Source organism: Rhinolophus hipposideros (genome assembly GCF_964194185.1).
Source record: "Rhinolophus hipposideros genome assembly, chromosome: 7".
Classification (NCBI taxonomy): Eukaryota; Metazoa; Chordata; class Mammalia; order Chiroptera; family Rhinolophidae; genus Rhinolophus; species Rhinolophus hipposideros.
The window spans coordinates 100,984,511-101,127,402 of NC_138053.1; the positions used below are offsets into that span (position 1 = coordinate 100,984,511).

General features: G+C 49.6%; 5 protein-coding genes across 7 annotated transcripts in view; 1 reads left to right on the forward strand and 4 right to left on the reverse strand.

Moving 5' to 3' along the window:
• The window catches only part of PDCD6 (programmed cell death 6), a 16,989-nt gene extending 16,665 nt beyond the window's left edge, over positions 1–324 (reverse strand). For 2 of the 3 annotated variants that reach the window (XR_013993681.1, XM_081054226.1), the window contains exon 1: positions 110–314. Coding sequence is in view for 2 of the 3 variants with exons in the window: in XM_081054226.1 (XP_080910352.1) it covers positions 110–210 (101 nt within the window). In the remaining variant the exon portion in view is untranslated. Of the gene's footprint in view, positions 1–109 lie in introns of all 3 variants that reach the window. The other variant, XM_081054227.1, reaches the window with a different exon arrangement.
• A 5,968-nt stretch (positions 325–6,292) lies between these two features.
• On the reverse strand, positions 6,293–30,791 carry SDHA (succinate dehydrogenase complex flavoprotein subunit A). The gene is made up of 15 exons (XM_081054228.1): positions 30,301–30,791; positions 25,375–25,461; positions 24,206–24,367; positions 21,874–22,017; positions 21,442–21,606; positions 20,141–20,289; positions 19,393–19,517; positions 17,657–17,825; positions 16,711–16,906; positions 15,600–15,771; positions 13,220–13,338; positions 8,596–8,707; positions 8,347–8,477; positions 7,796–7,909; positions 6,293–6,625 (listed from the first exon to the last, which is right to left on the reverse strand). The coding sequence occupies exons 1-15, from the start codon at positions 30,709–30,711 to the stop codon at positions 6,539–6,541; spliced, it is 2,343 nt and encodes a 780-aa protein (XP_080910354.1). The 5' UTR covers positions 30,712–30,791; the 3' UTR covers positions 6,293–6,538.
• On the forward strand, positions 30,526–36,130 carry CCDC127 (coiled-coil domain containing 127). Its single transcript, XM_081054229.1, has 3 exons — positions 30,526–30,661; positions 31,778–31,908; positions 33,918–36,130. Exons 2-3 carry the CDS (start codon positions 31,788–31,790, stop codon positions 34,577–34,579), a joined length of 783 nt encoding a protein of 260 aa, XP_080910355.1. The 5' UTR covers positions 30,526–30,661; positions 31,778–31,787; the 3' UTR covers positions 34,580–36,130.
• Positions 36,131–38,916: 2,786 nt separating this feature from the next.
• LRRC14B (leucine rich repeat containing 14B) lies at positions 38,917–43,980 on the reverse strand. The gene is made up of 2 exons (XM_081053557.1): positions 42,609–43,980; positions 38,917–40,376 (listed from the first exon to the last, which is right to left on the reverse strand). The coding sequence occupies exons 1-2, from the start codon at positions 43,496–43,498 to the stop codon at positions 39,731–39,733; spliced, it is 1,536 nt and encodes a 511-aa protein (XP_080909683.1). The 5' UTR covers positions 43,499–43,980; the 3' UTR covers positions 38,917–39,730.
• Positions 43,981–50,084: 6,104 nt separating this feature from the next.
• On the reverse strand, positions 50,085–114,860 carry PLEKHG4B (pleckstrin homology and RhoGEF domain containing G4B). The gene is made up of 20 exons (XM_081053619.1): positions 114,625–114,860; positions 85,835–86,032; positions 77,810–78,917; positions 73,430–73,597; positions 72,754–72,877; positions 69,971–70,064; positions 66,551–66,637; positions 64,614–64,730; positions 64,175–64,273; positions 63,437–63,579; positions 62,868–63,006; positions 59,478–59,588; positions 57,804–58,540; positions 55,306–55,558; positions 54,271–54,357; positions 53,872–54,102; positions 52,870–53,040; positions 51,882–52,217; positions 50,645–50,822; positions 50,085–50,436 (listed from the first exon to the last, which is right to left on the reverse strand). Exons 1-20 carry the CDS (start codon positions 114,679–114,681, stop codon positions 50,183–50,185), a joined length of 4,692 nt encoding a protein of 1,563 aa, XP_080909745.1. The 5' UTR covers positions 114,682–114,860; the 3' UTR covers positions 50,085–50,182.
• Between the last annotated feature and the right edge of the window lie 28,032 nt (positions 114,861–142,892).

Below are 142,892 nucleotides of genomic sequence, written 5' to 3' on the forward strand. Positions count from 1 at the left end.
GCGTGCTCGGCGCCCCGAGACAGAGGGGCCGGGGGACAGGACGGGGCCGGGGGCGCCGGGAAGGAGCGGGGGCCGGGGGCCCGCAGCCGCCCGCACGCGCAGGCCTCACCTCTGGAAGACGTTCCACAGGAAGCTCTGGTCCGGCAGCGCCGCGCCCGCGGCTGGGCCGGGGGCGGCCCCGGGGCCCGGGCGGTAGGGGTAGGCGGCCATGGGCCGAGGCGCGCGGCTAAGCCGAGGAGTCGGCGGCGGGGCGAGCGGGCTCCGGGCGTCTCCACTTCCGCCTCTGCGGGGTCTGGGCCTGGCGCGCACGTCACTTCCGGGGACACAGGAAGTGCGTGGCTCCGAGAGGTCACGGGGCCGGACACAGCCAATCCCCTGGCGGCCGCGTTGCCAGGCGACGCCCGAGTCCCGCCAGCCCCGCGGCGCGTGTGGCCCGCCGAGCGGGTACCTGTGCGAGGCCCCGCCGCCTGCGAGTTCTGGTACCGCGCCCCGCGGAGCGGACGTGGGCGCGGGAGGTATTCCACTCGGGCACGTTTAGCTCCTTCGTGAAAAGAAAGTCGTGGAAGCGAACGTGACCGGGGACGAGCGCGCTGTGACCTTGCGCTTGTCTGCAGTTGCCAGCCGTCGCCCGCCCCCGCTCCCTTTGGTCGGGCGCCCTGGGCCCGCTGCGCGGCCTCACCAGCGGCTCCCCCGCCTGTGGGCCCGGGACCCCTCTGTCGCTCCCGGCAGGCCGGCCCTGCCCCGGGACAGACAGCGCCCTACGTGGACGGCAGCCTGGCCCTCCCGCCCGGCCTCGCGGGCGCTGGGTCTGCTCCGGGGCCGGCCCCTCGGGGGTCCCCTGCTCGGAGCGGGGACGCCTGTCGTGCGGAGAACGAGCCCGCGGCGCACCAGGACGGCGAGGGAAGCGGAGCCACGCGCGGCCTCTCCCGGGAGGCACCCGACACTGCTCCCGGCGGACACTCATCCATTATTCAGCGCCTGGGCCCAGCCGTGCCTCTGACCCGCTGTCACGCTTCCAACGCCATTATCCTCTGTCCCATTTTTCTTCTCTCGCTTAACCACGAGGCCACAAGCTTGAGAGTTCTTTGAAATTCTTCAGATACATTGAGGTCGTCTGTGACTTTGGCATTCACCTGAAGTATTAACCTACAAACCTCTTCAGCAATGTGGATTTTTTTCTCATGACTTTGTGAAGTCAAGTGGTTTCTGGTTTTTCTCCTCAGAAAGTATTCACATCACTTGTTGAACAGTCCTTTCTGGATTTTCCACATCTCTTTGATCTGCAGTTTCTGAAATCCATGTTTCTTCTATCTCCCACCTCTGGCTCCTCTTTCGTTCTCTAGAAGTCTACAAAATTAATAAGTATGATTTTGCAAGTTTTCCGGCACAGCATGTATAGGAAAATGTCAGCAGGAAACACCTCGGCGACTGCAGCAGGCCTCGGCCTGCCTCTCCTGACAGTGTCACCAGCTCCAACACCAGCCGAGTCCCCAGCCTGGACTGGCACAGCCAACGCCCTCTGTGGGGCCCGGAGTGCTCCGTTCCACTTTGTGGTTAGCTCTAGGGGTGGGTGGGTGGGGGTGGGGGCTCGGGAATCACTTCCTGAAGGCTTACAATGAGCTAGCAGCTACTCTAGGGTTGAAATGCTACCTTATGGAAGCCTCATGCTAGTACCTGGTCCACATTTCACTGATGACAAACCATGGCTGGCCTAAAGTCAAGCAGGCAAAGGAAGGAGATTCTGCCTGGGCTTTTCCTGCATTGTCTCAGCTCTGGCAAGACTGACTTTTAAAAGGGAAATTAATCACCAGGAAATAAGGGTCTATAGAAAAAGTCACCTCGCCCCACGTGTGCTCATATAAATGCACAAATGCATCTAGGAGTCATCAGAGACTGGCCTGGTGCGATCAAACTAGGCAGCCTCAGTCCCTCCCTCCACCTCAGCCCTGACCTCTGAAGGGCTAAGTGTGAGCACTACACGTGAGTCACGTCCCTGTGCTGTGCTGCTCAGGCACACCTTCACCCTCGAGTCCTCACCATGGACCACTGCCACTGATGGGAGGCATTGCCTTGAAGTCCTGTCGCTACTTAACAAACATGTACGGCAACCATGGAGAGCACCTCTGCCAATAGAAAGAGGCAGACCATGTCGCCCCCGCTCCTGCTGACTCTTTCATTTAAAGTATTGATGTGCTTGCCACTATCTCCTTGCCTCTGTCGGATCAATTCCCTGCTAACCAGGTGTGTTCTAAGCTTTCCATTTAGACGGTGCTCCTGGAAGGAAGAGGAAAGACAACCCTGCTTTCTTTCCTACCTTAACGTTGTATCACAACTATCTAGTGTCGGGCCACTCTTTCCTTTTGGTCTAATTCTCTGAGCTCATTGGCATATTACGCTCAGAATTTGTCTAAACATTGGATTTCTGGATGCCTGCATTCCTAGCAGTCTCCACAGCCCTCCCTCTTGTTCATGCTGCCTTTGGCATTCCGTAAGCTCTCTATAAATGTTAAACGATGACCAGTTATGCCCCTTCTGTCCCGTGTGAGTGTGCACGTGCACACACACATTTTGTGTCTACCGTCTGAAGGCACTGTGACTCATTACCTATGTCTTGTCAGCTGCACTGGGACATTAGCACAATGGAGAACTTCCCTTTCTCAGTCACTTTCCCTTCTAGAGCCTCTAGTGCAGAATTGTGGAGAACAGAGCCCACCGCACCCAGCCTCCCCGTCCCTTTGCAACACTGGCAGAATTCAGTATGAAAGGATGACTACACTTTGTGTTTATCAGGCTTTTTACTGAGTAGAGGTCAGACACTGTGTTTCCCCGAAACAACAAAGACCTAGCCAGACAATCAGCTCTAATGCGTCTTTTGGAGCAAAAATTAATACAAGACCCGGCCTTATTTTACTATAAGACCAGGTCGTATGTAAGACCCGGTCATGTAAGACCCGGTCTTATGTTAATTTTTGCTCCAAAAGATGCATTAGAACTGATTGTCTGACTAGGTCGTATTTTTGGGGAAACATGGTATGTGGTGTGGAGTATGAGACGATTCTAGCATATGTCTACATAATGCTGGCCACTGAAACTTTCTGCATTGATGGCATTGTTTTGTACTGTTGTCCTGCGTGGCAGCTACTTGCCACATGTAGCTACTGGCACTTGAAATGCATCAAGGAGATGCAGGAATAGGATTTTAAATTTGATGTTAAGTTTAATGAACTTAAATATAAATAGCCTCGTGGCTGGCTGTTGCATGGACAGTGCAAGTCTGAGTATGTTACCATGTTCTCCTTTTTGCTTCTGTTAGTCTGTGTTAGAAATTATCCACATTTTCTCTTTGGGGAGTATTCTATTTTTTTAATCTTGATTCGTATTTGTTTTCTTCTCTGATTTGTCAATTTCCCTAACACGTGGATTCATTTACAACCCGTCATATTTGCAAAACCTTTTCAGTGAAATATTCTGTTCCAAGGCTCATTAACTAGTGGAGTCCCATAGACACATTTCCAAACTACCCACCCGCTGGTGCTTTTGTTGGTCTCAGAATACACATCAACATAGCCTGAAGGTTCAGAAGTAGCAGGACGACAAGGTAACTACTCCCATCAGTTATTTCTTTGAAACCGAATTGGCCTTTCTATTGTCATCTTCTCATGCTTCAGGAGTACCTGTGCTGGCTCTTAATTCACTGTCTTAACACCTGAGTGTTGCAGAAAGCCCATGTGAATGCTTCCACTCAGCTCCCAAAACACTCTGGCGGACTTTCTCATTGCGTGTACTGGCTGGGATGAAGTGGTCTGAAGTCGTCAGTTGTCTTTCCACTTGTTTTCTTCTGAAAATTGTCTCCTTCATGTTTGTTGGGCCACATCATTCCATGCAGGTACCAATTCTCAGGCCGTACCCCAGGGCCTACTGCATCACAAGTTCTGGGGTGGGTGGGGACCCCAACAATCCCACAGAGTAACTGGTGCACATTCAATCCAGACCACTGCCTTAGGGATTGCAAACTGGTGACCTCAAAGCCTATCATTTCTTACTCACATACTTCCGGGAATCCCTCTGTAAAGAATGTTCCCTGATCAACTGGGTTATCATTTAACTATTTTCCTTTAATTGTTCATTTGCAGTGTTAGAAGTTAGTACCCTACTTTCAAGAGTTACCAATTACATGTTTTTGTTTGGTTTTAGCTGTTTGTTTTTTTTTAAAACTATGAGTTTACATTCAGTTTTTAATACGTTCAATCTGATTCAATCTGATGCTGCGATCATTATTGTCTGCTGGCTCCCACACATCGTCTGACATGGTCTCCTGGCAGTCTTTGATGGTCTCTCTGCTTTCCGAATCGGGAAACCATTTTAGGCTCATCTTGCACATTTCCTCCCAACCCAGGAATCAGCAATTTTTCACGGAGCCCTGGTTTATTTCAAGGGGGTACAGTACGCAAGCTGTAGTCCAGGTGCTTGGGGTGTCCACTACTACAGGCAGAGCTAGGAAATGTGTATTTTGTAGAAGAACAAAGAAAATAATGGGTTTACATTTTTATTTCTATTCCAAATTTAGGATTTCAGGGTTTTAATCTCTTTGATTTTGAATCTTTTTCCTTTCTTAGAAAAAAAATTAGTTTTAACATGAATGTAGTCATTATTAGCTTTAACTCACAGTATACAATTTTAAGAACTAAATACTGACACTTCTACCGTGTTTCCCCTAAAATAAGACCTAGCCAGACAATCAGCTCTAATGTGTCTTTTGGAGCAAAAATGAATATAAAACCTTGTCATTGTATTATTATATTTATATATTATATTAGACCTGGGCTTGTATTATAGTAAAATAAGACCGGGTCTTATATTAATATTTGCTCCAAAAGACGCATTAGAGCTGATTGTCCGGTTAGGTCTTATTTAACGGGAAACACGGTAGTAATGAGATTACTGATGGACATTTAGGATTTCTTAGTGACTCTATTTATCATTAGACTATGTGGCTCACTAAGGTTGCAGACTCAATTCCATTTGAAATAACATTCTCCTCTGTGCAGACACTCATCTGTCCCACACTCCCCAGACGTGTGCAGCCCCAGAACCCAGCACTGTGCCTGAACGCCCTCTGGTGGCCGAAGTGTGGCAGGGAGCAGGCTAAGAGTTGTGACCCCTGATGCAGCCTTCAGCCCAGGAAACACAGCAGGCCCCTCGCGCATGACAACAGGACATGCTGCAGGACTTCACTTACATAAAACACACAGAGGACGCAAACTGATCTGTATGGACAGCGAGCAGGTCAGTGGTTCCCTGTGGCCTAGTGAGGGGGGGGGAGGAAACTCGGGGGTGGTAAATGCGTTATCTTCTGCAATTCTACCTTCAAAAAGATGTTAAAATGCTAATTGGAAAAACGCTATACGAAGATAAAATCTGCCATCATGTGAGTGGTAAACAGCCACAGGTTGCCATCATACTTTCTTCTTTGCAACGCTATGGGATGAGGCTACAAGGACTGTGTCACTGAGCCCCTAAAGAAGAGAACTGGGCGACACCTAACTAAAGCATGTGACTCAGCAATCCTGCACCTGGGACGCCACCTTCAAGAAGCAGCAGAGAAAACAACTTCACAACATTACCCACTGTGGCACCTGTAGTACTGGAGACAGCACAGACGTCTGCACTAGGAGAGAAGGTCCACTCAGCAGGGAGCACGGTGGGGTCAGAAGGAAATGCCTGTACTGATGCTGAGGGATGACCCCAGGACATACATTCCGTGTAATATGACTGAATGTCCATCTCCTTTCGTTTTTCTTCAACACTCAGGAGGAAGAGAAAACAATGCTCTGGGCAGAAGGGGGGCAAGGGAGAGGGTCAGGGCAACTAAGGAGGTGAGCTCCGAGATTATGTAAATGTCTGACGTGTTTACAAACGTAAACATTTTAAAGACGATCCCGAAAACTGAAAAACAGAATCTTTAGTAGATGAACCTAACTGCCTTGGACGGGCATCTATAGGTAGAAGCCGACTCTGAGACCAGAACTGGGGTGACCCCAAGCAGCACAGGAAAGGAAGTGGGGAGGGAAGCAACCCACCTATACCCACATCAGTTCCATTTCATATTTGGTTATTTAAATGCTTTATGACACATGTTCACACATGAAACCACTTGTTTACTGAGAACAAGGAAGAAAGTTTTCCTCATTTCCTGTCAAGCACTAAAATTAATTTTTACTTAAATACTGTACAACAAAATGTACCAGAATAAAAGAATCACACTTAATATTTCAGGTCAACAAATACTAAAACAAGTTTGTAATTCATGTTTTATTTAAGGATTGTGTCCAGTTTTATTATTTTATAAGAATGAAGCAGAGGATAAAGGTAAGCTTCACACTTCTGATTACTGGCAAGGTGCTGACCACTGGGCAGACAATCTCTATTCAAATCAATCCTTATTTACTAGAGTACAGGATTCAAGAACAGTTATGCTCCGAACACGTGCGCGAGCTGTAATGTACATAATTACAAGAGCTGGTGGACTCCAGGCCCATCAGTAGGAGCGAATGGCGGGGGGGACAGTGGCGCAGTCAGCCTCATTCAAAGTCTTGTCAATCACGGGTCTGTATTTCAGCGAGACCTTAAAGAGAAGAGTCAGTGGTAAGGTGGGGCACAAAATGTACTAACAGCCTTCTCCTTGTGCTCTTCTGAAAAATTAAGTATACAACTAGATTTGCAGACAAGTATGCAGGAACTTAAAGGTATTCACTGGTGCATTTTTCAACAACAAACTCAAAAGCGATCTAAATTCACAACAGGGCTCGCCATGTCATTATGGTAAATCCACGCAACAGAACCCAGCAATTAAAACAAACTGTACAAAATTCTTGATGCTTTACAAAAATGCTTCAAATGCAGGGAAAACCCGTTATATACTGTCATACTTGAAGTATCTTTATACTCTGTATTTATTTCCAATTTTTTTGTTTCTACTTGTCAGTGAATATTTATACACATACACATAAGCAAAAGAAAGTGTGTACACATATACGAAGCTTGAAATATTTCAAAATGACAGTAAAGCATATTTCTAATTAGTGAGCTTATAAATGTTAATTTTCTTTATTATTTTTGTACTTTCTATAGTTTCTAACATGAGCACGTATTTCTTTTATAATCAGAAAACACCCCAAAGATTATTAACAATTGGCTTGTACCAAGAGGGTAAAGTCTGACTTCTTCCTATATAGTCAGAAAATAGCCTTCCTGAAAAATGATGCCAAGTACTGCCAGTCACAGTAGGCGGCCCTATTTATTGTGAAGTGATGAGCAGTGCACAGTGTCTGCAGACCCAGATAAATGATCAAGACGAACCTTGAAAAATGAAAATGAAAAGCTTAGGGCTAAACGGTGTACCTGAATTGTAATGCCTGGCACCGATGCCCAAGGGTGAATGTGTTTGGTGAAATGAGCCCGGGAACCTCCACTGGCAGTTCCCAAGACCTGCCCAGCACTCCCTGCCTCTGCTCACTCCAGCATTGCCTGGGCTTCCCAGAGGCCACCTCCAGGTGGTCCAGCCCAGGGGAGGGCAGGGCACCCCCACGCCCTGACCCTGCTCTCCCTAGGCTCAGGAATCTCCATGTCCGCCAGCCAAGGCCAGCCCTCTGAGCCACCCACCCTTGCTGGATCCTGCTTCCAAACAGAAGCCTGACTGACAGTGTCCTTTTCAGTGGGGTGTCACATTTGTCAGCAGTTCATCAAATGCAGGGGTGTACTGATGCCCATGAGCAGACCACGCCCCCCCACCTACCTTCCCAGTCCTGAGGTCCACGTAGGAGAGGGTGTGTTTCCTCCAATGCTGCTCAAATGGCTTCTGCTGCTGCCCCTGGACGGGCTTGGAGTAATCATACTCGTCCACCCGATCCTGAGGCCGACAGAGAAGGTGTTTCAGCAAAGACTGTCAGCACTTACATCCCACACGTCTCATTGCTCAAACAGCAACACAACCAGAAAACAGGGCAAATTCACCGCCAGTCTGGTATGAGCCCCAACCCACTTAACAAGGAAGTCCTACTGTCCCCAGCTGGCCTTGTTCAGAGCCAGACTTTCCTTGTCCCTTTTCCAGCCCAGGCCCTGCCCGCTACAATTTCTAACACACCACACGTAATATGGTGCAGCTCAGTACCAGACGCAGGGCGTGCAGAAGCGCCACGTGCCAGGAGTCAGCCTGCATCACAGGCAAGCACCTCTGGACCAGCCCATCCCAGATCCCAGCCTGCACACAGCCCGTGTGCACCACGGCCCGAGTCCCGATGAGGTCAGGGCCGCTGGGGCTAGCTACGAGCGGGTTTGCAGTGGCACCTTGTAGTCTTCCCTGGCGTGAGCCCCACGCGACTCCTTCCGGGCCTCCGCCCCGTAAATGGTCTGAAGTGCACAGAGCATCAGGTTCTGCAGCTCCAGGGTCTCCACCAGGTCAGTGTTCCAGACCATCCCTGGGGACACACAAGGCTCCCGTGAGACAGACGGTCCTGTCAGACAGCCCCCACCCCCATCAGCGCTGATGGGGCACCCAGCACCCAGCATGGGCAGAGAGGCCTGGGAGCTGCTCACCTCTATCAAACGTCTTCAGGTGCTTGAGGTCTCCATACAGATGGCTGATCTTCTCACAGCCTTCCTGCAGCACACTGCCCACCCGGAACACGGCGGCGTGGTTCTGCATGGTCTGCAACACCAAGCCCCACTTCACCTCGATGCACACGAGGCCACCCCAGCCATGGCTAACCCCCTAGATGTTCTTCATAAAGTATTTATGTAAATTACACAGAAAACTAGAAAATGCAGACCGTGTTTGTTACTCTGAATTTTAAAATGTGGTTTTTGTTTGTGAGATACTCTCGTAGCAACTTTCAAATATGCAGTATTTTGTAACTATAGTCACCATGCAGTACGTCCATCGCATCCCCAGGACGTATTTTTAACTCATTTTGCCCACCCTCACTTCTGGCAACCACCAATCTGTCCTCTGTACCTATGAGCTCGGTTTTGTGTGTGTTTTAAGGTTCCAGTGACATCGTGTGGTATTTGTCTTCCTCTGAGCTCCCTCACTCAGCAGTGCCCACCATGCTGTTGCCCACGACAGGATTCCCTTCTTTTTTATGGCTGGATAGCAGTCCACTGCACACATGTGCCACTCTCCATCCATTCATCTGTCCATGTTTCCATGCCTTGGCTACTGTAAGTAATGCTGCAGTGAACATGGAGGAGCATGTATCTTCTCAAGTTAGTGTTTTCTTTTTCTTTGGATAAATACCCACAAGTGGAATTGCTACATTTCACGGCAGTTTTGTTTTCAGTTTTTTGAGGAACGTCCATACTACTTTCCACAGTGGCAGCAACAATTACAATCCCAACAGTGGATGAGCGTTTCCCTTTCTCCACCTCCTCACCAACACTTGTGACTTCTTGTTTTGATGACAGCCATTCTGACAGGTGTGAGGCGGTGTCTCACTGTGGTTTTGATTTACATTTCCCTGATGATCAGTAGCGTTGAGCATCTTTTCATGTACCTATTGGCCATCTGTATGTCCTCACTGGAAAAATGTCTATTCAGATCTTCCATTTTTCAATTGGATTGTTTGATTTTTCGCTCGAGTTGTATGAGTTCTTTATATATTTTGTACATGAGCCCCTTATCAGATAAATGATTTGCAAGTATTTTCTCCCATTCAGTAGGATGACTTTGCATTTTGTAGGTTTCTGTTGCTGAGCAGATGCTTTTTGAGCAGATGCTTTTTGTGGTCCCACTTGTTTACTTTTGCTTTACTTTAGTTGCCTTTGCTTTTGGTGTCAGATCCCAAAAATCATTGCCAAGATTGATGTTAAGGAGTTCACTGCCTCTGTTTTTTCCTAGGAGCTTCATGGTTTCAGGTCTTATGCATTTTGAGGTAATGTTTACGTATGGTGTAAGATAGGGGTCCAGTTTCATTCTCTTGCTTGTGGCTGTCCAGTTCTCTCAAAACCACTGAAGAGAATGTCTGTACATTCATGGCTACTTTATTGTTAAGTGAACGTATGTGCATGGGTTTCTGGTCTCTCTATTCTGTTCCACTGATCTATGTGTCTGCTCTTATGCCAATGCCATTATGCCAATGCCATTTTGATTACGGTAGCCTTGTAATACAGTTTGAAATCAGGGAGCATGATACCTCCAAATTTGTCCTTCCCTCTCAAGACTGCTGTGGCTATTTGGGGCCTTTTGTTTTCACACAAATTTTAGGATTAGCTGTTCTATTAATGTGAAAAATGCCATCAGAATTTTGATAGGGATAACACTAAATTTGCAGATTACTTTGGGTCACGTGGACATTTTAACAACACTGATTCTTCCCATCTACAAACACAGAATGCCTTTCCATTTATATTTGTCCTCTTCAATTTCTTTTTTCTTTCTTTTTTTTTTTAAGGAGCAAGCAGCTCACAGTGGCCCATGTGGGGATCAAACTGGCAACCTTGGTGTTATTAGCACCACGCTCTAACCAACTGAGCTAACCGGCTACCCCTTCAATTTCTTTCAGTGTACAGGTTTTTCACCGGGTTAAATTTATTCCTATGTATTTTACTCTTTTTGATGCAAATGTAAATGGGATTGTTCTCTTAATTTCTCTTTCTGATAACTCTTTATCACTGTATAGAAACGTAACTAATTTTTATATGTTGATTTTGTATCCTGTAACTTTACTGAATTCATTCATCAGTTCTAATAATTTTTTGGTGGCTTCTTTAGGGTTCTCTCTATATTATCATGTTATCTGTGACAATTTTATTTCTCTTCCCATTTGGATGCCTTTCATTGTCTCGCCTGACTGCTATAGCTAGGACTTCCAGTACTATGCGGAATAACAGTGGTGACAGTGGGAATCCTAGTCTTGTTACAGGATCTTAGAAGTTTCCTGTAGATGTATTCACACTCAGTGGGTTTGTCATATATGGCCTCTTATGCTGAGGTGTATTCCTTCTATATGCACTTTGTTGAGAGTTTTTATCATAAGTAGGTGTTAAAATGAAATTTTGATCAAAGCTTTTAATACATGGTGGCAGAAAAGACACGACCACTCCATCCTGGAATTCCCGAGAAGACAGCAGCTGTATGTGGGCTATGGGCTGCCTTCTCGTCCCACTCACAAGTTTGCTGGTAATGTCACAGAAGCCCCCAGATGCCCCCTTGGTGACATAAACCCGGAGGTGCTGAGATGATGAGGCACTGAGTGATGTGGAACGTGTGAGGTAAGAGGCCTGGGAACCCTCACTGCCTGGTCTTCAGGTTACTGTGTAGAAGCTCCTCATATTAAGTACCTTACAGTTTTACTGTTTCTGCTCATAAGAAATGTGATATAAACTTATTTTAGGTATGCTGAGAAGTAGGATCTACCTTTGTTTCCTATCATTTACTGAATGACTTCTCGTCATCATTCCTGAAAAGCCCCTTTATTGTGTGCTAAATCAGTGTACTGAGGCCTGTTTCTAGACTTGATTTTGTTTTACTGACCTAGATGTCTCTTCCTCTGCCAGTATCAGGCTAATGGAGCTATACGAGTTAACTTACTTAGTGGAAGCTCATCGACTTCTTTAAAATGACACATACTGTGAGGTGCTAATGCACAGCTTCTATGTCAAGGTTTGTCAGGAAGAACAAATGGAAAAAGAGGTCTTAGTGTCTAGTAAGTATCACGGAAAACACTCTTCCTGGTCTCCAGTTGTTGTGTTTTGCATACCTTTTCCACAGTCCTGGTTAGGTCTTTCAAGGCATTTTAACCTTTTTGGCTGCAGCTCATAACATCAACTTCTGAATGGATTATTCTAAGAACCTTGGAAAGCTGCTGATTTTTGGATATGAATCTTTTATCTAGACACGCTATTTCATTCTTACATTGTTTTTATTAATTTTTCACTTTATTCTTTTGGAATTTTTAGGTAACCATATCTATAATGAATAATTTTGTCTATTCCTTTTCAATACATACCTCATTTCTTTTTTATTTCTCACTGTGAAAGCTGGAAATAGCAGAAAAGTCACTCCCCCACTCACTCAAACGCAAGCCCCACAAGGGCAGGAAAGTCTGTGTTCTGGTCAGTGCTGACTCTGGCATCGGGAACACTGCCTGGCACATGACAGATACCAGTACCTGCCTCATGTGGTAGGAAAGCCTCCAGTGCTTCCTACCGCAGTCTTGTACCTCCAGCCTGTCTACACCTGTTCCAGCAGTCAGTACCCTACAGAAGTGCCGCAGGGCCTTAAACACACGTGTCCCTAACTCATGCTCTTGTCCTTACCACTTCAGGAAGCCTCCGTGAGGCCCAAGCCCCCCCTGGAGACTGATCCACAGCCCTATGAGAAGGGCTGCACGCAACTTTTTCCTGTTGGTGGGGTCTGTATATATGGGCCACTGGACCCCTTTCACAATGGGACAAAAGCAAGGGGCTTCTTTTCAGGAAACGTCCACACACAAAGTCTTGTAAATAATTTAAAGTGGACAGAGATCTTGTTCATGTGCCAAGAATCCCTTATTAGAAGAATTTGCTTGATTCCTATCTGTTTATTTTTATTAATCTAAGCCTGTGTTAGGCAATGCAGTACCCACTAACCACATATACCTATCTACTTAAAATTGAAATTCAGTTCTTCAGTCAGACTGGCTGTATCTCACGTGCTCTACAGGCACGTGAGTTGAAAGATAACGGAATGTTTCCACCCTCACAGAATGTTCCATCAGATATGCTCTCGAACGTAAATACTGACAAAACCAACGCACAGATTAGTTTCCACCCACTCCTTGATTTTAGAGGCATCAACGGGCCCAGTTTAGAGACTCCAGAGTTACTGGAAGTTTCGTATGCTGATGGGATTAATTTCTTGGCAATGAGATCGCTGGGCTTCTAGGAAGCCTGCTAAAAGGAAGCTTCCAGTGGGAACTGAGCCTCTTGGACCTTCCACTGCCCCTCTCCTTCAGGCTATGCCGTCCACACTACGGCAGAGATGGTGAGGAGGGAAGCCCACACGTGAGCACCGTGGAGAGCATGACAAGGCTGAGTGCCTGGGCAGCTGGCCCAGCATTGTATGTGCAAAGACACACATTTCTGTCTCATCGGGTCTCTTTGCACTCTGACTTGCTACAGCTGGAATTCATCCTTCAGCTTTCATCCCAAAGCCTGTGTAGACTGAGCGCCTGGTTCTTACCTTCTGCATGTTGAGCCGTAGTTCCGATGTTCTTATGCTTCCGTCAGCAAATCTCAATTTGTCAAGGTTCATGACAGATTCTTCCCCAGCATTTGCTTTAATTGGGGCAACTTTATCTCCTAAAAAAGAAAAAAAAAAAAAAGAAAAGGCTAGAATTTAACTTCTGAAAAACACTGAGAAAAACCGGATGGATTACACGTGGCACCAAGTGTGTACTATAACCTTTCAGAGAGTTTGGAAAACGCACCTGAACTCCACCTGGACAACCGTATACCCGAGGAACCATCTGTTAACTTGGGGCAAAAAAGTAAACATCAGGACAAAATTTCTGGCAAAGAGTAGGTGTCCAATAAACAATTTTTGAATGAACAAGAGAAACCATTTCAAGTTTAAAAATTATGCGAACACACTTTGCACTATTCTTCTATTAAGGGAAAAATGGCACCCTTCAGAATAGCGGTTCTTAGCAATTCTGCAGCTCCCCACCCAGGTCTCCTGCCAATCCTGACCCTTGTGTCCTCTTACTTAAACCTCAACGTCTGCTCTCCCACCTTTCTATAAAGATAAATGTTTTGAGAAGTTTTAAGGCTTTTCTGGGATGACATGAAACGTTTTATATCCAGCAGGTGATATATGCAGGAGGTATGCAGTGCAGGAGACAAAGGCCTGCAGAGCTGCTCGCAGCCACTCTCTCCAGGGGACTTGGCACTGGCCTCGCTGCTGCCTGAGCTCTTCTAGGCAGCCGGCTGGTTCGTTTGCTTGTTTTTAATGTTTTAAAAAATGGTCACTCAGTAAAATTGACTCTTCTCTTTAGGTGCATAGTTCTACAAATCTTAACACGCACATAGATTCCTATATCCACCATAGTCAGAATACAGATTGGGATTTCAACATTTCAATGTTTAAAATATTCACATTTTGAGGGGAGTAGTAGTAGAAACATTTTTCTATTCCTCTTTTCACTTTGAAATTAAAAGACAAGTAAAGTCCACCACCATGTTTAGAGATTTGCGACCCTGGACAGAAGTGCGCAGGCCCCACCACAGGCAGGATAGGGTCCCTGACAAATACCCATCCATCTTCCTTCGTCCCTAGTTCTGCCTTTTCCAGAATGTCATCTAAATGGAATTGTACAACTTAGCTTCTGAGTCCGGACCATACAACCTTTCACATCTGAGTCATGTTCACTGCTGCACATGTGGCTAGTTTGTTCCTTTGCATTGCTGACTGTAAAAACATTTTTTATGTGTGTACCGATCCTTCAGATATAGAAGTACAAGGTATTCTTATGAAACTTCCTTATTCTCATTTTCAGAGAAAGGGAACCTCAAGCTTTCCGCTCTGCGCTGACGGACTGGGCACTGGGCTCAGCGCAACAGTGAGGCGAGCAGCAGTCGGGTGCAGACGAGTTGACTGGAGACAAAGCTCCACCCCTGTGTCTTAGCCTGGCGCTGTGATCATTGAGGGACAGAGTGAACATGCTGCCTCCCCCTTACTACACACACCTCGGCAACTGCAGACAGGAAAGGGGGTACAGCACCTCGTTCCACTAAGGACTATGCTTCATTAGTGCTTAGTAAGACTGCCTGTTTCTCCTGCATCACTTTCACCAACTTAAAATCTATGCAAAAAACTTCTGCTCGGTAAAAAAAGTGAACTGAACAGTTAAAAACACCAACGAGTGAAATGTAATGAGAAGACTGGGGGCCCAGCGACCCCACCGTCCTGGCCTGGGGAAGTGTCTCCCACTCACATTACTGCTGTAACAGACGGGGCAAGGTCAGCCACGTGAGGGCCTTTGGTGGGAGGAGCTGCAGTAACTGTCCTGGTCTCAGTGGGACTCACACTTCTAGCATTTGGATTTTCCTCTGCCAATATTTCAGTTACCACCAGAAGAAAAGCACGGCTTCAAATCCATTCTGCCACTAACAGGGGAGTCATGATACCGCCTGTGTTTGTCTGCATCCCGCTATCCCTTTCTCCGTTAGCAGATTACTCACACTTGGCTTTTAGAACGGCCTCAATTACTTTTCTGTAAGTACCAAGAACTTATATATTCATTTATACCTATGGTTTTAAGTATTTCACTGCAAGTAAGTAACTTGTATCAGACAAGTAATATGTGATAAACTTTACCTGAAAAGAACAATCTCCTAATAGTGACTTTTCTAAGTAAAACATAATGACAACAAAGTAAAATTCTGACAAAAAACGTTATCCTGTCAGCTTTTAAGACCTCACTCAGCCTGTGTCATCTCAAGTGTATCAACACGAACCCTCTGAATGTGTTTTGTCACTTCTGGGGAGAAAGCAGACTCCTACTGTGTGGTCACAAGCACTCTGACTCCAGAAGCAACCGGTTACTTGAGGAGAACCGTACCGGGTCTGCAGGACTCTGCGATGCTCAGGGCGCACGCCCGGCCAAAGACGACCAGGTCCAGGAGCGAGTTGGCCCCGAGACGATTGGCACCGTGCACAGAGGCGCAGGCAGCCTCCCCACAGGCGTATAGGCCGGGCACGACTTGGTCCTGGCCATTCACGTGCCTAAGAACCTGTGGGAAAGGAAGGGGGGTAGCAGACGTGAGAGCGCAGCCTGCACAAGAACACTGGATGTGACAGGGACCCTCCGCACGCACTGCCCTGTCACCCTCTGCCCACGACACGACACTACCCATGCTGAGGGGTCAGAGTAGCCCAGATGGCAGCACCTGGGACTTCAGTGCCACGTTTAGTTGTCACCAGGAAGCTCACCCACCACCCTCTCGCTGTGGACTCAAGGAAGAGAGCATGAAGAGAGCATGTAGGGAGCGTGCAGGGAGCACCACAGGGAACACTGCAGGGGGCGTGCAGGAAACACGGAAGGGAGCACGCAGGGAGCACCACAGGGAACACGGAAGGGAGCACGCAGCGAGCACCACAGGGAACACGGAAGGGAGCACGCAGCGAGCACCACAGGGAACACGGAAGGGAGCACGCAGCGAGCACTACAGGAAACACGGAAGGGAGCACGCAGCGAGCATGACAGAGAGCGTGCACTTTGCAGGAGCAGCGAACTGGGAGGCTGAGATTGCAGCTGTACATCAGGCCCTCCCAACTCAGTGCTCACCTATTGTAAGAACACCACCCCACCCACTCCACCTGAGTGAAGAGCTGTGTGAACTGCACACCACCCAGAGATATGAATTATAAAAGACTCAATTTACAAGCTCACTGTGTAGATACAAATAATGCAAATGACACTATGACTATTCACTAAGATGGGATGAGAAATCATTAAGAATCGATCGTTACTAAGGAGTGAAGGCAAACCCTGACACTGGGACCTCCCAGGCCGTCCGTCCTCTGCCGTCCAGTAGCAGCAGTTCAAGTAAGTGCGGCCATTGGATAGCTCGCACTGTCCGATAGTCGTGTCCTCTGCCTCTAACTACCATCCATCTACAGGGGCCACTGCGGGGTGGGCCCACTGTCCCCACCCTTCCCTGTGGAGTCACCTGTCCCTTATAGTTGGTGGGAATGCCACCCATGTTATAGTGCACAGTAGGGAGGACAGGGATTGGCTCCTTGGTGACGTCCACGCCCGCAAAGATCATGGCAGTCTCTGAAATGCCAGGCAGGCGGATGGCCAGCTGCTCCGGGGGCAGGTGGTGCAGCTGCAGGTACACATGGTCCTTCTCAGGACCACAGCCCCTGGTGGAAAGGGACAGCACAGTGTGAGACAAAGAACAGCCCTGACAAGATGGGAGAGTACAGAACCACCGCAGCACGGGACACTCCCCATTTCCTCACACCCGGTAAAAATCCAGCCACCACGTCTTTCCTAAGCACCTGCTATGTACCAGCGTAGACTCCAGAGGCTGGACATAGCCAGCTGTGAGAGAGAGAGACACACACACACACACACACACACACACACACACACACACACCAGCCACACACATCCCATATCCCTGAGCTGTGTGCCATGGTTTCCCGAGCCTTTAGAAAGCCCTTTTATGCCAAATACTCCAAAGAATCATTTGACCTCTCAGTTTAATGTAAAAACGGAAAACCTTCAAGGGCCACACCAGCAGCTATGTGATGTGTCACCAGAGTAAGGAGCAGTGTCACCCCCTGACAAGCCTGAAGCTGCATTGTGGAAGAACAAAGCCTGTGTGTGACACAGCACAATGCCAAGGGCTCATGTGCTGCTGCACTCCTCAACAGTGACTGTGTGTATCACACACTCACTCACAAAGTATGTCCCACAGACTGGAGAGAGTTACACTCAACTAGCTACACTTCTCCAAAGGCAGGGCTCTGGGGAAATGTGAGCTGAGGTGACGGTCGGAGGCAGCAGAGGCGAGCGCGCCGCCTGAGCTCACACTGAGGCCACACCAGCCCATGTGAAGACACGGACATGAACGCTGCCCACCAGACACACGGGACAAGTGCACAGACCTGCCTTCGCGGATCTCCAGAGTCATGGACCGAGACACGACGTCTCGGGAGGCCAGGTCCTTGGCGACAGGGGCGTACCGCTCCATGAAGCGCTCGCCCTGGCTGTTGATGAGAATGCCGCCCTCGCCGCGGCACCCCTCCGTGATGAGACAGCCAGCGCCATAGATGCCTGCAAGACCCAACCAAGTCACACCTGCACTTCCAATACAAGTGTGTTCTCTAGGCCTGGGGAAGAGGAAGCGAGGATGCAAAGGGAATTACACCCAACAGGGTACGACAGGAAACGTTCAGGATTAGTAAACAGGGCATCTGGATGACCACACCGCATGAGGATGGATGGCTGCTGTGGACAGTGACACCGCCACACAAACACTCCCACTTTAACCTTTCAACACAGCTAGGACACGTTTAACAGCTCAGGTCTTGTTTTACTTTTCAAACACCCTTTTATATCCTGAAACTGTAGTGACCAGTTTAGGTAAGAAAAGCCAGCTTGGAAAGTTCTTCTCTGAAGTACCGACATACCAACAAGGGTAATAACTACAGTTAATACTTACACTGTCCTTAGTACAATCCTGGCTTCCTCGATGATACCAGGTGCTCTTCTCCCCACTTTCAGGGACGGGCAATTAAAGCTCAGTAAGCTGCCCAACGGTCCAAAGTCACAGTGGCCACCCACCAGGCCCACACCCTTCACCATGACTGTCCCTCAATCTATGAAAACAGGGAGGCCACGCCTCCCTTGGTTTTTAACAAAGGAGACAAAAACATGACGTAATCCGACAGCTGATAGCTGACTCTCTCAGTCCTACACCAGAGGGGTTCTCTTGTTTTTACAACGAGAATGCAAAATCCTGCATTTCATCTGCTTTTCAGTTTTCCTAGTTTCAATGGCATTTTCCACAGTGGTTTCCTTCTTGGACACTGAAAAGGAAGTGTGACAAATGGAGCTCGAAATATATTACAGAGGCAGTCCACAAGTCTCAGACTTCTCAATTTTACTGGTTATAACCAGCAATTGTAAAAGCACCTGATAACATTTTTTAATTTTTCATAGAACGTACTGCAAGGAAAGAGGAAAAACAGGTCTTTCTCTTAGTGTGGTGGCCACTGCCACACACGGAGGCTCTTCTGTTGACAGGTCAGAAAAGCAACCTAGAAAGAAAGGGCAGCGCGAGATTCGTCTCCCAAGACAGATTCTCAGATACTAGATAACATCCGCAAACTCTCTCAAGCCAGCTCCCCCAGCCTAGAGCCCCCTTCCGAATACCATGCTGTACCCCCAACTGTCTGATGCCCCCAAACGAGCTATGTCCACCACGACTGCACCCTCACTCAACACCTCTCGGAGTGTGTCGTGATGTTCCCGGTCAGTGGTAGCCCGATGTCCACCCCACAAACTGAATCCGCCTGGGCCTCTCTCTGCCTTTCAGGAGACTCACTCAGTAAATACTGACCGAGGGCCTACCAGATGCCTGGCACTGATGCCAAGGGCTCATGTGCTGTCGCACATGTAACCAAGCCGCCCAGAATGGACAGCCCAGTGGGGAGGGACACGGAGCAACCGCTGCTTTGAAAGTGGGATAAGTACACTAGGCCAGGGGCAGTCTTCTGAGGAAATGACGCGTTAGGACCCAAGGGATGAGAAAGGGACCACAGTGAGCGCCCCACACGTACTGATGCTTAATGCTTAAAAGACACGAAGAGCCCGATTCCATGAATACAGCCCATCCTACCTGTGGGGTGGAACTGAACGAACTCCAAGTCCTGGCAGGGAAGGCCTGCCCTGGTAATCATGGCGGTGCCATCACCGGTGCTGGTGTGAGCCGACGTGCAGCTGAAGTAAGTGCGCCCGTAGCCCCTGGAAACAGATGACCAGCAGAGCAATGAGTGCACACAGCACCCGACAGGACCTGCTCTGCACACGATGCCCTCTGCACATGCTCCCTGGGCAACTGGAAGGGCGCCTGGGGACAGGGAACTCTCACTTGTCCTTTAGTACTTCTGTACTGTCCAAGTGACTGCCCTTTGGAGAAGTATTTCTCACTTGTATAACAAAATTTTTAAATGTTTACAGACTCACCTTTTTAAGGGTTAAAATAACAGACTGTCTATATAAAATGGAAATCACTCTTTTACATCACGTGAACAAACAGCACTAATCTACCTCAGAAATCAATAAAAACACAGGGTCAATTAAAGCAAAAGAGATGTTATTCCAGGAAGTGTCACGTGAGTCTCTAGGCCTCAGTTTCCTCCAGGGTCCGCCCCGCTGCAAACTGATGACACTTTCTCGCCCAGGGCAGAGGCAGGTGCTCTCGTTGGGAGAGAACGAACTGAGGCTGGCTCTGGTGACTACCCTCCCAGGTTAGGTCACGTCTGAATCATTATTCCAACTGCTTGCCCTTTATTATAATCAAGAGCCCCTGAAAGTAACGCGAAGCATTACAGAGATGCGAAGCACCATGAAAATTAGATTCCTACCCAGTAGCTACAACAGTATTCTTTGCTCTTATGCGGTGGATGGAACCATCTTCTATGCACAGTGCGATGACACCACGACACTCCCCGTCTTCCATCAGGAGATCCAAAGCAAAGTACTCTACAAAATAGCTGGTATCGTATCGCAGAGACTAAAATAAAGAAGAAAAAAAAAAGGCACATTCCCCACTGCATTTCGGGTGTTAAACAACACTGAAGGTGACGTGTTCATGTGAACAGGTAAAGGCCTTGTCTGGTCGTAACACACGGACCAGGTAAACCCTGGAGAGCACCAGGCTGGAAAGGGGTCACACCACCCACAGCACTAGTGCGACTGTGTAATAACTCGAAAGGGGCTCTGGTCCGAGCTGTGTAAAGGAAACATAAAAAGTATGCATGCACGCTGCTACACACCAGGAGACCAGTGAGGTGCTAACACAGCCCTTATGTCCATACATCTGGGAGGCACTCCAGGCTCTCTGGCGTCACACGCAGCAGGACACTCCCCTCAGAGTTTGACGCCAAAGCTGGGCCCACGGACCACAGAGTCTTGACTTAGACTGGGCTGTTCTATATGGGAGCTCTGGCCACACACAGCCACTTAATCTAAATAAAGCAATACATACAGCCCCTCAGCACATTGGCCACATCTGTGGTCACACGTGGCGGGTAGCTGCTGGACTGATTTCCCTGGTACCAGGTTTGGTACCGGACAAGCCATGGGTCTGACGTCCCCACAGCTAATGGAAAGGTCTCTCACTAAAACTGCCAGCACCCCACGTGACACACAATTCCACGGGATGGGCAGGTCCTGTCACATATTTGTCTGCACACTTGGTCAGAGAAGCCACTCGTGTCCTAACACATGCAAATCAATGACCTGTCCCCACTGGAAAACCAGAGTTCAGAATACAAATTATCTGGCCATGCCGATGCTGGCCTGGATTGGCCTGTGACAACTACGAGTATCTCTCAGGTCTTAGTCCTATTTTAACAGTCAAGTATTAAAACAAATGAGGAACTCAGACATGGTGAAAGAGCCTTAAAATCCCTGCTGTCCTCTTCTACTTTCAGTGCGGCAGGTCAGCAGTTCAAACCTGGTCTGTACTGATTATGAATTTAATTTTCTAAAACAGAAAACTTCAAATGAACAGTTACTGTACAAAGTCTCCCAAGTTATTCCGTTGCTTCTGAAGACACTACTCAGGCCTGCGTGCTGCCACTCGGACCTGCCCCAGGGTCCCAGCGCCCGGCTCAGCAGCACACTGTCTGGCCCACACCGTGCCCCGGGCGGCCTCACTCACCCGTCCATACAGTGTGTGCAACAGCGAGTGGCCAGTGCGGTCGGCCACACAGCAGCAGCGATGGGCCTGCCCGCCTTTTCCAAACTTGAGGCTCTGTCCACCGAAAGCACGCTGGTAGATTTTCCCATCTTCAGTTCTGCTGAAGGGCATGCCGTAATTCTCTAGCTGTGCAACATAAAAACAGCACCTCGTACTCCATAGCGATTGAGAGACTCCTGTACCCTGAACAACTTCAACCTAAACCTGCAGACCCAAACGAGCACATCTTATGGAAACGGCGACCCTTGAGAAAAGAGGAGTATGTCCTGGGAAGTGAATCGAGTGGCTAGTAAGAGGAGAGGCGCCCCCTCCACTACCCATCATTTCGCTCCCATCCCCTCCTCTGACCACATCTGCCTGAACCCTAATGCAAACAGGCTGTGAGGTCGTTACCTCCACCACGGAGGCAGGGGCCTGCTCTGTCATGTAGTGGATGGCGTCCTGGTCCCCCAGCCAGTCGGAGCCCTTCACGGTGTCATAGAAGTGCCACCTCCAGTTGTCTTCCTCCATGTTCCCCAGGGCAGCGTTGATCCCTCCCTGGAACACAAACACAGAGCAACCTCAGCAGCTACAGATGGGAGCCCCCACAGCCCTGCCAGGCGCCGCACTGGGAGGAAGACAGGAATAGGCGAAGACTGGTTCCAGGACCTTCCTTAGCAGGGAGGCAGCACCACACAGCAGACTCTAAAGCACGGCCCTCATCACACATGTGTTCCGCGTCCCTCGACATCAGTCTGCTCATCCGGGAGCGGGACATGAAGCTGAAATCCTTGAAGAGGTGTCTGGGACTAAGTGAGAGGTCACATGTGCAGTGCCTACTACTCATCAAACCTGGCCCGGGAAAGGTGCTGTACAAATCTAGGTAACTTTATGAAAAACGTTCCCAGTGGTATTGATAGGCATGTGTTGAAGATGAGATGTGCTTACTGCCGAATGATCAACTCCAAGCTCAGACTCACCCCCCCAACTTCTGCGGTGCCTGTCCCTCCTCCCCCATCTTATCCCGCTGGCTCCTCCCCTCAGAGGCAGAGAAAACTGACGAGATGCTGGCCCTATCTCGCCCCAACTTCAAACTGGATTCCCTCTCTTTACATCACCTTTTTCACAAGGCACATTTTCTAACTCCCTCCTCTTTTCCAACTGTTAGTCAACGTCAACTTTTAAGTCCAGCAGACCCTGCTGGATCTCTTCCCTGCCTCATGCTGCTGTGCCTCAGTTTCCCCAGTAATGTAAGGAACCGTGTCACTTCCTTTGTCCAGCCCCTCCAACTACAAACCTGAACACAACCTTGACGAAGTATATCGGTACCAGAGTAGGAGCTGCATACTGAAAGCTCGGCCCGGCCGCGCACGACTACTGTCATTTTATTTCCGCTGTTAGTGAGAATCTGGGCCACAGAAGCCTAGCCTGCTGGCGTCCTGAGACTGTCCAGGCCGCCACCTGTCTAACCCTTCCCATTAAGCCTCTCTTCTGAAGCGCCAACAGTCAAGTTAAACCACCCTGTCTCTGTTTCTTTTATTAGTATCACACTACTTTGCACTATTAAAATGGCCTGTATTTTTCCATTTAGACAGAGAAGTCTCCACAGGTGTCCACTATTCATCCGTGAGCTTACAGAGCACAGCCTGAGAACAAAGGACCTAGATAGCTGAGCGCCCGAAGAACGTTGCTGTACACTGAACACAGGCTCTCCCAGATTCGGGCGGCTTTTAGGATTCCTGTCAAGTCACCCCTCACTGTGGTCTCAATGAGGAAATGCGTCCCAAGTACTAGAAAAGCCAATCAGATGTGACTTTCAAATGCCACCTGTGCACAAGCTGGGCCCACCCAGTGTGCCTAGAACGACACTGAGTCATTTCCCACTGTCCTTCTGTCCTCCTCCCTAACTTCGGCCACGGTTTTCTGATCCGCACAGTCACATGTCATCAAAGCTCATTGCCACCACACCCAATGAGACTTATCTGAGGCGGCGGCAGAACCACGAGCTTCCGGGCAGATGGAGAACAAGCCCACAGACGAGTTCATTTCAGACTGGTCAGTGCAGTGAAGGAAATGACACCAGGAAGGGACGGGGTGCTTGGTGGAGTGTAGGGTTCCAGGTGGGAATTCCTGCCCGTTCTCAGGATTTTTTTTTGTTTTCCCATTTCCAAATCCCGAGAAAAGTTGGCCGGGAAATCGGGAAAATTGGCTCCTTGAACCCAGTAATACCCACAATGGGAAATAAAAGTACTACTCACAATGTATCTCTTAGACATTTTTCTTATTCATCAGTAGGGTTTCCGGACGGGAATTCCTGTCAGTTCTCAGGATTTTTTATTTTTTATATTTTTTTGCTTTCCCGTTCCCGAATACTGAGAAAAGTTTGTCGGGAATTCGGCTCCTGAAGCCAGGTGGTTGGTAGTATCGGCCGTCACTTTGTGGAAATGATTCATCATGGAGAACAGAAAACAGTTTATATCTCAGGATTTGGGAACAGGAAAGTGAAAAAAATTCCTGCGAATGGGTGGGAATTCCCACCTGGAAACCCAGTGGTCAGAGTGATCAGAGAAGCGTGAGTGTGATCGGAGTGGAGTAAGAGTGACGGCCAGGCTTCTGGCGGAGGCAGTAGGGCTGCGTGAGCGGTGGGAAAGCATGGGGCAGGCATCCTTGGCGGGAGGGTGCGTTGGAAGCTGGACGGCAAGACGCCCTGTAGGCGCCAAGAGCACTGACAGCACCCGTCTCTTACCTGGGCTGCCACAGTGTGGGACCTGGTGGGAAAGAGCTTGGTCACGCAGGCTGTGTTAAAGCCTGCCTCAGAGAGGCCGAACGCAGCTCGCAAGCCTGCCCCTCCGGCGCCCACCACCACAGCATCAAACTCATGGTCCACTACTGGGTACTGCGTGGAAATCTGGAAAAGAAAAATTCACTCGTCAGTCACGTCCACTACACCAGACGCGAGGCTGTGTTGACAGTGCAAGAAACGGAAAGACAAAGGTAAAGCACCACTGCGGTGCCCAGACGGCCTGCACCCTGGGTGGGACCAACAGCTCCAACTCAGCAGTGCTGACGGCGTGCTGGGCACCACCCCACACTGAGCGGCCACCGACAGGCCTGCTGGCGGGTGGAGCCACTGAGCCTGAGGAGCGAGGCGACCCACCAGCAGGGGAAACGCCGGAAACTTAAATCTACATCTGAAAGCAGGAAACTAACTGTAGATGTACGGGAAAGCAACCACAAATCAAAACAGTTAGTTCTGAAGATGGTTTTTCCTTTCCATTATCATTTGATTTCTCCTCTCTGTCTGCACCCATATGCACAGGCTGATACGACTGTCCCCTATGATGTGTGGGCTTCCCACGAAAATGTTCAAATGCTGTTTTCGGTAAGATAAGCACATTCTGGTTCATCAGGGTGACCACCTGAGAACCAAGGAGCATGAACCACGCTGTTTCAGGGTGATGCTTGTGTTTTCATTCGACTGAGAAGGTACCAGGCAGTATTCATTAACTTCTGTGAGGTTATGAGAAGAGGACTTCTAAGCAAATTTTAGGTTCTTCAACAGAGAGCAGAATGAACTCACTTAACACAAAGAGCCTCTGTGGTCCTATGTGGGTGGAGCAGGGATGTCCTCATCCATCACAGTAAATACTGTTCATGTGGCACTTGTGTTATTTAGTTGCTTTGACTTAAACTTTAATCTGGTTTAAAGACACACAAGAGCTACAAGCAAAAAATGTTAATATCTAGGTTTCTGTTTGTATTACGAACAAGTCCTACTACACTAAGACATAATCTGAGCATGCGCTGGAATGACAATTTTTCCTTTAAATGAGATCTGTGCATTACTCAAACATATTAAAACCCCCTCTAAGACAAGAAAATCATTTGTAATGGAACAAAAAGCCGTGAACTTACTGAATCTGAAACTTTAGCCGACGACCTCTTATTGCCATCAACAGCAAAGTGAAAACTGCGGGTACCTGTCTGCGGTGTTGCTGGGCTCTGCAGAGGCAGATAGAGAGCGTAAGTGTCTTGAAGGCACAAAGACTTGTAATTAAACACTCCCTTGTAAGCTGTTAACCTTTTTATGTACCCAGGTGCACCCCTTCACTTGGAAACCTCACATGGGAGTCTCAACTTCACCCTGAGGATACGGGGCATGCTCAAGGTGACTTGGCACTCTAGGAAAAGCCCTTCTAGATGAAGCTTGTTTTCAAACAGGATACTCATTGACTTAGACAGGAAATAAAAGGCGCCCTTTCACAGGAATTCTTCATTTACGTTACTTAGTGGACCTTAGGGAAGGTGCCCACATTGCGCTCCCAGTAGTTCTGCAAACATTGAAGCCCTTTTACTGGACCCACCCACGATAGCCCTCTTTCTGGGGCCGCACCATCTGTGAGGTCTTACGGTTCCCCAGGAAGGGACAGGACCTTGTGTTGGGACACTGAGGCTCTGACCAGGCTCTACTGCTTGCTGTGACACTCAGGCACCAGGGCCACAATCCCTTCACTGTGCACACAAGATGCTACCAGTCCTGCTTCTCCACTCTCCACGTGGGTGCCAGGCTTCAGTGCCCCCTCATCTGCCTACACCACAGCGCCAGGCGCTCTGACTGGACACTTGTCCCTGGCCTTTTCCTTGTGAAGCTCTATGGTTCTCCAAGCCTCGGCTTAAATGTCCCATCCCATCAACACGTACACAAGAACACTGGTCTTAATGAAATCCCAGCCCAGCGTGAGAGGCCACACTCTTCATATGCTAACAATGGCCAGCAGCTCAGGGGACACTTCCCCATCCTGCTGACTGCACTCCGGTAGACAAACGAAAAAGGAGGAGTCTTAGAGATGCCGTAAAGGACAATTTCAGGAAGTACATCAGCAGGGACAAAAGGGATATGAGATGCCTCCATGGATTCTGCAATTTGGAAGACGGGTTATTCTGTGGGATAAAGAGTAGTTATTCTGTAGGGCAAACCAATGAGAACTACAGGGAGAATTTGGCAAAATACAAAATGAACTCTCACTGAGCTGCTGTACACTGAGTGGACTTCCTGTAAGATGAAAGGACTCGGGCCGGGGCTGGACGACTTGACTCTGAGACCAAATGATGGCTGCCACAAACATTTCAGTTTATTCTAATTACAAAGTAATTCCTTGGATTTTCAAGTACATCTGAACTGATAAGAGCAATGTTCTTAAATTCTCCAATTTCAATTTTAAGCACATTTGTTTTCAGTGACATAAGCCAATTTGTTTTTTTTCTTTCAGAAAATGAATTAAAAGTAACTAAAAAGAACAAAAATTCCTCTGCTTCAGTATATTCTAAATGGTAAAATGACATTTTAACAAAGAACTGTCATTGAAGGAATTCTAATAAAAATTTCTTGAAAATTTTATAAAGTACACAAAATATAAATACAGGTAGTAGTACCAACAAGAACAGCACATTTTGTAATCCAAATTAAAACAGAAAGGGGCAGCTACTAAGTGAAATCTTAACCAATTATCACACTGCCTCCCTCTGGAAAATTGTAACAGCCAACTATGCATCTAAATCTGTTTCAGGGGTGGGGACTGTAGAATTGGGAGGGTCTAATTTTAACTGAATTTCTGTCTTTAAATTCTGTGTTACTTATTAATAAAACATTTTCTAACAGGACAACATGAAGAATGGGGAAATCTACCTAAAGTACAACTAAAAGGAACACTAAGACCTTTTAACAACATAAAAGTACAGGTGACTGACTTAGGAGGTAGAAAGAAGAACTCAGTGAGGAGAGGGCAAACACTACCTCAATCTAGCAAGTGGGGAATCCTCCTCTAATAAAACACACCTATGAATCAGGAGCGAGAAACTAATTTGTGAGTACAACCCAAACCGTTGCTAAAGCAGCCAACAGAAGATCTGAAAGCGGTTGCATAACTATCCTGGGAGGGCTGAGAATGTAGGAAGTAGGATGGTGCAGTGAACTAAATCCTCACCCACCGGCAGAGTGGATATCCAAAGTGGGTTAGAAAACACGGGCAGATGAGCTAGAGAAATGGAAGCAAATAGCAGGGGCCAAATACCAGAAACAATTCAGAATCCATTCCACTGGGGAGCAAGTCTGGAGAAGGAGGGGGTCTTATTCCTTTTCATTTATAAGGCCTTCTGTACTCTCATTGACTTTTTTTTTTTTACAACTATGTGTAATCACTGTCATGAAAGATGTAAAGATTTTTAAAACACGAGGCTTTAATGCATTCAGTTCACGATGCTACCCCGTGCAGGCTGGTGAGCTGTGGGCTCTGGTCCAGAAGAGCAGTGCACAGAGCTTTCACACGTCATGTCACAGAACCCTCACTAACCTCACAGAGCAATGCGGTCTATCCAGGGTACACAGGGTCTACACTCGCGTCTGCCTCGCTAGCTACAGATCCTGTACTTACCCCCCGATCTGAGGGCCCTTGGGGGAAAAAAAGAATTCTGGCTCCGAGCTTTTAGCTCAAAGTGAGAATAAGGCTCTAAGTGCAACAGGTCACAGTGTGTCAACCTTTCCTACTGGCTTGATTCCCAGTGATCTCTGTTGAGCCAGCTGTTAGCTGTCAACCTTTACCTTCATTATCTCTTTGTATCTTCACCACCGTCCTGTGTTTAGTAAACATGATGGCAAGAGTTAGTGAACTGAACAAGTTAGGACTACAAAAGATGGTCCTGGGTTATTTTTTCTTTTTTTCTAAAGATTTTATTGGGGAAAGAGAACAGGACTCTATTGGGGAACAGTGTGTACTTCCAGGTCTTTTTTCCAAGTGACCTGGAGCTGAGCTGGGCCCTCCATAACTAAGGTCCTGGGTTTTTAAAAAGTCTTTTATCTTGAAGAAGATAGCTTTTCCTATGGAAATTAATTGCTCTGAACAACATATTTATTGGAGTTAGATTGGCAAGAACAAAAGCATCAAATTGGAGAGTAGATAGTGAGGATAATTCAATAAAGCCCACAGAGACTTTTTCTTTACCTCATTTTGTTCAAATCTGTAGTGTTTCCAAGTCATTTCATATTTACAGCTGCTTTCAGGGTACAAAATCACCAAACCGATTTTGCCTTGTCTTTGCTTTTCACTTGTCCCAGTGCACTAATTGTGACTCCACAATTAGTTTGGAGTCTCTGGGACTCCAAACTAAGATGAATATCCAGGTTAGGTACCAAAACCAAACCACAACTTTTCAAGTGAACCAGGACATACATCACTCAATACAAAACTCTGTGCAACTGGCATTATAATTATCTCAGGAAGCAAAACAAATGCTTGCTACAATGGCCTAAATAATGGAATTCTAGATATACCATTAAAACATATTCAGAACAATACATAAGAAAATGAACTTATTCTAGAAGAAAATCTTGGATATTCATGCTAAAGGATCTGAAGAATCTCATCTGAAGTGAACAGTTAACTAACACCTATTTTGGGTCTTTAGTTTTCCTTTCCATTAAACTACTTTGGGACACTTTGCAAATTGTCAGTGCACTGGGGCAAGTGAAAAGCAAATACAAGGCAAAATCGGTTTGGTGATTTTATAACCTGAAAGCAGCTGTAAATGTGAAATGACCTGGAAACACTACAGAATTGAACAAAATGAGATAAAGAAAAAGTCTCTGGGCTTTATTCAATTATCTTCACCATCTACTCTCCAATTTGATGCTTTTGTTCTTGCCAATCTAACTCCAATTAATATGTTGCTAGAGCGGAATTAATTTCCATAGGAAAAGCTATCTTACTCAAGATAAGACTTTAAAAACCCAAGACCATGTTTTTTAGTCCTAACTTGTTTAATTCACTAACTCTATCTTGAAGTCATGTTTACAAATATCTAAACACAGGACAGCTATGAAGATACAAAGAGATAATGAAGGTAAAGGTTGGCAGCTAACAGCTGGCTCAACAGAGATCACTGCGAATCAAGCCGGTAGGAAAGGTTGACACACTGACCTGTTGCACTTAGAGCCTTATTCTCACTTTGAGCTAAAAGCTCGGAGCCAGAGTTGGTCTAGTCCAGCCCCGATAAAGGACAGCAAAGTTTTACAATTACGTTACTAAGCAGGTGGGTGGGCACGTTCATTTAAAGGAATCAGACCGCTAAGTCCTCTAAGTTTCTGTGCAAAGCAAACCGTGAGACCGACCCTGACGACGTACAGAGCACGCGGGACGCCAGCTCCCGGGCTGCCCCGTGGGGCTCGCTCTCCGGGGCCTCGCCCCGCGTGGTCTGCAGCCGGCGCGCTGGCCGTGTACGCGAGCCGCACAGCGCGCTCCGCCCGAAACCGCACCAAGGGCCCGAGCTTCGCGGCGGGTCCCGGCGGACACGGTCCGCGCGTGGCACACGGTCCGCGCGTGGCGCCAGCCCGGCCGCGGGACGCAGCGCCCGCCGCGCCCCACCCTGGGCGGCCAGCACGGAGCAGGCGCGGGGTCCCGGGGCGCGGGGCCCAGAGGGCCCGACCGGCCGCCGGCCCGCGTCCGCCCGAGGCGTGCGGGCCCCTGGGCGCCGGGTCCGGGGCCGCCCCGGCCGCTGCCCGCCGCGTGACCTTGGGCGGCCCGGCCTCCGCCCCGCCTCCGACGCCGGGAGCCGAGCCCCGCGACCTTGGCCCGCGGCGGCGCACGGGGTCGCGACCTTCACAGAACCGGCCCCGGACACAGCCCGCGGGCCCCGGCCGGCGCCCGCCCCCTCGGAGGCCCCGCTCCTCCGCGCTCCGGCCCGCAGGCCTGCCAGCGACCGTGCCGACCGGGACGGGGGCGCGGGCAGCCGGCGTCCGCTCCGCCTCTGCCGAGGGAACCACCTGCTCCCGCCCGCGGGCCGACTCACCGCCCTGCTCAGCGCCAGGCGCCGGGCCCGCAGCAGCCGCGACACCGCACGGACCCCCGACATGTCCGCTCGCCACAGCGCCTTCCCGGCAAACCCCGCGCCGGGCCGCGCCTGCGCAGCTCGCCGCGTCGGGGAGCCCCGCGCGCTGCGGAGCCACTGCGCCTGCGCGGAGCCACTGCGCCTGCGCGGAGCCACTGCGCCTGCGCGGACACGCCCCGCGGCCGGCGCTCCCCCCGGGGGGCAGGTTCCGGGCCGTGCGGAGCCTGGGGAGACCCGCGGCGGAGGCCCGGCGACCCGGCCGGGTCGGTGCAGCTCCGGGCTTGGGTGTCCGCCCACGCGCCTGACTCCGCCTGCGATCCAGGTAGGCTTGTTTTCCGTGTCTGTGTCTGCAAGACGTCGGACATCTGTCATGCGCGGCAGTGGCGTGGAAAACAGCGGTGGCAGATGGGCGGCGGCACCGTCCTGCTCTCCACGCGACTGCGGCTCATTAAGCTCTGTCTCGGGCGCACTTGTGTGCAAGTCTGCAGGGACCGTTCCCATGTCACGGGCGGCTTCCAGAATGTGGCTCCCGGAAAACCAGGCGCTGAAGAGCACGTGCGCGCGCGCCTCGTTCCCGCTCAGGGTCGCGGAGTGTGCACCGGAGACGCGCGTTTCTCAGGCCGGGCGCTGCCCCGAGGCCTCTGACAGTGAGGCGGGGTCTTCTGCCCCATAACGCATCTCCCCTTCACCTGCGGTCGCCACAAACTCCCTCACGTTGGGTCCCGAGCCGTATTGTTTGGCTCTTTATCGCCAAGTAGAATTCTATGTTTTCAGCTGTTAAACAAGCATTTACTGAAAACGCCACTCATTTTTTCCAAAATGGACTTAAATTGCATACTTCTCCTGGGCGCTTGATTACGTCTTTTGTAATCAGTCTGCGACTTGTGGCTGCCACGTGGAAACGGGCTGGAAGCCCCTTGGCTGTATGTTGTGAAAGTGCCCAGCGGCGTGTGGGCGCCTAGTGCGTCTGGGCCCGCACTGGAGTCCGACCGCGCGGCCTGTTGCCCGGATCCGTCGCGAGCTCTCAGCCCCAACACCGGGCAGCCGCTCGCCGCCACCAGCTCGGGGGGGGGGGGCCAGGCTTCTCCGCACGGCCTGCCCCGCACTGTGCCTCAGCGCCCAGCCGCTCCGTTTCCTGATTAGCAGCCGGTGTTTGACACCTTCCTATTGACATCTTGATGCACAGCTGTAGCTTTAAACATACCTGTGCTGGAGAACTCCCTGGCCATGTCTCCCCCCCACTATGTTGTGCGTTTGATCTGACGTCTGTTGTTTTCTTCTTTTGATCACACTCAATTCAGTGCTGTGCAGCACCTAGGTAGTCTGAACAAAATCCTGGTAAGAAAAAAAGGGATTCACATGCGGCACTTAGATGATATAATTGTTAGATGTATCTTATTCCTTTTGTAGGGTTAATGGTTTTATTATTTACTTCAAGGTCTGTCTTCATGAATAACTTAAATGATCCCCCAAATTGGAACATCCGGCCAAATTCCAGGGCTGATGGAGGTGATGGAAGCAGGTGGAATTATGCCCTGTTGGTCCCCATGCTGGGGCTGGCTGCTTTCCGTAAGTCACCGTTTTCCTAACAGTTCTATTTTCTGGGCTGTCGGTGTGGAGCCCAGAAAGCTAGGGCTTTGGGACCTGACAGATGCAAGTGAACACCCTAGTTTTATTCCAAATGGTGTGTCTTGGTCAAATTACTTAACTCTCTGAGCCTGTTTCCCCATCCACGGAGGTGGCAAATTAGAATTACCTTGATGTGTTGTGAGGGTTAAACAAGACAAGATACTTAGAAGCATCTTGTGTGGAATGGGTTTTAATACCTGTCAGTCATTTCCCATTCAAGGCTGCCCCACTCTGAGCAGTTCCCTCAGTCAGTTGCCATGAAGGACTGAGGGGGAATAACACAGGCCTGAGAAGGAACCAGCTCCGGGAAGCTGCATGGTGTGTAGGAAAGGGGCCTTGGGAGACTCTGTCTGTGAAACCTGCTCAGCCGGGCCCAAAGTTCTCTCCTGTTTGACTGACTTCAGGGAAATGACCAGTCACCCGTCAGTTGTAATGTTCCAGCCCTTCAATTAGATCCCACACTATCTGGTAGATTTTCTGATGTTTGGGAGTTGGTTTTATGTTTTGTCATATCCCACAGTTCTGGGTTGGCACTTAAGAGTATGAGTGGAGGAAAAGCAAACACTGCCCTCCTTTTGCAGTGGTACTTTTTGTGGAGTGGCTGTTTCTGTGCATGGGTTCTTCAGGTCAACAGGTTTTCGTAGAGGAAGTGGAGGCCAACAAGAGGAGCGTTTATCAACCCCAATTAACTGCCTTTACTTTGAGACCATGCTAGGGGCCCAGTGAAGACGCTTATGGTGGAATGCAATTTCTCAAACATGTAATTAGACACTTCTGGAGAATCCTTACAAGAATGCAGTTGAAACATTTCTCTGATCGCATTAGCTAAGCAAAACAACCAAGAAGAAAAAAATATTCCTCAACCCTTCTCAGAGACAGAAAGCATCATTTCAAAAGTCCAAAGGCAAGAACTTCAAAAGTAGAGGTTATTATGAAAGGCTATAAAAGCTGGAGATGAATCTGGAAAACATGCAAAGTGAAAGTCACTTCACGGCCTCTCCCAGTATCAAAACCAATTACTACGTTAGGAAGTGTAATCGTAAGCCTTTCGATTCCCTCACCAAGTTTATCCCCCTAGCCTCCAGCAACAGGTAGCCTTCCCAAGTGTTAAGTAGTGTTTGGCAAGCTCTAAATGGTTCTAAAACCATTAGAAATTGATTGATTTCTTTGCTTAGACTTTCTATTGTGATGGCTGCCTTAAACTGTCCGATAACATCCCTGTCATTTTGGCCACTGGCTATCTTTTCTAAAGTCAATTTGAGATCTTCCTGATTCTTGTTGTGAAGAGTGATTTTTTATTGAAACCTGGGCATTTGGGGTATTTCGTTATTCAGGCCTTTTTGGCTGGCTTCTTGGACAGTGCTCTGGCAGGAGGGGCGGAGGGGAGTCCAGGCTCCCCACTTGGCCTCCGGCCTATTGACACCACGTCTTGAGGTTGAACTTCTCACTCTACCTTTTGTTCATGTGCCCAGAACCTAACATAAGCAAATGTGAGGGACTTCAGCTGTTGTGAGGACCAGGCAAAGCTGAGCACACTTTGAAATGTACTCAGGTCTCTTATCTGGCCAAGAATATCTGAAACATTCCCATATTCATTTTTTCAACAAATAGCCATATTCATTTTTAACCTTGCCAACAGTATGTGAGAGCTGTGGCCAGAATATGTTTGAGGGTAAAAGGAAGAGGAGTTTTCTTAGCCACAGAAAGCCAGACTGAAAGGGGCACTGTCTGCAGTGGCTCATACTTGTGTTTGGGAGCCTTCATCTGATTTAAGAACTCTGTGTATTATATAGTTTCATTCTATATGAATGAAGGCCTTTTTCATGCCTCTCAGGGCTTAAGATTTTATTGAAGTGCTATCCTTAGCAGCTTTGTTTTCTTTAAAGATTATAGAAACTCAACTCTGGCTTTTCATCATGTGTTTTTCTCCCCCAACGTATCCATGTCAGGATGGATTTGGTCTAGGGAGTCCCAAAAAGAAATACAGAAAGAGAGAGAAGCATACCGCCAGAGAACAGCGGCTTTCCAGCAGGAACTTGAAGCCAAGTACCATGCCGTGATCTCGGAAAGTCGGCGGGCCGTGGCTCACTTGTCTTTGGAACTTGAAAAGGAACAGAACAGGACGACCAGTTACCGAGAAGCCCTTATCTCTCAGGGGCGCAAGCTGGTGGAAGAAAAGAAGCTTCTGGAGCAAGAGCGGGCTCAGGTCATGCAAGAAAAGAGTCAGGTGCAGCCCCTGAGGAGTGCATACCTGAGCTGCCTGGGGCAGGAGGAGGATTGGCAGAGGAGGGCCCAGCTCCTGCTCAAGGACGTCGAGGGCGCTCTTTCCGAGAGACAGAACATCTACTGCAGCCTGCTTCTGCCGCGCGGCCGGCGACTGCAGCTAGAGAAGAGCCTGCTGGGCCGCGCTGCCACTGACCCAGTCGCTGCTGACCTGGACATGGCAGCTGGCCTGACCGACATATTCAAGCATGACACCCACTGTGGTGACGTCTGGAACACCGACAGGCGCCAGAACGGGAGACTCATGTGGCTGTATCTCAAATACTGGGAACTGACTGTTGAACTGAAAAAGTTTGAGAGAGTAGAGAAAGCCATACTAGAAAAGTAAGAGGAGACTGCCATGAGCTCCTAATGACTCAAGCTCAGACCTCCCTGTGGCACCCTGGGTTGTGCAATGTTTTCTTTTTTCCTTCTGCCAGTGCTGCCTGCATTGTGGTCACGTGTACATACAGCCACCTGTCAGCCTGCCACCTCTGAGCAGGACAGCAGGCCTGGGAAGACAGGGCTCCCTCCCGGAACCATCTCAGCTGTTACGGAAGCTGTTTGTCGAGGATTTTTTAAGCAGCGAGTATAACTTTGTATCTTCGCTCTGGGGAAAAAAATGTTTTTAAGAAAGTCAAATAGTTAGATACGCTCCTATGTATAAATAATTTTCTGTGTGATTTTCTCACTCTCTAAATAACTTCTGTGTTTGCCTCGATTATTTTTTCTCCTAAAATTACATTTAGAAGTTGTCAGGTAGTGACTAGAACTGCCTAACAGATGATAATAGGAAAGTAGTAATATTACCAAGGTTTTATATTGTTTTAAAGATCTCGCCCACCAGAGGGAAAAACCAGGTTTCTGGTACCCAGTTGACCCTAGTGTGTGTTTGGAATCTGGCTTGTGTCTGTATTCAACAAGCACATATTGTTTACTAGTGGTGACATATAATAAAAGGTACCTGCGATTTGAAAGCAACAATGTACTTTCTGTGTGTGATTCTTTACAATACCCTTTTACCTAGATTATCTCAGTATTTGCCACAAACTGAAAAGTGGTCGGGCATGCACAAAGCTGATAGGAATGAGTCTTTCCTGTGTTTTGTGCACGTCACTCGAGTAGTCCTATCCCTACGCCCCTATCCCTATCCCTGACTCCACCCAGGAAGTACTGTTGCTGCTCTCTGGGCCCGGGGTCCCCGAGACCTCCCCTGGGTTTGATGACAACACAGAACTGGACTCACCGCTAAGATTTAGAACATTAAAAGGACACAAAGGGAAAGGCACACAGTGCTGAGGAGACCAAGGGACTTAGTCCTCAGCATTGATGCTGCCAATCAGGGACGTCCTGAGATAGCACCCAGGTGTCTGTTGTGGGTTGGTCACAAAGGCCGCCTCTGCCTGGCATGGCACTTACCCAACCGATTTCAGACTCCTGGAAGGAAAGCAGGTGTTCAGTCCAAACCATTCACACAGTGAGGTTAGGTACAGTGAGCCCCTGACTGGTTAATGTGGGACCCCCTCCCAAAACCCAGGTTTCCTGATGCCTGCCAAGGTCCATCCTTGTAAGCAGACCTTTGAGAGGGCGCGGGCATCTCACAGGTGAAGGAGCTGGCACAGAGAGGAAAAGTGAACCTGTCTGAGGTCACACACCGCCCCCTGGTGTTGACGTTGGAGCCAGTGGGAACCTAGGCAGTCTGGCTCCAGAGCTGCTAGTAACTTCCACGTAATTATTTGAAAGTAAGTGGCCTGGCAGTGGCTGGGTTAGGGTCCATCTTATTTCAACTCAGGTTTGTACTCTGCCTTCCCGCTTGTATGTCTACGGCAATAAGACGAACTGTTAAAAATATGTCATTGCAGGCATGGTCATTAAAGGTGCTCTGTCGAGTCCACGCTGCACTCTGAATCTTACGTAACTTATGCTTACATGTTGTTTTTCATCTTCAGAACCATTTTTGAGACTAAGCCTCCTCAGAGAGCTTAAGTAAGGCCCCTAAGATGGGGTGGGCCCTTTTCTGCCACAGTGGTCTGATGCTTCCTCGAAAGCTGGGATGTCCCTCTCTGCTTCATTGCCGCCACTGATCTGAGCAAAAGTGCATGTTCCAGGTCCTGTGAGTCCACGGACTTGCCACGTGTCCTTGGATAAACTACTTAATGGTTTTCTCTTGGTATGGTCTTTTAAAATGAGGGAAATAACAGCCAGCCATTTAGTAGGTGATAATTTGGGGGGAGAATTGTTAATCACTATTTTCTGTGTCCAATGTTCTCTCAGCCTAGCCTCCTTTAACAACTAGAAAAAATATGCTCAGATAATTCAAATACATTTAGACTGTAAAATTAGGAAGGCGAGTGTTCTACAGAAAATTATATAAGGCTATGTTGTAGTCGTGTGGTATGGCAGCCTTCTATTAACAGACTTAATTGAGTGTAAATATGATGTCATCCATTTTAAAAATTGATTTGGATGGGTTTGAAATGTTTACACAAGGGTGGCATTTGTGGCTTCACAGATGTACCAAAAGATGTCTGGATACAGTGAGATTATGGTGGAACATTACTGAACTAAGACTGTTTAAAACTGAGAAAAAATAGCTGCCAAGAGCTGAGTGTGTCTTTGGAAAGAACTGTCTGGAAAAAGCTGTTAAGGTCGGAAGGACCAAGTGGAAACTGCAGAATCTGCCTCTCTGCCAGGATGGTGAATAGGAAGCAGTGAATTCCAGGAGGAAATACAGTGATTAATCGACTGCAAAGGATGTAGGGGCAGCAAGGGCGGTGTCCTCATGTCCCAGGTGGGTCCACGGTCTCCTTCACATTGGTCTCCACATTGTATAAGGTGATAGTCCCATGATGTTCATCACATTGGTCCCCAGTGTAAAGGACGGTGGTCCCACGGTCTCCATCACATTGATCCCCAATGTACAGGACGATGGTCCCACGGTCTCCATCACATTGATCCCCAATATACAGGACGATGGTCCCACGGTCTCCATCACATTGATCCCCAATATACAGGACGATGGTCCCACGGTCTCCATCACATTGATCCCCAATATACAGGACGATGGTCCCACGGTCTCCATCACATTGATCCCCAATGTACAGGACGATGGTCCCACGGTCTCCATCACATTGATCCCCAATGTACAGGACGATGGTCCCACGGTCTCCATCACATTGATCCCCAATGTACAGGACGATGGTCCCACGGTCTCCATCACATTGATCCCCAATGTACAGGACGATGGTCCCACGGTCTCCATCACATTGATCCCCAATGTACAGGACGATGGTCCCACGGTCTCCATCACATTGATCCCCAATGTACAGGACGATGGTCCCACGGTCTCCATCACATTGATCCCCAATGTACAGGACGATGGTCCCACGGTCTCCATCACATTGATCCCCAATGTACAGGACGATGGTCCCACGGTCTCCATCACATTGGTCCCATGATGTACAGGATGATGGTCCCAAGGTCTTCATCACATTGGTCCCTACAATTTACAGGACGAAGGTCCCAAAGTCTCCATCACATTGGTCCCATCATGTCTATTTGATTCATCTGTCTGGTTCCTGGTACTGAGTACATTTTCTTTTTAAATCTATTTTTCAATTTCAGTAGATATACAATATCATAATACTTTCAGATGTACAGCACAGAGATGAGACATTTCTGAGTGCATTTCCTTATGCCCACAGTTTGCCTTTGTGTGGGGGCCACATCCTCTGCTTCTGGGCCCTGGCAGGAACCCATCACAGCTGCTGTCACATCAGGCATTGTCAGAGCCACAAGTCACAGGCTGGGCAGATGCAGAGACAACCCTGGTGGCTGGAAGAGGCATACTCGGGGACGGGAAGGAGCGAGTCCAGGGGAATAAGTCACTTGCACACCCGGATGGCATTGAGGTCCCGCTGGGGCTGTTCCTCAGCCTTCACAGAAGCCCCACTGAACCTCCCACCCTCCTGGCTTCATAAGAATGGGCTGTTATCTGGGGGCCCCAAGCACCTGGCCCAAATCACGGGTCTCAGGAGTCACCGCAGCACTCCTGGGTCTTTCCGTACTACACCTGCTGGAGTCTTGCCCAGCTGGCACCCAAAGGCCGAGTCTATCAAGAGAATTCCACAGATAAAAATGCTGGAAGCACCTCTGCTGCTGGTTAGAATCAAATCATTTCAAAATCTCACCCCATACCTACACTCTTCCCAAGAGCCTCGGACAATAGCAAACTCCACGTGTGGACTCTCCCAGCATGGGGGACCAAGCTATGCAGAGCTGACGAGCAGGAGAGCCACCAGGCACCACTCCACCACCCCACCCCAACCCCTGTTCCCACCCACTGAGGCAGGAAGGTATCCCCCTTCAGCACGCTGAGCAGGGAAGGCTCTCACTCTGGATACCCACACTCCAGGGGCCTCACTGCATTGTGGGAGAAAGCAAGGGACACACCTGGGGAGGGGTTGGGAGCACCTGGGTGAGGATACCTGGGGAGGGCTGCATGGAGTGGGACCCCAGGGCTGTGTGTGATCCCGCAGTGATGCCAACCGTCAGGGAGCGCTGATGGCCGTGGCAGGAGGGTTTGTCCAGATCAAGTACTAGCTTGTGTCCTCAGAAACTGTTTTATTTTCAGACTTCTGGTTCCTTTAAACATTTAGCATTGCCCTGAAATTAAAACCACATCAGAAGAAGCCACACTTCTGTTTTATTCATGTTTAATTGTTGTAAAACTCACCTCTGCCCAAAAGAGGGACTTGAGTCCCCTTTGCCGTCTTCCTCTCAGGCACCAGGAGCTCCCTGGTCCAGTGGGGAATCTGATGGAGGGGACGATCGGGTGGCAGGGGCGGTTCCCACAGTGACAGTGACCCTCCACCCCTCTGTTATGCTTGTATACCCTCACCCTCTCCCCACGCTCTCCGGCTTAGTCAGGAGGAGCAGAGTGAGCGTGCTCACACCCTCAGAAGCGGATAGAAGACATTAGCTGAAGCCCATGTTCCATGCTAGGCTGGCCTTTGTAAATATTCAAACAGAGGTCACCTTGGTCACCTTGTAAGTGGCACTGCCTACAACTGGGAGGGAGGGACAGACAGCACAACCCCCTGCTCTTCATTTTCACTCTCTTCCCACTTGGTTGTTTTCTTGTCATCAATTCACAACATGTTCTCTCACTTCTTCCCGCCATCCTGACATCCTGCTCCTGCCGCCTCCTCTTGGCTCCCACTGCCGCCTGCGCCTCCCACGCAGCCCTGCGGGCACCATGAGCACAACAGCCGCTCGGGTTCCCCGGTGCTTCTCTGTGCCATCCGGTAGGGGGGCTTCTGCCAATCCCTGGGCACTTTCCGCTCCAGCAGGACCTTGTGATCAGACACTAAAGTGGCCTCAGGCCTCATCGCCTGGAAGGCAGGGAGTCCTCGCCTCCAGAGTCTAATAGATGTTGGGAACAATTTTCACTGAGAGATGCTTTGCAGACGGCGGTGAGGGCACGAGCTGCGGCCCAAGCCTACTCCATCTGTCTCAGGGCCTGGGAGACGTTTTCCAGGGCAGTCTTGAGAGCCTGCAGCAAGAAAGCTCCAAGTTCATTGCTTGTTTCCTGAATGTCTGGGTCGAAACTTCCGAAGACTGGGGTGGACACCTGCATGTCCTCCCGGCCGGCCCGCAGCAGCACGCCGCGCAGGTCCTCGGCGATAGCGTCGTATTTCTGCCGGTCGAACTTGGACGCAGCCAGTTCGTCCTGGGGGTAGGCGGTGCCCTCGGGGTAGCAGTCGGTGGGCACAGGGAACTCCACCCAGTACAGCCGGGGCAGCTCACAGAGAGCCGCAAAGAGGCACCGGAGGGCACGGGCGGACAGGGGGTTGCCCAGGAAGCGCAGCTCCTGCAGCTGGTGACAGGCGCCCAGTGCCAGGACCAGCATGCTCACCTGGCCATCGGTGATGCTGCACTCCTCCAGGGTAAGAACCCTCAGCGTCTGCGCCGCGCGGCCCAGCAGCCGTGAGAAGGTCGAGGGGAACAGGCTGAGCAGGCTATGCCCGCTGAGGTCCAGCACCTCTAGGTGGGAGGCGTGGGTGCCGTCTGCCAGGAAGGCCATGTCTGCGTGGTTCAGGGAGCAGTTGGCAAGGTCCAGTGCTCTCAGCGGGGTCCTTAGAGGGCTGCAGGAAGGGTGGAAAATAGCACATGTGAGAGGGGGCCCAGCCAGGAGCTCTGGGCAATTAGGTGAATTCTGTCTCGGGACAGCAGACCCGCTGCAGGGCCCAATCCACCCGCCACCTGATTTCATTCACCTGGAAAGCTAAAATGATTTGGATGTTTTTAAATAGTTGAACAAATAAGAAAAAGGATACGTAATACTTTGTGACATGGGAAAATTATATAAAATTCAAGTTTCCGTGTCCATGAGTAAAACGTTTTTGGGACACGGCCATGCTCGCTCATCGATGTACTGTCTGTGGCGGCTTTGGGGCTGGAAAGTCAGAACTGCGTCCTGGAGACAGTGGTGCGGCTGCCCTAGCAAACAGTTCACTTTACCCAAAGGCCATTCTGACATTTGTTCTCGGCCCAGACAAGGAGAAATCTGTTTTGTTTGTGTCCCTAAAGAGAATGGCAGTTCACATGCTTGCTGTGGGGCAGTGAGACACATGGGAACTGGCAAGAAATTAAACACCCTGGTTCCGTCTAAGTGAGGAGCCGAACCCACACAAGTTTAGGGACGGAAAGGGCCCTGGGGACATGCAGACCAGCCTTAGCATTGCCTGTCATCTAAAAGACCCTCTGGTTCTGAAGGAGATGGTTTCAGTGGCCCTGCACCGCAAACACACAGCGGGGTGAGACCTTGCCCTTCTCAAAGTCAGGGAGAGCACCCACACTCCCCCAGGACACTCGGCTGGGGCCCGGGGTCATCTGGCTGAGCACAGAACACCTGGGGTCCTGCTCTCTGCCCCCACCCATCCTTCTGCTGAGGCTGCCTCCCCCGCTGCCCACAGCTGAGCGCTTGCTGCTTACCCGAGTGTGCCCTCCTCTCCCTCACCTGGCTCTGTGGGTGGCAGCTGCTCAGCCCTGAGCTGGGGCTCTGTGCCTAAATCATGGTGAAGTTTTTATGTCCATGTCCCTCATGCCACACCCATCGACAGGACATCCCGTCAGTTCTCCCTCGTACCTGATCCTAGCCCCAGTCCTCTCCCATCTGGACTTGGCAGGGCCTCCTACGTTTGGAAAAGGGCCAACAGAGCAGGCTTGACTGCCAACCTTGGGAGGCCTGTAACAAGGCTTAGATTTGGGGAGAGGCCCATCACCCAATTGGTGGGTGGTCCCTGGCCCTAGATGATTTGTACAAACAGCGTGATTTATGCAGGTCACCTGCTTCCTTCTGGGGTCTGGGTCTTGGTGTGCGCCCAGCCGAGAAGCCCACCGACCAGCTCCCAGAAGACATCCTGGGCATAGGTGTCTAACCGGCTCCCGTACATGGCACCTACACACGTCAGCAGGACTTGGTGCTAGGTGAGGACTCCACTGGGAGGGGGCCCAGGAGCTCCCGCCTGGACCTCCAAACTCCCCCCCACCATGGCTTTTCCCTTTGTGGATGGTGCTCTGTGTCCTTTCTCTGTAATAAATCACAGCTGTGAGGAGTGTATGCTATCTCCTAGGATTCACCAAACCTCAGTGGTTTTAGAGGTGGACACCTACGTGGGTCTCCCCGCCACTCCATCCAGCTGTGTTGTGTGGGCCAATGGGTCAGAGTGACTGTTGTAAGCAGGATGGAGCACACCACCTTTCTGCTCAGAACCACAAAGGCTTAGTCCTCCCTTCTTTCCTCCATTTCCCACTGACTAACACCCCCCCCCTCCGCTGACCCATCCTCTCCTGGCTGAGCACTGGCTCTGCCACATCCCAACTAGGCCGTTTGTACCTGGGTTTCCTGGCCTAGATTGCTCCCCCCAGGCTATTAAGCAGAGACTGTTCCTCAGTGTCAGATGGAACTTCAGGAGCAAGCCTTCCCTGACACTCTCCACACCTGGACCTCCAGGAGCAACCTTGAGATGACCTTGTCTTCAGCCCAGTGTTGGGGCAATTAGTTACAGTAGCAAGTAATTCATACAATATAATGTAGTTACTTCTGTGTTATTGATTTGGTAATTAGTAATTTTCTCTTTTGCCTACGAACTGAAAACAGTCCCCCGTGAGTTCCCAGCTTCACACCCCTCCCCTCCAATCTGTCCCCTCCTGCTGCTCTGGGCCTCTTGTAAGTCACAGGTCCCATTACCATTATGCGGCGCTTGCTGCACCTTTAGCCCCCAGGAGGGCACCTGTCGCCCCGACCCAGGTGAGGGGCTGTGAGCAGAGACCGGCCCACCCCGCTGACCTCCATCGGGTCACCCCAGACTCACCCGAGCAGTTTCTGGATCTTCCCGGTCAGAGTGGAGAAAGCCACGCTCAGCTCGGTCAGCTGGCTCATCTGGCTGAGCTCCCAGGAGATGGCGGCGAGCAGGGGGTCCTCGCCGCTGGCGGCGGGCGTGCAGGCGGGCGGGGCGTCGAGGGCCTTGGCCGGCAGGGTGAGCGAGGCCAGCCGGGGGAAGCGCAGCTGGGCCAGCAGCTGCCGCACGTGGCCCGCGTGCAGCCGCACGTTGTGCACCACCTGCAGCCCGCGCAGCTCGCCGGGCCCGGCCGCGCGCAGCACCCGCAGGAGCTGGGGGGGGCGCAGGCTGTCTGCGCGGAGGGACACGCAGCGCAGGCGCAGCGCGGCGGGGCCGGCGGGCTCCAGGGCGCGCACCACCGCCGCGAAGCTGCGCCCGGTGACGAAGAGGTCGGCCACCACGGTGACCGGGCGCGGGGCCGCGACGGCGCCCGCCTGCAGCGCGCAGCAGGTCCTGGCCAGCAGCTCGGTGCGGCCCCACCTGCCCAGCACCCGCCCGCAGGGGCACCGCGGCGCCGGGACGTCGCGGACGCCCGTGAGGTCGGCCACCTGCAGCCGCGGCCCCGCCCCGCGCCGGAGCACGTGGGCCGCCAGGCCCCCCACGCAGGCCTCCAGGCACGCGCGGCAGGCGCGGGCCCGCAGGTCGTCCCCGTGGTCGCTGCTCGGGCCCAGCAGCGCCCCGAGCCGGAACTCCGCCAGCGGCCAGCGCTCCAGCAGCAGCCGGATCAGCTCCGCCCGCTCCAGCAAGTAGCTGGCTTTGAACAGCACCGGGTAGAGGTCGTGGGCCACGCTGTCCAGGCCCTGCAGGGCCACCTGGGGGTGGGACACCAGGGCCTCGGCAGCAGCAAAGCGCAGCGACCTCATCGTGTCCGCCGGCGGTGGCTGAGGCAGGGTGGTGTCGTCCGCTTCTGTGCTAAGACACGTGTGTGCCCCCTCCTCGCCTATTTTGAGCTGCAGCTGCCTTTGGAAGGGAGGCGAGGAGCCAGCGCCGTGGTCATCTGACGGTTATTTTGGTCCCGGGGCCGTTTGGCTCTGGGCGAGGTGTCTGGCAGTGGCCGGCTGTCCTTGGGAGCTCTGCTGGTGCGAGCGGAGCTGAGTGGTGGCCGAGCTTGGAAGCTGCAGTGAGCCTGTCCTAGGGCGGCCTCCTTGGATGGAGCAGGTCTGCCCCAGCTCTCAGCCTGTTCCCAGTCAGAGGAGCAGAGAACAAGGTCTGTCTTGGGCTGACAGACCTTTCACAGCAGCTTCTGAGGTCCCAAGGCTCCTTTGCCTTATGTCTGGGGGTAGGGTAGCGGAATGGGGGTGGGGACCTCTGACAACTGTTTCCTGATTTTAAGACAAATAATGCCAGCCCCACGAGGTGTTGATACTTTGCTTCATCCCAGGTCTTCCTTTATCCCCGCCAAGGGACGAGGGCAGCCTGTGGCCTCCCCACTTTCACGGGAGGGAGCCGTGGGAGGACATGCAGTTGGTCCCTCGTGAGCCGGATTGACAGCAGCTGGCAGAGGTGGGGCACCTGGCTGAGCTCCGCCTGCCCCTGGTGGCACCCTCAGGGCCCAGGGAGCCCCAGGTTGGATGGAAGGCCTTGTGAGCTGGGGTGCCTCCTGGCCTGAGGTCCAGCGAGTCACTCCAAAGGGTGGCAGAACACACTGCCCCAAACATGCCCCTTTGGTTTAGAATTAGTTTGAGCTAAAGGCATTTGACCTCCTGTTCTCTTCCTGAACGCAGGAGCTGGAGCCCCACGTGTAAGTCACCCTCAGGGCACCAGGAGAAATGGGGTCAGGCAAAGAGAATTCTGAGCAAATAGACCTGCTCAGTAGCTCATCTTTCTTCAGTCTGCCCACATGTTCAGTTACTTTGCCACAATCACTTCTTGCTCAACTTAGCAGAGAAATGCTTAGGTCTACCCACTTCATTTCCTGAGGACTCCAATGTCCCCTAAATAATCCGTTTGCTTTTCTCTTGTGAACTATCTTTTGTTAGTTAGGCAGAAACGAAGAGGGCTGGAGAAACTCCCTGCAGCGCCGGCCAGTGGCTGTTAAATGATTGGGTGACTCATCCCTCTCCCCTTCCCCCACACATCTCCATTATTTGAGGTAGGGCTGGAGCAGTCAGCTCACAGGCCACTTGGACTAGCACTGGTCTGGGAGGGTCACGACTGGGACAGAGACAGAGAGACACAGAGAGAAAGAATAAAAGGCCAGTGGCAGAGAAAGGCAGTGGAAGTTGAGGGAAGAGACGGGCCACAGGATGGGCTGCGATGTGGGTGTGGGGGGTGGAGGGTGCTGGCCCTCCGTCAGTGTCTTGTTGGGCAGCTGTCCCTTCTGAGCCAGTGGGGGGTGGGTAGGAGATGTCGGCTCCCAGGGTTGGAGGCGGCACTAGGTATCAGGCAGTGTGTGTGAGGCAGCCCGACATCCCCAGAGGGCACTGGATGTGGACATAGACGCAGTGAGGTCCTCTGTCCCAGCCATGTCCTCAAGTCGCAGGAGCTGGGCTTCCTGGTGACGAGTGCAGATGTCCCTGGACGCAACAGACCTAGTAGAAAAATGCGACCATGTGGCAGAAACACATCCCATTTATTTTTGTTCCTAAAGTTTGGGACAAGTCATCACTGAAAAAAGTACCCAAACAGTTTACATGGCCGGCAAATCACCAAGGCGGGTCCCTGGCCCTGGTCTCCTGGGGGCAAGATGCCTGATTAGGAAGCTTGGTCAGGGTGTGGCACATTCCCAGGCTGACAGTGCTTCGCATTCTCCTCCTTATCTGGTGACAGTGGTACTTTCGGGCTCTTTCCACACCCACAGGACCCCCCAGCACAAGCTCCTCAGGCCTCCAAGCCCAGCTGCTGTGCCCCTGCCCCAACCAGGGGCCCACCTGAGAAGCAGGGCGTGTGTGGCATTGTCCCAGGCTCACAGGTGGTGACCGGTGGCCCGAGCCTAACTCTAGCACCGCTCCAGTGACTCCATGTCTTGTTAAAAGGAAACAGAACTGAGATTCCAGTCGTACTTGCCCCACGTCTGCGATGCACCTTGGTGATGCCCCATCTGGGGACGGTCCCCACGGCCCCATTACCTGGAAGGTGAGGCACACGGCCCACGCCTGCCTGGGCCTTCGCACAGAGTGGGGGTCTGTGTGCCCCACGTGGTGGATGCGTGGCCTGCGTAGGGTGGCAGAGGCCAGGCTGCATGGGTTGTCCGTGCAGGAAGGACAGCAGGGAGGCCTAGCTGTGCCCAGGCGGGGTGCCTGTGGAGGGAGTGGTATTCAGGCCCCATGGTGCATGCTGACCGGTAGCCTGTGGCTGGGGCCAGGGTGCGTCAGGACCTCCAGCTTGAATGTTTGTCTCAGACCTCGTGCACAGGTCTGGGCCGAGGTTCGCTACACTCTGCTTAGGGTTCTCTCTGGAGGAGCTACATCTCATTCAGGTCCATCACAGCTGTCAAAAGTGACCCTGTGACGTCCCCTGGCCTCCTCCTACCAGCCCCTCAGCCCTGGGTGCTGATTGGCTGCTTGCTGAGCTCCAGCTGCAGGGCGCAGGCAATTGGCACTGCTCTTAACGGGGTGCTCTCAAGGGCATCCCGGAGGCAGGGGCATGTGTGTGTGGTCTCCACTCCCACGGCTGGGCCTCTGGGGAGTGACCGCACCAGGGCTGAGGGACTGGCCTTCCAGGTAGAGGAATGCCTGAGTCCTGAGAAGCAGCCCATGCCGGCCTCTTGGACATACTGGTTACAGAGGGCGGTTAGTCAGGGGTGGGGGAGCAGGGGAGTGGCTCTGCCTGGCCAACACACCCCTTGATTGGGAACAGTCAGGTGTGCCCAGCGCCTGAGAGACGAGAGCCCTTGATTCTCTGGGAAGCTGTGAAGGCCTGTTACTAGTGTTTCATCGGCCAGCCAGCCGCTGTCTGGAAGTGTAAGACGTACAGAAGGGGAGGGTAATCACTCACAAGACCCACATCACTGGTCAGCACGAGTGACCTAGGAATGGTGACTGAAGACCGGTTCCCTGGACTCTCGGCTCAGCACAGCCCCAAACTTGGACCTGCACTTCTGGTGCTGCCAGGAGGCGGACCGGGGCATCTTCCCACAACTGGGGACATGCTTGCAGAGTGACTTCATGACCTGGGGAGCAAGGAGGCCGCTAAACCCACAGGCCCAGCCACGTCCTGAACAAAAGGTCTCTTTGAAAGAGGTGACTTGTTTCCTGTCTGACTGGCCCGTCCGTGGTCACTTAAGTCCCTCGCTCTCAGGGCTGATGTCTGTGCGCACATCCAGGGCGGTGCCTGGGGTCTCCTCCTACAACAGGCTGGGCCCCAACACCCTCTAGAGGTAAAAACACATTTGCATCAATTTGGGAAACACTGCTTTGCCAGATATGCGGCCCGTTGGAAGGGCGGGATTGCGGGATGTGTGAAAGCCCTGAAGTGCCGAGCGCCACGTGGAGCCCTGACCCCAACCCCGCAGCCTGGGACCCCAGTTTCCTCACCGAGCTGGTCTGGAAACCACCTCTGTTGACTGCCAGCCCTGCGGGAGCTCTGATGTGGACAGCTACCCAGCACCCCTTGGGCAGGTCCTTCCGGCCACCCAGTCTCCTGGGCCCCTCGCATGGGGTCTCAGAACGGGGGCACTCACGGTTGTGGTGAACTGGCCTCCATCGAGCTGTGGGTTCCTCTTGGGAAGGTTCAGGGGCGCGCCCTGGGTACCCTCACCAGAGAACAGCCCAGGGATGTGGGGGCTGCTGTCCCCGTACACTCTGAGGTCCCTGCAGAGAGAGCGCGTCAGGGTGGGTCGCTCAGCTGGCTGCCCCCACGTTTCCAGGGCCCAGAGCCTGGGTCGGAGCAGGACAGCGAGGCCGGAGGGCTCGTGGACAGGTGCTTCCTGCCCACTTTTCTGAACTCAGACCAGAGCCAGTGTAGATGGAAGCCCGGGCGTAAGGCCTCCTGCTCACCCTGGGTGGCTCCATGGCCAATGGAACACAACGTGAGGACAAAGAAGAGCCAGAGCTCGAAATAAGGATGGCCAGGGCGGCCCCCGCAGCGGCCCCCGCAGGGCTGTCGGCTGCAGCACAGCGTCCAGGTGCCGGTCACTCCCATGGCTGGGACCTGCCCTCTAGGCCGCTGCCTGCGTGGGGGGCGGGAGCTTCCGCCACCGTCTGTGCAGGGATCACGAGAGCTGAACTGAATCCTTACCTTGTTCTCACATCTGGGCTCCCGGCCTCGACTCGGGCTTGACTAGAGGTTGCACAGCCCAGATCAGAGTGTCCTGCATTCCTGGAGCCGAAGGACGGTCCAGGGGAGTGCAGCTGCTCTGGGCAGCTATGCCGTATGTCCCGTGTGCCCCTGACCTGCCCAGGGTGCCCAGACTGGTTCTGGGCAAATGTGCAGCACCTGGACACCTGGCCCCCCGGCACGTTCCATGTGCGACACTTCCAAAGGGCAGATGACTTCTTAGTCGGTGCCCAAGTCCTCAGAGATGTCATCGTGGCAATGCACATTCCGGGCTTGGGAGGGTGCGTGTCCCGGGCGGTGTGGACCAAGGACGGGTGTCTCTGACTGACCTCACCCATCTGAGGAAACCTGACCCTGGGTCGTCCACGCCACATGCAGGAAGACACCAAGACAACCAACCACATGGAGCCGTGCACATGCCTGGACTTTCCCAGAACACTGCCTCAGAGGGACACAGTGACACAGAAACTGCACACCTCTAAGGGCACAGTGGACACAAGCCAGAGAGGACACGTGTCACCACCAAAGGCCCCTGGTGCCATTTGTGTTCACTGAAACTAGCGAGCCCTCTGTCCCGTTCCTCTTCCTCTTTTCCTACGTTCTTTTGAATTTCTTTTCTTGATTCCATTTGCTTCCTAGGTTGCTGTATTAGCTGTCTCTGTTTCATTTTAGTGTTTGTTTTGGGCTTTATAGTTTAACAGGTCGCAATCTACCTCCAAACAGAAAAACCTCACACCAGTGCGCTTCTCAAGCTGCACTCCTGGCTCACAGCCTGGTCATGCTGGTGGCACGTGTGACACGGCTGGCACGTTAGGACCTCACGCACGTCAGCACGACATTACACTGATATGTATACTACATATGTTGAAGCAGCAGTGATCTCTCAAACACTTAAATCATCCGGGCAAGCTGTCCTCCCCGAGCCTCCGACCTCTTTTCCATCTGTGTCACATTCCTCCTCCCTGAAGGTCTGTGGTGACAGACTGTTTCAGCTTCGTTTGGATTACAATGCCTTTGTACGACACTGCTTTTGGAAGACATCTTTGTGAGGTGTGCGTTCCAGGCAGGCAACCGTCCGTCGTCACACACATCACGCCTGCCCCGGCCCCGCTCCCCGCCCATGGCCGCCTGTCGTCTCTCCTGTCTGCCGCTGGTTCGCAGTTGGCTTATGATGAGCACGCACGACCCGAGGCTTGGGGCTCACGATCTGCGTGGGCTGTGGGCGGAGCTTCCCTCCAGTTTGGGAGTCAGCCATGTCTTCCAGATCTTGTCGCCCTACTTTGGGCACTCGAGTACACGTCTGTAAGAATCATGAAGCTGCCCCACAGCCCACTGGTGTGCTGCTCCTCCTCGTTTTCATTCGGTTCCACTTCGGATGCTTCCTGCTGACACATCAAGTTCACTAACATTTTCTCCTGTCACCCCATCCAGTGTTGTTTTCACCTCAGATACCATAGTTTCAGCTGGTGTTTTCGTACCCTCTATGCCATTACATAGCTTTTTAGGGCATCAGGAACAGTTATGCCACAGGCAACGATTGCAACACCCATGTCAGTTCTGGGCTGATTCTGCCTGATTATTCTCTTCCGGTTTGTTTCCTGCTTCTCTGCTTGCCTTTTACTGACTGGACGTCAATGTAAACTGACCTTGCTGGGTGCGGTAGGCTTTTGGTACCCTGGAAACCTCTGTGCGCTTTGGTCCTGGAAGTAGTCAGGTCACCTGGGTACAGTTGGGTGCTGCTGGGCCTTGTCCATGACTTGGTGGGTGGTCGGGGTCACTGCTCACTGAAATGCTCCCATCTCCCGAGAATGCAAACCGTCCAGCTGCTGGGAACAGGCGCCCGTGTGTGTGCCAAGTGTCCTCTAGTCCCTTCAGGGTCCCCAGCTCTGGCTCCACACTCACCGTGCTGATCAGTACGCTGCTACATTTGGAAGGACACCCACCTGTCAGGCTCCCGCGGCCTCTGGCTCCCTGTGCTGTGAGCCCTGCCTCGGTAGCCAGCCCCCTCGGGAAACTGCTGTGCCATGGCCAGGGCACCCAGGCCGACACCAGGGCAGCCACGGGGCTCACACCACCTTCCCGCCTCCAGGGTCACTGTCCTTTGTTGCTGGATATGTTGTATCTTGAAATCTCTCACTTCATGTATTTTACCTGGTTTTATTTTTTTATTATTATTTGATTTTAAATCTGTTCCTTGCTACTACTCCATCTTGCATAGAAGTGGAAGCCTTTCTTTTTAATAAAATAGTTTATTTGGAAACGTTGGAAGCCAACAAATTCAAGCTAAGTAAGTGACATAGGCAGTGGCCCCACCCTCAATGGCTGCAGGTCTAGGTGCACTCACGTAGCGGAGGCCGGGCCCCCGGCTCCTGCTCCAGCTCATCCTCCTCGATGCAGGTGTGAGCCCCGTGGGGCCAGGGGCAGTAGGTGGGGCCCCCGAGGGCTGGGCCGCTGGGCACACGCAGGGCAGAGCACTGGCTGCTGGAAGAGGAGGTGCTGCTGTCTGAGATGGTGGAGTGTGGCCTCTTGGAGGGGGCGGTGTGGTCACAGGGGGCCGCAGCTGTGGACACTCGGGCTCTTGACTCTGGAAGGGGACAGAAATCAAGTAGGTCTGGCCTGTGTCCCACAAGTGCAGCCTAGATGCAGAACAGGGCAGGGCCGTCTGGAAGACGGGCCGGGTTCCTCAGCCTGTGCTATGGCAAGCACCATGGGGCCGCCACCCGTCCCGCCTGCCGTGGTGGCCCCCAGGGCCCTGGCTGGGCAGAGTGAGGCGAGGGCCGTGGCCACCCTACCTGTTCCTTTCATGATGTACTTGATGGCCCGGTCACTTATGGCTGCGTCACTGGCCTTGATATCTTGGAATGGTTTGCTGCCTAACCCCATGGATACCATTTCTTGCATCCTGAGTTCTGAAACAGAAGAATGAAGGACACTTTTCCAAGTCACCCCTTGGGTGTAATACATGCTCGACTGTCAGTCCAGACCAGGAGCATGTAAGGGCCATGCCCTGCTTCCCAGAGTGTAGCCAGATGACCAAGGTGCTGGCTGGGGGTCCCAGTCGAACACATGCTTCTGATCCAGCCTTATGGTGACCCCTCTCTCGGGGAGCCCCAGGAGCCAACCACACAAAGGGAAGACATGAGGCCTCAGAAATGTGGTTTCCAAGTTGGGAGGGAGGGGAGGGCTCCCTGTCTGCTGGTGAAGGGGGTTGAGCTGAGCAGGACGTACGGCTTCAAGCAGGGGACAGAGGTAGATGGCCACAAGAAGGACAAACTGACATGTGTCTGTGTGTCTGAATACTGAGAGATCTAAGTACAGGATGAGGGTCTGAGAATGAATTCAATGGTGGTAAAACTAGAAAAGGGGAAAAATGATTATAGTTGGTGGGAGGAAGACAAAAGGAGGGGCAGAGGAGACTGGGGAGGGGTCAGGGACCAGCTGTGGAACCTCCTGCTCGTCAGGGCTGGCTGCACTCCAAGGCCATTGGTAGGCCACTGAGCACCTTGCACAGAGCTGCCCTGTGCAAGAGCAGCACACATACATGTGCGCTTGTTCACACGCATACAGGGTGTCCTATGCATTGAGGGCGGCGGCAGTGGGGGCTGGGGCAATTCTGGTGACAGGCCAAGGCTCTGGCCGGGGTGCAGCCACAGCGGGCACAGGTGGTTGTTTGTTTGGATGCTGGAGCCCTTTGGGCTCCTCAGGCCTGGGGGTCAGAGGTGCCACAGCAGGGCAGGTAGGAGGGCTCACCATTAAGGTGGCATTTGCAGCCACCAGACTGGATGAAATGCCACCTTCTAGTGTAGACGGAGGCGTCCCAGTGACTACATCAGGGCAGAGGAGGGGCCAAGGGGGCGACACCCAGGAGGAAGCCGGGGGGTTCCCAGTGGCAGAGACAAGGTATCCTATGGAGGAAGGGCTCGCGCCTGCGAGGAGATCACAGGCTGGCCACCAGCCCAGTGTAGGTCAGGAGGCCCTGCCAAGCAGGACAGGCAGAGCTGACCCCATGGGTCCAGGGAGTCATGGCACCTGCAGTGTGGGCTGGGCTCTCATTTTTGTTCGTCCTATGTACGCGTCTGTGTACTGATGGGGGGACCCAGGCACGTCCTGGTGGAGTGGTGCAGAGGGGTCTTCTGCCCCCGCCCCTGCCTCCTCTAGTCCCTTCTTGTTCCCGCTGCCCCCACCTCTGTTCCTCAGCGCCTGCTGCCACAGGATCTTCCCTATCACATTGGTCCAAGCGGCCTTGACCTCTGCAGAGCTCGCCTGCAGGATGTAGGTGTCCTGCGCCTTCCGCCGCCTTCGGAACCAGATCTCAAACCTCAAGCCGCTGTCCCCAACGTTCTCCGTCATCCCAATGTCGGCCATCTGCAGTCACAGCACCGGAGGGAACCACAGAGCCGTTCTCTGAGCAGCTGGCTGCTTTCGGGCTGACCCTCTGCCCCTAACGCCTCAGCACTAGAGGCCCCTTTGGTCAGACCCCAACGGAGTGGACAAGGTTGGGGACACGGCACAGGACGCATGGGGTTTCTGCCCGTCCACTCTGGCTCCCTATTGGGCCCTGTTTCCCCACTGGAGAAATGAGGGCGGAACTGGCAGGTGCTGTGGTGCCCTCTGCAGTCACACACTGGGTGGGATCACACACAACGTCACACCCAGTGGGGTTCACACCCAGATGGGTTCCTTGGTGCTGGGAGGTAAGGGGTTCGGGGTGTGGGCTCCTCTGAGGAGCCCGGAAGCTCTTCCCCCTCAGAGCCTCCATCAGGGGCAGGTGGGCCACACCGGGGCCCTGCCAAGGTCGGGGTAGGGGGGCCTCTTGGGTTCGCTTTAATAAAAATCCAAAATGAGGTGACAGATTGAGGAAACATTTGTGGTCCAGCCACTGAACTGGCACATGGAACTGGAAAAGGACACGTCTCTGGCAGCTATGGGAGGACTGAGGCTTTCAGAGTTCAGCCACAGAAGCACAGGAGAACACGCACGGCTTGTGGCCCCAGGACCAGCCTGATGCCAGCGTTACCTTGAAGGACTGCTTGTACGTGTAGATGTCGTAGCCACCGTCCACCTTTCTGGTCTTGCTGAACAGGATGAGGTCGTCAAAGAGGAAGACGTGCCTCAGGTACTTCTTCCGTCCACAGCAAATGGTGAACTCGTCCCTGCATCTCAGCTGGCCCTGCTCCTTCAAATTCACCTGCGGATGCAGCAAGCCTCCCTCAGGACCGCTGGGGCTGGTCTGCACGCCCTGACTGCCAGAGGGAACAGCAGCTGGAGGCTGAGTCAGCACCGAAGGCCAACGGCCGACCACCATACCTACATGTGAGGCCTCTGCAAACCGCCCCCAGCACAGGTTCCCAGAGCTTCTGGGCTGCTGAGCACCCGGAGCCTGGGCAGCGTGGGTGCTCTGTGCCCTCCCCACACCTGGTCCTACGCGTTCCCTCCAACCAGCTGTTCCTGAGTGTCCTTTACAGTAAACCCAGGGACTAGGTGAGGAAAAGCTCTCTGAGCTCTGTGAGCTGGTCCAGTAAATTAATGAAACCCGGGAGAGGTCATGGGGACCTCCATCTATACCCAGATCAGAAGCACAGGTGACAACCTGGACTTGCGACTGGCATCTGAAGTGCTGGAGGCAGCGTCGTGGGACTGAGGCCTGAACCTGTAGGGTTTGCCGCCCTCATAGGGGACACGGTATCAGGAGTGAGCATGATTGCAGGACACCTGCCAGTGTTTGAGAATTGTTTGCATGTGCGGAAAACCCCCATCCACTGGAGTTGGGTGCAGAACCCTTCGGGTGGGGTCCCTCGTGCCCAGGCCCCTGCTCGCTGGTCCGCATGTCAGTTACAGCAATCGGGGACTGGATGCAGCCTCGTCCCTGAAGACAGCATCTCGGAAGGGCTCGGCTCGGTTCTCAGGCCTCCGGTGGTTTTAAAGCATCCTGGGCTGCCTGCTGCTCCACAGCTGGGCTCCAAGTCCCTCTCCACTCCCCTCCCCCCTCGTGGGGACTTCCTGGCCGTGGGACACTCACGTCACAGCCGCGTACAGCGTCCATAGCCAGCAGGTCATTGCCGTGACGCAGCTGGGAGCGGACCACGTCCTGGGCGGCCTGCAGCTCGGCCAGCTCTGGCTCACAGGTGGGCCAGCGCCCGGCCTCCCGGACCAGGTCCTGTAGCAGCAGTGCGTACTTGCCTATGCGCTGCACAGGCTTCAGCAGGTACGAAGCCAGGTCCATCTTGTCCCCCAGCGCCCGCTGCTTGTCCTGCAAGGCCGGGGTGAGGGTCAGTGGGGCAAGGGTCAGCAGGGCCAGGCCAGGGGCAAGGGTCGGAGGGGCAAGGGTCAGTGGGGCAGGGTCAGGAGGGCGAGGGTCAGCAGGCTGAGAGGCGGCGGAGGCCAGGCCAGGGGCATGGCAGGCTGGGCTGGGGGTAACCTTGAAGACGTGGCCGTGGCTGCAGAGCAGAGCGTCAGACCGGGGCTTGTTCTTGCTGTAGAGTGCGTACATGCCAAACTGCTCCTCCTGCAAGGGGCCCTGGTCACACAAGCCCTGCCGCGGCTCTCCCCGCGGCCACAATGCAAGGACACAGCACTGAGTTAGGGACACCTCAGCCTCCCTTCCCGGTGGTGCTCGTGGCACCGCCAGGGTTCCCCACTGGTCCCAAGTCAGTTTGGGGGAAGTGGCCCAAGGCCCACGCACAGGGCAGGGCAGGCCTGGGAGGGGCGTGGGGCATGCTGACTTTTTCATTCCTGGTCAAGAACCAAAGTTGTCTAAATGCTTAAAATCCTCACATTCACTGTTGACATGAAACAATATAGTAGTTGCACTGAAAGGAGCCTTAAGCTGAAAAGACAGAACTAGGATTTCTGTCACGCAGTGTTTTCTTGTGATTTATTTTAATAATAGTGGGGCAAATGGGACACCTGCCCTCAGCACGAGACCCTGGGTGCCCAGTGTCCACACCAGTGCTTGGTGGCACTTGTGGAAGGAATCTGCTTTTCATAGTGAATTAGGGACCCTAGGTATTAGAGACCCCGATGGGGAGGGTGTTGGGGCTGAGCAAAGACAGGGCAGCTCCTCGGGCTCGTCTGTGCCTCCCAGGTGCGTCCGCCAGGTCCCACAGGCTCTCTGCAACTGCCTGGAAGGTGAGCCAGGTGGGGAGCTGCTTTTGGCCCATGGGCTTGTGGGAGAGGGATGGGTCGTCGCCAGACGCAGCAGCATGATGATGTAAGCAAAGCCCCAGCCCTGTCACCAGGGCTGCGGGCAGGTGACCCGAGTACATGTCGGTGCTACAGGACCTACCTATGGGCTTGACTGTTGTGGGCGCCTTTGTGCTAATGGCTCTGAAGGTGTTGCTGGGACACGCTCCCTAAGGCTGGACCGCAGGCTCCCAGGGCCACTGCAGACTAGCCTCCAGTGAGCTCGGCTGGTGTCACCTCTGCCCAGCACAGGGGGACTCATGGGACTCACGTGTCTCAGGAACCCAAGGCCCACGGCCAGGGGGCGGTGCCGGCAACGCTCCAGCTCTGATAGGAAGTGCTGGCGGTGGAAGATGTGCAGCTGCTCCCAATTCCCGAAGATGGTGCCGCGCTCCCCCTGCAGGCCAGGAGGCAGGTCCACCCTCTCCATCTCTGGAAAATAGTTGTCGATGACGTAGCCTAAGGACCTGACATACTCCCGCTCTGTGGAGATGATCTCGGCCATGATGTGCTGTAGGCGGCTGCTGGAAGACAGAGAGCGCCGGGACGCTGATGGACATGTGAGGGCCTGCACACGTGGATGGAGACGCACGAGTACCCAACACCCTGAGCCTCTCCCTCAGGGCGACCTGGGGCTGTTCCTCTGATGCAGGGGACGGAGAAAGGTGACAGATGCAGGCGAGGGACGTGTGTCAGAACCGTGTCCATGAACCCCTTTGGAAATGGAAAAGCAGACGCCAGCAGGCTCTGGCCACAGCGAGTCTGAGGGTTCTCATGTCCACGCAGCCCGACCCCAGCGCCCCACAACCGGGAGCCCTGAGCCAGGAAGCTGTGGAGGAGATTTATGAGACACTGGTGGCTGCACCTGACTGCTAACCTATCGGAAGATGATTCTGAAAGAGCAGCTTAACACTGCAGTGACATCTGACCCAGGGGCTGAGGCTAAGCAGCTGGAGCATAAGGCGCCAGAGCTGGGCCTCGAGGCCCAGGACAGCAACGGGTGGCAGCAGTGACCTCCTCCCCACTGCCCAGGGCTCCTGAGGCTCCTGCTGGTGTGCGGGTCTTGGCGTGCACATGTCACCAATCCACTGCACTGTCCAAGGCACTCATCAGGGCACCAAGAAGAGGTCTGCTGGTAACCTGGGGTCCCACCAACAAATAACGGGGAACACTGCTGCTCTTCCCGATTTGATAGCATCTTACTGGCAACTTTCTTAAATTACTCAATAGTAATGACATTCATGGGGGTTTGCAAACTTTCTCTGCCATTATTTGCCTGTTTTTGTTTTTTTGAAAAAAATTGAAAGCAACTAATGATGGAAACTACACCATGCTCAGAAATGCTCCCAACTCCATCCCATTGGCTGCAGACCTGGGGAACGTGACCAGTTCTACCCCCATGCAATGGATTTTACAAATGCTTAATGTTTCTAAGGCAGCTGGCTGGGGGCCTGGGGCGGTGTCCACGAACACCGCAGCACCCACAGCACTGGCCACTAGGACCTCCTCGCCCCCGCATCAGCACTCATAGAAAACAAGTGTCCTCCTTAAATACTCAGAAAGAAAATAAGAACTAGAGTGGTCTGGGGATTTGGATCAAATTTAATGGAAACTGACTCATGAGGCCATAATAGTTAGAAATGTCTGGGGAAATGACTGTTGGCCAGGTGACAGGAGCTCCCTCTGGACACCTAGCAAGTTTGGGTTTTCAGGAAAGACGGGTCTGGTTTACTGCTGTCCCCACCCCCAGCCCTGGGCCTGGCGTCTGAGGAGGACTCACTCCCTCCTGGGTGTGCGGTGGGCTCCCCGTTCCCAGACCTTGGGTGGTAAATGGTGGAAGAGGGCACCTGTCCCCACGGGCAACAGCAAGATGGTTTCCCACAGCTACTCCTTTCCCGACCCAGGATGTCCACTCTGCGTGACTGGGGGCAGCTCTCAGCGCATGTCAGTCCCAAACCTGCATCCTGCTGCCCTGGAAACTTTGAGACGAGCTTATTGGAGCCAGGCGTCTTCCCACGGATTCCAGCTGCAGGGAAATGCAGCCCTGCGGCTCCCACCCTGGTGAAGTGAAACCTTCCTGTCCTACCCAAGGTCCCACCTTGACAAGGGACACTGTAACTGCCCAAGGTTTTGAAATTTAAGCGTGTGTTTCAGGAGAGTATTTTGTAACCACCTCAGAGGCAGAAACACTGGACAACAAACCAGCAGAAAACCTAGGACACCCCCTCCCCTCCCCTCCCCAGGCCACGCTGCTCACTGTGAAAAGGGCAAAAAGTGCAGAGATATGGTGACACCAGGCCAGTGTCACCACCTGGCATCGGGGTGGGCAGGATTCTTGCCACTCTATCTAAACAAGGAATGGAGACTATCCTTTTATGAACATCTCAAAGATTAACACATTAAAATGGACATCTTCACCTGAGTGGTGAACGGGTACACACGTCTTCCCTCAACACAGAGGCTTTTTCTAAAAGCAGTTTCTAAGGGGTGTGTTCACACTGTGGGCTTCACTTGCTCATTGTCATTTTCTATAAATGGGCTCCGTGTCACCAGACCTGGTTGTCTAACCAGCAGGACGGGTGCACCAGTCACCAGGTGCCACGAGAAGGTGTGAACACAAGAGGCAACTGACAACTTGCTCAAGATCACGCACGAGTCTGTCTGACTCGTGGAACGGCGTGGATTCCCTCCTCTGCAGAAGCACGTGTACCATGCTCTTTGGTCCCCACTGACCGCTAAGCCCAAAGGCCGCAAAGGCGTCCACCTCACCTGCCAGGTGGCCTTCTCTGGTCCTCCTCAGAGGGGTGGGTCCTGGAGGGAGAGGACAGGCCCCAGTTCCGAGTGTCCAAAGGGCTCTCGGCATGTGGTCTTGGCGGGGGCTTCTCTGAGGCCACGGTGCTGGTCACCTCCAGGCCTTTGATGAAGACCCCAGTGTGGCCTGGTCTGCGGGAATCCCTGGGGCCGCCATCCAGCTGCGGAATCTCAAAGCTTTGTGTTCTCTTCATCATTTTCTTCAGGGGATGCTTCCTGAAGTGGGCGATGGGGGCCTGGCGGTCAGAGGAGTCAGCAGAGCTGTCATCCCGGGCTAGCACACCTGAGCCCAGGTGTGCACCCTCCTGCCCACACAGAGCGGCTTGTCCAGGGAGACTGGGCAGCAGTCGGGCCCACTCTGCAGCACGGCCCTCAGCGTCAGTGAGGCGGATCCAGGGTGGCTGGTGGTGCCGCGCCTCAGCCCCGTGGACAAGCTCGTGCCTCGAGGGGCTCCGGTCCAGAGGTGGGGTGCCAGTGCCTGGGGTGTCCTCAGGAAGGGCCTCTTGGAAACACTGTCGGGTCTGCTGGCGCTGCAGCCACAAGGCGTGACACTGCGCCAACACCATCGTGCTCGCCCTGGGGACAATCGCAGAAACCTTCATGGCCTCGTGGTGACAGCTCTTCAAATACTCAGCAACCTGCGCTGGGCCCAGGGGCTGTAGGTACCCACAGCCACACAGCATACACCCGGGCACCTGTGAAGCACAGTGGGTGCTGGTCAGCAGCTGATGGCTCTGGCAGGCCCCACCCCACGCGTGTGGCCAGTGAATGGCTTGAGTGGACTCAGGTCACCTAAGTCCAGCTTTCCAGGTGCCCAAATCAAGGATCCGGTGCACTGGGCAGCCAGAGCAGGAGGAAGACGCCTGCCCATGGGGGCAGCTGCAGCCGGGCTTGCTGAAAGGACAGATGCGTCCTCCACAGCCCGCGGCTGCCATGGCCGTGCGACATTTCTGAAATCAGTTGTTCCACATCTCTGCCCGGTGTGGGAGCCTGCAGGGCTGTGACCGCAGGACAGAGAAGCCCACCCCTGCCCTGGCCTGCGCTGGCCTTCCCTGATGCACAGATCCTGGCCGGCAGGGGCTGAGCTCCTGAGGGCTGTGGCCCTGGGACCCCAACGGCCCGGTAACTCTAGGGAGCCTGTGAGTTCGCAGCTGAGCTGTGGCTGCTCTCGGGGGTCTTTGGCAGTAAGTGGACTGTCATAACTGAGCTGGTAAACAAGCAGGACAGTTCACATGTCCATCTGGCCTATTTGGAACAATAAACAAACTCACATATCTACTGAGAGCCGGGAACGTGGTCTGCCAGGAGTCCTGTCAGCTGTTCCAGCGCTTGGCCTGAGTTAAAGGCAAGGCAGCTGGCCATGAAGATTATGGGATGAACTCCGCTGGTTTCTTACCGGCTCGTGGGACTCCAACGGGCTGGCCCACTGGGACGGTTCCCTTTCCTGGCCCTCGGCCTGGCCAGCTAGGATGCTCAGATGCATCCTGAAGTCCTGGCCTGCTTTCTCAGTGTCCCGCAAGGTGGCCTCCCCCATCAGCTGCTGTCCTTTCTGACCACAGTGCTGTAGCCCAGGGAACAAATGTCAGCATGAGCCAGGCACTCACTGGCCCGAGCGAGGCTGTGTGCACCCACCGTGGGCCTGGGAGGCTCGGCCTGCCGCTCCGGCTGCCACGTGTCGTCAACAGAAAGCAGCTCCAAAGGGCCCAGGGACTCCCCTCCCTCTCTTCCAGGGCACGGTTTGATCTGTACAGGAAAAAGTTTCACTGTTAGACGTCTGAGGAGTCTGGCTGTAATAATGGATGACGGGGGAGGCGTGGGACGCAGCCCAGGGCTGGCAGGGCTCCCTCCTGCGGCCTGAGCTCCCTGTTTTGCCTCTAACACTGTGTCTCACTCGGACACGTCGCAGGAGCCATGCAGCAGTGAGGGCTCAGGTTTGCGTAGCTATGTTCACTGTTTGGAAAAAGAAATGAAGATCATTAAAAAACAGATCCGTAACTCTCAGTTTTGAAACTCATCACTATGCTAAACATACCCCAGAAATATTCTTCAGGCTGGTGGCGCCTGGACACCCGGGTCGCTGCCTGGGACAGACAGAGGGCAGAGGACGCCCTGCCTGCACCCTCTCGCCTGATGAGTCAAGGCTCTCATTTCAGAGACAAATCCTGTGGCGACCTCACTCGGTTCTCGTGAACACATCAGGGGAAAACACTTCATTTTCATGCTCAGTTCTGGTTGGAGACCAACGCCAGGGACCCTGGGTGTTGATGCCGAGAAGAGGGGTTTATTACTAAACACACAGCGATCAGCTGTGTCTATGACCACGAGGCTCAGACTTAATGATCCCAGACGGCGGACAGAGGACAGAGGTCAGGATTCACTCTGTGCACAGTCGTGTGCAAAGACATCACAATGAGATCTTCACAAGCAAGCCCTGGCGAGCTCAGAGCTGCCAGTGGACAGCCAGGAAGGCACTCCAACCTTGTGAAAAAGATAAACTCTAGTTGGTTTGAAGATTTAAAGTGAACAAAGTTTTATGATGGAATAGCCAAGTGCAAAACAAAGCAACTTATTAGAGAATAAAACCTATAAAAGTACGAAGAAAAAGTTCAGGTGCAGCCTAAAATAAAACCCCAGACACAAACGTGGGTGACATGCTGAACCTCACCGTCAGGTGGAGAAGCCCTTCTCCAAGGGGCTGAGCAGGGCCACAAGGCAAACATGTGGAAACCTCAGACCCGCGTGCTCGGACCCAGCCCTCACCAGCCTGGGAATCTGTCCTAAGTGACAGGTCACAAGCTGTGGAAAGGCAGCGTAGTGACATGCACAACAGTTATGGCAGGTGGAGCCGGCTGGTAGGACATGGCCCTGGAGACACGGGAGGCAGACAGCCCTCCCTACACAGAGCAGGCCCCAGGCAGCTGTGTGCAACTGAGCTCACTTCTGTAAAAACCTATTTCTTTTCTGATTTTCCCATAGTGTTTATGCATTTCTTGGGTTAAAAAACATTAAACACTATTTATAGGATCGTCCCATTTTTAGGTTGAAGTGTATCTACTTTCGGGTGAGAAAGGCAAGTTAAGACACAACCACTTTTGCTCCCTCCTGAAACACTGCTAACGTTTTATCAGCAAACTCCTTTAAGGCATGGGGTGGGTGCAGAAGGGCCAGGAAGGAGGGCACAGTGGGAGGGCCTGTGGAGTGCTGAGCAGACAGGAGGCCAGGACAGGGGGGTGGGCACCATCAAGAAAGGACATTCAGAAAACAAACAAACCCCAAAGAAAGTACAAACGTCAGAGCAGAAGCAAAAACACTCAGATAGTATTTTAGAAAAGAAGATAAATTTGAGGAAATTGACACTGACAGTAGAACAAAAAGCCTGCCATATGGAAAACAACAGGAGAGAAAATGAGAGAACTAGCGGGAAATCTGGAACTCTAGCTCGTCACAGACCACCAGGAGGTCCCAGAGCCTAAGGGGCAGCCCCAACCCCCACCCTGTGGTCACTGGGCCAAGTGCCCTGAGAAGACCAGGGCGGACAGGTGTCCAGTGAGGAAACAGAGGGCCCAGAGCAAGGCCAGGAGCAGATGGGACAAGGAGCCCTGCACTGCATCGTGTGTGGCTGAACCACGTGACACGGTGTCTCGAACCTCGGAAGGACAGTGAAGCTACCGTGACATGTGAAGGCGGAAAAAGCCTTTGTGGATATGCCAGGTCTCACACACTTTCATCCCACTACCCCATTCTCTGGAAAGTCCTGAGGAATTCTGCTCCAAACAACAGAAAGGGAAAGAGGAAAATTGAAGAGTGTAGGGAAGAGCAGGCCCCACAGGACACAGAGCAGAGCCTCCCCCCACCACACACACACACACACACACACGATAAAGAGGAGATGCCACAGAACAGAGAAGCTGAAGGAGGAGGAGATCCCACAGGATGTCCCGTAGGCCACAGGTGCCCCCATGCAGGGCAGCCCCTTCAGCTTGGGGTGTCCTGAGTCAGCCACGCTCTGGCTGCCACCACCAGGGACCTGGTGAGCTGGCCCACCCCGCTGCACCTGGCCTGGCCCTGCAGCCTGTGTTCACAGCCCACCATCCTGAGGCCCTCTGGCAGCAGTGCCCCTGCCCCTGCCTGCCCCAAGGTGACGTGCCAACTCAAGGACGCAGACGCTCTTCCCCGGCCCCAAACACACTCCTGGCCGCACGGGTCCTGTCTTCACACTTTTCACATGGAAATAGTGGTTGATAAAATAATAAGGATTTCACTTAGTTATGTACAGTCGTGTACAGCATAGTGACGTTTCAGTCACCCACAGACCCCATATACGACAGTGGTCCTATACGGTGACAACGGAGGTGAAAAATCCTACCGCCTGGTGACATCACAGCTGCGGTCACGTCTTAGCTCACCGCACCCCTCACGTGTTTGTGGTGACACAAACCTGCGTGTTTGTGGTGAAAACACCTACTGTGCTGCCAATCGCATGAAGGAACGGCAGACACAGTGACGTGCAGGGCGCTGCTGGACAATGGCAGGCCACGACTGCACTACTGGCGTGTGCGTTGTTTTTGTCCTCACTTTACAGTGGACTCTCTACTGAGAGAAGTTCTCTGTGACACAGTTTGCGGGTTACGCCTCAGCAGTCTCCCCGTCTCGTGATCGCATCCTGTGCTCCTGTGCTGGCCTGAGTCCCGAGATGTTTTACGTGGTGACGTGCTGCACAGGCCTGAAGCCCGGCGTGCAGTGGGCCGGGCCGTCAGGTATGTGTTTATGAGTCTGTGTTATTCATAGACGACAATATCTCCTGACCATGCATTTCTCAGAATGTATCTCTTCTGTTAAGAAGCACATGACTGTACAAGCTTGTGAAAAGCATTTACAGGCACATATATGGCAAAAAGTCTGCATTGTAACATACTAAGTGTTAACATTGGTTATTTCAGGGGTCAGAGTTTTAAAATATTTTTCTCTTTTGGCTCCTCTGACTAGAGCCTTGACCCAGCCTCCTCCCTCCTGGCCCCTGACCTGGTCACCTCCCTCCTGGAGTGTCCTCAGTTCCTGTAGAGTCTCCAGCTCCTCCAGACACCTGTTGGAGGTGAGGACCAGCCTGTGGACCTCTTCATCCACTTGGTTATACAGCTGGGAGGCAGCTTCAATGGCGTCTCTGGAAAGAGAAGGCAGCTGTCGGGTGTCACGTGCTGATCACTGGTCTGTTCCCAGTCTGTCCCGAAGAATATGCTGTTGGTTACAACCTAGTTAGAAAACACAACTGTACTTTTAGGTCCTTCACGTTTGACAGTAATGGGCCACAATGAGGCCTACGGCTAATACAGGAACTGGAACCTGCTTGCAAGCAGTGACACCCGCCGGCCACAGGCACAGGCGCCTCAGAGGTGACGTAGCACCACAGGACACAGGACCTCTGACTGCTGAGTCCCACTGTCATGAATTCTGACTTCCACTCGAGCACTCAAGGACTCGGCTAGTTTTTCCTTAGAGTCCTCGAATGAGACAAGCTCTGGTCCAGCTCAGCACGTCCAGCAGAGGAATGGAGCCGATGCCTGTGATAGAGACGGTCCCAGTGTGACACCCACCGGCCGTCCTCGCTGGGGCCATGCTCCTCCCTCCTTAGCCGCGCCAGCACAGTGCCACCGTCCAGGCGCAGGGTGACCAGCAGCGGGTCCTCCAGGACGCATGTCATCAGAGCCTTGTGCCGTCTGATGAACTCTGCGGCCTCCTGAGGGGTAAAAAGACCTGAGGGGTAAAAAGTGCACAGAACCCTCCCCCAGGCAGGCCCTCCAGGTCTAACGCTGGCAGGAATGGGAGGTGTGACCATGCCCTGCAGTCACCAGCAGGGGTGGCCACACCAGACATGCGGTCCTAGCGGGAGGGGAGGTAGTGGAGCTCCAGATGCTTCAGCCCGGGCAATCGGGAATCTGAGGTTGAGACTCAAGGGCAGGAACAGAGGGAAGCTGAAAACTTGGCAGCAGGAGAACCGGTGTTTGGACCCCGCATGTCCTGGGCACCACGGCGTCTCCACACTGTGGGCCCCTCCAGCCAGTCCATCTCCGTATTGTGTGAAGCGCTCACTCCTGCAGCATCACGCATGCTGTGCGGGCACAGCAGCAAATGTGGCCGTGCCATCTCTCTTCTGGGCAGAGGGGGAGGAAGTGGTCCTTTGGAAGCTGTATGCTAACTGAAAGGGATTTACAAGCCACAGGGCCTTGGGAATCTCCACTAGGGAAGATGGTGAAACCCAGTATTTATTTTCAAGTCTTGGCTAAACCCATATGTTCCCAGCTACCTGTCAAAATAAAATGCTGAAGACCCACCTGAGCTGTGCTTAGTGGCCTGTGTGTGTTCAGAGAGCGGATGGAATTTTGGAGGAAAGCAATGGCATCCTGGCAGTTAGCGGTGAAGGTCTCCAGCTTCTGTCAAGAGGAGGAGACAAGAAAGACTCACTATTAGACGCCGATGTGAGCAGCTACGAGTTCCCACATGTAAACTGGTCTCCAGCAGTCAGCCTGTCTGCCACAGTGTTGCCCCGGGAACTCGGGGTGTCTGCAGAAGCAGCTCCCTCCCAGCCCGCGGCTGGGTTTCAGCGGCATTCTCAAGCCTGGGCAGCGTGGTTGTCAGAAACAGATGACACATGGTGCCTGTGAACAGCCTGAGGCGCAGGGTGGGGATGCCCTTCAGCCTGGATTAGAAACATCCATAAGGAGAAGTCCCAGGTGACAGTGGCACGTGCAGCCGCTGTGAGCTGCTCCTTACCCTGCGGAGGCAGATCCAGTCGCTGTGGCTGTAGGGGAAGGAGCCTTCGAGCTCTGCGGTCAGCTGGGAGCTGTCGACGAGCTGGTGCAGGGCCTTCAGGGAACCCACCACCTCACACTGCCAAGGACAGGGCAAGACTGCTGTAACGGCTCGTTCCCAGAAAGTGCCACTGCTGGCTTCTGCTGTGCTGCCTTGCTGGTGGCATTAGTGGACTGTGTGTGGTTGGATACAGGAACGAGGTGAGAAGAAGTGAAAGGAGAGGGCAGCAAAGAGAAATGAAGGAAAGGCCCCAATTAAGGAAAGACAAAAAAGGGGGGAAACTGGGAACAAAGCCAGGGCAAGACAATCAGGGAAGAGGGAAAAGGGGCATGACTTCTGGTATGGCAGAGTCGGCCCTTCTCAGACAAAACCACAAACTCCAGCAAAGTGTGACAACCCTCCCTCTGAAGGCTCTACAGTGGGAACAAAGCTGGGCTTCCTGTAAAGGTGACTGAAATGGATGAAGAAACCAGCATGGCCTGAGCACCCTTTTTTGTGGCTTTGGCCTGAAGGCAGGCACCGACAGTCACTGGAGTGGCTGAAACTGAGGGGAAATGGGCATCTCTCAGGCCAAAAGAACCAGAGGACAGAGCCAGGGTGGAAAGTGAAGCTCGAGTCCCACAGGGAGAAAACGGGGAAAGGAGCTCCCGGTGTGTGACCTGGACATTGCGCCGCAGATGCACCAGGAAGCAAGAGAACTGAACTGGATCCACGCAGGGAAGGGTTTGCTGTGAGTATGACAAGCTGAACTCATGCTGAAACATCGCTGTGGAACTTTGTAACAGAACCCAGAGTCCCGACAGTAGAATATTCACCATGTCCATAAGACAATCCAGAATTACTTCACACATAAAGAATCAGGAAAATATGACTCGTTCGCCAGGGAAAAGACAATCGAGAGGTCAACCCAGGGAGAGGAGACCCAGAAGTTGGAATGATCAGACAAACGCTTCGAAGCAGCTCCTGTAACTATGCTCGATGATGTAAAGGAAGAATGCTGCACATTAACGAGAGGACAGGAAATCTCAGCAGAGATACAAAAATGTTTAATTTTATAGCTGCGAAACACAATATGTGAACTAAAAAATTCACTGAACGAGCTTAGTAGATGAATGGAAATGAATGTATGGAGTCAGTGACTTTGAAGATAGATCAATAGAAACAATGTGATCTGAAGAAGAGAGAGGAAAAATGTTTTAAAAAAATATTCTCAAAGACCTATGAGATGATATCAATATGTGTACATGAAACTGTAGAAAGAAAGAAGCCAAAGAGACAGAGAAAAACTTCTCAGGAAACAATGACTGGAAACTTTCTAAATTTGATGATGGACATAAACTATAAAATTCAAGAAATTCAGCCATACCTAATAGGATAGATATAAAGAAACCATGCCTAGTCACATTATAGTCGATTTTCTGAGAAGAAGGAGGGGTCTGGGAAGCAGCTGGAGAAACATGGTACGTTTCCTACAGGTGAACAATCACTTGAAATACAGTGAAGTTTTTATCAGAAAGTATGGAAGCAACCACACAACGTCTTTGAAGTGCTAGGAAAACACACACACACACACACACACACACACACAAACTACTGTCCAGCCAGAATTCTACATGCAGCAAAAGTGTACTTCAAGAAAGAAAACAAAGACGTTTCCAGATCAAAGAGAAAGGGAAGGAAAGAGCAACGGAGGTGGAGACAGATTGAGACTTTCAGAGTTCTGATCTCTCGCTGCACAATCCCATGAAAACGGAGGGTCAGACAGGTCTCCAGGCTCCTTTGTGGGTGAGACCAGAACATCCACGTATTCTTTCCCATGTTCCACCTCACCTCGTTCCCTGACACTTAACTCTGGGCATCACTCAGAGCCACCCCTGATGCCAAGGGTTGGCTATTACCTGAATCGCTGTGTCCTTGTCAGGCCTGAGTGCTGATTCCTTATCCACCAAGAGCAAAACACTGTGAATGATGGGGGGAGATGTGCTCTGAAAGAAGTGGAAAAGGGGTATAAGTTGGCTTTCTAATTCTTAACTTCATTAATGGAAGTGTCTGCTTCTGACTGGTGCTATTTCCCAAAGTAACTAGAATGCATACACTGCAGTGGCCTTTGCTCTGAATGTAAATGCCTGCACTTATGAATTTTTAATGTAAACAGGTGTTTTGATTGTAATTTAGTATAATAAAATTCAGCCTTTTTAGTGTGCAGTTCTCTAGGTTTTGGTATAACTTGTGGTCATGTCACCAGCACCACAATCAAGATATAGAACAGCTCTGCACCCCACATTTCCTCACGCTCCTCTGCAGTCAAGGCCCTAGCCCCTGGCAACCATGACTCTGTCTCAACAAACGTGCCTCCCAGACATGGTGTGAAGGGACTCAGTGCTGACAGCCGCAATAGCACGGTGCCTCTGAAAGTCATCCACTGTTTGAAGGTCAGTTCAGGCCTCTTCACCCTGACTGGATCCCACTGCGTGCAGGTGCCAGTTTGTCATCTGCTCACCCATCGGAGGGCACTTGGGTTGCTTTATGATTTTGGCAATCATAATTAAAGACACTATAAACACTGCGTGAACAAAAATTTTCAGTTCTCTAGGGTAAAGCTCCAGCAGTGGGATAGCTGGGTCCTATAAGTGTGTTTAGCTTGTACAGAAATAGCCAATCTGTGTCCTGACTCGCTGCACTGTTTTGCACGCCCAGCAGCGATTCCACACACTTGGATTTTCAAGTCTCGTTGTTGTTGTCTCTGTGTGATCTCATCTGGGCTTTAAGGTGCATTTCTCCAATGACTAAACGATGCTGAACATATTTTCATGTGCTTATTTGCCATTCACGCATCTTCTTTGTGAAGTGTGTTCACATCTTCTGCCCATATTTCATTGAGATGTTTCTTATTACTGAGTTTTTAAACCGTATGTAGTCTGGGTATAAATCCTTTATCAGATTTTTGTTTTGCAAACATTTTCTCACAGTCTATAGCTTGTATTTTCATTTTAGTTAACAGTATATTTTGATTTTCAATTTTGATGAAATCCAATTTATGATTTTTTTTCCTTCAGTTAATTATTGGAGTCACAGGTAAGAAATCTTTGCCTAAACCAAGGTCATGAACATTTTCTCCTAGGTTTTTTCTGGTGGTTGTGGTTTTTAGATTTTATGTGTAGGTCAAGGATCCATTTTTAGTTAAGTTTTATACATAGTATGAAGTACGTGTAGAGCATTTTTTTCTTTTCTTTTGCATGCAGATGTCCAACTGTTCTAATTGTATTGGTTAAAAAAAAATCTCATCTTTTGATGTTCTTTATGACTTTAATCAAACCTCCCTGGTTTCTGTTTGACAGATTATATTGAGGCAAGATAATTTAGCAATAAAAAGCTTTTATTTACATAGTGCTTCTTCATTCATATTTCCTAAAGCTGTACTTTTTCAGTTTCTTATAGTGACAAACGGGTTTTAGATTTTTCTGTAATCCTTTATTTGGAAATGAATTTATTGGATGGGCCTCAGAACTAACTGAGAGGTCTTATTTGTATTATTAAATTCATCTTATGTACTTATATTTTTGTTAAACGGCTTCTCGTAGATGACATTTCATAAATATCTGACCAAATAAACCACAGAAAAACGCAAAGGGAAAACCCACTGTTGCTTTCCTATTATTGAAGCCACATTCTACTTCTCTCACTCAGTTTAGCTAAAGTGTTAAGTCATCATGCAATAAAACTGCTGTTCTGTAAAGTGTTTTACGTTATTTTTTGTATATTCCTATGTGAGTGAATTTTTACTATTAGGATTTGTTCTGTTTCAAAGAAAATTAACATTAATTCTCAGATAAGTGAGAAGAGAGCTCATGCTTTCTGACAATTACCCACATTAGTGTGCAATAGTTCTGTGTTGTGGGTGGGACAGGGATGTGCAAATTCTTAGGATTTTCTTCCACAAAGGGGAAACAAACATTATTTCATTTTCAAAATGGAAAGCTTCCTATGGCACCAGACCTTTAATAATGGAATGAATTGAAACATAGCTACTTGAGGTAGTTATGAAAATGAGTTACATATTTTTGCCCTCTGTGAAGGAATATGATTACTTTTGTATATTTCTTAGAAATGAAATTGAAAATGGAAACATGATGCTTACGTTGCAGCACCTGTGCACTCCTCTCACGTGGGCCACAGATGTTGCTGCTGCCCCACAGCCGGGACATCCAGGTGGGGCCTGTGCCGGGCCTCGGGCCGTCAGGGTGCAGCTTTGGGGCAGAGTCACACCACGTAAACCAGTAGGAGGCTGTCAGATGATTTACTTACCGTAACAAGTTAAAGCTCCCAGCTTGTACCTTGGGGATGTGTGGGGAGGGCGCGACCACCCCACTTGGGGCTTAGTGTCCCCAAGTGGGACGGGCCTGGCACAGGATTTAACAAAGAAGTCTGAACAAAAAGAAAAGCTAGGGAGGGCTGTTTTTCCAGGAAACCGGTAGGTGGTCCTGGGCTGACTGTCCCCTCAGGAGGTGAAGGGCTCTAGGCCACGAGCCGGCCAGCCTGGGCTTTGCGCACGAGGGAAAGCGCTACTGCTGGGCCTGTGGACTTGCCACGAAGGGCTCACTCCTTTTGAGGCTGGGCACATCATTTCCGAGTGTTCATTGGATGACAAGGGGCAGAGGTCGCAACGGCCCTCTGGCTTCAGTATCCTCCTGGTCGTGTGTTCCCGCTCTGCTCCTGATCCCACACACAGGACACGCACATAACAGCATGGCGAGAACCACAGGTGGCTCAGGCTGGTACCCGCAATGTCCCACGTCTGACACCCAGACGCCAGTGCAGCGCTCGGCACACATGGGCCCTGTGGATCCATGTCTGAGGGAGGCTGACATTCTCAGGCTTCCGTCTGACCCTGGGCCCAGTTCCAGGGACTCGTCAGTTCCCTCTGGATTTTACTCATGACCCGGAATCCAGGATGGGGTCTTCCTGGGGGGGACTGTGAACCTGCCAGACAACCTTCCTTGAACCCGTCCAGAGGCCTCTCAGAAGTCTAGGGCCCTTGTCCCCACAGTAAGCGGTGGCTGCCCCTACATGCCCCCATACCCCCTGCACCGGATTTAGTCAGATGTGTGATAGGCACATGCTAGGAGGGGAGGGGGCTGTTACCATTCCCGGTAAGACAGAACATGAAGCCAGAACGCCTGCACTGGCTGACGCTGTGTGGGGTTCTTCCACAAAGGTTTGCAGTGACGGCCGCGGTACGGGACATGCCTTCCAAGAGGGCTTTGTGCTCACAGCCCTGTGATGCTTGGGCGCTGAGGACAGGAGTGACCCCAACTCACCTGCAGAGCTGTCAGGGCCTGGGAGAAGGCAGGGGCGGCCAGACTCCTGCGTGCATCCACCAAGATGACCAGCCCCAGGTCCCGCACCTCCTTCCTGGAGAGAGAGACACACACACGATGTTAACAGCTGACAGTTAGCTTCTATCTCTGCCAGGTTGACTTCTCCATCTCTCCCCGAGACACCCTCACTACATCCTCCTGGCTCTAGAACTCGGGGGTCTTGACTTGAACTTTCCACACATCACCTTCTGCTCCACCCTCCCCCCGGAACCCAGCTGCTCAACAGCTGGAGGCAGGCCATCAGGCCTCAGTGTGACAGACCAGTCGTGTCCGACCGCATCTCCAGGCAAGGGGACCTGCTGAAGGCTCACACTGTGGCCCTGCCACACGCCAGCCTGTCCACTGGCTGCACGCTGCAGTCAGTGTGGTCTCCGGCACAGGCGGCCTTCTCTCTTCGGTGTCTCTTGTCCTCACTCTCCCGCCTCTGTCAGGGCCACCTCCAACTCAGAAAGTGACTGACCACCCTGGGGCCACGTGCACTGCTCCTTCCACCCAGCCCCTCCAGGACACCCCCACTGGCGAGGACACGGCTCCTTCCCAGCACTGTGGACCGTCTCGCAACGGAAGATGCGGTACGTGGGGTCGCATGTGGGTCTCCCTGAGGGCAGGAACCGTATCCTGTTCTATTTTCTGATCCCAGGTAAGGACTGGACGGGTGGGTGGGTCGGTGGCCGCACAGGTCGGAGTGATGACAGCCGACATCCCTTCTGCTTAAGATAATGTGGATGTAAAGATGTGCTGGTGGAACCCTAGCACATGGGGCTCCTCGTAGCCACTGACAAGGTGCTGCTGGACAGTCTTCCTGGAGCTGACACCTCAGGCACCTCATCCCGAGAGCTGAAGGTGAGCGTCACCTCCTTGACAGCAATGGACATGGGCTTCTCAAGGAGCAACTACCAGATGCGAATACAATCACGCTTGTAGGGAACTGACCAGCTAAACCGTGAGGCTCGGGAACAAGTCTGTCCCACGTGCTTCAGCACTGCTTTCCTCCCAGAGTCCTGAGCCGAGCAGACCCTGGCTCTGGTGGGGAGACTTTGCTGTGACAAAGCGGAAGTAACAGAGGTCTGAATACCCGGGCGCCAGTCCTAGGCCTGCCAAGTCCGCAGGTGCCCTGAGCTTCCACTCGCGGGCATCTGGGCACAAAACGAAGAACACCACACTGCTTATAACTGCCGTGCGACACGGTATTTACAGAGATGATTCTAATTGCTCTAACATGCCTGAGACAGCAGCTGCCATCCTGCTTGATGGGGAGGAAACAGGCTTGCCGAGCTGAACCACGAGCACAGCCAGTAAGGGCAGCAACCGGAATCAGAGCCAGACCAGGAGACCTCAGGGCTGAGCCGCCTCCACTCAGCACTGGGGCCAGGGAGGGCTGTCCACAGCCTGTCTGTGTCCAACAGCATCTCGGGACCTAATTAACTCGCTCTAACCATCCTGGACTCCGGCTCTCCTCTCTGCTTGGTCCCCGGAGACCCGAAACCACAGCCCTGGAGAGGGTCCCCTGAACAGACCTGCTCCACACCACTGTCCTCATGCAGGATCCAGGCCTGGTGCTCCGAGAATTCTGTGCGGGAGCGTGTGTCTCCCTTGGGGGGCTGGTGTGCTTCCTCTCTGGAACATGGCATTGTCACGCTGAATGCAAGACCCGGGCCGCACATGGTGGTCTTTCCTGCTTCCCAGTACAAGGCACCCCTCACCTGAGTGATTTCTTCACCTGCTTATTCTAAACACCATCTTCCTATCAGTTCATGCCTTTACCCAAGGCCACTTCAAATACTTTTGTGGATGGAAAAGGGGGCACATGTTAAGCTGACAAGCTCCGGAGACTGAAAATAACCACATAGGATGGTGTGAACATAAAAATTCCTAACTAAGGTGGGCTGAGGTGGGAAGTCAAACCTTTAGTCTGTAGCTTCCTGGAAAAGGTCTATTTGTACCTTAAGTGAGCCTATTATTGTCTTTTTGTATCTAAGCTAACATCCCTAGAATGTCAGAGTAATCTCTTTTTCCGGACCCCCAGGCACAACCCACCACAGCAGAGCAGGAAACTACATCGTTGTTCTTATTATCCCAATTACCACCTGCATGTGCCGGATAAAGAGAACCCTTAACTAGTATCCTGCACCCACCGATGTAAAGGAAGCACCTGACTTTCCAACTTACTTTTATCCAATCCCAGAGATCCCCCGCCCCCAGCTTTGCTCTCTCCCACTCCCTTAATCTACCACCAATGGATTTCACGTAACCCTTCTCCTTTGATTCTATGTATAAAATAAGCTGCAAACAGCCATTTTGCAGATCATTTTCTCAATCCATCGAGATTTTGCTTCCCAGCAATGCTGTCAGTTTTGCTCAAATAAACTCTTACAAGCTTTCTTTTAGGCTGAATGTTTTTTTGTCGACACTTTTTAGAAAGAGGTGGAGCAAAAGCATGTAAATAAAGGACCACCACTGAACAATGCAGAACAACACAGAGTTCAGGCCTCCATTGTGTGTCCCAGAAGGGAGAGGTCAGGGTGAGCAGGGCTTGGGGGAGGGGAGCGGTGGAGTTGGGATTGGCGGCAACGAGGAGCCAGACAGCAGGAGCCCACGGTGGGAATGTGCTGTCCATGCCACCAGGGTCCCGGAGGCCACAGACAGAACTCTTGCATGAAGAGAGGCTCACATGGGTTTCTACCCAAAGGGATCTGAAAGGTGGGAACCCGGCTCAGCCCCACCTGGGGATGCAATGGAGGTACTTCAGCAGGCGGGTCAGCTCGGCACTGGACATGTGTTGACTGGACCAGAGTGGGCCCCTCATGCAGACCTGCACCACTGCTCTCCCCTGGCGGTCTCGGGTCCCTGCAGAGACAGAAGGCATTAGGAAAGGGGGCAGCCCCCATGGGGACATGTGCCTTCAAGTTAGAGAAATACTGAGCTAGGGTCTGCCAACTGTTGAGTTATTGACTTAGATATGCTATCTGCTCTGAGAGCCTGGCACTCACCTGGGCAGGTGATAGCTATGCTCACCTAGGGGGGCGATGACCATTGTTATGGTCTCGTTTGTGTTCCCCCAAATTCCCATGGGGAAATACTAATGCCTGATCTGATTGTTTTAGGAAGTGGGGCTCCTGGGAAGTGCTCAGGTCACGAGGGTGCAGCCCTTGTGAATGGTACTAGTGACCTTATAAGAGACCCCACGAAGCTGCCTTGCCCTTTCCACAAGGTGAGGACAGTGAAACGTGCCAACTGTGAGCCGAGAAGAGGCTAGCACCAGAGCCTGATGACCTTGGCACCCTGATCCGGTACGTTCCTCCTCGAGAACCATATGAAATAAATTTCTGTTTATAAGCCCCCCCCAGTCTGGGGCATTTTGCTATAACCGCCTAGACAGAGCGAGACGGTCAGGCTCACCTGGGAGGGTGATGGCCCCGGATTGCAGCAGCTCCTCGCTGACCCCCAGCAGCTGCCTGGACACCTGCCTTGTCAGGTCTCCCGGGCTGGGTGGCTGTCCTTCCCTCTCAGGACACAGCAACTCAGTGAGCACAGCGGGAAACCTGCAGGTGTCCGCCTCAACACCAGCTGGACAACAAAGACAGCCTGGTCAGAGATGAATACAGCTCTGGTCTGAAGGCAGCTAGCTACAAACACAGGGAGAAAATCGTGAGAACAGTGTATTTCCATGATAACATGTCCCATTTCTGGAAATGCAGGAGTGCCACACCTTCCAGGACAGGTGAGTTCCCAAAAACTAGGGCATAATACACCTGCAAAGTTAAATATTTCAGAGGCCACAGGGGAACGCACCGCCTGAGGACCTCAGGGAGAAGCGTTTACACTGAAAGATAGTGTCCTAATTTGTTTTGTGACACAGATCTTCCCCGAGTGTCATAAACACAGACGTATGTGAGACCGCACCAGGGGCAGGCATCGCCCTAGTGGGAGTTGTGGGGGACATGCCCTCTTACCTCATCCCAGACGGGGCTCACACTTGGGCATCACCCTGGAGCGGACGGCAGTGGCCCCGATGGAGGCACTGTCGCCAGCACTTCACAGATGAGCAAACGTCCTCAACGCCCAGCCACGGGTGGCCCAGCCGTGTGTCGCCTCCGCGGGTGAGGGACAGGCTCAACCAGAGGTGGCCAGTGGGCCCTGGAACCTGAGCGCCACGGGGCACCATGTCCCTAAGCCTGGCCTCTAACTTCTTTCAGTGCTAACATCTTATAAGTCTGTGAAGGGCTTTCTCACGCTAGCTGGGCTTGAGAAGTCCACCGTATTTTTAAAATAAAAAAGCAGGTTTACTGAAGTATATTTTGTACATTGTACAACTCACCCATTTCAAGCGCACAATTTAAAGGCTTTTAGCAACTTTCCCAAGTGGTGCAACCATCTCCACAAATCAGTTTTAGAACATTTTTGTCCCTCTAAAAAGATCCCCACACCCATGTACAGTAAACCTGCACTCCACCCAGCCCCAGGCGACCGCCTGTGTCTCATCTCTGAAACCACCTCTTCTGGGCCTTTCATGTAAATGGAACAAACACCATGTGGTCTTTCGGCTTCTTCCACTCAGCAGAATGTGTGTGATGTCACCTGTGTCAGAGCCTCATTCTCCTCCACGCTGGGTCTCATTTGACGTGTGATGGACCACATTTCGTCTGTCCCTCCACCAGCTGATGGGCTCCAATCACACAGTGTCCTTCATGTATGTTCATACATTTTCCAGAACACGTTACCGGCCAAAAGCAGTTCTGCAGTGAACTCCAAGCATTCTGACATGGATGGGGGAGCAGACATCCCACCCATGTAAGACTTGTCTCATTAGACGTCTTGCTAGTTGAGCAGGTCCTTCGTGGGCATTTTCCTGAATTCAGCACCAAGAGGCAGTGAGGCGGAGTCCCAGGTAGAGTGACGACGTTAAAATGGCTAGTAATCAAAGCCATACCCAAGTGTGGCTAGGGTGAGACAGCTGCTCAGTTACCAGCGGGTGAATGATAGAGCTGAGTATGATATTCTTAAAATAAATTCTGAAATGCTACATAGTTCTTAAATTATGTTAATTTTATGTTTACACAGGAGACAAAACAAAGTCTCAGGAAATGGAGCCTGTAGTTTCAGGAAATGAGGCAGAGGGGGAGAGACCTGGGACAAGGGGGGAGCGACCTGTGCCTGTCACCACAGAAGAGTGTGCTAAATGTTACTTTTTCATCACGGGTATAAGTAGGGGTTCCGGCTGAGGCATTTTCCTGTGTTAATGGAACAAGGGGTGTGGGACCACAGCACAGATTGTCAACAGCAGGGACAGGTGGTCTTGACAGGGAGCAGGGGGGAAGGGGCACGCCTGTCTCGACCCACTGGTCACTGCCTGGGTAATCGTGGTCCTGGCCCTTTGCCCAGAACTCTGGGTACCACTGCCCACCTCCTCACAGGGAGAAGCCACCTCCTTCCTGCCGACTAAGAAACCACACAGGCAGGTTCTGCGCAATCAGCGATAGAGGAACAGAGGGAAGGGGACACTCCAGGCAGTAAAGCCCTCCAACCTCCAATCTCCCCACAGTCGTCAGTGTTACGTTCATGTAAGCTGTCACTGAGAACACACAGCCCACTGATGCCCGAGAGAAATGACAACAACATACGTCTGTGATAGAGACTTCCTTCAAATCTCCTTACAAGCGCTGCTGTACACACACAGTCAGCTGGCCTCATTTCCATTTGGAAGTGCTGCTTTGTTGAAATGAAACCTGCCGCCTTCATGACTGGCAGCCACGTCTGGCTGTCGCCAACCGTCTGTGACATGTGCTTCACTGTGTGACACTGTGCCCGATTGTCCCCCAAAGCATTGACACAGCCAGCTTTTCTCTGTGGGGAGATATCTGCTCAATTATATCTCACATCAATACTTGGGGTGAACACAGAAGGTCTGTCTCCCAGCGTAGACTAGCTGAGTTTTTGTCGTGTCATCCAGTGTGTGTGTTTTCCGCCCAATACAACCAGGAAAGGAAATGGACATAAAGGACAGTTTAGGCCCCGGAAACAGTGGTCAGGGAGTTGCTGCTGTATGTTAACTTTAATGGAATTGTAGAGAGGCAATAGCATTTTTTTTTTAAAGTGTCACCCCTAAGTGGGTAATTACATCATCAGACTCTTTGTGGCAAGTGCCACGTGTCTGCAGGATCTGAATGCCGACAGCTCCTTAAGCAGGAGTAGACGGTCTTTCCGGAGAGGTCCATGCATAGCTGTGAGTGACTCTTTGGGTCCCCAAGGGCCCTCATGCACAGTGGCTGGAGCCCCGCATTGGGGGGAAGGGCAGGTGTGGTGTCGGCAGACACAGACAAGCACTCACCTGGCACCCCTCACCCAGCACCCCACTTCCTGTCGTGTTATATGGGGTTGCTCAGGCTACACCTGCTTCCTCAAGTCCACGGCACCTTCACACTTTTCACTTCTTCCCAGTGACTATCTTTGCTCTTCACAGAACATTTCTTTATTCAAAAACAGGGAAATAGCTGAAACATTAGACTTAAGAAATCTGGTCTCATTCTTTCCTTATCTTTCTTTATGCCCTGCAAACACTCCTTCCAATAATCACTTCCCTTCAGAGCCACAGGGAAAAGTACTCAGGGGACGACTGCTCAGGAGCTCACTGGCCTTCAAGGTGTGCGTTTAACCAAGGGGCAGCAAGTCACTGATCTGGGGGTCTTTAAAAATGAACATGACAGGGCCGGCCCGGTGGCTCAGGCGGTTGGAGCTCCGTGCTCCTAACTCTGAAGGCTGCCAGTTTGATTCCCACATGGGCCAGTGGGCTCTCAACCACAAGGTTGCCAGTTCAATTCCTCAAATTCCACAAGGGATGGTGGGCTGCGCCCCCTGCATCTAGCAATGGCAACTGGACTTGGAACTGAGCTGCGCCCTCCACAACTAATACTGAAAGGACAACAACTTGACTTGGAAAAAAGTCCTGGAAGTACACACTATTCCCCAATAAAGTCCTGTTCCCCTTCTCCAACCCTTTCCCCAATAAAATCTTTAAAAAAAAAAGAACATAGAAAAACTCATAGACACAGACAATAATTTAGTGGTTACCAGAGGGTAAGGGGGTGGGGGGAGGGAGATGAGGGTAAGGGGGATCAAATATATGGTGATGGAAGGAGAACTGACTCTGGGTGGTGAACACACAATGGGATTTATAGACGATGTAATACAGAATTGTACACCTGAAATCTATGTAACTTTACTAACAATTGGCACCCCAATAAATTTAATAAAAAAAAAAAATTGAACATGACATCTGAGCAAATGAGTATTAACACACCGTGGTGGGCTGTACAGTGGCCACAAAACAAGGTGCCCAGTCCCAGACCCTGTGAACATGGCCTTATTTGGAAAAGGGTCTTTGTTGGTGTGAAGAAAATTGAGCTGGGTCTAAATCCAACGACAGGTGTCCTCATGAGAGCAAGGAGAGGGAGGTCGGAGGCACAGAGAGACTGACGGGGAAGAGCCTTCCTGCCGTCACAAGCCCAGGGACACCAGCAGCCTGCGGCTCAATGCTGGCACACGCTGGCCTCCAGAACTCACTCAGAGGATGAATTTCTGCTGCTCTAAGCCACCGTGTCTGTGGGCCTTTGTGCACCAGCCACATGAAAGGGACACATGTGAACACTAGTTCCAACAGTCAGCATGGCTATGGAGACAGGCTTCTACTACAGGGAGGGAGCAGACTAAAGGAGACCGAGCTGGAGCGAGGAAAAAGGAGAAGAGAGGGGGCTGTGCAGGGAGAGGAGAGGGAACACTTACCTTCCTCTGAGTTTCTGGTCTCCACAGCTTGTCCTCCCAAGAGACCACCTGGCCCAGCGCTGGCTGAGTCGGGGCTAGCCCGCTGGACATCATCTCTGGAGCTGCTGGGGGATGTGTCCCAGGACTGAGACCTCCTGGGAAGGGTCTTCCCAGCGGCTTCTGGACAGCTCTTTTGACTCCGGGTCTCCTGGGGGTCTTCCTGGGGGCTAGTGGGTTCTTTCTGGGTCAGGCTGGTTGCTGCCCCAGGCTCCTTGTGCTGGACACAAGCCTCAACCATGACAGACTCCTTGGAGCCGGGCCCCAGGGGCACAGGGTTCTGCAGCGCCTCCATGTAGGACTTCCTGAACCAGCGTCTGGACTCCACGCTGGCTGTGGCCCCAGGCAGCCACCTTCTGGAGCTGGGACTTCCCATGTCCTTGTGGGAGCCGAGGGCCTGGGGGCTGTCCTTCTTGTCCACGTCCACGGGGTCCAGCCTCTCTCCCGGGCCTTCCAGACTCTCGGGGGTTTCCCACAGGCCGACGCCAGAGCTCCCAGGCGGGGTCCTGGGCTTTTCCCACTCAGCTCTTCTCAGGTAAAGGAGGCAGCTGGGCTGCTCAAAGCCGAGATGCCCACTGCAGCAGGGCAGTTTGCCCCTCTGGGGATGGGGGCTGGCGATGGCTGGTGCTGCAGATGGGGCCTCCGAGGCGCTGCCGGGTGGCTGCTCAGGTCCAGGATGGCTGGAGCAGCTGCACACGATACTTCCGGTGGTGGGCACAAACACAGGCGCTGTGACGTGGCTCCATGGGGTGCGGTAGATGGCGCAGCCTGAGGTCGGCAGGCAGTTTTTCAAGAGGACACTGTTGCGTTCCCTGTTCATCTGGTCCAGGAACTCTGCTGTGAAGACACAGCCATACATGGCCTCAGGCACAGCCACCTCTTCTGAGCCGCGCCCAAGCCGGGACAAGCATTTTAAGACCAGCCTGGCCTGCTTCCCCACCGATGTGACCTGCAGATAGAAGTCCCCAAGCCTGAGCCTGACTCCATGGAGGGACGCCAACTGCACCACCACCTTCTCGTGGAAGCACAGCGGCCAGCCTTCATGGAAGAAGATGAGGCCTGTATACCTAGCCTGGGACAAGAGAGGGACATTAGTGGCTGGCACGGAACCTATCAGGGTCCCTGGTCGCCATCCAGCAGGGAGAGTGAGCGACAGCCCCTGCACCTCAGAACATGACTCAAATCATTAGGACTTAAAGAGGGGGTTTCTTTTCAGTTCAGTGCAGTTCAAACCACTGTCACCGCTTCTTTGGGAGGCTGTGGGACATGGGCTATAGGACAGGGAGGCAGGAAGCCACCCAAGGTGGTGTGACACACCCCAGGCAGTGACACCCCAGTAGCAGCAGCCAGAGCCCGAGGGGACTGTGGGGGAGTGGCTCTAGGAGTTGTCCCCACCTGGGCCAGGGGCTGGGCTTCCACAGTCACTCCCAACCCCGCCCTCGGTCTAAGTCTCCCAGGCACCCACAGGCACCCACAGGAAGAGTGTGGCCTCTGTTATCACAGGGTGGGAACAGTGAGAAGATGCGGGATCTGGGCAGGGCAGCAATATTGGCGGCAAACTCTCGCCTACACAACCAGTGGTTCCTACTTATGAAGGCGTCAGTGAAATTTACAGCCCAGCTGTAGTACGGGGAGAACTCTGAAGCATGCTTTGAAGAGAATTTCAGGTCTACGAAAAGCTTTGAGCTCAGGATGAATGAGACACAGTCAAACGTGGGTGACGTCCTCATGGGGACCCGGTGGGACCCCAACACATCGGAAGCCTCACATTCTCACACGAGACCCCACTTGATGGGATGAGCTGAGTTCCAATAGTTTTCCCCTTGTAAGTTATTTTCCCCGTTCCAGCACTTACTTACTACACACACATTATTACAATAACCGAGAAAGTAAAACGCTCATCCTAATATACCTCCAGAGATTTTAAATTTTTCCCTGCTCTTATCCATATAAGACGTAACTTTTCTAAACTGTGATAATAATGTAGATATAATTTGTTTGCAGTCACTCTTAGCAAACATTTCCAGTACTCGCAGTTACCATTTTGATGGCTACTTAACTGTTCCTCTACTGTCAAAAATCTCTGCTTCTCAATTTTTCTGTTATAAACAGTTAGTGTAAGGACCATTTTCATGACAGTTTTTTTCCTTTAAATTATTGTTTTAGGATACATTTCTGGGATTGAATTATAAGAGAAAAGACTATGGATGTCTTCCCTGATTCTGACACCATGACCAGTTTTCCACCAAGAAGACGTACAGAGAGCAGCATCACTAACAGGTCCAGTAGCACAAAGCCTCACATTATGAAACTGTTTTCTAAATGTATAGGTATACTGTGGAACATTGTTTTAATTCACATTTCTGTGATAATGAAGCCAACCTTTTTTCCTGATGTTTGTTTTCTGTAAATTTTCTATATGTAGTTTGGCTCCTTTTATGAATTGTCTTATTTTTGCCTTATTAGTAGCCATGAGGGATTTTTTTTTTAAAGATTTTTTTATTGGGGAAGGGGAACAGGACTTCATTGGGGAATAGTGTGTACTTCAAGGCCTTTATTCCAAATCAAGTTGTTGTCCTTTCAGTCTTAGTTGTGGCGGGCACAGTTCAGCTCCAGATCCAGTTGTCGTTACTAGTTGCAGGGGGCATAGCCCACCATCCCTTGCGGGAGTCGAGGAATCGAACTGGCAACCTTGTCGTTGAGAGGATGCGCTCCAACCAACTGAGCCATTCGGGAACTCAGCGGCAGCTCAGCTCAAGGTGCCGTGTTCAATCTTAGTTGCAGGGGGTGGAGCCCACTATCACTTGCGGGACTCGAGGAGTTGAACCAGCAGCCTTGTGGTTGAAAACCCAATGGCCCATGTGGGCATCGAACTGGCAGCCTTCAGAGTTAGGAGCACGGAGCTCCAACCGCCTGAGCCACTGGGCCGGCCCTGGGATTTTTTGTAATTTGACAAGTTTCTGCACTCACTGTTAGCAAAGATTTCTGTCATGTAACTCTTGCTACATATATTCCACCCAGTTTATTTGCTTTATAGTTTAGTTATGTTCTTTTCCTCTGTACAAAAATTAACATTTTAGACTAGCTGTATTTCTTGGGGTTTTTGGTGACACTTTTTATTTCCTTAAAATTTAGAATTTGGTATCTGACCAAAACTTCCCTTTCACATTTATTTTATGTTAGTTTTCCTAAGAGTGGACATTTTAAAAGTATTTAATGTTTCCTATATGTGGAGTTTACTTTGAAAACTGTACCTCAGATGTATGGGTGTGTTCTTAGGAGCGAGGGCCTCAAGAACGCTGTTTCCGCCGACTTACTGAGCTTGCCGAGCACGTGCACATTACATAAAGTGGGGGGGCACACGCTGTGGACGAGGCGCTGAGGTGGACAGCCTGTGAGGAGGGCGGCACTAGCACAGTCTCTGGTGCAGAAGCAATGGCATTTCTGTGCTTCTGCCACGTGTCCTCACATCTACCGCCACATTTAATTAAAAATTAAGATGTTCAGACTGGAGAAATAATACTTGTGCACAGCAAAAACGAGAAGGTCAAGAAAAAAATTAAGGAATAAAATAATCCCAACACTAACCCTCAGGGGTCAGCATTGTTGGCACATGAGTGTTTCACTTTATCATTCTTTCTGTGCATTTTCAATGGCTGAGATCACATCACAAATACAACTGTGCCTCATTTTTTTCACCTAACATTATTTCATCAGTGTTTCCTGTGATATCAGCAGCTCTTCACAGGTCACCTCAGTCTTGGGCACCAAATTCCTCCAAATTTGCTCTCACAGATAAAAATACCATGAACATATTTGGGCCTGGAACCCTGCCTGGATTTTAGTGCTTCTGTGGAATGTGAGGTATTACAGGACATAAAAGGAAGGCTCCTGGGAACACTGGGGTGACCAGTGCCCACTGGTGTGCGTGACTGAAGGTGTGTGCCAATGCCTCGCTGGGTGGTCAGTGACACGAAGACCCAGGACATCACCCACCCCACAGTTAGCCACAGTGAGATTCCTGGCCTGGCAGCTCCCAGGAGCCCAAGGGCCACCAGGGAGAGTGGTTCAACCAGGTTTGCTCCAGCGACCCAACGGGCCAGAGACGTGAAGCTCTGAGGCTGAGACAGAGAAACTGACCTGCAGGAACAGGGCTGCCTGTGAAGGTGAGGAGCCAATCACACCTGTAATGTGGCATTTGGTGCTCCGGCCACACAGTCTCCTATCAATCCCCAGTGCAACGACAGCCTCCCACCCCACACATGGCTCCCGACCCCTCTGTCTGAAAAAAGGGAGAGCGAAAGATTGGCCTGTCCAAGGTGCCTCTGTTGGTCTTGTGGGAGAGGCAGGCATAGGCCATCTTTGTGAGCAACTTGTTTTCAACAATAAAAAATTGGAGCAGGCCTGATGGCTCAAGCGGTTGGAGCTCTGTGCTGCTAATACCAAAGGCTGCTGGTTCGATTCCCACATGGGCCAGTGGGCTCTCAACCACAAGGCTGCCGGTTCGATTCCTCAACTCCCGCAAGGGATGGTGGGCTGCGCCCCCTACAACTAAGACCGAACACGGCGCCTAGAGCTGAGCTGCTGCTGAGCTCCTGGTTGGCTCAGTTGGTTGGAGCGCGTCCTCTCAACCACAAGGTTGCAGGTTTGAGTCCCACAAGGGATGGTGGGCTGCGCCCCCTGCAACAAACAATGGGAACTGGACCTGGAGCTGAGCTGCGCCCTCCACAACTAAGACTGAAAGGACAACAACTTGACTTGGAAAAAGTCATGGAAGTACACACTGTTCCCCAATAAAGTCCTGTTCACCTTCTCCAATAAAATAAAATTAAAAAAAGGCAATAAAAAATTGTTTCAAACTTTTTGTCTTATTAACTTTTAAGAAATACGAAAGAATGCTTATAATATGTATTATATAAGATATAAAGTATCACAATAAGCAGTTTAAGAAAAAGAAGGTGCCATCCCCTTTGACGTCTCTGGCATGCCTACCTGCTCTCAGAGGTAGGCACATTCCCAAATTTTGTTATTAGTCTGTTACTTTTTTCTATATTTACCATGTTTGAATCCCTAGACAATAAATAGTTTAGTTTTGCATATATCTGAACTTTACACAAATTGAGTCTTTCAGTCTGTATTCTTTTGACTTTTCAATCAACACTAAAATTCAACTGTTACACACACTGTAGTTTATTCATTTTCTTTGCGACGTAGTAATTTGATCTCTTACTATCACTAGTATAACTAACTATCCCCAAAGTTAGTGGCTGGAAAAAAAAAAACTATTTTATTTTTCTCACGATTTTGAGTCAGGAACTAGGGAAGGGCTTGGTTGAGTGGTTCGTTTTGGACGCAGGGTGAGACCTATGGCGTCTGGACCTGAAGGTCCACTCCAAGATGGCTTCCTCATCTCGCATCTGCACCCAGGAGCTCCTTGGTCCCTCCTCCAAACGGCATCTCATTCACTAGAGCCTCAGGGTAATCAGGCTCCTTGTGAGGTGCAGGCTTCCCCACAGCGACTGCTCCAGGAACAAGCATTGTGAACCCCCACCTCTATGACCTTTCTCAGAAACCCTGAGACATTTCTTCTGCTACATTTTATTGGTCAAATGAGTCACTACGGCCAGTCTAGACTCCAGAGGACAAGACAGAATGACCTGACACACAAGAAGGGAAGCCATGAGTAGCACTGTAGAGAGGAGCTGCACGGTTCACAGTCTTCTTATTCATTTTGCCATTAGTGAGCATTTAGCTGCTTCTAAAGGTTTGTCTCATACATGTTGACAGTTACAAACACAGCCACAGTGAACAGTCTTGAAAACAAATCCTGATAAGGCCTCACCCAGGCTCTGTCCCGAGGGGAGGTCCTAAACAGATCTGTACCCTGATAGGAAGTCCTCACAGAGATCTGTTCCCAGACAAGAAGTCCTCACACAGGCTGTCCCGAGGGCAGGTCTTCAACAGGTCTGCTCCCTGGGGGCAGGTTGTCACACAGGTTTGTCCACTGGGACAAGTCCTCACACAGATCTGTCCCCTGAGAGGAGGTCCTCACACAGGTGCTGTCCCCTGACAGGAAGTCCTCACACAGGTGCTGTCCCCTGAGAGGAGGTCCTCACACAGGTCTGTCCCAACAGGAAGTCCTCACACAGGGGCTGTCCCCTGAGAGGAAGTCCTCACACGGGTGCTGTCCCCTGAGAGGAAGTCCTCACACGGGTGCTGTCCCCTGAGAGGAGGTCCTCACACAGGTGCTGTCCCCTGACAGGAAGTCCTCAGACAGGTGCTGTCCCCTGACAGGAAGTCCTCACACGGGTGCTGTCCCCTGACAGGAAGTCCTCACACAGGTCTGTCCCGACAGGAAGTCCTCACACAGGGGTTGTCCCCTGAGAGGAAGTCCTCACACAGGTGCTGTCCCCTGAGAGGAAGTCCACACACAGGTCTGTCCCGACAGGAAGTCCTCACACGGGTGCTGTCCCCTGAGAGGAGGTCCTCACACAGGTGCTGTCCCCTGACAGGAAGTCCTCACACAGGTGCTGTCCCCTGACAGGAAGTCCTCACACAGGTGCTGTCCCCTGACAGGAAGTCCTCACACAGGTGCTGTCCCCTGACAGGAAGTCCTCACACAGGTCTGTCCCGACAGGAAGTCCTCACACAGGGGTTGTCCCCTGAGAGGAAGTCCTCACACAGGTGCTGTCCCCTGACAGGAAGTCCACACACAGGTCTGTCCCGACAGGAAGTCCTCACACAGGGGCTGTCCCCTGAGAGGAAGTCCTCACACAGGCGCTGTCCCCTGAGAGGAGGCCCTCTCACAGGCGCTGTCCCCTGAGAGGAAGTCCTCACACAGGGGCTGTCCCCTGACAGGAAGTCCTCACACGGGTGCTGTCCCCTGAGAGGAAGTCCTCACACAGGGGTTGTCCCCTGAGAGGAAGTCCTCACACAGGTGCTGTCCCCTGAGAGGAAGTCCTCACACAGGCGCTGTCCCCTGACAGGAAGTCCTCACACAGGTGCTGTCCCCTGAGAGGAAGTCCTCACACAGGCGCTGTCCCCTGACAGGAAGTCCTCACACAGGTGCTGTCCCCTGAGAGGAAGTCCTCATACAGGCGCTGTCCCCTGACAGGAAGTCCTCACACAGGTGCTGTCCCCTGAGAGGAAGTCCTCACACAGGCGCTGTCCCCTGAGAGGAGGCCCTCTCACAGGCGCTGTCCCCTGAGAGGAAGTCCTCACACAGGGGCTGTCCCCTGACAGGAAGTCCTCACACAGGCGCTGTCCCCTGAGAGGAGGCCCTCTCACAGGCGCTGTCCCCTGAGAGGAAGTCCTCACACAGGGGCTGTCCCCTGACAGGAAGTCCTCACACGGGTGCTGTCCCCTGAGAGGAAGTCCTCACACAGGGGTTGTCCCCTGAGAGGAAGTCCTCACACAGGTGCTGTCCCCTGAGAGGAAGTCCTCACACAGGCGCTGTCCCCTGAGAGGAGGTCCTCACACAGGTGCTGTCCCCTGAGAGGAAGTCCTCACACAGGTGCTGTCCCCTGAGAGGAAGTCCTCACACAGGCGCTGTCCCCTGAGAGGAGGCCCTCTCACAAATCTGTCCCTGAGGGCAGGTCATCATACAGGCTCAGTACCCAGTGTGGGGAGGCCCTCACAGGTCTGTCCCCTGACAGGAAGTCCTCACACAGGTCTGTCCCCTGAGTGCAGGTCCTCTCATGAGTCTGTCTCCCAAGGGCAGGTCCTCACATAGGCTCTGCATCCAGTGGGGGGAGGTCCTCACACAGACCCTGGACCTAGGGGGGAGGTGCTCACACAGGTCTATTCCCTGTGGCACGTCCTCAACAGGTCTGTTCCCTGAGAGAAATTCTGCAAACAGGTCTGTCCCTGAGAGGAGGTCCTCACATGAGTCGGTCCTCACCCGGGTCTATCCTCCGAGAGAAAGTTCTCACAGGTCTGTCCCCTGAGAGGAGGTTTCACACAGGTTTATCCTCTGGGACGGGTACTCACACAGACCTCCTGCTGCAGGTGCTGTAGTGCCCTCTTGGCCGGGATGAGGAAGTCAGTGAGGCAGCGCAGTCCGTCCCCTCCGTGGAGCCTTTCTGCCACGCTGAATACCTGCCAGAGCACGGTGACTGCTGTGGCCTCAAATGGTGGGTAGAGGGCAGAGAGTGTGTTCTGGATGTAGGTGTCAAGGGTTTCCAGATTCTGAAATGGAAGAAAGGTCCAGAAATTTAAGATACCAATTAAGACATATATGTGGGCCCTCTCAAAGCCTGGCACTAAGGGGTCCTTGAAGGCACCTGTCTTAGTCTAGGTGTGTGATTATATTTATGAAATAGGGAAAGTACAAGTGAGTCCTCAGCATAGAGGGAAGTTTCTGTTGGGTACCAATGCTTGTCCTTCGCATTGTCATACATTGAGGAAGTGCCTGCAGCTACATTAGGTAGATTTGATACCTCTGTCCTGTAGGGCAACCCGAAATAACACTTTGCTAGTGCGGGTTGTCACTGTTGTCACACAAGGTACAATCAAGTTTAGACTTGGCCTAAATTCCATCCCATCAAATTCTGAAATATGTACCTTAAATGCTCCATTTTAGAATCTTCTGTAGAGCACGTGAAATTTCTCAGGGGCTTTTCCCTTCCCTGCGTCCCCCTCCTGGCAATCCTGAGTTTGCATGTGGAATGTGGGGCCCTGTGGGGAAGACAGAGCTGGTCCACATAGCATTTTATGCCTTGAAATTAAGTTCATACGCAGCTAAAACATTTTTATTGATGAATTTTTTAAAATTTTAAATAGAAACCATTAGGACATCCTTCATCCAAATCACAGAATTGTGTCCATTCTGTCATTCTGAAAATAGCATCACTGGTACCTAATTTCCCCTTTACATTTTTGGTGCAACATGCTTTATGTAAAGATGGAATGCTTTTAGTTTTCAAAAAGTTTAATGCTATTTTTACATGTAACATTTCCTGAGGAAATATCACAAGGTTCATTTGTTTGGAAAAAAAATGCCGGGCTACAAATGACAGTGAAAACCCAAAGAGGTTAAAATTCCAAAGTTGATTTTTAAAGGGACAATGGTGATATCTGAGATTCTTTTAAACAGCTAATCATACAGACACTTTCCCAAGGAAATTGACAACCACACAGAGATTCCTCTGAGCTTGATGTGAATAAGGGCTCAGAGGGGTGCTGTCCTGTCTGAGGGCCAGGCCGCACAGAGACCGGGAGGCACAGGCTGCAGGGTCAGTTCAGCTTCTGGGAACCACGTGACTTAGAGGAAGACGGGAGCTAGATCAGCTCCTGCCTCCATGACAGCGACACAGGGAGGCGGCAGGTCAGATGCCCACACAAGTCTCTCCATGTCTGTCTGTACTTCTCCACACGGCTGGCTCTTCTGTCAATATGAATTATCTAAATACTTATTTTGTCCAGAAAATGCTGATGGGGTCTGATTTCCAAAACCTCAAATCACACATTGAGTCAGGGGCAACCCTCTAGTCAGAATGAATGGAGCTGGTCCTGAGCCAGGGGCAGAAATCACCCTCGGGGAGCAACTCTGTACAGAGACTTGAAGCAAATGCTAATTGTGACACAAGATACTAGCAGGAAGGAAGTGGAACATGATCCTAGGGGCCCGTCTTTAATTACCTATGTTTCAGGAATTGAAATGCAAACTTTGGACCACACTAGTGGGAGATGCCCTTTTGCTCCTCAGATGCCCAAATCCAGGCCCCTGGCTCCTCCAGACCCACAGGGCGGGTCCTGATGTCTCCTGTCCAGCTGTGGTCAGCAGCCTCCTGATGGGTGGGTATGTTGGCCTCTATCTCAACAATTCATTGTCTGAAAAGTGCCTAACGTGAGAAGGAGAGGGGTGGGTGCTTGCGGAGACCCTAGAGATGGCCCTGGTTACTCACAGGGCAACCACAGGCTCCCTGGCCTTCTCTGCCTTTAGATTCCCGTTGTAACTGGGTCAGGCCGCCACACTCCGCCCCAGGCCCAAGGGTGCCCCTCTACCAGTTTCCACTTCCTGTGCAGCATGCCCCCCCCCCTGCCCCCCGACTCAGAGCCTGGTCCTGGCAAGAGCTGCCAAACAGAAGCTGTCTGCTGGTCAAGAGTCCATTTCCCAGGTCAAGTAGATTAAGGAAGCCTTGGATAAGCCTAAGTGAAACAACTTCTCTGGCCTCTTTTTTAATTTTAAAAATAATTTTCCAATTATAGTTGGCATTCAGTAACATACTAGTTTTGAGGCAGGACATGTAGCCTAGGAAGTTGACAACCCCCTCCAGGGTAAGGTGGTGCCCCACTGGTTACACCAGCAGCAAAATGAATGTATCCAACACCTGCAGCTGGAGAAAAACCGGTTTCTTTCACCTGAACTGATCTGTATAACCCAGACCTGACCTCTAGCTAATTATGTCATTATAATCTCATTTGCATTGCAGTTACTATGATTCCCATCATGCATTTGATGCCATGACTGTTCTCGACAAAACAAACGGGGAAGAAAAGGCGGGAAATGGAGGGTCCCGTTCAGGGGAGGAGATGAATGAACCATATCAATGAGACATCACCAATTCCTTGACTAGGAGAGAGTAAAACCCCTGATCATGACTTTCTTGGTACAACTCGTTCTCTGAGTTTGCCTGCACTTTCCTCTCAAGTGTGTACTTTCATTTCTAATAAATCACTTTCGCTTTTCTGCATCTGTCTAGCTCTTGAATTATTTCTAGCACAGACACGAGGACCTGGGCACCAATGCTCCAGGTTGAGTCCTCTCTTGGATGTCCCTATAAGACTCCAGCGACAGTTTCAGGTGTACAACATAGTGCTTACATGTTTATATACCTTACAAAGTTACCCCCAATAAATCTAGTACCCACCTGATACCATACATAGTTATTACTGAATTACTGACTATATTCCCCGTGCTGCACTTTACATCCCCATGACTATTTTATAACCACCAATTTGTACTTCTGAATCCCTTCCCCTTTTACATGCAGGCCCCATCTAGCAACCATCAAAATGTCCTCTGTTTTGTTTGTTCATTTATTTTTTTTCAGACTTTACACATAAGTGAGATCATATGGCGTTTGTCTTTCTCTGTCTGCCTTATTTCACTTAACATAATATTCTCCAGGTTCATCCATGTTGACGCAAAAGGTAAGATTTCATTCTTTTTTATGGCCGACTAATACTCCATTGTACATATGTACCACCTCTTCTTTATCTAAGTGTCTATTGATGGGCACTTAGGTTGTTTCCATATCTTGTCTACTGTAAATAATACTTCAATGAACATATGATGGATATGTCTCTTCAAATTACTGTTTTGGAGTTTTTTTGGAATAAATATCCAGGAATGAAACTGCTGGGTCATAAGGTATTTCTATTCTTAATTTTTTGAGGAACTTGGCTGCACCAATTTTCAATCCCACCAACAGTGCACAAGGTTCTCTTTTCTTCACATCCTTGCCAGTATGTGCTGCTTCTTGATTTAATGATGATGGCCCTTCTGACATGTGTGAGTGCTCGTGTCGTCTTCTCCAACCCCTTACATGCTAATGTGCCCTAAGTGACATGGAGGGCCCTGCACGCACAGCCCTTCCTGACGTCACTTGACTCTCTGGGAGATTCATGGCCAGGGAGAGACAGAGACATGGTCTCAGGGTCAGTGACACAGGAGCTCCCCAGCCATTCTGTGGATGCTGCTCGTTCTCGTTCTGGGAAGAGTGGTCATAATAAACAAGCCAGGTTACATGACCAGCCAGGTTAGGGCCTGCACCCAGAAGAGACATAAACCTGCAGCCAGAAAGGCTGACCCAGGCTGGAACGTGTGTGCTCAGTAGAAGCCAACTGTTTCCACTTGCACGTGACTCTAACAATCCAAGTTTTCTGGTCCACACAAATTATAAGAGGGCGAGGGCGAGGGCGACACACAGGAGGCTGACAGCAGAAAGGCATAAACCCTTACATTACAGCAAAATCAAGTTGGCGTGAGTATGTTCAACTCTGCTTAAGAAAACAGTGGAGACCAGCTCAGAGATAATGTGGATGCCTGAGGTCGGAGGGATAATGGATGGGGGGAGGGGGGTTCACAGTGTGAGGGATATAATGATGAACGTCTAAGTATTACCTTGTCTTGTACACCTGAAACTAATACAAAAAAATAAAAAAAATAAAAAAAAAAGAAAACAGCAAAATATACAGCATATTTTAGGAAGATTTTTATACTAAATGTTTAAAAACAACACTGTCTTGGTAATACGATATGGTAAAGTTCAGTCATCTAGGACATTTAAACAGTTTGGCATTTTCCTCCCTCATGTTTGCTGGGCCAAATGTGTATGCGAGGGTCATTGTCTGTGTGTGTGAAGGCTGGATGTGAGGGCTAGTGTGTGTGTAGGGGCTAGTGTGTGTGTGAGGGGCAGTGTGTGTGTAGGGGCTAGTGTGTGTGTGCGAGGGCCGTGTGTGTGTGTGTGAAGGCTGGGTGAGAGGGCTAGTGTGTGTGTGAGGGCCAGTGTGCGTGTAAGGGCTAGTGTGTGTGTGCGAAGGCCGTGTGCATGTGTGAAGGCTAGGTGTGTGCGAGAGCCAGTGTGTGTGTGAGGGCCAGTGTGTAAGGGCCAGTGTGTGTGTGAGGGCCAGTGTGCGTGTAAGGGTTAGTGTGTGTGTGCAAGGGCCATGTGCGTGTGTGAAGGCTGGGTGTGTGAGAGGGCCAGTGTGTGCGAGGGCCAGGTGTGTGTGTGAAGGTGATGTGTATGTATGAGGGCCAGTGTATATGTGTGTATGTGTGTGTGCCAGTGTACATGTGAAGGTCAGTGTGTGTGTGTGTGTGTGTGTGTGTGTGTGGACCGTGTGTGTGTGGTGTGAAGTCAGTGTATGTGTGAAGGTCAGTGTGTGTGAGAACCATGTGTGAGATCCAATGTGTATGTGCACGAGTGTCTCTGTGTGCGGGCCAGTGTGTGTGCAAGGGCTTCTGAAGACGCGTGTGCATGTGTATAGAAGTGGGGAGCCAAGAGGAGTACATGTTGGCAAAATGTTAAAGTAGTTTCTGGGCCTGTGTGTGCAGAGGAAGAGGACGGGGTCAGGTCAAGTGGCACGAGCACTCACAAGGGGGTCAGCCTGAGCCTCTCTACACACTACATCTCGCCGGTTCCCCAAACCTCGCAAACCATCCAAACCACCAAAACAAAAGAGGAATGAGCGGAGACAATGACAGATGTTGATGACTCTGTTGATGATGAGGGACTGATTTCTTCCTTTTGTGACTCAGGACTCCTGATTCAAGGAAATGCACACATGGAGGTGGGCTGCCTTTAAACCGCAGGATGTTCGCCTGTTTACCTGATCGTGAACTCTCGTGGCTTAAGTGCCATTCGTGCCGCACACGTCAGGGGCTTGGCCGACCGGGACTCGCAACATTCTGAACTGCGAACTCAGTGTAACCGAATGTGGGGATGCCTTTGCGTTTGAACAGCAGAAAATTTCTGTGTCTGCAAAAACATTTTAAAGCTCCACTCTTCAACAACAGATTTATTTTCCCTACAAAATGCTTTAGGTAAAATTTTACCTAAATGGGGATGATTCTTAAAGTCAAGACCCTTGCTTCTTGTCATACCTGTGCTCCCTGTGACGACACATGGTCTTCCTGCCACCAGACCCTCGAGACTACTCTTGGTGGACGGCCCTCCCTGTGACCTTCTACGCCTCATACATGCCAGAGACGAGAAGACAAAGGCTGCAGTCCGAAGGCCCGTTGGTGCTCACCTCATGGGGGGGCCAGTCTACGGAACCGAGACAGCCGGCCTCTTCCCTAACCCTCACAGGATGGTGTGGATTGGGAAGGGAGCAGGTAACACTAAAATTCCCAGCAAAGGGAATTTCTTCCCATTTGGAGTACTGTGCTGACCTAAAGAGGTCACATGAGTGGGTGAGGGAACAGCAGCATGCCCTGTCCAGGGCCTGGCAGGCTGGAAGGATGGGGCTGGGTTGTCCCAGCAACGAGTGCCCATCAATGCTCACGCTTTAATTCAAGCATAACTATCACCCTAAGCGTGAGTGAGGGCATGAGCCCAGTACAGAGCCCAGGGCCGTGGGAGTGGGTGTCAGCAAGGTGGGCCTACACATCAGGACCCCTTTACCTGCTGAGGGGGCCACTACACCCCCAAGGAAGGGCACCTCATGATGACAGATTGCTGGAAAACGAGGTTCCCAAGCAGGTGGTGCATTCTGGGCTGCTAGACCCTCTCCCTAAACCCCCCCGCACCACACACACACAGCCTCTCCCATCCCCATGGGAGCTTGGCTCGTCCTGCAGCCCCAACACCAGTCCACCCTGATTAGATGCCACAGCCCAGGGCGAGGCCATCTAGAGTGGGGGGCGTGGGGGTGCCAGGCACCCAGGCACCTCCACCCCAGAAGGCAGAGTGGCTTTTAATTCACCGCAGTGGCCTCTGCCTCTGTTCAGATTTCATAAAGAAAGCTCAGGATGTACCTGGAGTGTCCTGCAGCCGGGGATGGGAGGGGCCTTGCTCTGCCCTACTTTCCATCAATAGCGGCTTTCTCAGCCTGCAGGGGTCGGGGGGCCGGCTGTGAAACCCCATTCCCTGGAGGCTTGGCCTGGGCAGTCGACCTGGTTAGAGCTGCCCAGGTGCTGCTAACGGGGGCCTCCTTCCTGAAAGGGCCCAGTGACGGCCCGGGCATCCTGCCCAGGGCACCGATGGCCATCACTGCTTTCCTGTGTACACAGACCCAGAGTCTACCTCTGACTCAAAGAAACCTGTGCAGAAAGCCTGGTCCGCTCTTCTAGGGTGGTGTGCCAGCCTGTCTACACCCAGTCGGCCTACATCCAACCGGGCTATACCTGGTCTGTCTACACCTGCTCTGTCTACGCCAGGCCTGTGTACAAATGGTCAGTGTACACAGGTCTGTCAACACTTGGCCTATCTATACCCACCTTGCTTTCCACTCGCAGGCTATTGTGTATGTGGGAGTCCAGACCCTCACGACTTAGGGCTGAGATGTTTCTAAGGTGTGGATATTCTTCCAGCCCAAAGCCGGTGCCCAGACGGAAGAAGGAAGGGATGGGCGGTGCCTTGCTGGGTCTGCATTCAGTACTCTCAGAAGAGCCTGGCAACCCACAAAGCAACGCGCACACCTACTTCTGCTGGCATAGGGTCAGACACACTTGGCCCTGGCAAGGAGCCTCACCTGACACACACACGTTTCTCAACCCGTATTCTACCAAGACGGCACAGGAAGCCCTGTGTGAGACACCAGCAGCTGGGGCGGCTCTAGGGAGGGGATCTCGATGAGATCCTCCTCTCCTGAAGCCACTGCGCCCTTCCAACCTTTCGGTTACAAATGCCCTGGGTGGTGGCTGCTGTAGGAACAGCCCTGCTGTACGCCACCGCTCGCCCCAACGCCTGTCCTCCCGGCAGCCCAGGGACGCACACACCTGCTGCACCTGGGACCCCGTCTATCGCAGCTGGACCAGCAAACAGGACTTGGGGGTCGGGTGAGCCACGAGGCCTCGCGCTGATGTCTCCTGCTGGTGACCACACCACCACAATCTGACCAGAACCCCCACACCAGAGCGCATCAGGCAGCTGGAAGCCCCAGGAGGTCACGGCTGGTCCAACTCCCTTCCTATGAGCACCTCCCTGCTCAGGATGAGCCAGCCCTCCACTGACTCACAGTGTGAGGGACAGAGGACCCCAAAGGGCTAACCACGGTGCCGGAAATGAGGCCAAACCTGGGTGGGACGGGCAGGTGAGAGCACGGCGTGGGCAGCGGCGGTGCCCGGGATCCAGGTCAGCTTCACGTGCACACAAGCACCGATGGGAGCCAGGGTCATGGGGGACGGTGGGGGGGAAGGAGGCTTCCAGTGATTCCCTCCCCCTTCCTGCAGGGAACCCACCCATCCATCCCCTGGGATAGGCAGGGGCTGTCTGGGTTCTCCATAGGACCACAAGAGAAAACAGAATGGGGCCAGTGCATGGACCAGCAGCCGAGAGCAGAAAGCCCAGCAGAGCCCAGCAGGCGAGGCAGGGTGTCTGCGGGGGCCAGGGTCCCAGGAGGAAGCGAAGCGGAGGGAGTGCTGTCCAGAGGACCCCGGGGGCTGTCCCCAGGGGCACTCATGGGTTCCTTCAGCAGTGAGGGGCAGACAGGGGCTGGAGGTGGCTTTGGAGCCTCTGAACGCTGACAATCAGTCCGTTATCTTCAAGTTCTGCAGCCGAGAGAGGTGGGTCTGCGGCAGCTCATCCCAGTGGGCAGGCCTCAGAAACGCACATTGCAGCCTGCACGAACTGCGCCCTGTGCTTCGGTGAGCCCACATGCACACCCACAAGCACAGGCACTGTCTCCCACACGCATGCACACCCATCAGCAAAGGCCAGTTTCCCCGCACACGTGCACACCCACAAGCACAGGTAGTCTCCCCGCACGCGTGCACACCCACAAGCACAGGTAGTCTCCCTGCACGCGTGCACACCCACATGCACAGGTAGTCTCCCTGCACGCGTGCACACCCACAAGCACTGGTAGTCTCCCCGCACGCGTGCACACCCACAAGCACAGGTAGTCTCCCCGCACGCGTGCACACCCACAAGCACAGGTAGTCTCCCCGCACGCGTGCACACCCATAAGCAAAGGCCAGTCTCCCCGCACGCGTGCACACCCACAAGCACAGGTAGTCTCCCCGCACGCGTGCACACCCATAAGCAAAGGCCAGTCTCCCCGCACGCGTGCACACCCACAAGCACAGGCACTGTCTCCTGCACGCATGCACACCCATAAGCAAAGGCCAGTCTCCCCGCAAGCGTGCACACCCACATGCACAGGTAGTCTCCCCGCACGCGTGCACACCCACAAGCACTGGTAGTCTCCCCGCACGCGTGCACACCCACATGCACAGGTAGTCTCCCCGCACGCGTGCACACCCACAAGCACTGGTAGTCTCCCCGCACGCGTGCACACCCACATGCACAGGTAGTCTCCCCGCACGCGTGCACACCCACAAGCACTGGTAGTCTCCCCGCACGCGTGCACACCCACATGCACAGGTAGTCTCCCCGCACGCGTGCACACCCACAAGCACAGGCACTGTCTCCCGCACGCATGCACACCCATAAGCAAAGGCCAGTCTCCCCGCACGCGTGCACACCCACAAGCACAGGTAGTCTCCCCGCACGCGTGCACACCCACAAGCACAGGCACTGTCTCCCGCACGCATGCACACCCATAAGCAAAGGCCAGTCTCCCCGCACGCGTGCACACCCACATGCACAGGTAGTCTCCCGCACGCGTGCACACCCACAAGCACAGGTAGTCTCCCCACATGCATGCACACCCACAAGCACTGTTAGTCTCCCCGCACGCGTGCACACCCACAAGCACAGGTAGTCTCCCCGCACGCGTGCACACCCACAAGCACAGGTAGTCTCCCCGCACGCGTGCACACCCACAAGCACAGGTAGTCTCCCCGCACGCGTGCACACCCACAAGCACTGTTAGTCTCCCCGCACGCGTGCACACCCACAAGCACAGGTAGTCTCCCCGCACGCGTGCACACCCACAAGCACTGGTAGTCTCCCCACACGAGTGCACACCCACAAGCACTGGTAGTCTCCCCACATGCATGCACACCCACAAGCATAGGCCAGTCTCCCTGCATGCGTGTACACCCACATGCACAGGTACTGTCTCCCCCATGTGCATACTCGCACACACAGGCCCACACGTACACTCAGAAAGCGCACGCACACTGCCCCGCTCCTGTCTGTGCAGCCCCTGGACCCAGGCTCTCCATCTGCAGCCTCGCATCCCCCCAGACCTGCTCTCGACCATGGACTGCTGTAGCAGCAAAGCTGGAGCTCACAGAGCATTCGTACAAAAACACACTGCAGCGTGAAATTTGTCTCTACAGCACAGTATCCACTCATTGGACACTAAATACTACTTGCAGATTTTTTCTGTCAACTAATAAAATATTAAAATAAATAATCATGCAGGTATTTAAAACCAACTCTGTATTTAAATCTAAGGTGTTTTTTAGAATCTCAAGAGCAAAATCTCAATCTCAGGATCAGGATTTGTACCCGAAAAAAACGAGGGAGCTGGACATGGAGCTGCCTGTGTTTTCCTCTAGTTCCTGAGAATCCTTAAGAAAGGAACCAGTCCTGGTCCCAGTTCTGTCACAAACAGGGGTCCTTACATTTTATGGCAGTTGAAAGGCAAAAGCTAACGGAGCCACTTCCGTGAGCTGCAGTTGTCTTTTCCAGTCCCCTTTCCCTTCTCTAAGATTAACAGCAAGATTTCCAGGGTTACAGTCCTGCCTGAGGTCTGTAACTAACCAAGTGCCACCAGCTACGATTTCCCACCTGAGGCAGACCTTCAACCCGGTTTGTCCCGGCCTGACGTTGATGTTGCTAGGCGGAGGCTGCCGGCCGAGGCGCCCAAGGAAGCAGTGGGGCTACAGAACATCACAGGTGTCAGCACAGATGGACAATTCTGCAGGAGGCAGTGGTTTCCAGGCAACTGGCTACTTCCAGCAGATGCCCCAACTTGAATTCCTAGGGGTTCACTGAACAAAAGCACTTCAGGGGCCTCAGAAGAGTAGAAACACTGGGGCCACAGGGAGGGAGCAGCCTTGGGCAGCCCCTGCCCCTGGTCAAATATGGGTCCCTGAGTCAGAGACAAGATGCACGGAGCTGGCTCTGGGGATGTCCTGAGCGTGCAGACCCTGCCCGGCATCGCTGCTGTTCCCGCTAAGCAGTGGGCTTCCTGGGCCAGGGAGGAGGGTCTACACAGCAGACATCACCGTGACCTGCCTGTCCTTGCTGGGAGCAGGTCCTGGATAGCTCCATCTGGACATGCCTGTTGCTGAGCCCCCGCCCGCTCCATTGGTGACCCCAGCCACCAGCTTTGGGCCTTTTCTGGGCAGAGGCAGCAGCATCTGTGCTAGTGGGCTGGGTCTTCTCTCTCTGACCAGAGCTCCCAGCCTGAGCCCTGGGCCGCTGGAGCTCAACTCACACCTTCACAAACACTTCTCGGCCTTGCTAACCCGGGTAGCTTCTCAAGTTCAGAATTGCTCCCTGGGTGCTTAGCTGTCATCCCCAAAAGTAGGCTCTGCTTTAGCCCCTGCATGTTCATGGGCTCGAGTTACGTCAAGATGTGTCTACAGGACCATTAGAAGACAGAGGCAGGGAACCATCTGATCAAGTGTTTACCACAAACAAGTCCGGGCTCTACGGGAGTGGCATTTTTTGCAAAAGATGTAACGTGATGACCCTTCTGAGGGACAGGAAATAACAGGACACCACTGACACTGAGCTGGCATAAGACAGAGTAAACACCCTGGTGGGCTGCGCTGTTCACAGAATCCCTGCCCACTGGTGTTAGGCGTAGCCATTTGACAAAGAGACGTGGTGGCCATGGCAGATGCCAGCGCTGGCAGAAGCTTTCAAGACAGAACGTGCCACCATGTGTCAGGCAACACTGCAGAGAGGCCGTTCCATCAGGCTATACCCAGAGCAACACTGATGTGATGACCGTGACAGCGGGTAGCACGAGCGGGTTGTCACTGAGCTGGCCACTGAGACTGGGATCAATGGCTACTGCAGCTCAACCTGGCTGATGCCCCCAGGGCCTGGGACACGGGTCTGGGGACACTTGAACTAGGGCCTTTGCCCACCAGGGCAGCCCCGGCACACACCCTAGCATGGGTCACCCCCACACCGAGGGGCACTCCAGGACAGGTGTCCTACATGCAGCTGGAAGAACTGAGCAGTCTGCAGACACGTCGGTCTGGAGCTGATCTCAGACACCTCCTGGGGTCACCAAGCCCCACGAGGTAGGGTGAGCAGCCAACTTAGGGCTGCGTCCCCACAGTTGGCAAGGTGGCTCCAGGATAGGAAGTTTGTTTGTCATTTCTGAATCCTGTACTTCCAGGAGGCTGAGAGTGTTCCAGAGACATCTCACTCTGAGTTTCAGTACCCTGAAACTCAGACTTTGCTTTTCCGGGGTACAAACATTTTTCAGTTTTCAGAGCCAAATTAGAAGACAAAAACAAAGGAGATATTTCAGGGGTCATTCTTTAGGGCTATTCCTGTGGACAGGCCCAGGAGGTGAGCCCAGAAAACAGTCTCCAAATATAACCATGAAAATGTCTTCTCAGAATTTACACACAACTTACCACCCTGTTTCCCTTAAAATAAGACCCAGCCAAGGAATCAGCTGTAATGCATCTTTTGGAGCAAAAATTAATATAAGACCCGGTATTATATTACATTATGTTGCATTATATTATATAAGACCCAGTATTATATTATTATATTATATTATATTACTATAAGACCCGGTATTACATCATAGTACAATAAGACCGGTTCTTATACTAATTTTTTTCTCTAAAAGACACATTAGAGCTGATTGTCTGGTTAGGTCTTATTTTTGGGGAAACACAGTAAGTAGGAAACAGTCATCTGACTTCAGTAATTTCAAGCTGGTGTGTGGATTACAATGGATTATGGGGTGCTGGGGATCCCAGACAACGAAAATCCTTTAACGCGCTGTCTGCCAGCCGGCGTGTTGGAACAGGTCCGTGTGACCTTACGCTCAGAACCGTGCTGGGATGGCTGCTAGGTGGACTTCTCAGGCTTACGAGCAGAATGAGGCAGCAGTGCCACTTTCTTCTCCTCAAATGCCCAGATCCACCTGCAAGGACTTCCCAGGAGTCTTATGCTCCCCGATTTCTTTTGAACTGGTTTTCCGTTCTTCCTGCTTATCCCAGCTACCCAGACTGACGCAGTGTTTCTCAGAACTGCTGAGCTGGAACTGGTGGAAGGCTGCTCTGAAGGAAGTACTCTGGGCCTTCTCCCTCGTCACCGGAGGAGCACCCAGGATTGCATCTGGACATGTGGGGCAACATGAGTCACCCCAGTTTTCTGTCCCTGCTGCTCGCTTCATAACACTTAGAGGTCCACAAACCATGACCCCCAGTTGTCAGAAAAGAACAAAGAACAGTAGTTTGTGACATGAAAAATATGAAATGCAAGTTTCAAAGCCAACATATAGTTTTCCTGGAACATAGCCATGGTCAGTCCACATGTTGGCACTGGCTGCTTTTGTGCTGCAAAGGCAGATAAGTCATTCTGACCAAGACCACGAGCCCCTCAAAGCCAAAACACTTCCAGCCTTTCACAGAAAGCGTGCTGACCCCACTGTGAAGGAGGGAACTGCTGCCAGGCAGCTGAGGCCAGGATCACACAGCAAGGCGGCGCCACCTGCCTCCCATTTGTGGCCCCATCGCATGGAGCCTGGCTCAGCACGCCTGCAATTGTGGGTGAAGACATGGAGCAGAGAGGGCTCTGCTCACACCATTCTCATCCAACAATCAAGCTGCAGCTCATTCCCAGGGACGTGTCATCCTTTATGACTTAGCCGAGGAACAACTTTGCTCCGTGTGCTGAGGCTGGGCCATTGACGGTCCTTGCCTGTGATGGAGGGATGGTCCCCAGGAGGAGCCTCTGTCTCTTGGGGCTTGTTCATTTCCACCCATGGTCAAGTGAACAGAAAGTGTCTAAAGCAGTTATGTAAAGTCCTGTTATCCTTTTTTTTCACTTGATAACCTAATGAGCTACAGGGGAATCCCCAAATGGGGGGCTGTGAAAGTGTCAGGGTCCACGTATTGTGCATCACGTTAGAGAATAATGGCTGCACATGGGGAGTCGAGCACAATCCTCTGGTTTCTTCATTTGTGAAATGGGAAAATTACTATGAACCTAATTCAATTATCCCACAAAAGTTACAGTACAGTTCATCAAAAAAGGACTGCAAAGCTTTGTATTTTTTAATACAAAGGCAAACTGACAATAAAATGTTGGTTTTTTTAAGGCATTGTAGCTGAATTTAGTTCTTTAATGCTTTTGGTTCTTTGAAGGTGCTCAATAAAAAGTGTACAAGACTGTTATTAACCAGTCAGTCCAAATTTCAGCTGGAGGTAAGAGGGTTGTTCATTCTAATCGTGGTTGGACCAGGAGGATTATATCAACTTGAAAAGTCTCCTGTGCCCTTAATTACACCGAACCTAACCTCCTCCGCTGGACCCTCCATTGAGACCTGGCAGAGCAGAGCACGACCCATGCATAGCCATCTGTATCTGCACCATGTGTACAGTTCTTTCGGAGGATGACTAATAGCCATAGCCATTCTCTCCTTCTTAATTTACCTGGAAATTTACCTGGAAAACCCTCTGGCAGGAAAGGAAAGTGCTCTGGAAATGTCGGCTGAACGAGATGTATAACTTCTCATGTATAAAGAGAAAAACATGTTCTCATCCCTCCATTTTTTTGTTGTTCTCTTTGTTCACATCATTGTTAAATGGAGCCCAAACAAACTACCTTTCAGAGCAAAGTCAGCCCCCTTTGTTTGAGTCCGGCTGCTGTGTGGCATCTGCCTGGCACCCTGTCCTGTCTGCCAGCACACCTGCCCCCCACACGGTCTCCAACAGGAAACGACTAACTCCAGCTGCTGCTCTTGACAAAGGCTTGGAACTAGTTTTTCTAAGAGACAGATCTGACAGTAGATTCCCTAAATCACTAATTACACATATTTTTACACTTTCAGATTACATTCCAACAAAAATAAGAAAGGATTAGGTACAAAAATGCTAAGTGGGAGTGTGACACTGTATATTTGCACTACTAGTTTAAAAATGTTACTAACATCTTTGCAAAGCATCCTGTGAACAGGGACTCCAGACCACAGCTGGAACACCTGCAACAGCTGTGATGAAAGCCAAGAATCAGTCGGATTTGGGGTTTTCAAAACAGGAGTACATGAATCCTAGAAAAGTCCCTCTCACACTGGTAGTGTCTCTGCTTTGATGGTGCCTTGAAGGTAGCTGGTACCAAGGTCCTAATTTTATTTTAACAATTAAGGTGAGAAGGGCCCAATTTACGTTATTAATAGAAAAACCACAGATATGCTTTCAAATTATGCATGATTCCTGTGCTTTTCCTAAAGCACGATATGACTTAATATTTAGTTTGAGTGGGACAGGTGATGAGTGCTGGGCCTGGGTTGAGGCAATGGAGGTGAGAGATGGTGGAGGTGAGGGAGAGTACCGGTGAGGAAGGAGTTCAGATTACATGCTGGTAAATTATTTGGCCTCTGTGCCCTTTCAGGACAGTGTTCAAGTGCAGAAGTCATGACCAGGATTGCTGAAATCTCACAACGATCTGGCAGGAATTCTGGAAATAATGGCAGTACATCCAGAGCGATGGCAGAATGCAGTGTACATGTGTGTAGACGTGAGTAAGTCTCAGGGACATAGGAATCATATCCCTACATACAGGGACAGATGGGAAAACAGATGTGTGTCGTTGGAACACGCACCCAGGTTCTCTGGTCAGTGCTGTCCGAAGCCCCGCTCCCATGGTGGGGGGGGTCCTTCTTCTCCCATGTCAAATGCTGTGTTTTACTGACAGTGTTTGAACTAAAGAAGCAAAACCAAGAAGCCCTAAGGAATGTGTCAACCTGTGAACAAAGTCTGGGAAGGAAAAGCAGAAATGAAGCATCCAAATTAGAAATGAAGAAGTAAAACTTCTTCTTTTTGAAGATATCATGCTCTTATATGTGAAAATCCCAGAGAATCCACAAATAACCTACTAAGACTAATAATAAATGGTGGCAGCAAAATTGCAGGGTACAAGGTCAACATGCAAAACTCAGCTGTTTCTAGCAGTGAACCATCAAAAAAAGGAAATTAAGAAAATAACTCCATTATATAATAGCACCCGAAAAGAATAAAATACCTAGGACACATTTAACCAATGGATGAAAGACTTGTACAGTGAAAACTACAAAACATTACCGAGAAAAATTAAAGAAAGCTAAATATATGGAAAAACTTCCTGTATTCATGGAATGAAAGGCTTAATATTGTTAAGATGTCAATAAAAATTCAGAGCGATCTACCATGTTTCCCTGAAAATAAGACCTAACCAGAAAATAAGCCCTAGCATGATTTTTCAGGATGACATCCCCTGAACATAAGCCCTAATGCATCTTTTAAAGCAAAAGTTAATATAAGTCCCAGTCTTATTTTCAGGGAAACACAGTAGAAATTCAATGGATCTCTATCAAAACAGTAATGTCCTTTTCTCCAGAAACGGAAAAGACAGTCCTCAAATTCATATGGAATGGCAATGGGCCCTGAACAGCCAAAGCGATCTTGATAAAGAACAAAGTTGGAGAACACACACTTGCTGATTTCAAAACCCACTACAAAGCTACAGTCATCAAAACATACAGACCAATGGAAGAGAACTGTGGACGAAAAACGGGTTATATGGACAATAATCTCAGAGGTGATCTGAGTATAAACCCCTCACTGGACCAGTCACGGACATGGTGGGTCTGGGCCATCACACCCAGGCCTGTAAATTCTTCAGTAAAAGGCTCATCTTGGCCGTAGGCAGCCCTGCCCATGTTTCTGTGCTTCTAGGAGACCACACCTTTGAAATAAGTGTGTCCACCCTCAGCGGAGCACAGAATCTCCTGAACTCCCCCGTAATCCATCCCACCTTGCTTCCCCAGCTCTGTGTCCTCTTCCTCACGTCCTCTCCTCAAGCCCAGATATATAGAAGAAACTGCAAACTGCTACTCTGGAGTATCTGAGATCTTGCTCCCAGCAATGTAATCAGTTTGGCTCAAATAAACGTTTATAAAAATTCTCTACAGGTTTGCATATTTCTTACCTCAACAAAATTGAGGGTCCAGAAATAAACCCATACAACTACAGCCCACTGACTTTCAGCTAGGGTTCCAAGACTATTCAATAAGCAGGAAATAATTTTGTGGACCAAAAAGGGGCCACATACTACACCTGACAAGTTGGGGTACAGGGTGGGGGGCAGATCCTAAAAACTCAAAGACTGAAACTAACCCCACAGGATGACGTGAAATTAAAATTCCTAACTAAAAGTGGGTCGTGGCAGGTAGTCACGTCCTAGGCCTGTAGCTTTGTTGACAAAGGTCAACCTTTACCTGAAGTGAGCCTGTCGTCTTTTTGCACCTAAGGATAACATACCTGTTGAAATGTCAGATAAATCTCCTTTTCCAGACCCCTCAGGGTCCAACCTCCAGTGAGAGCACAAGACCACAGAACCCCTCACAGTCATCTTGTTCCCCGAATACTATATGAACTGTAAATGTTAATTATTAACTATCCTGTACCCACCAATGGAAAAGTATGTATCTCTCCATTTTCCTTTCTACCCAAGTCCCAGAGATTTCCCCGCTTTGCTTTCTCCCACGCACCTTCGTCTACCACCAATGGGTTCCACGTAACCCCCCTTAGTCTCCTCCTTTCACTCTAATGTATAAAGTTAGCTGCAAAACTGCTGTTCTCTGGAGCATTTTCTAAATCTGTTCAGATTTTGCTTCCTAACGACTGTTGTCAGTTTGCCTCAAATAAACCCATAAAAATTCTCTACAGGTTTGGACGTTTCTTACATTAACAATTTCAACAAATGGTGCTGGGAAAAGTGAGTATCCACACACTAAGGACTGAAGTTGGACCAGTCTCTCATACCATACCAAAAAATTAACTAAAAATGGATCAAGGACCTAAACGTAAGAGCTAAAATCATAAAACTCTTAGAAGACAATAGAGGTAAATCTTCATGACCTTGTATGTGGCAGTAATTTCTTAGATATGACACCAAAAGCATGAGCAAGAAAAGAAAAAGTATCTAAATCGGACTTCATCAAAATTAAAAACTTTTGTGTATCAAAGGACCCTATCAAGAAAGTAAAAAAACAGTCAACAGATGGGAGAGAATATTTGCAAATCATGTATCTGATAAAAGATACATGATTCCAGAATATACAATATTCCAGGTTCCAGAATATACAAAGAAGTATTGGAACTCAACAGAAAGACAAACAATTCCAATTAAAAATGGGCAAAAAAATTGAATAATCATTTCTCCAAAGAAGACATACTGATGACCAACAAGCACATGAAAAGTTGCTCAACATCACTAATCATCAGGGAAATGCAACCAAAACCACAGCAACATACAACTTCATACCCATCCTGATGACTATAATAATAATCCGTTTTGTCTTTCAAGAAATTTTTTTATAGAATGTTATTATTTTATTAGTTTCAGGTGTACAAAACAACATAATTATTAGACACACACCTCACACAGTGATTAACCCCAATAAGTCTATTACCCATCTGACACTATACATAGTTATTACAATACCATTGACTGTATTTCTTATGCTGTACTTTACATCCTGTTACTACGTATTTTTAAATAATAGTTGACATTCAATATTGTTTACGTTAGTTTCAGGTGTACATCGCAGTGGTCAGGCATTTTTATAACCTATGAAGTGATGATCCCCCTGGTAAGTCTGGTACCTATCTGATAGCATACATGGTTTCTACAGCTATTGATTATACCCCCATACTGTATTACACCTCCCCATGACTATTTTATGACTACCAACTTGCACTCTCTAATCCCTTCACCTTTCTCACCCATTCCTCCCAACCCCGCTCCTATCTAGAAACCATCAGTTTGTTCTCCGTATCTATGAATGTATTTCTATTTTGTTTGTTTCATCTGTTCTTTAGATTCCACGTATAAATGATATCATATGGTATTTTATAATAATAATTTTAAAAAACAGAAAATAATAACTGTTGCTGAGGCTGTGGAAAAACTGGAAACCTCATACATTGCAGGTGGAAATATAAAATGGTTAAGCTGCAGTAGAGAACAGTGTGCTGTTTCATCAAAAAGCTAAACATAGAGTTACCATGTGACTCTGAAATTCTACTATTAGGTATCTATCGAAGGAAATGAAAACATCTCCACACAAAAACTTTCTTTTTTTTAACATTAATACAATTGGTTAATATTCGATGTATATTCAGAATCTTTCAATTGTCCAAAGACTGTGCTTATAGTTAGTGTAGTCTCAATCTAGGAACCAATCAAGGATCATCCTTTACTCTTATCCTATTTTTTTAATAATTGTTTTATTTTTTAATTACAGTTGATATACAATAGTATATTAGTTTCAGGTGTATAACAGTGATTAGACATTTGTATAACTTACGAAGTGATCACCCCAATAAATCTAGTACCCATCTGATACCATATATAGTTATTACAATATTACTGACTATATTCCTTATGCTATACCCTTCATCCCCATGACTATTTTGTAACTACCAATTTGCACTTCTTAATCCCTTCACCTTTTTTGCCCTGCCCCTAGACCCTCTCCCATCTTTTACCCCAACAAATCTAGTATCCCTCTGACACCAAACATATTTATTACAATATTATTGATTATATTCTTTATGCTATACCCAACATCCCCATAACTACTTTTTATATATATACATATAAAATTTTAGTCACACAAAAACTTTTAAACACATGATCAGAGCATCACAAAAGCCAGAAGGTGGAAACAGTGCAAGTGTTCATGGATGGATGGATGAATGGTCAGCAAAATGTGGTGTGTGTACACATGGAATATTATTCAGCCATAAAAAGGAAGGATATTCTCACATGCTGCTATGTGGATAGAACTGGAGGACACCATGCGGAGTGAAATGAGCCATCACAACAACACAAATGCTATGGGAGTCCACAGCCATGAAGATGGAAGGTAGAATGATGGTCTCCAGAGGCTGGGGGAGGGGGAAACGGGAGTTAATATTTAACAGGTATTACACCTCACATTTAAAAGATGAAGGATTTCTGGGGATGGGGGTGGTGATGGCTGGCCAATAACAGGAATATACTGAATACACTGAACCTTACACAGAATGGGTAAGATGGGAAGTTTCATGTTATATGTATGTTAACATATTTTTGAGAGCCACATATTATACGATTACATTTATATGAAACATTCAGAGTAAATAAATCCATAGACAGGGAGCACATTAGTGGTTCAGGTGCTGGGAGAGGGTGCCATGGGGATGTACCGCTCAATGGCTGCGGGCTTTTAATGTGGGGTGACAAACATGTTCTGGAACTCGACAGAGGTGGTGGTTGCACAACACTGTGAAAGTACTAATTTCCATTGAAATGTTACCTTTTAAATGATTAATAAGTTCTTTTTTAATTAGTTGCAATATCTTTCAGAAACTGAGCTAGTATCTTTTTTCCTCATTTGTTGCCGTTGCACTCCGTCCTCAACCCTTGTACATGCTTTTCCTACTTTGCGTTGTGCCTTAGGGACAGGTGACGTCCATTTGAGGCCAGTCAGCACAGGTAACTCGTCACTGTGAGTCTGTGCTGTGGTCATGGACGTGAGAGATTTGGGACACCCAAACGTCAGATTGAGAGCTAAATGCTCACTCCTGTCCCCGATGTGGTACTCCAGGCTGACTAAATGCTCATTTCAATTAAGTTTTCTTTAGTCTTTCTGAATCCACAAAGAAAGCTCAGAAACCCTGAACTCAAGTGGAGTTCATGGCCTATTGACTTGGCCACTTCCACCAAAAAAATTTTTTTTTAATCCCTGGAACTGGCTTTTAGCCTTCGACCTACTTCTTAGTCATCAGACTGTTCCAGAGTGAAGCAAGCTGAAGACCGGTCCGTTGCTTGAGTTGTGAACTGTTTTGGGCCCCATATTAAAAATGGGATCTCTGCTGTCTAAGTCTTCTAAAGCTGTCCCTCCAATGGGACACCAGCGAGTATATGTTTAAAACCTGCGGGGAATTCTCGTGCACATATTTAACTAAATGGACAGATCACACTAAGAGTAATTTAGAAAATCAGGGGCCACTTCAGGGAACTTTTGAGATTCCCAAACTTGATTTTCTTAAAACTGAATTGTATAATAACAGCACTGTAAATAAGAAAAAGGAATAGAATGCCTTTTTAGCTGCCCAGCATATTGAGGCTTTGAGTAGTATGTTGAGGCTTCTAAACAAGACTATGAATCTAAAGTTGCCCACTTACAAAATAGTCTCAAAATTAACAAGGGCTGCTAAAAATTCAAAAATAGACAAAATGGCGCCTGAAACCTCGTGCTTTTCCTCCGCAGCACTGCCTCGCCTTTCCCTTCTCCCTTGTCTCTCACTGCTGCCTGTTCCCTTTCAGCTCAGCCCCCAGCAGTTCCTTTTCTTGAGTCTTCTCCTTTTTTCTCCTTCCTCAGAATTTACAAGTACTTTCCCATTTAATAATAAGCTCTCTGGAAATCCTAATAAACCCCACGTCTCCTATGTCCCCTGGACTAAAGCTGAGTTATGAACCATTGTAAAGAAATTCCCTAAGGTAACTGAGGACTCTAAAAAGTTTACTGAGGAATTTAATATTACTATTAAGGCCCATCAGTCTGGGTTTTCTGATTTGTATCAGCTAATCAATATGTTAGTTGGTGAAGACCAAGCTAGACATTGGATGAGGATTGCTGGATGTGAGCATTCTATTAGAGACTTAGAAAAGCAAACCTTCAATTACTGGGAGGAAGCCATAGAACTTTCTCGAAAACTACACAGAGCAATTACTAAGGACTTCCCAAGGTCCACTGATTGGAGCAAAATTCATATGTTCTCACAAAGGACTGATGCATCTGTTAGTGACCATTATAATAGACGTCAGGTATTTTTTAAGGAAAATTCTGGTATTCCATCAGATGTTGACACCACACGTGTAAATTTTGATTATTTGAAAATGGGCTAAATAAAAACCTTTTTCTTCTGGTTAAGAGATACAGGATGGGATGGGGAACTATGCCTACCCTAGACTTGGTGAATTTGGCCAACGAGCTTGCCAGTACCCTAGACGGGCCATTTAGAAGCAAGATTGCCAAGACTTCGGACTTTCAGCATTGGCAAATGAGAGGCCCTATGTGAAACCAGAGAACTCCAACTTTTTGCCACTACTGCAAGGAGCAAGGACACAGGAAAAGGGATTGCCGTAAGTTTAAGCGTACAAAACGCTCTCTGCCTTCTGACCAACCTCTTTCAAGACTCCCTAATTCCCAGTGACGAGGCGCTGAGAAACTACAGAGGCTTTTTCTATAGTCCTTCCCCTTAATCGTCTTTGAGAAACCTCTCTTTCACATTGGGGAGGAAAATTGTTTCTGTTCTTACTGACACTTGAGCTACACTCTCGGTGCTCACCCCCACTGTTACAAACAGACCTCTGCTTAGTAGTAACGAGACATTTCACATAGTGGGGATTTCAAATAAACCTCAACAGGTCCACGTATCTGAACCTATTCCCTTTTGTCTAGGTCCCTTAAGAGATGAACATTGTTTTCTCCTTAGTTCTTCTGCCCCTACCCATTTAACAGGTACAGACTTCTTAGAGAAATAGCATGCTGGAATATCCTTTTCTCAAAAAGGAGAAATAATGTTATAGTTGGATGGTAACCGTCAGAATCACCAATTAAGTGAATTACATGACCTTTCAGCACCTTGTTTGTGCTGTCTCTGACAGTACAATAACTGAATATGAAAACAGTGATCAGTGGTCCCTGTTGGACCAACGACCATCTTCTTTAAGGGCAAAATCTTCAACTGATGTTGACGGAATTCACAGTACACCCCCTATCAAGGTTCAAGTTGATCCTTCAAAGCCTCTTTCCAGAATTAATCAATATTCTATAAGTCAGGAGGCCTTCCAAGGTATAAAGCCTGTAACAGAAGATTATATAACTCAGGGTCTTATTTTTCCTTGCACTAGTCCTTGTAACACTCCTATTCTACCTGTGAGAAAGCCAAAGGGACGAGGGTGGAGGTTTGTCCAGGACCTATGAGCAATAAACCATATTATTATCCCTCAGCACCCTGTCGTCCTGACCTTCATACGCTGCTGGCATCCATCCAAACTGAAAGTAAATTCTTTACAGTAATTGATTTATGCAGTAAGCATTCTTTAGCATCCCAGCTGATGATGCTACACAATACCTTTTAGCTTTCACTTGGGAAGGAAAGCAATCTACCTGGACAGTAATGCCTCAGGGATTTACTTCTTATTTCTCACAGATTCTGAAGACCAATTTGGACGATGTAGTGTGCCCTAAAGGTTCCACCTTGTTACAATGTGGATGACTTATTTGTTTGCTCTCCTCAGGTTTCCTCACAGGATGATAGCGTCCATCTGTTGACAATTTTGGCATTGAACGGACATAAGGTCATAAGAACATAAGGTCTCTAAAGAGACATTACAATTTGCCCAAGCTCAGGTTATTGGAACATCTGATATAGGAACAAGGTCCGCACCTGGATCCAGACAGGCTCCTAAGAGTCCGAAGGCCCAAAACTAAGTGCCAATTGCGAGGTTTTCTTTGGCATGGCAGCTATTGCCCTAATAGGATCCTAACTCTGTCTTTCATGGCAAAACCTCTATATGTCCTATTGAGGAATGACAGTCCTGACCCAATTTCATGGGAATAACAGGATGACATGGCCCTTGAAGGAGAGTTTAATGAACCCACTTTCTCTTGGGCATCCTAACTATCAGATTTCTTTCTTCCTTTTGTGCATGAAAAGGAAGGATATGCCCTTGAGGTGCTCACTCAAGAAACATGGGGATCAATATAAACTCCTAGGATACTATAGCCAACAACTGGACCCTGTGGCTCAGGAATACCTTCCTCACCTCAGAGCCATTGATGCCGCTGCCCTCCTGGTTAAGGCCACAGAGAAGATTGTTGTGGGATCCCCTCTAGCCATCTTTGTGCCTCATACAGTAAAAGCTTTCTTTAATTCTCATCATACCCAGCATCTTTCAGCTAGCCATCTTACTTTCTACGAAATCCTTTTCTTAACCACTTACACATTGCAATAACCTTAATGTGGCTACTTTTCTTCCTTCCGAAACTGAGGAAGCCCCTCATGACTGCCTGACATTGACAGATCACCTTCCGACTCCTCATGACGATTTGCAGAAGATTCCTCTGGATAAAGCTGATTTCTCATGGTTTACCAATGGTTCATACTTAAAAAACGACAATGGTAAGAACTGTGCTGGTTATGCTGTTGTAAGTCCTTCTGAAGTCATCAAAGCAGCACCGTCCCCTGGCCACTTCAGCACAGCAGGCTGAATTACATGCCCTCACTCGAGTTTGCATTTTATCAAAGGGCAAAACCGTCAAGATTTATATTCATAGTAGGTATGCTTTTGGAGTGGCTCACGACTTTGGAATGCTATGGAAACAACGTGGTTTCCTTAACTCCAATGGAGATAAAATTTAAAATGGTGCATATGTACAGGAATTATTGGACGCTATACTTCTACATGACGCCTTAGCTATTATTAAGATTCCAGGACATTCTAAACTTGATTTTCGGTAAGCTAAAGGAAATCACCTTGCTGACATTTCTGCTAAAAATGCTGCCTTTAAAGGTGTAGAGAGCAGGATGTAAATAGACAAGGTTCTTGCAGCCTGCGAGGTCATTCCAAGGGACGCCTCGCCCCAGCATCCTCCCCCAGAAAGAACAAGAGAGCACAATCACAGCCGCAGACACACAAGCTTGCAAATACACATAACAGAAAGTTCTACTAATACTTGCTTAAATAGACAATTGTTCTAGATAGTATATAAACTGTGTAAAAAATAAAAACTAGGCCACTCCTCTGCCATCCTGTGGACAGTGAACCTCCTGATCCCATCTTTCCTGTCCCTGTGTTTTTCTTAATCTCCCATCCTTCCCCTTTAGGCCTAGCCCTCCTGTCTGCACTGGATGTGGCATAAAGGTATCAGTAGCAGTTAAACCTTTGTTGTGGTCCAAAGAGAAGCTTCTCGAGTTGATAATTTAGAAAAACTGGTTAGAGAAGCCCAACAATCAGCTTCTGAAGAAGAAAACATGACTGGAAATCCAACAATTGCTGGTTTGATGAGAAGAAACTCTGGTTCAGACCAAATAACAATCCACTCCTACCAGAAACACTATAATTCCCGCTCCTAACCACTGTACATGCATTGAATCATTGCTCTACTGACAAAGTGGTAGCATTCATGCACCAATATTGGTGGGGAGATTAGTAAGGCTGCAAAAAGTGCCTACCTCAGGTGTCCCACCTGCCCGAAGTATAACTCAGGGAAGACTATTCGCACTGCCTCTGGTCATTTTAAGTTGACAAATGGACCATTTGAGGTCTGGCAACTAGATTTCATCTGCAACTAGCTTCCCCCATCTTATGGATACAAATATGTATTAGTCATTTTATGCATGTTTTCTTACTACACTGAAGCTTCCCCTTGCAGAAGGCTAATGTGTCTGCTGTGGCTAAAATACTGATAGAAAAGATTTTTCCTACTTGGGGAACTCCTCTTGAACTCCACAGTGATCGAGGAACCCATTTCACTGGTCAGGTGCTGAAGCAAGTCTGTGCTGTTTGGCCATTCCTACAACATTTTCACTGTGCTCACCATCCTCGGTCTTCAGGATTGGTTGAACGCACTAATGGCATTATTGACTCAACTGGCAAAATATACAGAAACTCTTCAAATACCTTGGCTAAAAGCATTGTCGTTAGACCTTTTAAATCTCAGATCTACTTGTTTTGGGGCTCATAAGCTCTCACCCTTTGAGATAATTACATGACACCCTATGCATTTGGCCCCTTTACAATTAATGTTGTAAAGGCTTAATTGCTTCTATTGACAATAATCATACTCTAGTCGAACAATTGTTTAACCATGCACTCCAGGCTCAAAATTCATATTCTACAGCCTGGAGATTTCATTTACTGGAAGAGAAACCTCAAAAAGGATTCCCTCCAGCCATGTTGGAGGGGTTCTTACCAGGTACGATTAACTGTGCTGCTAAACTGCAGGAAGTAGACTCCTGGATACACGTGTCACACCTGAAGAAGACACCAAACCCTGACTGGAAAAGCACACAGTCTGATGACCTAAAGCTAAAGCTGTCAAAATGTAAAGCACGTGAAGTAATGCACGGTCTCTGGTCCTGCTCCCCGCACAAGAACACAGGACACGGTGAGGCCAAAAAGCAACACCAACGGAGCCATAGATAGGGGTATATTTTCACTGTCGGCTGGTTTGGAGATACAGGAAGCCTGAGCCACACAATTCGTAATCCACCGTCTGCTTCTCCGCCAAATAATCAACCCTCCAACGTAGCCACGGCAGTTACATTAGTGGCCAACGGCTAACTGGTAACAGTTGATGGCCATCTAATAACCAAGCCAGCACCTTTCCACGTGAGGCCCAGAGCCTGGAAACTGCTCTCTGGGACTCTGTCCACATAGGTGGCTTGTAAGCATCTTGAGTTCCTGGTTTACAGCTGCCATACAAGCTCGGTTGCTATGTTGTATTAATTCTACCTTTAACTTTGATCTACTTAAGCTGCCTCTTATGTCCATTGACACTGGACACCAGATCTTTCCAATCCATGCACTCTCCCATTGATGTAAGAGATGACACCCAGAGGAGGTCCTTCTGGCATCGAGGAACAAAAGACTGAGGACTTGAAAACCGGAGACCTGAAGACCTGACTATTTATAAATGATGATTCTGCAGAAAAGATCTTGACCAAAAGGGGAAACGATAAAAGCAAACTGGCACTTTAAGAAAACTGACCTGGGAGTTGGGAGGTCTATGGATTGAGCTAAGCTTCCTGTTACTCTTTAGTCCTGACTTCCCTCTAAAACTTTATGGTTCTAACTTCTTGTGAGGGGAATATATATATATGCACACACACACATACGTATATATATTACACACATATATATGTATATATATACGTATGTGTGTGTGTGTATATATATATATATATATATGCCATATGGGGAGAGGGCTGGGACGCTTGCTGCACGTGGGTGGCAGGCTGGATGTGCACGTTCTCAAAGTGCTGCAGTGGTTTCGCTTTTTCCCAAATTTACTGAGTAATCCCTCTTTTTGGTGGACTACCTGGAGAGTTACGTCATCCAGTTGATAGCTGTTATCATCCCCATTCTGAAGACGGTGAGGGGAGGGGCTTGCTGGCCCACCCACTCACTGCAGAAACCAGAACTGAACCTAAGCCCCTCTGGCTGGCAGGTGTCACAGCCTGCATCCCAACCAGCTCACCCACCACCGTCGACCACACTGCCCTGTGTCTCACTGGAGCAGGGATAGACTCCAGAGCTCTGAGAAACTCCTTCGAACCCCTTCACACTGCAGGCAAGGGCACCTGTCACACACAACTAACTCCAAAGTGTTTCTGCCAAACCAGACCCCAACTCCTCCCCTTGACAATGAAGGGAGGGTCCTTCCGGCAGCCTGTCATGCAGGGTGTCATGCAGGGTCTCTAGGTCTGCTCCCCGCATAAGAACGCAGGATATGGTGAGGCCAAAAAGGAACACCCACGGAGTCATAGATAAGGGAGACACACCACTATAGTCTCGCTGGCGGCTGTGCCAGAGACACAGGAAGCAGGAGGGAGCCACACGATTCACAATCCATACTCTGCCGCCTGGCAGCTTAGCACCATCTTCTTGCTAGCTCCCATTTGCTGCTAGCGTAGCCACGGTAGTTATATTAGTGGCCAATGGCTCACTGGTTACAGCTGACGGCCAACTAGCCACAGCTGATGGCCATCTGATCACAGTTGATGGCCATTTACTACCCGAGTGAGCATCTTTCCACGTGAGGGCGAGAGCCTGGAAACCGCACTCCTAGCTCTGTCCCTACACAGCCCTGTCCACATGCTAAAATTAGTTCAGGTGTTCCTTCCTTCTGCTCTGTTCCCCATCATCCCTACCTCACAACACACACACACACACACACACACACAAAGATCCTTCCTTACTTCACCTCATCCCTTACGTCACCCGGGGTCTTGCTGAGCCTTTCTCTGTCTTGGGCCTGCCTTGAAGATATGGCCCTAATACACAGATCCCAGAACGAGCTGCTCCCTCAGGTCCCACAGGGCAGGCTCTGCAGCTGTGTGGCCTACAGAAAGCAGGCACTAGCCAGGGGAGTGAAAATGGGCTTGGTGGGGGGAGGTCACACCATGTGACACCTACTGTGTGCCATGCACACGGAGACTGTGAACGCGAACCTCACTTCTGTTCTGTGAAGTCTCTTTACACGAAACTGAGAAGCCCTCCCAGTGCCGCAGCCCGTTCCGCGCAGCCATTTCCTAAGCTATTCCTTATGCAGTTTCAATCACATTTAACTTAATTTTTGAAGTACATGTTTCGTTCTTATGTAAACACCTGAAAGTACTAAGTAGACTTTTTAAGTAAAAATGCTATTGCGTAGGTAACAATAGGAGAGTTGTCTACACCAAACACTCTTCAATCTAGTTTCACAGAAAAATGGGAAAGACAAACCACTCTGCATTTCATACGGAGAAATACAAACATCTTCCACCATACTTCTCCAAACCTGAAACGACCACCTTTTTTGACTACGCAATGTTCATTATTTAAATCAACAGAAAAGTCAATCCTGGTATTTTTAAAGTAAAAATTCGGTTCCTTCGTGCACCATAGTTCACTGGTTTGTCCTACCATTTCTAAGCTAATGAAAAACTTAGGAACATTCCCATCGTCGGCAACAATTTCACAAGTGTCTTTCTGTCTAACACCCCGTCCCCCTGCACTCCCTTCTGACCCCAGGAATGCAAATCTGTCTAGAAAGCATATTTTCCTCATAAATATTCATGAAGTTAGGGAAAAGTTCGCTAAACTGCTTCAGCAACGACCAAGTCAAAGCTTCCTCCCCCAGTAGCAGCAGCGGCGCTCGGGACCCCTCCCCCATGGCGGCCGGTCCCCTACCTGGACGCTCGAGCCCTGGTCGCGCAGGTCGCAGGGGCGGTCCGCGCTGAGAGCCATGGCGGCGCCGCCTCTGTCCCGCCCCCGGGAGAAACGTCTCCCCAGAGGCCGCTGCCCGGAGCCGAGGCGTGAGAAAAGCCCGCAGTCCGCTGGGGAAACCCTCCCCGGCAGCGCCCCTCCTCGCGCCGCGGCGAAAGGGGAGGGTGGACCGCGGTGGCTGGGCTGGTGGGGCGGGGTCTCAGCGCGCGGGACTCCGAGGGGGCGGGGTCTAACGGCGCTGGGCTCCGAGGGGGGCGGGGTCTCACCGCGCGGGGCTCCGAGGGGGGCGGGGTCTCACCTCGCGGGGCTCCTAGGGGGCGGGGTCTCACCTCGCGGGGCTCCGAGGGGGGCGGGGTCTCACCGCGAGTGACTACGAGAGGGCGGGGTCTCACCTCGCGGGGCTCCTAGGGGGCGGGGTCTCACCGCGCGGGACTCCGAGGGGGGCGGGGGTCTCACCTCGCGGGGCTCCTAGGGGGCGGGGTCTCACCTCGCGGGGCTCCTAGGGGGCGGGGTCTCACCGCGCGGGGCTGGGCTGGTGGGGCGGGGTCTCACCGCGCGGGGCTCCGAGGGGGGCGGGGTCTCACCTCGCGGGGCTCCTAGGGGGCGGGGTCTCACCGCGCGGGACTCCGAGGGGGGCGGGGGTCTCACCTCGCGGGGCTCCTAGGGGGCGGGGTCTCACCTCGCGGGGCTCCTAGGGGGCGGGGTCTCACCGCGCGGGGCTGGGCTGGTGGGGCGGGGTCTCACCGCGCGGGGCTCCGAGGGGGGCGGGGTCTCACCTCGCGGGGCTCCTAGGGGGCGGGGTCTCACCTCGCGGGCTCCGAAGGGGGCGGGGTCTCACCTCGCGGGGCTCCGAGGGGGCGGGGTCTCACCTCGCGGGGCTCCTAGGGGGCGGGGTCTCACCTCGCGGGGCTCCGAGGGGGGCGGGGTCTCACCTCGCGGGGCTCCTAGGGGGCGGTGTCTCACCGCGCGGGGCTGGGCTGGTGGGGCGGGGTCTCACCGCGCGGGGCTCCGAGGGGGGCGGGGTCTCACCTCGCGGGGCTCCTAGGGGGCGGGGTCTCACCTCGCGGGGCTCCGAGGGGGGCGGGGTCTCACCGCGAGTGACTACGAGAGGGCGGGGTCTCGACGCCCGGAGGCGGGCCCTGCGTCCCGGTACCTAAGCTTTGCGCCCTCACCTGGACCTGGGCTGCGGGCTGCGCTTTCCCCGCAGTGGCGGGCGGGGCGGCGGCGGTGGCGGTGGCGTTAGCTTTCAATTCGTTCTCAGCAAGCCTCGGGGTCCTACCATTGTTTTCAGAGGACTGGCTGTGGCTCTGCACCTGATTTCCGCCTTCCGCCAGTGTAGACAGACTGGACCCTGATTTCTGCTGGTGAAGGCTATTGAACACTGATTTCCTCCAGTGTGTACAGATGTATACAGACAAGCGTAGACACTAGTATAGACAAATGGATCCTGATTCCCGCCGGTATAGATGAAATGGACTTTGATTTCTAACGTTGGAGAAGGACTGGCCTTCTCTTCTGGTTCGAATGAGCACATTGCTGATGGGATGCTGTCTTGAGCCCTGTGGGCCTTGTCGTAAAATGAGGGGCTTGAGCAGGGGACCCCCTTACCCTCCTTGGGGAGTTGAACAGGTTTCCGCCAGGTTTGCAATTTTAACGCCTCGGTTTCTGGACAGTTTCCAGAAAAGAAAGTGTCTCCCTAACCCTTGTGAAAAAAACGACTTCCCCTGTAGCCTGGGGACTTGTAGGTTTCCCATGGAGCACCTGGTGTGTGCTGGGAATGCAGCCAGGGTCCCAGGAGAGCCTGCCCCATCTAGGGTGTCTCCCAGCAGATCCCCACCCCCCATCTCCAGGTCCCTCACCTCGCTGTGTCTGGACTATAAACGGGTATTGGCTCACCCACCCATTGTGGGACAAATGTGCTCATTGAGGGATAAAGTTCAGCTGTTCTGAGAAAGAAGCAGGCCAAGCTGAACCCTCTTGGCCTCAGGTTACAGAGAGAGTGAGGGTAAGGGTGGCAAGGGTGAGCCCTGCTCCCTCCCCCAGCACAGGCCCTTTTTGAACCCCTCTAGTTGTTCTGCCCTTGCTTCCTGGAACCTCCAGCCAGCACACTTAGCCCAAGCAGAGTCCACCATTCTGAGTGCTGGGAGTCTGGGTGTTACCCGTACTGGATGTACTCCTTGAGGCCCCCAGGCTTCCCTGCCTCAACCTTCTCTCAGCTACTCTTCTCATGCAGCTTCGGGACCAGGAGCCATCGTTTATAAACCCATATGGTCCTAAAGCACCTGGAGCAGGCGACTATTCCTTGTCACCACCTGCAAATCCAAGAGTTGACCTCAGGGAAAGTCAACAGTGACCCGGATGCTTGTTCAGGATACGGCCCTGGACTGTATCACTGATCACCAATGGAGGGAGACAAACAATAAACCAATGAACAGAGAACATAAATATGAATAAACGAGCGGGCCAAGGCAGTGAAGACTGTGCAGGAACCAGAATAAAGTAGATGCAGGAGCTGCTGTGGTTTTCCAGGCTGAAGGAGCAGTTGTGCAAAGCCCTGGGCTGGGAACAGATCTGGTGTGCTTGAGGAAGGCTGGTGTACCTAGGAGCACGATGAGCGAGGGCTTCCTGAACTAGACAAGGTTGGAAAGGCTACAGGGATAAGTAGGTCGTGGTAATGAGTTCTTTTTGATTCTGAGTGTCATGGGAAACCACTGTGGAGATAGTTTGGAAAGGCAGTGACATTATCTCACACTGGCTGCAGTGTGGAGACCTCAGATGGTCAAAGCAGAGAGACCAATCAGGAAGCAACTGCCACAATCTTGATGAGAGTGACCTTTGAGGTGTGCTCAAGGTGTGAAAGAGAGGAGTTGTGAGAAATGTTCAAAGCAGGACCTACTTAGAGGCACCCAGGGCTGAGAGGGCTGGCTGACAGATGGCTGTGGAGACCGAGGGAAAGAGAAGATAAGGAGGACACTGGGAGGCATTCTGAATTAGCTGGACGCGGAAACTGGAGCTGCAGGGCTTCGTGCCCCAGATCACTTGACTCTGAGATCACAGATGTGTCTGGTTTTCTGGTTTTGCTAGACATGTTCCACCTAAGATATTGAAAGAGCCAAGGAAGTAGTGGCTGTCACAGCAGATCAGCTGTGGAGGTGTGTGGTTTGTCTGGGGTACTTCAGGTCTGATTCCTGCAGCTGTGGTGCTGAGCAGAGGGAGTAGGGCAGTGGGGACTTTCCCAACGCGATCCTACAGCATGGTCAGGTTTCTCCAGGTTGTTGATGGTTTCTGACTGTTCCTGGTTACCTGACACTCTCACAGATGCCATAATCTACTCAATATCTTCTACTCCATCCCTTACTACTTATATTAGCTACAGTGGAATCTGCTGTCTGCAGGTAAGAATTAGCACCAAGACAGCAAGTCAAGGACTGGGAGCCTGATAATCAGGTGGAAGTCGGTGCCATGTACTGAAATGGGAGAGACAGGGAGAAGCAGATTTGGGAGCAGAAGACACATTAACACTGCGATGCCTGTTAGATCTTTAGAGTAGACTGACTCTTGCATGAGCTTGGTGATAATAAGAGAGGTCAGATTGGAAATAAAGATCTGGAAGCATCTATACATATGTGTTTTATAGAGATAAGGGAAATGCATGTGCAGACAGAGGGGAGAGGGACCTGATTTGGGGAATGTCCTCACACTTAGAGGTTGCAAAAGTAGCTGGGCTTCCATCTCAAACTCTTCCAAAAATATTGAAGACAGAACACTTCCTAACGCATTCTGTCAGGCTGGCATTACCGTGATACCAAAGTGAGATAAAAACACTACAAGAAAAGAACTATAGGCCAATATCCCTGATGAATATAGATGCAAAAATATGCAAATTTTTACAAAAAGAATCCAACGGCATATTAGAAGGAGTATTCACCAAACAAGTGAGATTTATCCCAGGAAAGCAAAAGTGGTTCAACATGAAATCAATCAATGTCATAAATCTCAGTAACAGAACAATGGGGGGAAATGATCATCTCAATTGATGAAGAAAAGGCATTTCAAAAATCCAATACCCTTTCTTGATAAAAGCTCTCAGAAAATGAGGATTAGAGAGTAAAATCCTCAACATGATAACCAGAAATTATGGAAAACGGACAGTGAACATCATAAACAATGATGAAAGACTGAAAGCTTTCTTCTGAAGATAAGGGTGCCTGCTTTCACCACTGCTATTCAACATTGTACTGAAACGTCTAGCCAGAGCTATTAGAGACAACAAAAAGAAATACAAGGCATTCAAGTTGGAAAGAAACAGGTAAAACTGTCTCTATTTACAGTCACATTATCCTATACTTAGAAAATGCCAAGAATCCACAAAAAATGTTACTAGAGCTAATACATGAATTTAGCAAAGTTGCAAGGGTACAAGATGAACACACACACAAATCAGTTGTGTATCTATATATAAGCAATGAAAAATCCAAAAAAGAAATTAAGAAAATTCCACTTATAATAGCATCTGAAAGACAAATACTTAGGAATAAATGTAATCAAGGAGGAGAAAGACTTGTATGCTGAAAACCCCAGAGCACTGCTGAAAGAAATTAAAGATGACCTAAATAAATGGAAAGACATCTGCTGTCCATGGACTGGAAGACTCAATATTGTCAAGACATCAGTATTAACCAAAGTTGTCTACAAATTCAACAAAATTCCTATAAAAATTCCAACATCCTTTTTCACAGAAATTGATAAGCTAATTCTCAAATTCCCATGGAATTGCAGGGTGCCCCAAATAACAAGAACAATCTTGAAAAAAGAACAACCTTGGAGGACTCACACCACCTGGATTGAAAACTCACTGCAAAGCTACAGTAATTAAAACAGTGTGGTACTGTTTTATTTAACACATAAGGTCAGAGATATACAACAATGGATCAGAATAGAGACCCCAGAAATAAACCCTCACATATGTGATCAAATGATTTTCAATAAGGTGCCAAGACCAATGGGGAAAGAACAATCTTTTCAACAAATGATTCTTGGAAAACTGGATTTCAACATGCAAAAAAATGAAGCTGGACCATTATCTCATACCATACACAATTTAACTAAAAATGGTCAAAGATCTAAATGTGAACACTAAAGCTATAAAATTCTTAGAAAAATTCATAGGGATAAATCTTCATAACCTTTGAGTTGACAGTGGTTCCACCAAAAGCATGTGCTACTGGAGGAAAAAATATATATATGGGACTTCATCAAAATTTAAAATTTTTATGCACTAAAGGATACTATGAAGAAAGTGAAAAGACAACCCAGAGAATGGGACAAAATACTTTTGAGTCATATATTCAACAAGGGATTGTAGTAACAAGGGGCTACGTTTTAAGTGGCCACAGAATTTGGGTGTCGAATACATATTCACCATGCACACTGAGACGGAGTTGAGGCAGCAAAACAATATTTATTAAGTAAGGCAATAAGTAAGATAGACAGAATAAAGCAAAGCAAGGCAAAGAGTAACAGCGAATTCTCACCACCCGAAGATTATTTCCAATGTGCTGGGCAATGGAGACAGTGTCTTGGCTTCAGGTGTGTCCAGCGAGCATCCCTTTGGGAGGGAGAGTTCCAACTAGGGCTCACCCAGGAAACAAATTTCTTAGGGTTTTTCCCAACAGATTACCAGTCTGGAAAGAATGTTAGGCCATAACAATTACAATCAGTAAGCATGGGAAAAATGAATCACAAGTTTCAGGGTAATTAGGGCAGAAGGCAGGGGACACAGTTTTGACAATTTTACAATGTACATGAGGCTACTATGGAAATGGGGCAACCTACATGATTCTATTCATATGTTCCATCAGTGGGTCAGCTATTAGTCAACCAGCAAGGCTGGCGAGGCCTTCCCGAGTTTACGCCTGCTGATGGGAGCCAATATCCGGGTGCCACCCAGACAGAGCATTCCCTTGACGCACAAAGGGGCACCTAACTCACATTATATTTACTTTACATTCGGCCCTTGACTCTTGGGGACTTCTTCTTGGGGTATATTTCGTACGGTTGTTGGCAGTGAGGATAACGTAGACTACATGCTTGAGCACACAATGGTCATCATTGAATACAGCAGCCGGTGCATAACACCATAGCAATAAAAGCAGTAATCAAATATTTTTAAAAAATTGGCCACCAAGATCTAATCCAATTCGTGACAGCAGACAAATCCAAGCCAAAGAAGCCCTTTCTCTGCATAATTCGTTTGCACAAAATACGAAGGTCCTTGAGATGTCCTTCAATTAGCCCGGAGTTATCAGATAGATTAAAACAGCACATTTCCTTAAACTCTTCACATCCATGATTATGTCGCAGCAGGAGATAATCAATAGCAGCCCTATTTTCCAATACTGTTTTTCTAACTTTACTTAATTTTTGATTAATTTCTGATATAGCTTTACAGGTGGCATTAATAATAGCCTTAGCCATGCTACATGCTAAATGACCTATCTCAACATTTAAAGCGATGGACATGGCTGGGAAACAAACAAACTAAGGGAAACATATTTGGCAGGGCTAAATAATGACAGATCAGATACACAATTTGGGGATGGGCTATGCCTGTTTCTAATTACAGGGGTCATCATGTTTATGTGACTCTTTTGAGGCATGAATACAGTAAATCACCCTATTGTGCAGGGTCCACCCGTTATATTAGCAGATATATAAGAATAGGCCATCCGGCCACAGATTAAAAACCATCCAGAATGTAATTTTACATAAGCAGTTACTTGACCTACCATAACAATAATGTTACAATCAAAACGAGATATATCCCTAATTCGTTTAAAACCTTTGGGAAGGTGAATTTACATTTCAAACACGGATAGAGAACATATCAGATGTCTTATAGGGATAAGGATGGCCTAATTGGTTTACATTAATATACTTTTTTTCAGTAAAGGACCCTTGGTCAAATTCATAGCTTTATTCCCATTGGGGAGACACACTCCTATCAAATAGGATAAAGTTTGTTTAACATATGTCCCTCCGGTCAAGCAGAAATCAGAGATATTCATCACATTTTTGGTTAGGTAGGTCGAGATGTTTTCATCACGTTGGAAGGAGATGGGTCCGGAGTCCATTGGTGTCATTCAAGTCAGAGTTAACAAGGTTAGGGCCATCCATTTCCAAGACCATTGTTTATTCCCAAAGAAACATTTGATTAGTGGGCAGAATTTCAATTTTTTTTCTTGACCAGGAAACATTACTGAAAAAGTATTATTTCTTCCTTTGGCAACCACTTTAGCCTTAAGAGGAACAGCAGTAGGGGTTATAATTAATTGTGCAATGTGGTCTTGTGCATTGAGGGCAATGGCTTCAGATGTAACATTATGCAGCAATACTTGAATTTAACCGACATAGTATGCATCAATTATTCCAGCCATTATGTGCAGTACTTTTATTGCCAGGCTGGATCAAGGTGCAATCCAACCGAAATGAATGGTGGGAATTTTAATTCCCAATCCTGTGGGGATGGTAACAATCCACCCAGGGGGTATATCAACCGCGTCCAGAGTCCTTAGATCATTGCCTGCTGACTCTAGAGTCCCCAAATTTGGGGGTTGGGCACATTCATCTATGGGCCACCACTGTAAACTTTGTTCAGATGTTTTTTTAATCTGTGGGTTAGGAGATAACATACGGCTGAGGGAAGTAGTATCCCCTAGAGGTCTGCTGTTTTACTGTTGTAAGGCCATAGGTATGAATGTTGATATGAATTTTGTCTAAATTTTCCTTAATTTTTTTTTAGTAAGCCATTTATCCTCTCAATTAAGCATGATGCTTGTGGATAATAAGGGATGTGATACAACCATTCCATGCCATATTGGTGGCAAAATGTCTGTATCTCCTTACTTTTAAAGTGGGATCCATTATCTTTCTGGACTTGAATTGGAATTCCATAATAGAAAATTATTACTTGTAACAGTTTGTAAGTATTCTTTTGAGTGGCCCGAGTAAAAGGAATGGCCAGTAATATTCCAGAAAAGGTATCAACACAGGTGCAAATATATTGGCATCCTCTACTCTTTGGTAGTGGGCCAATATAATCAATTTTCCAAATTTGAGCAGGCATATTGCCTCTGGCCAATTCCCCTGTCACAATTTTTGGAGTGGACTGTTGTCAATCTTTTTGACATATTTCACATTGATTATTAATTTCCTTTAATGTTGAGTGGGGAACATGAATTATCTGCTGCTGTGCCCACCTGTGCACAGCTTGCTGCCTGAGGTGTCCAGTTTGGTAATAGACTCATTTTTCCAGTGCAGCTTCCTCTTGATCTTCTTGTGAGGTGGTGGCTATATTTGTCAATTGGTCAGCGGTTCAATTGTGCTGACATTCAAGAGAATCCTTCTTAGTATGGGCATCTACATGAAAAACAGATACATTAGTTTTTTGTGCAATTTCCCAGATTTCCTACCATAATGGCTTTCCCCAAATTTATCTTCCATGGATCTCCCAATTATTGTTTTTTCATGTGGGCATCCAGGTGTCTAATCCATTCACCACTGTCCAAGAATCTGTAAAAATATGACATTCTCCTTCCTGTTCTAGCTTAAGGGCCTGGTGGAGCTCTCTGCCTGGAGCTCAGCTAAGTGGCCGCTCCCACCTCTGCCCTTTGTCTCCAAAGGTACTTTGGAGTAAGGGTTATAGGTGACAGTTTTCCAATGCCACTCCTGGCCAATATATTTGGCCAATCCGTCTGTAAACCATGCATGCTGTGTTTCTGTCTCTGATAGAGATCCATAGGAGAGGCCCCATCTTACAGGAGATTGTAATATTGGTCCTGATATGAGTGGGGACTTAACAAAGCCATCAGTTAATTTCTCTATTATTTCATGTAATTTAGCAATCTCTCCTTTTCCTACTCTTGTCTTATTCAGGATATACGATTTCCATTTAATTATACTAGCTTCTTGTGCATGTCCTATTTTATGGGACACTGGATCACTATTAATCCAGGTCATAAGAGGGATACCGGGCCTTAATAGGACATTGTGGCCTATTGTGAGTTGTTCAGTTTCAGTTAATGCCCAGTATTCCGCTAAGAGCTGCTGTTCAACGGGGTGTAAGATTGCCCGGCTTCTGGAAGTTTTCACGATCAGAAACCGAGAGGCACCCGTTTCCCTGATTGCATCTGCCATAGGCTCCAGTTAGCGTATTGATCAGAGGCAGTTACATGCAACTCAATTGGTCCATCTTGCATGGGCCAAAGATCCAAAGCTGTTTGGATTGCCATTTTCGCTTGTTCAAAAGCCTGAGGTATTTTTTCTCCCTGTTTAAATTCATATTTCTTTCTAGTAACTTTGTATAACGGTTATAAAATCATTCCCCGATGGGGAATGTGGGCTCGCCGGTAGCCAAATAGCCCTATAAATGTCTGAGCTTCTTGTTTAGTCCTCGGGACTGGGAAATCTAAAATTTTCTGCCTAGCTTTTGAGAGTATTTCCCTATGTCCCTTGTTCCAATTGATTCCTAAAAATTTTACTTGTTCGGCTGGCCCTTGAATCTTGGCTGGATTAATTTCCCAGCCTTTCTGTTTCATTTGCCAAATTAAATCTAGAATGACCTGTGTATGCTGTTCTGACTGGGTCTGTCATCAGTGTGATCATCATCAATGTCACGCGTGATTTGCATCCCTTCAGGCAAAGGAAACTCATCTAAATGTTCTGTAACGATCCAGTGAGAGATCGTAGGGCTATGGAGATACACCTGCTGGAGATGAGTGAATGTATATTGTCTCCCATTCCACGTAAAGGCAAACAGAAGCCAAAACTTTCTATTAATTGGAATAGTAAAGAATGCATTAGCCAAGTCAACAACAACATACCAGTTGCTTGGAAATTTTTAGACACGTTCAATTAAAGTAATAGTATCGGGTACAGCAGTATATAAAGGTGGAGTGACTTTATTTACTCCCCTATAATCTATAGTCATACGCCAGGACCCATCTGTCTTTTTTACTGGCCAGACAGGACTATTCCTAGGACAGGTGGTGGATACCAAGACTCCAGCTTTTACATAATCTTGTACTGTATCCTTAATTTCTGTTGTCCTCCAGGAATCCGATATTGTTCTAATGTCACAATTTTAATATGTTCAGGTAATTTACCTGGAGTCACATGTAGGCACCCCACAGTAACGGACAGGATTTTAAAGACCTGCACAGCAAATTGATATTTCCAATCTTTTAAATTTAGGGACATCCCTCTCAGAATGTCTACCCCAATTATGTATTCCTTAATGGGAACTATTACTACAGAAGATTCTCTTTTGGGAAACTGCCCAATCTTTATGGTAAGAGTAACTTGTTTAGTTGTAATTTCAGTGCCCCCAGTGCCAGTTATAGTCAAGGGGCGGCCTTTACATTTCTGTGGATTCCCATAAACTAAAGAGGCCTCCGCTCCGGTGTCAATCAAAGCTCTAGCTACAGTATGGGACCCATTTTTCTAATAAAGAGTCAAATCAATATGTGGGTGATAATCTCTTCTAGCAATGTTAATCGACACCAGAGTTTGGCCTGATCCCTATGGGGCAGCAGGGAGAAAAGTGTTAAAATCAGGGTATAAACACTGACGTGGAGGCGGCAGAGCAATAGATCCCATAAGCCACGATTTTTAAAATTTTTCTCTCTCTGTTCCCCTTCCTGACATCTGCCTTTCTTGCATGCTTTATCTTTTCCTCATATAGCTTCCACATATCTAAAGTTGGAATCCCATCCATTTCCTCTCTTTTTGCTCCCCTTTAACAAGGACTGAAACATGTCTCTTCTAGAGATCTTGTTGGGATTTGGGGGTTGTTCTTTGGAAGGCTGTGTGCTTTTTCTCCATTCCCCCATATCCCCTAACTGGGTCATCCTATCTAGGATGGCTCTCAGTGTATTCCCTGTTTCACTGAGGAGAAAAGTCATCATCAAGTTCCGGTAAGCAGGCAGTGTGGTACGCACCAACACATTATGATGAGGGACCCCCAAGGGGGTGTCACAGTATGCATCCACCTCTCCAACCATTATAGCAGTTTTCATGCATTCTTTTAATTTCATAATGCCACCTCGCAGCGTATACCACGGACGGTCACTAGAGGGCCATGAAGTGTCAGTTGGTTATTGCCGATTACAGCCCTGTGCTGCAAGGGCTAACAGATTAGTCTGTCCGCCCTGATCCTGAACGTGATATTCCCTAAGAGCTGCCTGCACATGTGGGTTGGAGGTTACAGATACAAATTTCAAGCAATCAGAGGAATCTAACATTTTTCCTCCAGCCCCTTGATCCGCTATTTGGATCATCCATGTGGTTAAAGCTTCACCTGATCTTTGGGTGAATCTAGATAATATGTCATTAATCTCTTGTTTGGTGAAATCTTCAATAGTTGTTTTCCCTGCTACATGGCCTGTAGCCATATGCGTCTCTTCCCGCCTGCGCACAATAGGGTGTGCACCAAACAGATATTTTCCCGCATTTCCCCATTTAGCCTCTTCCTCCAGTTCATCCTAATCCTCCAGATCATCATCTGTATCGTCCCAAATATCCCCATCCCAGGTATCGGGATGAAAATCTGCCTTAGCAGAGGGTATGACAGCATGTACCGTCTTAGAATTTACCTTTCTTCTCCTTTTTTTATATTTATATTTTGCAACCCTAATAGCTGCAGTGTCAGCAATAGTCTGGTAATTTCGAGCCTGATCAGCCAAAATATAATTCTGACATTGTAGCATGGACAAACGACTTTGTAAGTCACAAATTTCTTTTTCCATTTCCAATTTTTCCTTAAGCAGGCTTTCCTTGTTTTCTCTCATCTTTCGGTAGGCAGTTAGAATTGCCCAACTGAGGCGAGCAACTGACTTCTTTTCCATAGTGCTGACAGCCTGCAGGCACGTCAGCAACTGCGGAAGGTCAGCATTAGCAACCCGTGTATCCCAATTTTCAGCAAGGCCAGAGCCCCGAGCTCATTTCTGGGCCAGCTGAGAATACTGGGGTTCTTCCCAACCCAGCACAAGGGACACGGGAGCCTCAGTATCTCCTTTCTTCCCAAATGGCATGGTGGTCGCGTATCCTGTTTTCAGCGGCAAAATGTAGCAACAAAGGGCTATGTTTTAAGTGGCAACAGAATTTGGGTGTTGAATATGCATTCACCATGCACACTGAGACAGAGTTGAGGCAGCAAAACACTATTTATTAAGTGAGGCAATAAGAAAAGATAGACAGAATAAAGCAAAGTAAGGCAAAGAGTAACAGCGAGTTCTCGCCACCCGAAGAGTGTTTCCAAAGCGCTGGGGAACCGAGACAGCGTCTTGGCTTCAGGTGTGTCTGGCGAGCGACCCTGTCAGAGAGGTCCGACTAGGGCTCCCCCGGGAAACTAATTTTATGGGGGTTTTTCCAATAGATTACCAGTCTGGAAAGAATGTTAGGCCATAACGATTACAATCAGCAAGAATGGGGACAATAAATCACAAGTTTCAGGGTAATTGTCTAGGGCAGAAGGCAGGGGACATAGTTTTTACAATTTCACAATGTACATGAGGCTACTATGGCAATGGGGCAACCTACATGATCCTATTAATGCGTTCCACCAGCAGGTCAGCTATTAGTCAACCAGAAAGGCTGATGAGTCCTTCCCGAGTTTACTCCTGCTGACAGGGGAGCCACTGTCCGGGTGCCACCCAGACAGAGCGTTCCCTTGATGCAATAAGTGTAAGGCACAAAGGGGCACCTAACTCACATTATATTTACTTTACAGGGATTGAAATACAGGATATATAAAGAACTCCTAAAACTCAACAACAGAGACAAACAATCCAATTAAATAACGGACAAAGGATTTAAACAGATATTTCTTCAAAGAAGATATACAGATGACCAACAAGGTCATGAAAAGATGTTCAACATCGTTAATCACTGGGGATATGTAAATCAAAACCACAATGAAATACCACTTAACATCCACGAGGATAGCTATGATAAAAATGGGGGAGGGAATAATAAATGTAGGTTTCGATATGGAGAAATTGGAATCCTTGAACATTGCCCCTGGGAATGTAAAATGGTTCAGCTTCTGTGGAAAACAGTTTTTCATTTCCTCTAAAAGTTAAACGTAGAGCTACTATGTAACCAAGCAATTCCATGCCTAAGTGTATGGCCAAAAGAAATGACCATACAAATTCACACAAAAACTTGTACACATGTGTTTACAATCGCCAAAAGGTGGAAGCAATTCAACGTGCATCCCCAGAGGAATAAACAGCAGTGGTGCTCACTCAGTGGAATGTTACTCAGCCATGGAAAGGAATCAAGTCTGACACACACTACAACATGGATGATCCTTAAAAACATTTCACTAACCCAAAGAAGCAAGACACGAAAGGCACATATTTGTATGATTCTATTTATATGAAGTATCTAGAGTAAATAAATCCATAGAGATAGAAAACAAATGATTGTTTGCGAGGGGCTGGGGAGAGGGCCTGATGGGTACAAGGTTTCCTTTTGAGGTGATGAAAATGTTCTGGAGCTAGATAGTGGTGATGGTCACATAACGTTGTGAATGTGCTAAACATGGAATTGTACACTTTAAAATGGTGAATTTTATGCTTATGTAAATTTTACCTCAAAAATAAATTGCAGAGGAGGAGATGAGTTCAGGATCTTCCTACATTGCCATCTTGAACCAGAACCTCCAGACCCATTAAAATGTCTACTCAACATCAATAGTGTCTCAAAGGCATCTCTAATTGAGTTCCTGATCACCCTCCAATTCTGCTAGTTTCAGTCAAAGAAAAAGCTAGTAAAAGCCAGCATCCTTTTTCAGTTGCTCCAACAAAAACATTATAATTCTTGATTCGTTTCTTTCTCATGCACTTCACTTCCAGGCTCTCAGCACTATTGTTAGCTATACAGACATTTCCGCCCTCCCAGAATCTAACCACTTTCTACCACTTCAAGTGCTGCCAATCCAGTTAAATCATCACCATGTCTAGACTAGAAATCATAGCCTTCTAACCAATCCCCCTCCTTCCATCCTTTCTCCATTGTAATCAATTTCCTATACTTTGAGCAGAGTCGTCCATTTTAAACTTTAAATCTAATTCTGCCACTCTTTTGCAGGAACCATTCCAAATGTTTTCCTATCTGTCTCAGAATAAAAGGCAAATTCCTAAAAAAAAAAGGCAAATTCCTTTCAATGGTTCAATATTAAGGTAATCAAAGCTGCTGTATCAAACAGAGCCAAAAATGTATGATGGCTCAAATTTGATAGATGTTTACTTTTTATTCTCATAAGTCCCAAAACATATGCTTCTGATTGGAAGGTAGTTCTAGTCCCCATTGTGTGCAAGGCCACAAACTGAGTCTTGCATCTCCACCCTTTCGAGACTGTGGCTACCATGGACCCTGGGTTTATCTGTCTCCTGTTTGTCAACAAATATGGAAAGAACACGATGATCAAACCTGGCAATTCTTATAAGCTAGGGCTAGAAATGGAACATATTACCTCACTTTACATGCTTTTGGGTGTAAGTCAGGCAGGTAGCCATATAATGGAAAAACAACAACAACAACAAATAAATAAAAATAAAAATAGATTGAAGAACTACATATAAAGAGCAAAATGTTAAAACTTAAACTAATGACCAAATTTCAGAATATATAAAGAGTTACTAAAAACAATCAACAACAAAAAGGAGTCTAACAGATTTTCGGCAAAGGTTATGAATTGGCATTTCAAAGGACTAAACCCTACGGTCAATTAAAAAAATGTTCAATCTTTTTAGTAATTAAAAAATGCAAGTTGTAGATGGAAGAGGGGTGACAGTTTAAACCTGACAAGCTCAGGAGACTGAAAATAACCACATAGGATGGCGTGAACATAAAAATTCCAAACTGAAGTGTGCCATGGCAGGAAGTCACATTTTTAGCCTGTGGCTTCCTTAACAAAGGTCAGTCTTTACCTTAAGTGAGTCTGTGTATTGTCTTTTACACCTAAGATGACATCCTTAGAATGTCAATAATTCCTTTTTCTAGACCAAAGCAGGAAACTATAGAATCCCACATTGTTATTCTTGTCCCCTGATTACCATCTCTCTGTGCTGTATAAAGTGAACTGTTAACTACAGCAAACATCATTCTCAATGTTGAAGACTGAAATCAAGAAGAAGGCAAGGCTGCTGCCATTCACCATTGTTCTTCAACCTTGTACTAGAAGTTATATCCAGAATAATTAGGAAGGAAATATAAGGCATCCTTACGTGAAAGGAAAAAGCAAAACTATGTTGATTCACAGACCACATATCACATAATCTTATATACAGAATTTCTTAAAGAATTAGCAACAAATTAATGGAGCTAATAAACTAATTCAGCAAAGTTATGGGACAAAATACCAATATACAAAAATCTGAACTAGCAATAAATAATCTGAAAGAAATGTAAGAAAAGAATCTATTTTAAATACTACCAACATGAATAAAATTCTTAGGAATACATTTAATCAAGGTTTAGGACTTGTACGATGAAAATCACAAAGCATTGCTGAAATAATAAAGAAAATCTAAATAAATGTGAAGACATTCCACGATATGGATTGAAAGACTCAATGTTGTAAAGAAAGCAATAGTATATAAAGCAATCTACAGATTCAATGTAATTCCTATGAAGATAACCAAAGGTCTTTAGGAGGAAATGCACCAGCTGATCCTAATATTTATATGGAATTTCACGGGACCCCAAATATCCAAAACATCATTCATTGAAAAAAGAAAATCAAAATTAGAGGCTCACACGTCCTAATTTCAAATCTTACTACAAAATGACAGTATATAAAATTTTTGGTACTGGCATACAGATACACACATACATCAATTGAATTTGATCTAAGAGTCCAGAAATAAACCTATGGTCGATTAATGTTTGACAAGGTCCACCATCATTAAATTGGGGAAAGAACGGTCTTTGCAAGAAATAGCCAGCTAGGCTATCCACATGCAGAGACTTGAAATTGGACCCTTACTTCATACCAGATATAAAAATTAACACAAAATAGAGAAAAGTCTTAGATAAACTGTAGACGAAAACATGGAGATAAATCTTCAAGCCTTGGATTTAACAATAACTTTTCAGATCTAACATGAAAAGCATAAGTAACAGAAGAAAACATAGATAAATTGGATGTCCTCACAATTGAAAACTTGTGTGCATCCAAAGATGCTATCCAGAGTGTGAAAACAGAGGTCACAGAAAGAAATATTTGCACCTTTTATGTCTGATAATAACCCATTATCCATAATATACAAAGAACTACCGTAACTCATCAACAAAAAGACAAACAACCTAATTTGTAAAACGACAAAGGACTTAAATAGACCCTTCTCCAGAGAAGATATACAAATGGTCAACAAGCATATGAAAATATGTTAAACATTACTAACGATGGAAATGCAAATTATAATAAAACCACAAATAGATACCCTTTCATACACAGTCGAGTGGCTATAATCAAGAAAATAAAAAGAACAAATGATGACAAAAATGTAGAGAAATTACAACCCTTACACACTTGAAATGTAAAATGATGCAACCTATGTGTGTAATAGTTTGGCATTTTCTCAGAAACACAAAAACAGAATTTCTATGAGATTCACTGATTCCAGTACTAGATATATACCCCAAAGAATTGAAAACAGATGTTCAAACAGAAACTTGTAGCAGCACTGTTCACAATAACCAAAGGGTAGAAATAATGCAAATGTTCATAGGTGGGTGAATAGATAAACAAAATGTGGTAGCTCCATGACTGCAACAGCATTCTAACATACAAAAAACCAAAATGGTCTGGCTGCTATGGAATATGGTAGGCGGTACCTCAAAAACATAAACATAGAATTTACATATGATCCAGCAATTCTGCTTTAGCGTATATCCCCAAATGATTTGAAAGTAGGGACTTGAACACAGATTTGCACACCCATATTCACAACAGCATCATTCACAACAGCCAACTGGTGGGAGCAGCCTCAGCGTCCATGGAGAGATGAGTGGATGAGCCAAAGCTGTCAGTCCTCACACTAGCATAGTATTCAGCCGTAAAGAGGAACCATGCTGATGCTGTTCCAAGGCGGATGGACTGTGACAACACAGACAACACAGTGCTCAGTGAGAGAAGCCCGTCACACAAGGACACGTAGGTATGATTCCGTGCATTTTTAATGTCCAGAACAGACAATTCCAGAGACAGAAAGTGGATAAAGGGTTGCCAGGGGCTGGGGGAAGGTGAGTGATGAGTGACAGCGCAGTGGTACAGGGTTCCTGTGGGGTGACGGAATGTTCTGGAAGTAGGTAGATGGGTGGCTCACGCTCTGGATGCACGGATTCCTCCTTGTGGGCTGCTCCGAGGGGGGCTCAGCATCAGGCCTGGGTGTTCCTGCAGGAATGCAGGCCCAGGCTGGAGTCATCTGTGCCTTTAAAGCCATCAAGGTGTGAAAATGAGGGCCAGTCTCAGGGGCAGTTCCAGCAAGACTGGATCCGACTGGAAAAAGGCATTTCGCACAGTGGGACAGGCGTGAGGGGAGACGGGCCTGAGGTGGGTTATGACGCACAGACCACGCTCCTGTTCTCATCGCGGGCTTTGTGGCCATTCTGCGGGAGCGTGCCCGTTTGGGGCAAGCCGTCCCAAGCACTGCGCACGTGGTGGCACACGTGGTCCAGAAGGCCAGCAGGGAAACCCGGTGACGGGATAGAGAGAGGTTCCTGTGAACACCGCCGGTGTCGTGCGCGGCAGAAAGCGCTGGGAAGTGACGTTCTCCTGGGAACACCACGTCCACACCACCCCAAGCGTGCTGCGCGCAGCCCTGAGGCCCGCCCCGCCCGAGGCCCTCTCCCCCAGGCCCGCCCCCCCCAGGCCCTCCCCCCCCCAGGCCCTCCCCCCCCAGGCCCTCCCCCCCAGTCCCTCCCCCAGGCCCTCCCCCGGAGGCCTTCCCCCCCCAAGGCCCGCCCCACCCGAGGCCCTGCCCCCAGGCTCTCCCCCCCAGACCCTCCCCCGCCCAGGCCCGCCCCCCCCAGGCACGCCCCGCCCGAGGCCCTCCCCCCCCAGGCCCTCCCCAGGCCCTTCCCCCCAGGCCCTCCCCCCCGAGGCCCGCCCCCCCCCCCCGAGGCCTGCCCCCCCAGGCCCTTCCCCCCGAGGCCCTTCCCCCCGAGTCCCCCCCTCCCCCGAGGCCCTCCCCCCCGAGGCCCCCCCCCAGGCCCTCCCCACCCGAGTCCCTCCCCACCAGTGTCTGCGCGCCCTCGGGGAGCTCGCAGAGACCGCGCCTTGCCGTGAGGGGAGGACCCGGGCGTGAGGTGCTGCTCACACCCAGCTCCTCCTGGGCACTGCGGCCGCCCTCGCCGCTTGGCGGCGACGCGAACTTTTCCCCACCTTCCCGCCCTTCTCACCTTTCCTCACTTTTCCGTCCCGCGGCCCGACGTTGCGCCCGCATCGCCTGCTCAGGCCACCTGAGTAAAACGAAGCCTGGTCCTCCCTGCAGGCGCGCGAAAGCGGCTAGCGGAATGCGCATGCGCCCCACGTGCGGCCTAAAGTGAGGCGTCGCGCGCCCCCTGCCGGCAGCCGGGGACTGCGCAAGCGCTCCGAGCTCACTGCCCCTCCCGACAATCCAGCGGCATGCAGGAAATACAGATTTCAGACTATTTAGTGCCATTTAAAATCTTGGCAAATTTTAGAAACTTAAAATGAAATAAACTCCACTATCCAATGCCTTAATGGTGATGGAAATATTAGTTAGGAAACATATGGATTAAAATAAATGTAAATAAAACGTCACAACATGTTTGTGGGCATGTTGCTCCTTTTCCTTGGTTAGTCACCCCGTGAGTTCTTGATTGGCATGATCAGCAGGAGGAAAGCCTGGGAAAGTCGGCTGTTTGCAGGTGGAGCCCCAGTCTCTATCCAGGACTTGAACTGGAATCTTTAGGGCTCCAAGCCTGTGGATGGGTCAGGTACAGACAAAAACAACTGGCCGAGCTGAGCCTTTGGCTGGAAAAGCTTCTTCACAGTCCAGCCGCAGGACTGAAAAGGTCTCCACCGGTCCTCACGCAGCCGTGAGTCCCCGGAGCCTTGGGAGGCCAATGGGTGGGCTCCAGGTGGTGCACACTCACCCGGTCACGGGCTGATTGCTAGAGCCAGCCGCCTCTGTGAGGTTTCAGATTCAAGTGAATTAAATGTGGAGACTCACCAGAGGGGTTGTATGGCCTCTGCGAGTTCTGCAGGCATCCCACGAGGCATTTGGATAGGTCCCCTCACTGACCTGAGTATTTATAGGTAAACAGGCACCGCAGGGTTTCCCTTGCCTGTCTCAGGGCGACAGCCTGACAACCTAAAGACACACCAGTTGTGGCCCCACTTGGTAGTCGTTACAGTGCTCTGCCAGTTACCAGTGGTTGAAGGGGGCTGGGGTTGCGGGCGGTGCCATCCCAGGGAGGGTGCCAGGAGTGAGTGCCCTGCCCTGAGGTGAACTAGCACGCAGCCACAGGCGTCCCTGCTCTGGCGCCCAGCTGCAGAGCTGCACAATCACCACTGACACAGGGCGGGTGGCCGGCTCTGACAGACACAGAGAGGAAATAGGGAGGGGAATGGGCCTAATCTTCCTCAAATCTTTAGCTTCAAATAGTCCATCCAGAAGTGGTGCCTGAGCCCCCCAGGATCAAAAAGGAAACATGTAGACCCACGAAGATCTTTCCCCAAAGCCCTTACAGACAATTGATAGTGTCTTAAATGGAAGCAGCAGTAGCCTTCAAATCTCAAACTTCTAGATACATGGAGATTAACAGCATTTTCTTCATAAAGAATAGGGGGATTTAATAGTGAAACAGAGATATTGTTTTTACAACCCTAATAAGAGAGAGAAGAAATGTCAACTAATGTGAGTTGCTGAATCAGCGGATCTTGTTGATGACATCTACGATGTCATCTTCACAGAGAGGAGACCGTGACAAACAGGGGACCGTGATGGAGAGGAGACTGTAATGGAGAGGAGACTTGATGGAGTGGAGACCGTGACGGAGAGGAGACAGTGAGGGAGAGGAGAGGAAGAGACTCCAGCACCCCCCCACATCCAGTGGCATGGATAGGAGGTACAATGTTTCCCCCAAAATAAGACTTAGCCAGACAATCAGCTCTAATACGTCTTTTGGAGCAAAATTAATATATAAGACCAGTCTTATTTTACTATATTACTTATTTTACTATAAGACCGGTCTTATATAACATAAGACTGGGTCTTACATTAATTTTTGCTCCAAAAGACGCATTAGAGCTGATTGTCCGGCTAGGTCTAATTTTTGGGGAAACAGGGTAAGTCCCGTTTCCCTGGGCAGCCCGAGGGCTGGCGGGAGCCCAAATCTGTGCAGCAGGAAAAGAGCAGTGGTTCCTAAACAGAACAATCTTACCCTCCCTTCCCATGGGCACTTGGCAGTGTCTGGAGAATGTGCCAGTGGGAGGTAGAGGTGATGGACGCTGGTAACCGTACAATAGCCCCCACCACAAGGATGTCAGTCAGCAGTGCCAAGGGTCAGAGACCTGGGCCTGTGTCCATGCTGGCTTCCAGGAGACACTCAGGATTCCAGCTCACCTCCACTCGAGCTTGGTCAAGTATAAGGAGCTTATGTTGTCCACTCTTGGTGGGTGACCTGGTGCCTTGGCCTCAGAAGTCAGGAAGGGAGGGTTTTGTTAGCTCCCTAACTTCCATGGGCTCAGAGCAGCCCCCCAGCACACCACCTCTTCCCCTCCATGTCGTGGAGCAGGTTTTGAGAAGCCTGGGCATGGAGCTGCAGGCTTTAGTGCTAGCAGGCTTGGTGTTGGTGTCGCTGGTAATGTGCACTGTGGTATTTGGGGTAGAAAGTTCCAGTTATGTATAATTAATAAATTCCAGACAGCTACTATACAGCATGATGCCTATAGTTAACAACACTGTTTTGTACACTTGAGATTTGCTAAGAGGATAGATCTTATGGTAAGTGTTCCTACCACACACACAAGTGATGATGACAGTACTAATAATAAATAAATACGTAGACTGGAGGAAACGTGTGGAGGTGATGGACATGTTTATGGCATAGATCCTGGTGATGGTTTCACAGGTGTACACTGATCTTCAAACTCGTCAAGTTGCATATGTTAATTCTGTACAGCTTTTCTATGTCAACCTCCATAAAGTGGTTTTAGAAAACTACAGTAAAATAGGAGAGAATACAGCCACCCAAAGCACTCAGCACACTGCCTGTCACAGCACATACACAACCAATGTGATCGTGGTTTCACCTCAGCTCAGGAGTGGGAGCTGGTCCCCCAGACACTTGGCAGGCGGTGCCGTTGGCCACAGCCCCCAGCCTGGCCCAGCGCCACGTCTGCTACTCCCGGGGCCCAAAGATGGAGACTGGCTCCTAGTGTTGATCACTCCTGACAGGTGGAGAAGGCGGGCCACTGCAGACACAGGACACTGTCTCCTGTTTACTGGCTACCCTCTCCTTTGTCGCCCAGGCCCCTAACCCTTAGCTCCTGTAAGAGCCTCGGTTTGCAGATTTCTGAGGACAGTTTTGGGTGACATCAGTGTTGCCTTTGTTCCCCTGTCCTTGAGTATGGACATAAAGGTGGGAAAACTCTGCACACTGTGAAAGCAACAATAACAAATAGGCATGCTCTGCCCTTGGTGCCTCAGACTTCAAAGAAACGCACCCCATTTCCTACACAGCCTTCTTTAAGGGCACATCTATGTGCATGCAATGCAATTGAACTGAAAGAAATCTCAATGCTGAACTTTTGCTTTGCAGAAGACACTGTTATAAAAGTCCCTGAGAAGACATGTTTTTTAAAGAGAACAAAAACCGCGTGAGAGTGTAAATTGAAGTATGATTTATGGGTAGAGTCTGTTTTTTCTATCATTTAAGGGGAAATGAGCAGACTGTGCAACTCAGAGTCTAGCTGCAGCTCCATCATTGCCACCAGGGGTGTGTTTGGAGGACCCCAAAGGGCTGGACAGATGGGAGGAATTTACAGCCTTGGGGCCACCCCCTGGGAGTACAGTGGGCGTCCCTGGTGCTCTGGGACCTGCAATGCCTGAGGTGGTTGAGGGCAAAGGGCGGGGGAGTTGGGTGAGGACAGAACTTTGCCAGATGGCTAACTGGTGTGTTTGAATTTTCTTTATTTTAGAGTCCATTTTATTATTGTGTATTTTTACCTGGAAATCACCCATTTCCTCCAGGTTTCCAGTTTGATGAAATAGATTTTTCTTAGTTTGCTTTTAATTTCTCCTCTTTATAGTTTTCTATAGAACTATTATAATTAATAAACAAATGTTGATGTAGTATTATTCATTAAAATCTGTATTTTATTCATGTTCCTGCATTCAGCCTCAGTCTCAGGGCTGGCCCATCTATCTGTTAAAGCCCACACCTGTCATCCAACCAGAAAGGTTAGTGGTGACAGCTGGGCTACCTGGTGACCCTATTGGGGTGGTATGATAGGAGAGGTGCTGCTGGCCTGAGTTGAGGCGGGGACCATGAGTTTGGAGAGGAGCGGGGGATTTGAAGACCAGAGAGGGGCTGTGGTGAGAGCTGCCCTGTGGATGAAGCTGGCACATATGCCAAATCAGGGGACTGTGGCTGTTTGGACACCAAAAGGAGAGCTCATTCTGCCACAAGGAGACTGTTTGCTAAACGCTTGATCCTTCCAGCCCTTAGAGGTAGAGAAAGGACTGAGAAGGGAAGAGGGAGGGGGAGTCAGGGACGATCACGTGTGGGTCAGGAGCTGACCTATATCACCTCACTGACCTCACAGCCATCCTGACAGGTGAGGAGACTGACTCTCCATGTCTTTGCCTAAAGTCACACAGCCAGTAGTTGGAGCGGACAGAAGTCAGCTCTGCGCCTGTCTGGGGCTCGAGCACCCCCCACCCCCACTCTGGAAAGTGTCACCTCAGACTCTACTCTGAGCAGCCAGGAAACTCTTGTCAGTTGTTACCTCAGAAGAAGGGAATATGGGGAGAAGAAGACCTGTGCTCTGGGCTGAGGAAGAAGAGATTTTCAATTTTTTTTTGGGGGGGGGAATGTTGGGGAACAGTATGTTTTTCTGGGGCCCATCAGCTCTAAGTGAAGTTGTTGTCCTTCAATCTAGCTGTGGAGGGCATAGCTCAGCTCCATGTGCAGTTGCCCTTTTCAATCTTTAGTTTCAGGGGGCACAGCCCACCATCCCATGCAGGAATTGAACCAGTAACCTTGTTGTTGAGATCTCGCACACTAAACAAATGAGACATCCGCCCACCCCTCCGGAAGCTCAGCAGCAGCTTATTGTCTTCATTCTAGTTGTGGAAGGTGCAGCTCACTGGCCCATGTGGGAATTGAACTGGCAAATCTGTTGCTCAGAGCTTGTGCTCTAACCAACTGAGCCATCCGGCTACCCAAAGAAGAGATTTTAAAAGGCCCGAGCATAGGTAGGGCATAGATGTGGGAGAGTCTTGTCATAGGGATCTGGTGTTGTCCTCCTGTGAAGGGCCAGGCTACCACCTCCCTCCCTACCTGCCTGCCCTGGTCCTACTCCAAAAACCAGCCAGAGCGAGTGCATGGCAAGCTGTACCATTAGCTTATGTGCAGATTTTCTTTAATAGAATAAACAACCTTCCACCAAACGCTGCCAAGGACTATTTGGATCACTCTGTCCAGGATCCCGTGTGTGCAAGCTCTTCTGGCCCATGTTGGCCAATTTCAGCCTCGGTTTGGACTCAGAACTGCATTAGACTCAGTCTTCATTTTAAATACCTGTGAAAGGGAGATAATAATTGTCTCTGCCTCAATTGGAAAATAGGAGTAGTAGGTGAGATGGGACCTGTGATTCAACAACTTAACTAAAGTAACTTATTCTCAGGACTGAATGAATCGATTAATGAAATATGTGACAAGCTACCAATTTAACTTCTGGATGTGAAACTTTTATTATAGTTTCAAAGGCGAGAATGAAGAGGACCAGAATTTTGCCTTTGGGGATATTGACTTTAAGTTGGTTGTTGGGAGACAAAAGACTCTGAAACAGCCTGTGACCCTCCCTCTTTCCTGCCTAAGAGATTCAAACAGAAGACCTAGTTTAGGAGGAGAACTTGGCATAAACTCCTTAGCATAAGGAGGGAAGACGCCCAATATAGCCTGTTGACCACCCTTCCCCCATGTCCCATTATGTTCTGGGTAGCCTAACAATTTACCTTCCTTGAGTGTGCCACTCTTCCTAAATTACCTGCAAAGCACCCAATCTTACCTCGCTGCCTTTGGAATTTTTACATGTATGGGAATTCCCCTTGTGCATATGTAAAAATTCGATTTTATCTTAATCTGATTCTATTAATTTTATGATTAGCTGAGCTAGAAGAAGTTATCACCATAGGCAGAGAGCACAAGGTCACAAGGAGAAGAGGGAAGAAAGGAAGATGTGAGGGGAAACAAAGAAAATGGAAATGCAATCATTCCGAAGAAAAGGTTCAGCTACAGCTAATTGTGAGGGATTATAACACTCTCAGAATTCCAGGCAGGGAAAAATTCCTAAAACAAGGTGCAGCTACAGGTAATTGTAATGGATTATAATACTATTAGCATTGCAGGCAGGAAAAATCTCCACCTCTTGTGTCCTGGTGACAGTTCCTACAAGGAATCCCTCCTCCGGTGTGAAGGAGGCATCAAGAAAGACACGTCCTGGGAACGCCCAGAGATCACATGTGACTCCTCCCTTGAATATTTCGCGCCCTCATTCAAATATAATCCAAATTTTCTTTGTTTCAGTGCAGTCCCTCTCCTCATGGTCTAGTGCACTCCAGAAGTTTGGGAATGTATTTTCTTTCATTTAGTAAATCCTTGGCCTGCTTGCCTTTTTTCATGAGGTATTGTTCCTACATCCTGGAATGCCTTTCTGTGATGATACAAGGGGCTTATCTCAGCTAAGACACAAGATGAGAGCAAAAGAATTTTTTTAAGGCCTCACAGTTTTGGAGAGCCTGCCAGAATTTTTGGGGCACTGCTAGCTCCTGGAAACCGCTGCAGCTGAGAGCTCAAGGATGTCTGCCTGCAGAGGTAAGCGGTGTTTTTGTTCACCATGTCAGTCTTCCTGGTGTATTTATGCGGGGTTTGGGAGAATGTAGAAGTGCCTCATGTTCTTTTCCTCTCTTCTACAAGTAGATTGCCAGGAAAAAATGTTTGTGAAGCTAGTTTCTCGGGAGTAGCGACTCACAGGTTTTCTTTATTGATACTTTCCTTTCAGAAGTGATAATTTTTTTCTGTGTCTATGTTTCTTATGCTGTTTGTCATAAAAAGAAAATACCACAGGGACAGAAAGCCTTTGGTTACCTTGGTTAAGATGTAAAAAGGCTTATGGGTTTGAGCATCTATTAAAATCCTATCAGTGGCCAGAGTATGGCTCCTTTGAATTGGAAAAACTGCTAATTTTGAAAATGTATTAAGAGAACTCTCATAACAAACAGCTGTTTTATTGGAACCTAGAGAAAGACCACATGTTTAATAAAAACAAATTCAAGGAAATTTAACATTTGAATTAGTTCTTCAGCTTGTTGTGTCTTAAAAATGCCTCTATCAACATTAGGTTTAAAAAAGACAGAAGGGAAAATTAAGAGATGTGCAAATTTTTAAAAACTGTATGGCGATCTAAGATTAGGAGAATTGATATGTTGGAACAGGTTTTAAAGATTCTAATAGCTGATCAGAAACTTGACAAAAATGGAAGCTGAATTTTTCAGTCTGATGGAAAGTAGTCTCAGCATCTCCCTCAGGTCCTCTCCCAAGCAGATCAGAAATGTAAACGCAGCCCACAATTGCCTGAGGCCACGTAGCTAAACAAAGGAAAAGAAATTGCAAAAGGGACACTTTTAACAATACAAGCTTCCCTCCTGAAGCCTGGCTCTACTTTTCCTGCCTCCTTAAAGACTGTGAAGCACAAATAAAACCCTGAGCACAATCCCCTTAGCAGTAGACAGGAAGACTCCATGCAGGAGCCTCACAAAACTACCTGCCACGGGTATTCAGCTTTTCCTGAATTACCCGTAAATCTCAGATTTTTACATCTAAAATCTAAGAGTCCACTCCCACCCTTGTCTAAAAGTCATATTTACCTGATTTCTCCTTGCTGTATTTGGAAATTTCACGGTGATGTGAATTCTAGGTGCGCATGTATTACAATTCCTGGTCTCTGTCTGTGGGGTTGGGTAGAAGTTAGAAGGGGTGTGAGGCTTTTGTCTTTTTCCTGAATTTAGATCGGCAGAAAAAAATCCTTTGCAGCTAACTTCTTGCACCTAGAGACTCTAGAGTTTTCTATATATTTTCCTCCCAGAGGTGTTCGTTTTTTCCTGTGTCTGTGTCTTACGTGTCGTTTGTCCTAAGGAGGAACTACCACGGGGACAGAACACAGGCACAGGCTCCCATAAGCCTATTCTTGGAGCCGGCCCCACAGGCTGGGGAGTTAAGTGGTTCTCTTTAGACTGGTGTCTGCGGAGACAAACTTTGCTGTGGGACCCTCTCTAAAAACCGCTTGAGGTTTTCCTTTCCTTCTCCTTTGTGTCCCGGGAGCTTGGCTTTGTGACCAAGGAAGCTAATCCTCTCCGGTCCCCACCATCGGCCAGGTGCACTTACTCCATTGTGCCTGGTGGCCAGTGGGATAAGCTGGGGTTCCCAGTGCGCCTCTGCGTGGATGTGCCAGCTCCCAGGGGAGTGTGTCCTGAGGGGCCTCTGCCCATAAGGGGCATCTGTCCCCATAACCTTCCTCACCTGTTAGTGCTGGACAGATCCCAGTCCAGTAGCACCTCCTGGGGCCCACAAATTAGTGGGTTTGGGGCTTGGGGTTGCCTCACATTTTGTGGGAGACCAGGGACACCCTGTTCACCCCACCATCCTGACCGCCTGTGTGAGAAAGGTCTGTGCTTTCTCTGTCTTTGGGGGTGACCCTTTGGCTCTGGGAGGGCTGCTTCCTCTGCGCTCTGTGTGCAGGGGCCTCTGGCTTCCTGGCCTGAGCTGTAAAGAGGCTGGTTGGCGTCTCACTATTTATTCCGAACTGTGCATGTACAGACATTGGACCCCGGAATGGGAAAAGCTTCTACATTTAAATCGTGTTACAGAGCTCTTGTGACAACCAGTTATTTTCTTGGTAAACCATCCTGTGTGTTCTCTATAGTTATTACTAATTCTGCCGATTTGTGATCTCTGTGAAACCAGTTTGTATTTGTGTGTGGTAAGATGTTTTGTATCTGTGGATGGTGTTACTAGTTAGTAATATTTGATTGGTTTGAACAAATCAAACGCTTATATAAATTAAGAAATAAAATACAAACTAACCTAAATGCTTTTCAGGATCAGATAATGTGGTGAAGTATTTGACAGTAAAGCTGGTTTTAGTTTGGGTTTGTCACATAATCATATCTTTGAAAGTTATTAACATAAAATATATACATTTTAACTGTGTTTCTAACAATAAGTTATCTGTGTTACAAAATGTGTCAAGAAAATAGCTTCGGTAATAATTGATGTTGACATCTCAAATTTTAAACTAATACATAAAATAGATACAATGAAAATAAAAGATATTTATGTAAAGTTTTTAGCGATAATTATATTGTACATAATCATTGAAAAGGTCTTCTACGTGTCTGGTAATTTGAAACTTTACAATTGTGTTACCTAAATTCATGATGGATATGTATTGAATGTCTAGAGTATTTCCAAATAGAAGAAAATAATGAAACACTGATTACTTAAGATAGATTTATCAACTTTTTGGTATTTATTGTAGAGGAACTAAATATATTGGTGTATTAGTAAATATGTTTTCTGGTACATTAAAATTTTGGTGTGTGCTATGGGGATATATGATTCTAGAAATTATTAATATATTCATAATTATATCAATCTAAAGAATCCAGGTGTAGCTGCACAATTATTTACTTAGTTTTCACTGCTGATTAAGATAGACATTTAGATCGTTTAGGCCTCTGCTGTTGTGAACAGTGCTGCTGTGGATTCATGTATCAGTGTTTGAACATCTGTTTTCAGTTTTGGGGGGTCTATTTCTAGAAGTGGATTTGTTGTACCACATGGGAATTTCTATATGCGGTGGAAATTCCCAATTATCGTACCCCCAGGCCACACCATTTTACATTTTCAGA

Bases quoted from the DNA above. Each gene is read 5' to 3' on its own strand.
- SDHA (XM_081054228.1), bottom strand. From the start codon at position 30,711: ATGACAGATGTCCGACGTCTTGCAGACACAGACACGGAAAACAAGCCT. The intron at 17,826-19,392 runs GTAGGATGGGCT...TGGGTCTTGCAG, and splicing joins CGTTCAGTTCCACCCCACAG to GCATCTATGGCGCTGGCTGT. The intron at 7,910-8,346 runs GTGCCACTGCAA...TGTCGGCCTCAG, and splicing joins ACGCCAGGGAAGACTACAAG to GATCGGGTGGACGAGTATGA.
- CCDC127 (XM_081054229.1), top strand. From the start codon at position 31,788: ATGAATAACTTAAATGATCCCCCAAATTGGAACATCCGGCCAAATTCC. The intron at 31,909-33,917 runs GTAAGTCACCGT...TATCCATGTCAG, and splicing joins GCTGGGGCTGGCTGCTTTCC to GATGGATTTGGTCTAGGGAG.
- LRRC14B (XM_081053557.1), bottom strand. From the start codon at position 43,498: ATGAGGTCGCTGCGCTTTGCTGCTGCCGAGGCCCTGGTGTCCCACCCC. The intron at 40,377-42,608 runs GTGAGTCTGGGG...CCCTTCCTGCAG, and splicing joins AAGATCCAGAAACTGCTCGG to CCCTCTAAGGACCCCGCTGA.
- PLEKHG4B (XM_081053619.1), bottom strand. From the start codon at position 114,681: ATGGCTCTCAGCGCGGACCGCCCCTGCGACCTGCGCGACCAGGGCTCG. The intron at 58,541-59,477 runs GTGGGTGCACAC...TGTGCTTCACAG, and splicing joins CCGAGCCTCCCAGGCCCACG to GTGCCCGGGTGTATGCTGTG. The intron at 54,103-54,270 runs GTTACCCCCAGC...CCGGCCTTGCAG, and splicing joins GCCACGGCCACGTCTTCAAG to GACAAGCAGCGGGCGCTGGG.